Source organism: Mytilus californianus, unplaced genomic scaffold (assembly GCF_021869535.1).
Source record: "Mytilus californianus isolate M0D057914Y unplaced genomic scaffold, xbMytCali1.0.p SCAF_4, whole genome shotgun sequence".
Lineage (NCBI taxonomy): Eukaryota > Metazoa > Mollusca > Bivalvia > Mytilida > Mytilidae > Mytilus > Mytilus californianus.
This window is the reverse complement of record NW_026262690.1, coordinates 16,796,771-16,940,949: the sequence shown is the minus strand read 5'-3', so window position 1 is coordinate 16,940,949 and position 144,179 is coordinate 16,796,771. Positions and strand designations below refer to the sequence as shown.

The 144,179-nt window shown below is 32.9% G+C and overlaps 3 protein-coding genes and 5 long non-coding RNA genes across 14 annotated transcripts; 3 read left to right on the top strand and 5 right to left on the bottom strand.

Moving 5' to 3' along the window:
• Nucleotides 1-8,352: 8,352 nt before the first annotated feature.
• Nucleotides 8,353-18,645, bottom strand: LOC127737588 (uncharacterized). Of its 2 annotated transcripts, none has more exons than XR_007999706.1 (2): nt 18,606-18,645; nt 8,353-9,619 (listed from the first exon to the last, which is right to left on the bottom strand). It is a non-coding gene; the product is annotated as an uncharacterized LOC127737588 (long non-coding RNA). The 2 variants fall into 2 exon arrangements; XR_007999705.1 differs by lacking the exon at nt 8,353-9,619 and adding an exon at nt 17,749-18,348.
• Nucleotides 18,646-28,361: 9,716 nt separating this feature from the next.
• LOC127737586 (uncharacterized) lies at nt 28,362-30,276 on the bottom strand. The gene is made up of 2 exons (XR_007999703.1): nt 29,842-30,276; nt 28,362-28,998 (listed from the first exon to the last, which is right to left on the bottom strand). It is a non-coding gene; the product is annotated as an uncharacterized LOC127737586 (long non-coding RNA).
• A 3,266-nt stretch (nt 30,277-33,542) lies between these two features.
• On the bottom strand, nt 33,543-38,497 carry LOC127737585 (uncharacterized). Its single transcript, XM_052248418.1, has 4 exons — nt 38,093-38,497; nt 37,524-37,554; nt 36,423-36,524; nt 33,543-34,274 (listed from the first exon to the last, which is right to left on the bottom strand). The coding sequence occupies exons 1-4, from the start codon at nt 38,417-38,419 to the stop codon at nt 33,877-33,879; spliced, it is 858 nt and encodes a 285-aa protein (XP_052104378.1). The 5' UTR covers nt 38,420-38,497; the 3' UTR covers nt 33,543-33,876.
• Nucleotides 38,498-41,564: 3,067 nt separating this feature from the next.
• Nucleotides 41,565-47,613, bottom strand: LOC127737583 (uncharacterized). Of its 2 annotated transcripts, XR_007999702.1 has the most exons (5): nt 47,049-47,613; nt 46,408-46,447; nt 45,167-45,247; nt 42,716-44,394; nt 41,565-42,489 (listed from the first exon to the last, which is right to left on the bottom strand). XR_007999702.1 is itself a non-coding variant. In XM_052248417.1 (4 exons), exons 1-4 carry the CDS (start codon nt 47,421-47,423, stop codon nt 43,982-43,984), a joined length of 909 nt encoding a protein of 302 aa, XP_052104377.1. In that variant the 5' UTR covers nt 47,424-47,613; the 3' UTR covers nt 41,565-43,981. The 2 variants fall into 2 exon arrangements, 1 of the variants encoding a protein (XP_052104377.1); XM_052248417.1 differs by having other exon boundaries at nt 41,565-44,394.
• Nucleotides 47,614-58,691: 11,078 nt separating this feature from the next.
• Nucleotides 58,692-98,170, bottom strand: LOC127737579 (uncharacterized). Of its 3 annotated transcripts, none has more exons than XM_052248415.1 (3): nt 97,575-98,130; nt 96,537-96,660; nt 58,692-60,389 (listed from the first exon to the last, which is right to left on the bottom strand). In XM_052248415.1, exons 1-3 carry the CDS (start codon nt 97,977-97,979, stop codon nt 60,010-60,012), a joined length of 909 nt encoding a protein of 302 aa, XP_052104375.1. In that variant the 5' UTR covers nt 97,980-98,130; the 3' UTR covers nt 58,692-60,009. The 3 variants fall into 3 exon arrangements, with proteins under 3 accessions (XP_052104375.1, XP_052104376.1, XP_052104374.1); XM_052248416.1 differs by lacking the exons at nt 96,537-96,660; nt 97,575-98,130 and adding exons at nt 61,108-61,231; nt 63,573-64,106; XM_052248414.1 differs by lacking the exon at nt 58,692-60,389 and adding an exon at nt 94,486-95,896 and having other exon boundaries at nt 97,575-98,170.
• On the top strand, nt 81,936-138,108 carry LOC127737580 (uncharacterized). 3 transcript variants are annotated; one of them, XR_007999698.1, is made up of 3 exons: nt 81,936-82,137; nt 121,858-122,034; nt 137,575-138,108. It is a non-coding gene; the product is annotated as an uncharacterized LOC127737580 (long non-coding RNA). The 3 variants fall into 3 exon arrangements; XR_007999696.1 differs by lacking the exon at nt 137,575-138,108 and adding an exon at nt 131,734-132,267 and having other exon boundaries at nt 81,937-82,137; XR_007999699.1 differs by lacking the exons at nt 81,936-82,137; nt 137,575-138,108 and adding exons at nt 110,242-110,412; nt 131,734-132,267.
• LOC127737581 (uncharacterized) lies at nt 89,882-91,882 on the top strand. Its single transcript, XR_007999700.1, has 3 exons — nt 89,882-90,965; nt 91,347-91,499; nt 91,810-91,882. It is a non-coding gene; the product is annotated as an uncharacterized LOC127737581 (long non-coding RNA).
• On the top strand, nt 118,768-120,847 carry LOC127737582 (uncharacterized). Its single transcript, XR_007999701.1, has 2 exons — nt 118,768-119,185; nt 119,477-120,847. It is a non-coding gene; the product is annotated as an uncharacterized LOC127737582 (long non-coding RNA).
• Nucleotides 138,109-144,179: the final 6,071 nt, after the last annotated feature.

The following is a 144,179-nucleotide window of genomic DNA, read 5'->3' as shown; positions in this document are numbered from 1 at the left end:
TGCCTGTCCCATGCCAGGAGCCGGTGGTTCACTTGTTGTCGTTGGTTCATATCTGTTATATTTGTTTTTTCGTAAATTGTTTTGTTTTAAATCAGGCCGGTAGTTTTCTCAATTGAATTGTTTCATATTTTTCAAGTTGGACCCTTTTATAGTCGACTATATGGTATGGATTTTTCTCATTGATGAAGGCCGTACAGTTGCCTATCATTGCTTACATCCACTTCATTTCTTATTGGCAATCATACCACATCTCCTTGATATTTTTTTAACTAAATACGTTGAATATTCTCAGATAATTTAACATGTAAGAATCAGCTTTCAGTACCTGGGGGTATTTTAAGATCGGTTACTCTGTGTCTTTCATCATAAAAATGTAATTGTTTTGGGCTTAATTCAAACTTGATTAGTTGAGTTATTTCCAACTGAATTTTACAGGTTTTACTTTGGTTACTTTCTGTCATTTTTGGGTTATTTTTGCTCTTGTAAAAATATTTATTTTCGTTTGAACTGTTTATATTTTTCAAAGTCAATGCCTAATATACTAGTACTAGTATCTGATAATACGGTATGAGTATTTGCTTATTGATGACAACAGCACGAGCCATTGTAGTCGTTATTCACGCCATTTAGACTCTTTTTGATAATTTGACGCTCCACACGGATCCAGGTATAAACATGTCGGAGTGTAAGGAATAAATCGAAGAAAAAAAAATGCATGCTAGGAATACTTATGCTTTTGAAGAGAAAATTGAAAATATTTGTTGAACGGACAGACTGGCGGACGGACAAGACAGACAGGGTGATTGTAATATGACTGCGGGTACAATATTTTAACAGTGTATGTATCTTAGATGCTAGTGGTAAGGAAGTCTGGATCAAAAACGGGGTGATCTTTACTTGTTAAAAACATTTTATACTATTTAGAATAATAATTGCATGCCTACTGGATATTAATAAAATAGCAAGTCACAAGGATAATGGAAGCTGTGAAACACCATTTTACAGTAAAAACGGAGCTTTTTGACACAGAGAAACAAGAAGAAAAATCAAATAAATTATGCAACAAAAAGTGTTATCAAATCAAAACAAGTGTTGCTAGAATAATAATATATGCACATAAAGCATGAAATATATGTAATATTTATCGCTGGAAATAAGACATACATCAGTTTCATCATCATCATCACAAGTATTAAAGCCTGAGGCTTAATCTTCGTCGTATGTATTATAGCTTGAGGCTAAATTCTTATCTGATATTTTAGCCAATTTATGGCGAGAATTTATTTTACGCATGCATCTCTTTGCTACCTTTTTGTAAATGTCCAAGTTAAGGCCAATAGAGATCATAGAAGTATGTTTATCAAATGGTCATGTCTACTCATAATTAAAACAGTAAGCAAGGGATTGACTCGTCCGATTTAAACGAAGCACAAAAACAGCAATTACTATTATTAGTATTTCCAAATAAACTCCATGTGCCGATCTTAGATTATTCACAGCTACTGAATACATCTTAAAAACAATTACAACTAATAATCCAGTCTAGAATATTAATCAATTATTTCGTACTGTTACACCACTGTCCCAGGTAAGTGGGCCCGCTGACATGTTTAACCCCGCCACATTGTGTATGGCTGTGCCTGTCCCAAGCCAGGAGCCTGTAATTCAGTGGTTATTGTGCTGTTGCTTGCTTTTGTTCATTTTTCTGTACATAATTAGGCCGTTAGATTAATTGTTTTAGTTGTTTTACATTTGTCATTCTGTGGTCTCTTAGAGCTGACTTTGCTGTATGGGCTTTGCTCATTGTAGAAGACCGTACGGTGGCCTATAGTTGTTAATTTCTGTGTCATTTGGTCTCTTGTGAAGAGTTGTCTTATTGCAAAAAATACTACATCTTCTTGTTTGTACATATCACAAATTTAGTATAAAAAGTACATAAACAGTCTTGAAAAGCAAGACCTTTTGTCATGTCAAAAGCACAGAGTGTCTGTAGGACCATAAGTGTTCATAACTGTATAGCAGATTATATGTAGTTTCTATAAAATGTAACAATAATTTATCGGCAAAAGATCCATAATGATTTGTTAGTGGAATTATATATAACTGAAAAAAATAAATATTCATTATAAAAAGAAACATCAGAAACAAGATTATTTGTCCATTAGATTGCACGCCAGTATCAAATTTACGTGAGCTCTAAATCCAGGAAAAAAATCCAATTCAATATGTAGTCTTAAACTTTTAAATCTCAAGCGAGATGTCAAATGTTCAAACATTAAAACGTATTTATCAAAGTCAAACAAACGACAATCATTATATTTTTTTTGGTGCTATACACTTTTTGATTATGACTGGATCCAAGATATTTGAAAGAAGGCGTAGTTCCCGATAATTGAATTCATACTGCCGAGCGTAGCAATGCCAAAAAAAAAAATTGTACGATTTTATACTAAAAATTTGTATAGATAACATGGAAAACGTGAGATTTTCAAACTTATTTGGCGATCGAAAGGGGGGGAGTCCCCCCTCTACCCCTGTATCCCCGAATGCATGTTAGGTATACATGGACATAAACCCATGCATTATTATAGTTAAAGACGAAAAAGTACTATTTGATAAATGTATAAATGATATGAATTTCTGCCCACGTCAAATTATCTTGAATTAAATTATACAAAAATTTTTTTTTTTTAAAGTTAGTCGCGTACACCTTTTTCATTCGGGTGTGTTGGACTCTACTTTTAAACGTTAAAACTTATAAAAACAAAAAAAAAAGATAACCCTCTCGCTTCGGATTTCATACTTTAAATATTTTCATGCTAAGTTTTTACTTGGTAGTTTTTAAAATTCTTATTTTGAGAAGAACTGAAATATGGGTCAAGTGAAATGACAAGAAATGATGGGTGCATTTGATTACAGGTTGCTAACTTACTTATTCCATTAAAATATTTGTGTCAATAAAATCATTCCAAATTTAATAACAAAATATTTAAAGATTAAAAAAAGTAGTTGGGGTTGATTTTTACATTAAGTCTATATCAGCAAAAAATGCCTGTTCAAAGAGAAAAAATACATACAGTGTCTGCTCCCCTCCGTAATGCTTCAATGCAATAGGACGAAATACGTTGAGTTAGGTCGGTTATGTCGAGTAAAGTCATTTTATTGGAAATCTCTAATAGAGATTTCCAATAAAATGACATACGTACCTAACTCGACGTACGCACGTAACGGGACCGGTAATTGCTAACCTATTAATTTTGTTAAATATGTAAATCAAATTTTAACTAAGAATTCCTAAACTATTAAACCCATTCGTGATAAATTTTATCAATATCTAGTTGAAAAACAAAGAAATCATGATTTTAATATATCACGTGATTATTGAGATTGCCGCCAAAACTTCACTGTCATAAGACCACGTATATACACGTATCTTTACCTATCATACGATTGATTTGAGTTGTCTTTCATGGTTTTGATCATTATTTTGTTTTTCGATATACTTTGCAAATGAACCTTTTATTATTTAATATTTGACATGCTTTTATTTGTCGTTATCAGATTGGTGTCCCTTTTTCCTTTCGTCTCTTAATTATTAGACAGAGATTTTTCTAGCAATTTCAGAAATATGGAATTCAAAGTGTTAGTCAGAATTTGTCTCTGTTAAAATTGATAACTGGGATTGCATCATACTTTATTAAGCATCATTTCAAACGTTCTCTTCTTCTGCAGTTAATCTTGTTTATTTACAATCTCCGATTTTTTCCCCAGAGAAAACGTTCGACAAAGGGATGTGTATATTTTAAAACAAATTGATACAGGTCTTGTACTTCTTTAAATTTTAATTGTTGACACACACTTATCTTTCAAATGAAAGTCAACTAACATTAAAAAAAAAGAATTTTGTAATTAAAATGATACATGTAAATAAATGTGTACACCAATTCGTTATATAGATTGTAATTTGGAAGGTGTACTTGATTAGCAATAGATGACTAATCTGCATATAAACATTGACCGCTGTGGATAGTAAACAATCAACTTATAGTACATAGTAATTGGCTAAAAAATGTCCTGTCCCCAAGTATCTCTGATTTAAAGTGGACGAGAATGCCAATTTATATACTTGTTACATTTTTAAGACAACTACAATGCCACTTCAGTCTTTACAGTAATTTTCTTTTTAAAATGTACTTTTAATTAGTAAGGCTTGATATTGTCATAGTTGTTTTTGGATTAAGACAACTCTTACTAGTCCAATTAGAAGTGAATTCTTAAACTATAACATATTGATTGAGGTAAGCAAAAATTTTTAGTTTCAATTGTTGTCTCGCCTTAGAGATATATATTTATATATAAAGTTAAACTCTACGACATATCCATGCATAGGATCACCAGTGAAGGTGATACACGGCTGAAAAAAAATTTTATATTCATAATTACTTTAAATATGTATACATGTGTAAACCAAGCTCTCTGAAGGAAGGTTTTACCAGGCTGTTCTTATGTCGTGCTGTTGCACCACTGTCCCAGGCTTAGGGGGAGGGGTTGAGCACTCATTCTTTATGTGCCTGTCCCATGTCAGGAGCCTGTGGTTCACTTGTTGTCGTTGGTTCATATCTGTTATATTTGTTTTTCGTAAATTGTTTTGTTTTAAATCATGCCGGTAGTTTTCTCAATTGAATTGTTTCATATTTTTCAAGTTGGCTCCTTTTATAGTCGACTATACGGTATGGATTTTTCTCATTGATGAAGGCCGTACGGTTGCCTATCATTGCTTACATCCACTTCATTTCTTATTGCTAATCATATCATATCTCCTTATTTTTTTTAACTCAGGTAATTCAACATGAACATAAGAATCAGCTTTCAGTACCTGGGGTACTTTAAGATCGGTACTCTGTGTCTTTCATCATAAAAGTATAATTGTTTTGGGATTAATTCAATATTGATTAGTTGAGCTATTTCCAACTGAATTTTACCGGTTTTATTTCTTATATCGTGCTGTTACACCAGAGTGTTGAACGCTGGTAAACGCGTTTAATCAGGCCAAATTCTATATTGGCTTTCCCAAGTCAGGAGCTTTCAATTCAGTGGATGTCGTTTTTTTACTAACTGTCATTTTTGGGTTAATTTTACTCTTGTAAAAATGTTTTATTTTCGTTTGAACTGTTTATATTTTTCAAAGTCAATGCCTCATATACTAGTATCTGATAATTATAATACGGTTTGAGTTTTTGCTTATTGTTGACGACAGCAGGAGCCACTGTAGTCGTTATTCACGCCATTTGGACTCTGTTTGATAGTTGGACGCTCGACACGGATCCAGATATATACATGTCGGATGAAATGGAATAAATCGAAAAAAGAATGCATGCTAAGCATACTAATGCTTTTGAAAAGAAAATTGCAAATATTTGTTGAACGGACAGACTGGCGGACGGACAGACAGGGTGATTAAAATATGAGTGCGGGTACAATATTTTGTCAGTGTATGTATCTTAGATGCTAGTAGTAAGGAAGTCTGGATCAAAACGGGGTAATCTTTACTTGTTAAAAAATATTTTATACTATTTAGAATAATAATTGCATGCCTACTGGATATTAATACAATAGCAACTCACAAGGATAATGGAAGCTGTGAAACACCATTTTACGATAAAAACTAAGCTTTTTGATACAAAGAAACAAGGAGAATAATCAAACAAATTATGCAACAAAAAGTGTTATCAAAATAAAACAAGTGTTGTTGGAATAATAAGATATGCACATAAAGCATAAAATATATTAACCGGTTTTTATTTAATATGGGATTGACTGGTAGCAGGCTAGCCTCAATTACGGGTTCAATTATTTTGTTGGACCCCCAGTGTGTCTTTGTATCGGGTACGCTAATTTGTTACCTAGCATATAAAAATGCGACTCTTAAGTGGTGGTCATGTACAAAAAGGTATATTCATTTATCATTATCATTTTATCATCCTTAATATATATGTAATATTTGTCGCTGGATATAAGACATACATCATCATCATCATCATCATCATCATCATCATCATCATCATCATCACAAGTATTATAGCCTGAGGCTAGATCTTCGTAGTATTTATTATAGCTTGTAAGTATTATAGCTTGAGGCTAAATCCTTATCTGATATTTTAGCCAATTTATGTCGCGAACTTTTTTTACGCATGCATCTCTTTGCTACATAGTTCAAGTTTTATAAATGTCCAAGTTAAAAGCAATAGAGATCATAGAAGTATGTTTATCAAATGATCATGTCTATACTCACGGTTAAAACAGTAAGAAAAGGATTGACTCGTCTGACTAAAACGAAGCACAAAAACAGCAATTACTAGTACTACCAAACAAACTCAATGTACCGATCTTAGAGTATTCACAGCTACTGAACACTATCTTAAAAAACAACTACAACTAATAAATACAGAATAATTATTCAGTCTAGAATATTAATCAATTATTTCGTACTGTTACACCACTGTCCCAGGTAAGAGGGCCCGTTAACATATTTAACCCCGCCACATTATGTATGGATGTGACTGTCCTAAGTAAGGAGCCTGTAATTCAATGGTTATCGTTTGTTGCTGTGCTTTCGTTCATTTTTTTGTACATTAGTTAGGCCGTTAGTTTTATCGTTATAGTTGTTTTACATTCGTCATTTGTGGCCTCTTATAGATGACTATTCGGTATGGGCTTTACTCATTGTTGGAGGTCGTACGGTGGCCTATAGTTGTTAATTGCTGTGTCATTTGGTTTCTTGTGACGAGTTGTCTCATTGGCAATCATACTACATCTTTTTTGTACATATCACAAATTAAGTAAAAAAATACATAAACACTCTAGAAAAGCAAGACCTTGTGTCATGTCAAAAGTACAGAGTGTCGGTAGGACCATTAGTGTTCATAACTGTATAGTAAATTATATGTAGTTTCTATAAAATGTAATGATAATTCATCAGTAAAAGATACACGAGTATTTGTTAGTGGAATTATATATAACTTAATAAATGAATATTTACATTAAAAGAAACATTAGAAACAAGAATATGTATCCACTAGATAACACGCCAGTATCACATTTCCGTGTTAAGTGAGCTCTAAATACAGGAAAAAATCCAATTCAGTATGTAGCCTTAAACTTTCAAATCCCGTGCGAGATGTCTAATATTCAAACATTGTTGTTTTTGAAACGTATTTATCAAAGTCAAACGACAATCGTTAAATTTTTTTTGTGCTATACAATTTGTGATTATGGTCGGATCCAAGATATTTGAAAAACGGGCGTAGTTCCCGATAATTGAATTTATACTGCCGAGCGGAGCAACGCGAAAAAAAATTTGAACGATTTTATACTAAACATTTGTATAGATAACGTGGAAAACGTGAGATTTTCAAAATTATTCTGCGATCGAAAGGGGGTGTACGCCCTCTCCCCCTGTATCTGTGAATGCACGTTTAGGTATACATGGACAAACACCTCGTCCCATGCATTATCATAGTTAAAGACTAAAAAGTACTATTTGATAAATGTATCAATGATATGAATTTCTGCTCACGTCAAATTATCTTGAATTAAATTATAGAAAAAAAATTAAAACAAAAAGTTAGTCGCGTACACCTTTTACATTCGGGTGTGTTGGAATCTACTTTTTAAGCGTTAAAACTTATAAAAACAAAAAAAGAGATAACCTTCTCGCTTCAGATTTCATTATTTTAATATTTTTAAATTCATATTTTGAGAAGAACTGAAATATGGGTCAAGTGAAATGACAAGAAATGATGGGTGTATTTGATTACAAGTTGCTAGCTTGCTTATTCCATTAAAATATTTTTGTCAATAAAATCTTTCAAAATTTAATAACAAAGTATTTAAAGATTAAAAAAAGTAGTTGGGGTTGATTTTTACATTTAGTCTATATCAGCAAAAATGCGTGTCGAAAGAGCAAAAAATGCATTTAGTGTATGCTCCCCTCCGTCATGCTTCAATGCAATAGGACGAAATACGCTGAGTTAGGTCGGTTATGTCGAGTAAAGTCATTTTATTGGAAATCCCTAGTACTCATTTAAGCCTAATAGTAACTCCTCGGCTATTACCGCTACGTGTTATTGTAGGCGGAACAATAATGGCAGACTATTAATCATTGATTCGGGCCAATACAATTTTAGCCACACCAATAAGCAACCAATCAGAACTGACTATTGTTAAGACAAGTAATTATATCAAAATGGCGTGTATATCGACTGAAACTAATAGCTTCGCACCGAAGCAAATATTCTAACAGACCGATCTAATACAAATATTTGTAGATATGTAAATTATATAAGAATTATGAACGCATGCACATCCATATAAATTACATGAAATACATTTGGATAACTAGTGGTTCTAAAAACACTGTTATCGCGAATAAGACATACAGTCAATTGTTTGTCCACATACATAGCCATAGTGATGAAATTTGGTATTAAACAATGATTATAGGAGTATTTTAAAATTGTCTGTTAACTAGTATAATGTGAAATGTACAATAAAACTATTTAAGGTGGTACATAACACTACAGGGAGATAACTCTGTAAAAATCAGCTGAACATTTTATTCATGTCTATTGTTAAGGAATTATGAAGCTTCTCAATGATCAAAATAAGTGTTTGTCAAACTACTATATAAATATCCAATGAAATTTTTCCGATAAAGTGTGTGGTTCAAGTTTTTTGAAATTTTTATCAAAGGCTCAATGTTAATATTTTGTCAAAATTTTATGAAAATTAAAGGAGCCAAATCAATTTTAATCAAGGTGTTTGGTACCACCTTAACAAAAACATTGAAAGCTTGTTATACATGTAATGATATTTTAACGATGTAAATATTTTGCTGAATATTGGTTACAAATTCTGAAAATCTATACATACACAATCTTAAGTTATTTCTGTACATCAATTTGCAAACATTTCCCGATAATCCTATGAATGTTACATTTTATCGAAGTATACCTATTTCTAACAGCTAATTTTACGAGCATACATGTTTTACTAGAGAACTTCTTATTATAACGTCAATCCTTGCTGTTTTCTGAAAAGTTCCTATTTTGAATTAAGTTCAGATTTCCGCCGATTTTTCTTTTCTTTTATAGATGAGACTGTTTTGCAAATACAGAATATTTCTGTCTTCAAAACATACTACACCACATAGAAAAGAATAAAAATCATCATTTCAAATATGGTACCATTATTACGAAAATAAAAAGACTAAGCTTACAAATGCAACCGGAAACATGGTGCATATGAGTATTATTTCGTATTTCTTACTGACTGACAGCAGTTGCGGATGTCACATTTTCTCAGCCAAAAACTTCCATCCTGATCACGTTCATTAATTCCACAGTCTGGTACCTGTGTGCATAATTTAATTCCTTTTTCATTGTGACTTTGGTTCACGACATTGTCTGACTGATGATGGAACTGATAGGGTTGATACACTGACTCAGTATGACTTGAAGGCAATGCAGGAACACAAATTTTATTTAGATGATATAAATGTGCTTGTGTGTAACAACGTATGTTCCTGATAATTGTTGACTGCCACAGCATCCTGGTTATTCTGAAATAGTTATTATTTTTTTTTCAAGATAAATGTGTTAGGACTTAACTGTTATACATTTTTCTTGTTTTACTTTTTTTTTAATTTTACAAACAAAACCTAAAGACACAAACGTCTTTTTTAAAGATTAAATTTTTGATTCATTCGATGTTTTTCGATCTATTTTCTCTGCTTATTTGTTTTTCTCTGATTAACTTACATCATAAATTTATATAAATAGTACTTGCAATATTGTCTTCTTCATACGAACAATATGTCCTATTGATTGTGGCGAAAACCTTTTTTTTAAAACCAACAAACAGTAGTTAGTTCATATGGATTAAAAGTATCTGCAATTTGTTAAGACTTTTTAAAATAACTATTATGTCATTTAACCATTTTATTAGTCAGATCATTGAACGCTAGGGACTTTTCAAACTGAAAATAAATAAATAGCAACTAAAAATAGATTAAAGGATTCAAGACTTTCATCTTTGTACAAAATTGACATAAAAATAACATAAATACATGCAGTTTTGGACAATGGACAGATGCATCAACAGTATATGTCAACCTCTCAATAGTATCGAAACTATACAATAACTAATAAATTAAAACAGAAATTATGCAATAACTAATAAATTAAAACAGAAACTATACAATAGACAATAAATTAAGAGAAACTATCAAAAATCTCACATACACACCAACTTCTAAGAATAAAAACATATTATGAAGATATGACCAAATACAACGTCTGGCAAAGTTCCGGACTTGGAAAACGATTTTAAATGACGGTTGATGCATGCATCAGAGAAGACTCTTACCATGTCGATGCACCCATCTTGCTCTTTTTGGAGTTGATGCGATTCCCTTTGGTTTTTTATACTATGATTTCGAAATGTATTTATGAGATTCGAAAATCGGTATAAACTACTGTTGCCTCAAAGTTAACCTTGTTACTTGCTGACATTGTGAGAGATAAAATATGAGTAAAATTATGTTTTTGGTAAGTTATCCGTAATTAAAAAGTTTTAAGCCAGTAGTTTATCCATATGAATAAAATTGAGAATGGGAATGGGGAATGTGTCAAAGAGACAACAACCCGACCATAGAACAGACAACAGCAGAAGGTCACCAACAGGTCTTCAATGCAGCGAGAAATTCCCGCACCCGGAGGCGTCCTTCAGCTGGCCCCTAAACAAATATATATACTAGTTCAGTGATAATGAACGCCATATTAAACTCCAAATTGTACACAAGAAACTAAAATTAAAAATAATACAAGACTAAGAAAGGCTAGAGGCTCCTGACTTGGGACAGGCGCAAAAATGCGGCGGGGTTAAACATGTTTATGAGATCTCAACCCTCCCCCTATACCTCTAGCCAATGTAGAAAAGTAAACGCATAACAATACGCACATTAAAATTCAGTTCAAGAGAAGTCCGAGTCTGATGTCAGAAAATGTAACCAAAGAAAATAAACAAAATGACAATAATACATAAAAAACAACAGACTACTAGCAGTTAACTGACATGCCAGCTCCAGACTTCAATTAAACTGATTGAAAGATTATGTCTTCATCATATGAATAACAGGCACAATCCTTCCCGTTAGGGGTTTAGTATCATACCATCATAACATATATGAGAAGAACATAACCCGTGTCATGCCAACAACTGGTTTTTAAATAAATGTGTTTAGTGCCGATGCAAAGACCCTATAAGTGAATCAATATTAACGCCAAAATATGCAATCTTTAATGACCTGACAACAGTATCGTAACTATATCCCTTCTTAATAAGTCTATTTAAAGGTTTTGTTAGCTTCAGAGGTGAATACTGACATTTTTGTGCTTTATAAAGAATATTTCCATAAAAAATTGGATGTGAAATACCTGAACGTATAAGAAGTCTGCATGTTGAGCTATATTTACGAATGATGTCCTTATACCGATGATAAAATTTAGTAAATGTTTTGTCTAGTTTGTGATATCATTATTCAAGCAGTATCTCAAACTATCTACAAAGAAGTATTATTCCAGCAATATCCATATGAATTATTAATCCAGTAGTATTTTTGAATCTGTTCTTCGCCAAAAAAAAACCAACAACAACAAAGGGACAATTACAATTTGGCTGTCAATAGTTTTTCTTCAAATTCAGAACTTGAATGTTCTGTGCTTGATTATGGGTGATAGAGGTCTGGAGCTGGCATGTCAGTAACTGCTAGTAGTCCTTTGTTAATTTATGTTAATCATTGTCATTTTGCTTAGTTTCTTGTGTTACTTATTCTAACATCGGACTCGGACTTTTTTACAACTGAGTTTTACCGTGCGTATTGCTGTGTTTTTTTTATTTCACATTGGCCAAAGGTAAGTATATGGGGAGGGTTGAGATCTCACAAAACATGTTTAACTCCGCCGCATTTTTGCGCCTGTTACAAATCAGGAAGCTCTAGCCTTTGTAAGTCTTTGTCTTTGTTAAATTTTGGTTCAATTGTACGTTTCGGAGTTTAGTGAGCGCCCATTTCGCTCAACTATGCATGAAGTAGCCAGCTGATGCCCGCCTAAGGGTGCTGGATTTTTTCGTTGCGTTGAAGACCCTTTGAAGGCCAAATGACGTTTTCTGCTCTTTGGTAGGATTGGAGTCTCTTTGACACATTCCCCGTTTTCCATTCTCCGTTCTATTGAAGTTCCAAAATCTATATGGTTCTTTTTGAAAACCATACAAGTATGTGGATTTCATTCCATATGCCATTTTTAGTTTTATCATATCGACAACGTCTGTTTTAGGTTTTTGATATTCAAATTAATGACCTCCAGCATAACTAAAGAGAAATTAAATGTAGAAATGCGCATCTGTTGCAGTAAAATTGGTACCATTGATAGTATTGCACTTGTTACGTATTGTCTACTTTTATAACTTCATTATTATAAATGCATCACAAATATAAGTTAAACTTTTCACTTTTGAATTTTTTCATTTTTTGTCATACCTGGGCCTTGTTACATGTTGGCTTGCTATAATACATGTACTGTCTGGGTTTTGGTCAATATTGAAGGCGATAAGGATACCAGAGATTATTCATATTTTCGTCCTTTGGTCTATGGATGGTGACATGGCATGGTTTGGGAATATAAAACGTAAATTAAATACGTTTTTTAACCTAATTACTGTCTATAAAGTCCTATTTTTGGTTTAATATTGCATATGAAATTTTTTAAATGTATTGTTTATTCATTTAAATCTGCTAATAATAGGCAAGGAAAAATCCTAATTTTGTCGGTCAAGGTGGAACAATTGGTAAACTGGTGACTCGATCAATCTAATTACGATTAAGCTAAAAAATAAAATCAATATTTTGTCAAGTTAATTATACTTCAATAATGGAATAAGCAACGTGATTTTCAACTGATATATACTGTTCTTATGTTATGCTAAGCTGATACAGTATTGTCCCAGGTTAGTTGAGGGTTGACACATTTAACCCTGTCACATACATCATTCATTGTAATTCAATCATATTGTTTTTCTATTATATGGTTGTTGGCTGCTGTCTGCTGTCTGTCATATTTTATTTTCATTTTGTCATACATCAGGTCGTTGATTTTTCTCGTGTAAAATGTTTCAGAATCTCGACTCGTCGAGGCTTTTATAGTTACCACTACGGTAAAGGCTGTGCTCATTGTTGAAGGCCTTACGATGACCGATACCATGCTTACATCCACGCCATAAGGACTCTGTTGGAAAGTTGTCTCATTGGCATCCACACCACAACTCTTTGTTTTTATATACCTTTTTGTTAAGATATCCTTCCGAAACGTTAAGCCTCAAACTAAATATAGAACCGATTAGAATCGATAGTCGGTTGGTTGGTTTGAATCGATAGTAATATATAACTGGTAAAGTCATTAACCGATTGAATAATACGTCAAGCAAATATGTATATGTTTGTTACATCGATTTCTCAAGTTCTTTGGCAATTTAAACCTTTCTGGACCCATTGTATAAACAAAATTTAATCAACATGTGGTTGCTGATGATCTCAGAAGATCATTAGCTGAGTTTAAGGGTCATAACCTTTGTCAGCTCCCTGGATGAATCGAAATGTCCTAACAGGTGTTAGAGAAATTGACAACTTTTTGGAATGTGAAAGGCACTCAAAAGCGATTTTCGTTTATCAAAAATGACTATTCATTTGATAATCATTAGAGAAACAGATTCTTGCATAGTTACTCGTGGACTATCGGATTTATCCCAATCTCGATAGTTAAATTATCAATTTTAAAGTCCTTGCACAGGCTCGGACTTTAAAATTCAGTAGTTTAACTTTCTCGATTGTATAAGTCCGATAATACACTGGTATCAATGTAAGAATCTATATATACATTGAGGCCATGTTCAACTGTTAGTAAGAAACACATAGTTCTGATAGTAGGTGTTAATGTTCGACTTGTCTTATCTAGCGACGTGATTAGAAAATCGTTGTTTGGCGTAATTAAAATAGTTGATTATAAAATGGTGTTTGTTTCGTTTGTGTGTTTCGTTTTCGGTAAATCCATTCCATCATAGATAAATAGCAGTGTTTTACCATCCAACAAACTTAGCCCAATTTCAGATTACAAAGGTTCCATACTGGGTAGTTGTTGTATATCAATACAGGAGACTGAATACATGAACGTTCACATAATTTATTTTTCCATCCAACATATATACAGTCAGTTCATAAAACATATTTACAAACACGCAATCATGACAACATACATTAACCCACCGCTACTCGCAGATCAAGAGCGGGGCGAACCGATGCGTCACATGGTTCTCTCTCTTTCTCTTACTCCTTTTTTTCAAATTAACCTTTATAAAACATATGATCATAGAAACGTATAAACAAATAGTTTCCAAACAATAAAATATATCAAAAGCAGATTAAATTAAGTGTTAATTTACATTATTCAATCTATATACAATTTGTATGTTGACAAGTAAACTAAATTGATGACCATTGTTGTCAAAAAGTATTCTCACGACACAATCTTATAATCTTAATCCATAAATATTTCCTATAGTAACGCGAACACGACTCATAAATGTCTCTTATAAAATTATTTGAAAAACAGTTCAAAATCTTGTTTCCCAAACAAAATGCACTTTTTGCTTAATAAAAATATTGAAACTTAACTATTCATAAGAAATAATGACTTTTGATACCAAACACGACATAAAAAGAAGAAAATGTTCAAATCCACAATTCCACGCATTTTCATAACATGACAACTAAGGATGATTTTAATGTTAATAAGATATGCTCACTTAGCTGACTTGTGATCCAAAGAGGCTAAAACTGATATAAAGACTAGAGAATGGAAACGGGGAATGTGTCAAAGAGACAACAATCCGACCAAAGAGCCCAAAGCTTCCAATGGCTCCTCGACGCAGAGAGAAAATCCCGCACCCGGAGGCGGGATTCAGCTGGCTCCTAAACAATAAGTAAATTGACTTGATCAGCGAAATGGACGCCACACTAAACTCCGAAACATAAAAATAAACCAAATAAAAAAACACACAAGACTGACAGACTTGAGTTTCTGACAAGGGACAGGAGCAAATATGCGGCAAGGGGAAACAATTATTTGTAAGATCTCAACCCTCCCCTATACCAATGTGGAATAAACAAACACACAGCAATATATATCATGTATAATACAACACTATATTGATTACCAAAAGTAAGTTTTTGCTTCATTGGTAAAGAAAAGCGGAAGTCTTTGTATATTACGTTATGCATGTCGAGAAAGGACAAATAACTGTCCATTCCTGGGAAATAATGGATCGGAGGTCCGAATATTATCTACATTAAATTTTGCAAAGTATCATGTGTGTATGGATGTTCATTTTAACTTTTATATCTTTGGCGGAATCACCGCAATTGTTTTATAAAGCATTTATCGTGTAGAAGGACCAGATGTATATATTTCATATCAAGTATATCAAAAATATCGAACTCCAAGGTAAATTACAAAAGGGGAACTGACAAAATACACGTTATCAACCAACGGAATGATTGGAAAACAACTGTCATATTCCTGACTTGGTACAGACATATTCCGACGAAAATCTTGGTTAAACATGGTTTTACAGCTAGCTTAACATCCCACGTGTATGCCAATTGTTTACAGTTCAGTTATATTGACAAAATTGGAAGAGCAACCTAAACAGACATTATCCCGGCACGTTTTTTTGCAGTATGAAGTTCAGCATACTAGGCGTAATCAGGACTGCAATCGATATCTATGGTAACTACTAAAATATCGAGATGCAATTTGTTAGACGACGAATCAAAGAATCAAACTTTATATATAACTAATATAGGAAAATGATATTGATTAAAAATTACACCATCCCTTTTGTTTTTACACATAATTAATATTATTGGATAATTAACAAGTTACGGGTTGAATCCGATACCGATACCAATAGTATATGTCACATATAGTTTCCGGTTGTAGTAAGAAAACCAGGACGGGTTCAAACTGAAAGGTTTTGAAAGCAGAGAAAACTGTGCACCTTTTAATTAGCATGACTTTATCAAATGACAATACAAATACTAAAAATCCAGGCTAAACATAAGGCGTAGGTACTTTAATTTAGTCACGGACCCGCAGGTGTGTTGTAGTCAATATAAATAAAATGAACCTCGATATTTGTGTAAATGAAAGGAGGCAGGAATCCATTTATACAAACTAAACCCCATCTAGATGTTAATATACGCTTTTTGGCAATACTCTGCTTATTAATTTTAATGTGAATTTGGCAAGTGCATATTGTTTTTAATCTTTAAAGTTAACATAATGTTCTTACCATTTGCATCAACTTAGGCATTTACGAGCGTAACACGATTCATACATAACAGTATTAATGTAAGTATGGTTCTACCAACCCCTAGAAAATCACTTTGCAAGACGTTTATTCCGGGACCGCTGAAATCCCATTGATTTTAACTCTGTAACTGTTGGATCAAATTTATTGAAATTTTGCAAAATAACTACTGAGATGTATATCTTTATTTGAAAAGTGCAGTTTTAAGTCTGGAACAAAAATTAAAGTCTGACAGGAATAGGATCCCAGTTACGGCAACCAGTCTAGTACCCACGAATGTAGTTCTTTAAAAAAAATTATAACTTTTATTTAAAATGGTGTAGTGTTATTATTACACAAGTTCTGTAACTGAATGTTAATTTATTTGAAAGGGTAGGCTTTCTAGTTTGAATTTCTGTAAACATTTTGATTGATTTAAATGTAATCTGCGTCAGTGCATAGAGTAAATTGCCTAAATTTTATCCTTTATTCTTCCCCGGAAGTAGACTGACTGACCTTGTTGTCAATCAAAACAAAATTTTGCAACGGAATGCCGGTCATGATGAGGCACTGTGATTGTACATAGAAACTTCGAAACCAATGTCTAACATGAAACAGCACCCCATTTATTTACTATGATTTTCAATCCGTTTCAATGGGGCAAATAACTGAGTCCCCGTTCCAACTAATAGCTTCGCATCGAAGCAAATATTCTAGCAGACCGATCTGATACAAATATTTGTAGATATGCAAATTATATAAAAATTATTAACGCATGCATATCCATATATATTACATGAAATACATTGGGATAACTAGTGGTTCGAAAAACACTGTTCTCTTGAATAAGACATACAGTCAATTTTTTGTCCACATACATAGCCATGGTGATGAAATTTTGTATTACAAAATGATTATAGGAGTATTTTAGAATTCTCTGTTAATTAATATAATGTGAAATGTACATGCACATGGAAAAACATACAGTCATTGTACAATTAGTATTTAACAAAAAACATTCAAAGCTTGTTATACATGTACTGATATTTTAACGATGTAAATATTTTGCTGAATATTTGTTACAAATTCTAAAAGTCTATAAATACACAATCTTAAGCTATTTCCGTACATCAATTTGCAAACGTTACAAATGTTACATTTTATCGAAATATACCTATTTCTAACAGCTAATTTTACGAGCATACATTTTTTACTATAAAACTTCTTATTATAACGTCCTTGCGGTTTTCTGAAAAGTTCTATTAAAAATTAAGTTCAGATCTCTCTCTCTTCTTTTTTTTCATAGATGAGACTGTTTTGCAAATACAGAATATTTCTGTCTTCAAAACATACTACTCCAAACAGAAAAGAATAAAAATCATCATTTCAAATATGGGACCAAAATTGATTAGCATTACTACGAAAATAAAAAGACTAAGCTTACAAATGCAACCGGAAACATGGTGCTTATTTTTACAATGTATGAAAGTATCACATATTCTTTTTCATAGAACAATTTAGTTCTATCGTCGCCTAGTACGCAAACATACAGGGTTCAATATGTCTCTTTTTCTGGCAGAACATATGAGAAGTATTTCGTATTTCTTACTGACTGACAGCAGTTGCGTATGTCACATTTTCTCAGCCAACAACTTCCATCCTGATCATGTTCAGTAATTCCACAGTCTGGTACCTGTGTGCATAATTTAATTCCTTTTTCATTGTGACTTTAGTTCTGACTGATGACGGATCTGATATGGTTGATACACTGATTCAGTATGACTTATAGACAATGCAGGAACACATATTTTATTTAGATGATATAAATATGCTTGTGTGTAACAACGTATGTTCCTGATAATTGTTGACTGCCTCAGCATCCTGGTAATTCTGAAATAATTATTTCATTTTGTTGTGAGTGAAAGTCTTTTTTTTTTCTTTTTTTTTTCAAGTTAAATGTGATAGGACTTAACTGTTACACATTTTTCTTGTTTTATTTTTTCGTTAATTTTTCAAACAAAACATAAAGAAACAAACATCTATTATAAATATTCAATTTTCTATTCTTTCGATATTTTCTGAGCTATTTTTCTCTGCTAATTTGTTTTCTCTGATTAATTTACATTATAAATTTATATATATAGTACTTGCAATATTGTCTTCTTCATACAAACACTATGTCCTATTGATTGTTGCGAAAATTTATTTTTAAAACAAAAAAACAGTAGTTAGTTCATATGGATTAAAAGTATCTGCAATTTGTTAAGACTTTTTAAAATAACTAGTATGTCATTTAACCATTGTATTAGTCGGCTCATTGAACACTAGGGATTTTTCAAACAGTAATAAATAAATAACAACTAAAAATAGATTAAAAGATTCAAGACTTTCTTCTTTATACAAAATTGACATAAAAATAATATAAATACATGCAGTTTTCGACAATGAACAGATGCATCAACAGTATATGTCAACCTCTCAATAAGTTTACAATTCCTAATAAATTAAAACAGAAACTATCAAAAATATCCCATACACACCAAATTCTAAGAATAAAAACACATTATGAAGATATGACCAAATACAACGTCTGACAAAGTTCCTGACTTGGAAAAATAGATTTGAATGACCGATAGCATGTGTCTGTCTCTCAACTAATTACCGACATGTTTTCGCGGTAATGTTTTGGTTTTATAGATAACATTCTAGTTATTAACCGAATGTATCCTTTCCTGATCATGACTTTTGACTTAGGGATGTACTTAGGTCAGGTTTAGGAATTTTTGTCAGATGTTCGGACTCCTTGGTTTTTTCTTAAGATACAGGGTAAAATATTTTGACCCATAGCACCCATTTTTTTTTTTTTCATATAAGACTTCAATAGCTCATAAAAGGTCATTTAACAAAATTTAAGCAGATTCTAGATTTCTTTTCTTTCGATTTCAAAAGGAGACCCAAATAATACCAATGAAAATATAAGGTAAAAGTCTGAGTCAGCCTTTTCCCGTCGTTTAAAAAAAATTAAATATCTCGAAAAGGAGCTCCATAACCTATCAATATTTTTAGCTTATTTTGTTCCTTATCTAATGCTCTTCTGACTTATAGTACCAATTTTAAATTCTATATTTTTTTAAATAAGTACATCCTTAAGGTGAAATCGCATGTCGGGTGATTCATGCATAAGAGAAGACTCTTATCCTGTCGATGCACCCGGTCTCGCTCCTTTTGGAGTTGATACGATTCCTTCAGCTTTTGGGTTTTGTATACCTTGATTTCGAAATGGATTTATGAGATTCTAACATCGGTATAAACTACTGTTGCCTCTAATTTAACCTTGTTCCTTACTGACATTGTGAGAGCTAAAATATGAGTTAAATTATGTTTTGGGTAAGTTATACGTAATAAAGAAGTTTTATGCCAGTAGTTTATCCATATGAAGTATTATTCAAGCAGTATCTCAAACTGAAGTATTCTTCATGCAGTATCTACAAAGAAGTATTATTCCAGAAGTATATCCATATGAAGAATTATTCCTGGCAAGAAGTATTTTTGCGCATCTGTTGCAGTAAAATTGGTACCATTTATATTATTGCACTTGTTACGTATTGTCTACTTTTATAACTTCATTACTATAAATGCATCACAAATATAAGTTTTCTCTGTTGAATTCTTTCACTTTTTGTCATACCTGGGCCTTGCATAACTTGCTATAATACATGTACAGGGTGGTTTTTGGTCAATATTGAAGGCGGTAAGGTTACCAGAAATTATTCATATATTTGTCCTTTGGTCTATAGATGGTTGACATGGCATGCTTTTGGAATATAAAACGTAAACTTAATGTTTTTTTCAACCTAATTACTATCTATAGAGTCCTATTTTTGGTTTAATATTGCATATGACATTTTTAAATGTATTGTTTATTCATTTCAATCCGGGAAAAATCCAAAATTTGTCGGTCAAGGTGAAACAATTGGAAAACTGGTGACTCGATCAATCTAATAACGATTAAGTTAAAAATAAAATCAATTGTTTTGTCGGGTTAATTATACTTCCATAATTGAATGAGCAAAGTGATTTTCCACTGATATTTACTGTTTGTTCTTATGTTATGCTAAGCTGATACAGTATTGTCCGAGAGAAGTCAAGGGTTGACACATTTAACCCTGTCACATACATCATTCATTGTTATTCAATCATATGTTTTTTTCTTTTATATGGTTGTTGGTTGCTCTCTGTCATATTTTATATTAGTTTTGTCATACATCAGGTCGTTAATTTTTCTCGTGTAAAATGTTTCAATATCTTGACTCGTCGAGGCTTTAATAGTTACCACTACGGTAAAGGATCTGCACATTGTTGAAGGCCGTGCGATGATCGATACCGTGCTTACATCCACGCCATAAGGACTCTGTTGGAAAGTTGTCTCATTGGCAATCACACAACTCTTTGTTCAGATATACTTTCGAAACGATAAGCCTAAAACTATATATAGAGCAGATTAAACTCGATAGTCGGTTGGTTGGTTGGTTTAAATCGATAGTAATATATAATTGGTAAAGTTATTAACCAATTGAATAATACGTCAAGCAAATATGTTTGTAAGTTACATCGATCTGTCTGATTAAAATCAAACCTCTCACTTACTATCGTTTATTTATATGTCACGCACGCGACGAGAGCGCTGAGACGTTGATTTTAATCAGACTGTTACATCGATATACATATAGGCCATGTTCAACTGTTAGTAAGAAAACCACAGTTCTGATAGTAGGTGTTAATGTTCGACTTGTCTTATCTAAGATAATTTAAATGTTAACAAGATATGCTCACTTAGCTGATTTGTGCTCCAAAGAGACTAAAACTGGTTTATAGACTAGAGAATGGAAACGGGGAATGTGTCAAAGAGACAACAACTCGACCAAGGAGTAGAAAACAGCCCAAGGCTTCCAATGGGTCTTCAACGCAATGAGAAAATCCCGCACCCGGGGGCGGGCTTCAGCTGGCCCCTAAACAATAAATAAATGTACACTTGTTCAGCAAAATGAACGCCACACTAAACTCCGAAACATAAAAATGAACCAAATAAAAAAAGCACACAAGACTGACAAAGGCTAGAGGTTCGTGACTTGGGACAGGAAGATATGCGGCAGGTTTAATCATGTTTTGAGAGATCTCAACCCCTCCCCTATACCAATGTGGAATAATCAAACACACAGCAATATATATCATATATAATAAAACATAATATTAATTTACAAAAGTAAGCGTAAGTCTTTGTACAATACGTTTTGCATGTAGAGAAGGGACAAATAACTGTCCATTCCTAGTAAATAATGGAGCGGAGGTCCGTTTATTAACTAAATTAAATTATGCCAATTATCATGTGTGTATGGATGTTTATTTCAACTTTTATATCTTTGGCAGAATCACCGCAATTGTTTTATAAAGCATTTTATCGTGTGCAGAGGCCAGATGCATATATGCCATATCAAAAAAGTATAACAAAAATACCGAACTCTAAGGTAAAATCCGAAGAAAATGGTGGTTTAAACCTGGTTTTATATAGCTAGCTAAACCTTCCACTTGTATGCCAGTTGTTTATAGTTCTGTTAGATTGACAAAATTGGATGAACAACCCAAACAGACATTATCATGGCACTTATTCTGCAGTATGAAGTTCAGCTTACTAGGAGAAATCGGGACTTCTATCGATATCAATATAAATAAAATGAACCTCGATATTTGTGTAAATGAAAGGGGAAAGGAATCCATTTATACAACCTAACCCCCATCTAGATGTTGATATACGCTCTTTGGCAATACTCTGCTTATTAATTTTAATGTGAATTTGCCAAAGCATATTGTTTTTAATCTTTTCTTTATTTAGAGTTACCATAATGTCTAAGTAAATTTTGGAATATTAAATGATTATATCTAAAATATTAGTCTCAAAATAAATATATAAAATTATTTGTTAATAAGAATAGACATTTTACGGTGGAAATGTATAATAAACAGAAAATGACCCAACATTTTAAATAGCCAAAATATGACAAAGATATTTCGATTTGAATATTTCATCTTTCCAACAACACCACGAGTGTTACTGTGGGAATATAACGACTGTTTTTTGGTTTGATTCGTGTTTATCAATATGTAGTTTTCTTGCATTTGTATTGTCGTTTTTCTTTGATTGCCTACCATGGTAATTTCTTCTACATTAAAAATTATATAAACATTATGCTTCGAAAAGCCGGTAAGTAAGGTTACTATACATTAAAGTGCCGGCTAGCATGGTAACTATTTAGTGAAATGACGGCTCCAATATTAAGTAACTATTCATAGAAATACCGGCTAGCATGGTAACTTTGCACTGAAAAGCCAGATAGTAACTTGAAGGTAACTATACACTTAAATACCGACTAGCATGGTAACTTTGCACTGAAAAGTCAGTTAGCAAGGTAACTATACACTTAAATACCGGCTAGCATGGTAACTATAATACATTGAAATGCCTGCTAGAGTGTTACCAAGGATTTATACAAATTATTGATGTTATTTATATATATTGAAATAACGGCTTACAAAGTAACTATACATTGAAATGCTGGTTAGTATGGTAAAACAACCTCCAAGCTAGCATGGTAACTATATACTGAATAACCAGTTAGCAAGGTAATTATACATTGAAATACCGGCTAGCATGGTAACTGGTGTACATTTAAATACAAATTAGTACGGTAACTATAAATTGAAAATGCCGGCTAGCATGTGAATTATACATTGTAATGCCGGCTAGCATGTTTATCATATACATTAAAGTACCGACTAACATAGTAACTATACAAATTAAATACCGGCTAGCATGGTAACTATAATACATTGAAATGCCTGCTAGGGTGTTACCAAGGGTTTGTACAAATTCTTGATGTTATCAATATATATTGAAATAACGGCTTACAAAGTAACTACACATTGAAATGCTGGTAAGTATGGTAACTATACATTGAAAATGCCGGCTAGCATGGGAATTATACATTGAAATGCTGGTTACAATGGTAACTATACATTGATATCCAAGGATAACCCATGAAAGCGTTTCCGCTTATTTCCAATGGGGTCCAATCAATTGAAAAAAAGTGTGGAAAAGAAACGCAATAATATTATGTACGTCCGAAATTTTGTATACAGGATTTATGAAATTTTAATGAATGAAATGCAATCATTTATGAAATCAAATGCAAACATCTTTTTTAAATAATTGCATATAACATGAATAAATAGATTTCGATTACTTCTTTTTATAAAGGAAATAGGTCAAGATTATGTTAGTAAGAGTGTTTTTAGAAAACAAAGTATTTTCCGAAAATATTCTTACCCTAACATCCACGCAGTTTAGTTTATGAAGCGTTAGTGAACAATTAATTGGGATTTTCCTTTTCCTTCTATATTAACTTTCTATTTTGGAGACTAGTTCAAATGTAAATTTTCAAACTTATTTATTATGGGCTTTATTTTTTAATATGTTTTTTTATGAAATGGATATGTTTATTCTACACATATCCCGCCTTTTTATTTCCTATGTTAAGTTTGGGCACCAGAGTACAACTAATGACACAACCTAATGAGAAATTCATTTTAAATAACTAAAGCATATAGTGCACTAAAATCAATGTCGCAGTATAATGTTGTGTTATTAAAAGAACAGACGGGTTGTGATTTTCCCTTATATTTTTACTTTCCCTTAAGATTGACAATAGATGATCAGACTATATTATAGAATTATTTTATTTTCGTCGTTTTTTTTTATTTATTTTTATTACTGAATACCTGTTCAATTATGATGTTAAAGAAAATGTACCAAATGCGCTTAAAAGTATGAATTTAATTATCAAATGCCATATTGCATAATCAAAATATGTTGACCCTTATTTTCTACCATAATTCAAGATAATTGTTTTAAGTGAATGCACATTACCAATCATAAATTACTTTTCATACACACTAGTATGAATGGTTTCTACGATTTCCCGAAGAGGCCTATGTTAAACAAAGTGGTCAAAAATAAAACCTAGTCATAGGTTTAAAATTCGCAAACCTTTGCCACATTTTCATAAAAGTTCCTTATTTGGTTTCAATAACTTAGAAAATTTCAAAAAATTCATTCGCAATGACGATGGCGCAGATATATCTCGGTTTACCATATTTATAGATACTTATATAAAATCGTATGTGAAGTTCTCCATTGTTTGGACGAAACAGATTTCAAATCGACGGGGATTCATTCAAATGTTTCCATAGTTATGTTTTATTTGTTAAAAGGTTCCAAGAAAATACAAAATAGATAAAATCCTGAACAATTTCCTTGCGCTGGTTTCATTATTGTGTTAACTTATACAGGAATATACACTTAAATCTTAATGCCTCTCAAGGTATTTATATATTTCGAAAAGAATTGATATGGTATTATGTAAATAAACTTCAGATATCATGCAATCGTCATTATTAATGTGTCATGCGCTATTATTACTTTTCTTCATTTTTACAGATGATTGACACTAGGCAGTCATCGATGACAAATATAGAAAAGTAAATACGTCAATATATAATTAAGGTCACCAGAGTCACCTTCACGGCGCATGTCACCGAAAGCATACAATATCTCAAAGTAATACCAGACAAAGAAATTGCAATCCCCGATATTGTCTACAGCTACACGAAGACTGGTCTGTCGAAGCCATCAAAATCATACAAGTTATTGTTCTATAATGGCACTGAAAATTGTTAAGTAAGTGGCCAATGACAATTCATATAGCCATAGGACCAAAACTTCCAACCCTTGCACACATTTTCATAAAAAAATCCTTTTTTCGTTATATTTGATTCTAACAACTTAATACAATTTCACAACTCATTGAAAGTATTTATTGAGTGCCAAATCGACGCCAAATATATACTGGCGGACTTTAAAAACACAACACTAGATTTTTTTTTTTCAATTTCCATTTTCAAATATGCAATTTTTGTAAAATAGATATATAAACATAATTTTCAATCATTACTTCGTCGTCTTGAAAAAGTTTGTAGTTCGAAAGGTGAATCGAATACACGTCATTTTTTATGTTCAAATCATATGGTATGCACTGAAACCCTGGTTTTCCCATAGCAATGGATGTGTCACCGTCGAAGGCAATGACTGCCTGTAACTAACGCCAAAATGATTGTCAGAAAGGTCAACCAATTCTGTTGGGCATGTTTTAAGTTCTGTTTTGTACCTTCTGAGTTTGCCTCTGCCCCACCCATTGCAGTGTGTTATGGTTATTATGGGGTTTAAACTTTAGGGCTTTAAATGTTTTTCTGCAGTCGATTCTTTAGCATTTCAGTATATATGGGAAACATTTATGACGTGAATCTGTCTACCATGGCATTCGTCGACTTGATTAGCAGTTGACGTTGTGGCCGTAAACATGTCTCGCAAATGACGTTGCGTAATCAAATTTTATTGATGTGGCGTTGTCACTACATATTGATCTGGTCATGGAGGGTCATCAACAAATTCCGTCTGCCAGTATTGTTGTTGTAAAGACATTAAGACGAGTTTCTGACGTGAAATTTGTACTGGCAACAGCACGTTCACGTATTCCTGCCTGCAACATTGTTGTGACTTGATTCAGATTTTCATTGCTCAGTCTCGGCAATATGGATTTGCAACATTCTTTTACTGACTTAAGTGTGGATATGGATTGAAAGAATTGTTTCACGAAGAAAAAAACATTAAACAAATCATTTATCATGGGTTTCAAATTTCGATTTAAGAAATGTGTGCGACTTCAATAATCCGGTATATTCAGTAACCTAAGGTAAGTCAGGTATTGAATTTTTCTAAACAGAAATAAGTATGGTAAGCATGAATAGTAGTTATGGGTCATTTTATAAAAAATGTCGAATCTTGAAATTGCAAAATTGAATAAAAGTTACTAATTTAAACCACCCTCTTCATAAGCAAATCAAAATAAACAATACTTATAGAGCAACATATTAAAAGATGCAATCTTGATAATGTCGTACAAGAATATATTGAAACATTTTTTGATAGGTGGTGCAATATTTTGTCTCTCTTGTTACCATGTTCAAAAGACATTTTGGGTTATTTAGAATAGGTTTCGATAAAATTTTAAGCTTGTTTTTCAAAACCAATAGGGTGGTTTTCAAGAGTAAAAACTTCTATATATTTTCATTCTGTGTAATGATAGATTATTTGTCAATTTTCCATGTTGTACTGAAAAATACCTCTAAAAATTGGTTTTCAAAGGTTATAAAAATAAACAACCGCATGTTGGTTTAATTTTGTCGTTTTGTTTTTGGTAACAGGAACGTACGTAAACGATATATCACCATACAAAGTTCTATCCTGTTACCCTTTTTGTCTATCCTGTTATCGATAGCAGTATTGCTTTTTGTATATGCTAAATTGCAAAGATTAAGACGTTGTCACCTTTAAATCAGCTCAACCAACCAAATATTTTGTTATGTGTAAAATAATATGTAGTTATATACTTTTTAAAGACGTTTTAGTCAAATATTGCCTATCCTGTTACTGTAATCATAGTAACAGGATAGATATAACAGGATAGACAAATTTCTTCATTTATGAATGCTGTTTTGAAATAACTACTCCCTTTGATGCAGTGATGATGTTTTTCTGCTGTGTGTTTGGTTTCCAACACGTAATTGCACTTTTTTACAAGTTTAATATTGTTGTAATTAATAAATGTATTGGTAACAGCATAGACATGATAAAAGGGTACCCTCAAATTTTGTCACTAAATGTCTTGAATTTTCTTTTCTCTACACTGTTATGCAAGAAACGTGCTGTGTCAAATTTTTAGGATGCTTTTGTGCTTTTGAAATCATAGTTCCATATTCATAGGGAGAAACAATTTAACGGTTGATCTAGTAGCAGGTATCAGTATAGACAAGCATTTCATGTACGCCGATTGGATTTAGTTTGTAGAAAAAATGTTACATAGAATGATAAAGAAGCTGTGAATTTTCGGTAACGTTTTCATTCATTAACATTCTAAAATAGTTCCTTTTGCAGATATCAAGGCAATCAGAAAAAAGGAAAAAAATCACGCACATAAATTACGCAAAAATCGGACTTAAATACATTTTAATCTTATCAAATATATCTTATTCGTGTTTATTATTGATGTTCTGACTCATAAATCCTACAAACTTTCGTTGAAACACTTACAACTGCATTTTGCTTTAAAAATTAAAAAAAATTGCATAGGTGCACTGAAAAATTAACATTTTTTTTTTTAATGACTCATATGGGAAACATTTATGGCGTGAATCTGTCTACCACGGCATTCGTCGACTTGATTAGCAGTTGACGTTGCGGCCGTAAACATGTCTCGCAAATGACGTTGCGTAATCAAATTTTATTGATGTGGCGTTGTCACTACATATTGATCTGGTCATGGAGGGTCATCAACAAATCCCGTCTGCCAGTATTGTTGTTGTAAAGACATGAAGACGAGTTTCTTACGTGAAATTGTCTGGCAACAGCACGTTCACATATTCCTGCCTGCAAAATTCTTATGGCCTGATTCAGATTTTCATTGCTCGGTCTCGGCAATATGGAGTTGCAACATTCTTTTACTGATTTAAGTGTATGTATGGATTGAAAGAATTGTTTCACGAAGAAAAAAACATAAAACAAATCATTTATGGGTTTCAAATTTCGATTTAAGAAATTCGTGCGACTTCAATAATCCGGTGGATTTATTCCATTTCCAGATGAAAGGTGACTATAATATTCAAAGTTTTTTTCCGTTAGAGGAAAAACACTGTTCCAGTAAAGAAATCAAAGGTTATGCCTTTAACACCAAAGCGCATATCAGAAACGGTTTATTAAAAGGGAACAGACAGGAATATAAATGAAAATCTGAAAGCAGAGGATTCCTTTTATGTAATAAACATCGAGGATAAAGAAAGAAAAATACATGCAAGTTGCGTTTAATGAATGGTTCTAAGTGATTGTGACATCAGGAAAACACCTATAACATTAGATTTTCTAGAATTATAAACGTAAGTATCGTCAGAAAGGTGCATACTAACTACATCGTGTTTTTTCAGCAGAATTGGAACGAAAATGTTACTCGTTTTGTATACTCCAGTATCATTAGGAATCTGTATTGTTTTTTCCACAATAGTTTTGTTGGAATTTCCAGAGTTTATTTGAATATAATGAGTTACCTCAGAAACGGTAACGTCAGCTTTTAGTTTTGACTTACAATAGCAGGTAACCTGTATACAGGCGTAAAGGTAGTATAAACCTTCGGTAGGTATCCTTACACCTTTAGAAATATTTCGACCAGAGGCTTTCAAGGGAGGATCATTATCTTTATAAACATTTGTCATTAAATAGCTGCCTTTTACAAGACTCTGTGCTACAGGAAATGTATTGTCCTTTTCGTTAGATTCCATTGAGTCTGTGGTATTTTCTCGTGTCATATAATATCCTGAAATCTGAAAAAAGCAAAAGAGTATATAATGATTAGTTATGTATACAACTATTAACCAAAGGTCAACGACGTGTATTGAGGCCACTTAAGATCACCGTACGGCCTTCAACAATGAGGAAAACCCCTACCGCAATGTCAGATATGATAAAAAGTCCCGATTCATATTTCTAAAAGAATAAACGAACGAATTATTATATTTCATAATTATAAAAAATGAAAACTGAACTCATTTTTTTTTATGTAATATAATTCTCTAATATGAGGTATTTTTTTTCTAAATAAAAACATATCTTGGTAGTAAATTAATGAGACAGCAACTATCTAGATGTTAAAAAAGGTCTTCAACAATAATGGAAAATAAAAGACAAATGTTTATAAAATAGGTAAGCGCTTTGTAGTAAATAAAATGAATAAAATAATAGAAAAACAAAGGATCTGGGGTATCCATCCTTGACACAAAATCAGTACATGCACAGCAAATAACACACAAACAGCAAAGAAACAGCGCTTTTATTGCTGTTTTTCATCTCAAAGTCACAGTGGGGCCTTTATCACGAAGCAAAAAAAAAAAACTCTCACCTCACTGCAAGTTTAAGACGGCCCCTAGCATCGGCTTGAGTGGAATTCTTTGCAAAATTAATTCGGAAAGACTTTGTAAAATGTAACATCACCAAAAGTCTATCAAAGGTCTACCGTCAAAACGAAAATGATATTATCGCTACTATATCTTTGTAAAACAAGACCTTTTCTATTAAACACTGCCCTTCTGTGACTTGTTATCTAATAAACTTAATATATTTACATATTGATAAAAAATAAAAACAAACTTTTACAAAGTCTTACTTACCAAAATCAGGATCATAACTGCCGATTCTGTCGTCGGTACTTTAATATACGGCACCTTTTTCGCGTTTTGCACTGATGTCGTATCAATCGTGGCATGTGTCGGTAGCATTATATGATACTGTGTTTCTTTAGATTTTATGTTAACTTGCTCATTCTGCAGCGGCGTGATATGCAAGAGATTCAATACATTTAATGAAACAATTGTCAACAAGCAGAAAAATATCAATATACTTAAACAACATCCTATTTTAATAATGTTTGAATAGTCGGAATTACGAATACAATTTTTATCCACTAAATCTTTTTCCCTAAGTAATGCATTGCCAGCGTAGGCATCCATGTTGGGTAAAATATAGCCAGCATTGTATAATATCATTTTTGTTTGAAATTCCTGGTTTTTTATTGATTAGGTTTTCGCTGAAAAAGATTTGAGGAATTTTTATTATTCATAGTTAGTAATACATCCGTGTCTATTTTTAGTTGATCGGTTTAACCTTTTTTTTTTAAATAGAAACATATCAGTGTAAATATTTAAAAAGATCGAAGGATTCTTGGGTCGTACAGTATATAATTGTAATGCATAGATGACCATATACACGGGGATCTCAACGTGGGATTTTGGGTACAGAAGTGCAGCGGGGATTTCAAAACCCCCTCCCCCAATTCATATATTGAAATCTTGTGAAATCATGACCTATAAATATATTTTATGCCAAACCATAACTCATTCAAATACATATCAAATATGGTATATACAATTTGATTTAAAAGGATTAAACAGCATATATATATATATAGAATGATATCTAATCGAAAGTTGATAATTATTACGGACTCATTGACATTTTACCTTGCCAAAATTGCAACCCAAAAAAGGGACCCATTCCAGTGGCACGTCTGTATATATAAAAATAAGAATTGTGGTATGATTGCCAATGAGACAACTCTCCACAAGAGACTTTCATAAAGGAAGAGACCACTCGTTTTGAATACCCCTTTGGTATCGTCTCATTCTCTGAACACTAAATATTCATGTCGCATACGTAATTTTAACAAACATAATGTCAAAAGATTTGTTATCGACGTATGCATTGTGTGTTTCTTGTCCTATAAACCTATTAACATTTCCTTTATTTCATTGAATTCCGAAGAAATCGAAAGTTCTGCTATTTTCGACGTCATTCGTAAAGCTATAATGTATTATGATCATGGTCAATAAATCCTTTATTGAAATTTTAGCTAGATTACGGGGACCACATTGGGACCTTATCGAACCTACTCCTTTCGACTGAAAGAGGCTACATCATGCAAAATATATAGGACAATCCCTCTCAGCAGAGATTTAAAAAGTCAAGTTAGCCCCTTATATTAATATACATTTGTATTTCCATATGATGAGTTCATTAGGTGATTGCCACCATGTATGAAAAAGAATTTTTGACCTCACTGCATAGTGTGCAAATTAAACTTAATATAAAGCTACTTCATAGTATTTTATGAATGGCGAACATTAAGACCGACGTGTACAATAGGGCATATACTGTTGTTCAAATACTTATATATAGTTTCATCCTTTTCCTTGACCTCCATAGAAAGTTTTCGCATGTATCGAAGTTTGATTATTTCAATTATCGATTTTCTTATTAATCGGATTAGGAAACGTTCTCTTTTTGGTGCATTTTAAAAAATAGTTTAATGATATCAATTTCGAGTTAGAATTCATTAGTTATACTTTTCGATTCCATTTGAATGATTATATATATATTCAAACCCATATCGAAGTGGTATATAGTTTGCACGATTATTGAAGTAATGCCCTCGATTTATAAAATTGTTTCATAATCTGACCTTTTTTCAAAACCCAATTTTAGCTTGTTTATAATAAGTTTTCAAATACACAATTCAACCACAAGTAAGTTAAGTCAAAATATCTTTTAGCTTCTAGCACCTAAACGACACATTTTAACCCAACATTACTATGAAGTCAGTCATAGCATGTTATAACAAAATCGGTTTGTGTATTGTGATCGATTGGACTTGCATCCTTCATTTGGTGGAGTTAGTTTAGTTTCTATAACTTTTTGGTTAATAAAAACATGTAATTCAATTCCATTTTTGGAAAAAAACGTAAATGTATTCGATTGCTTCCTTGTATGAATTTACAAAGAATTTAATTGTTTCTTTAACCCTCTTCCTGATTCGTCATTGGGTTTTTTTAAGGAATTTTGGTTTTGATTTCATATTAGTCTATACACGTTTAATATAATGTAATGATTCTCTTTCCAAGTACATCATGACGTCTATGACATTGTGTTTTCTTAATTTGTATGGTATATATCAAACTAAACAACAGAATTATTTTGCTAACGAATACAAAACTCATTAGACACACATACACCAATTAAACAAGCCTGTCCTCTATGCAAATGGCATGTTATAGATCTGTTAGCCCTGATACAATGTAACTGGTAAACTGATATAGATGTAAGAAGATGTGGTATGACTGCCAATGATACAACTCTCCAACAGAGACCAAATGACATGGAAGATAACACTTACAGAACGGCCTTAAGCAATGAGCAAAACCAAAGTGTCAAAGGAACATCCATATATTTATCCATCTTCTGATTTACTTGGCCAAAATAAGTCACCAGGCAGATATATTTTTCGGTTAAGAAATAATCAATGAGAAGCCTAGTGCATGCTAATGTTTGAGACCATGTGGACACAAATGTACCACCATCCGCCCAGTATTACCAGTAACCAGTGATGCGCTATAAGCATGGTTTGATTAATGCATTCCGAATAACAACTGTTGTGGTTCCAAATATTAATGTAATTTTAATGCTATGACCATTGGTATCCTACTTGGAAACATTAAACCATGAATGATCTTAATTATCCATTAAATTTCCTACAGTCATCCGGTTAATTTATATTTTATTTCATGTTAAATAATAGAATGCAAATAATGTGATTTCTAATACTGCGATCAATTGTTTATTCCTGGTCAAACTCAGCTGTTAACGTTGAGGCATACAAGATGACAATGATGATACATTTAACCTCTTTTAGTCATATTATGCAAATAAAACATTTCATTTGTTGTTTTTTTGTTTGTTTTTTTGTTTGTTTTTGGGGGGTTTTTTTTTGCCTTAAATAAAAGGTTTGAAAGAGCTGACAACACTCTGTCAATATAGTTATATGGGAAATACAACGTTTCTTTTGTTGACTGGAGAAGTAAATAAAAAAAAAAATGTTCTCATCGACACAAGACTTTCTCAAAGCCTATTTGAATCTATTTATTATTCACTATTTCATGAGGGCTTATATTTTTGAATATTTATTTATCTTTCATCATAAACATGCGCAGACACTGATTACTCTATTGATGATTCTTTCATTAAGTAATTGGTCTTCTGCTTTTAACAATCATAGTCGTCAGTGGTTTCCTAAATGTCATATTTCAATGTTTTTTTATCATTTGGAAATGACATTTGAGTAATCAGTGTTTATGTAGTTTATTGAATATCGACTTTAAATATAACTTTGAATTGACTAGATAGTAGTTTTAATCCTAATTCATTACTTTTTTCGACGCGGGACGTATTATCCTCCTTTCCTTTTATTCACAATCAGATAGTATCCTTCATTAGGTAAAATGTCATATACAAACAAAATCTACACAAAATCAATGACAACTAAACAAAAATACTTCTATCAATTCAGTAAAGACTGGTAAATCTTATTTATTTACATTATAAAAGTCAAGTTGACTAGATAAGTACATGTATACATGACTGTTGCTGTAATACATAAGTATATGAACAATATTTTTGAGATCATCAAAACAGATGGTGAATATTCTTCAGTTTCAATAGCTACGTGTCTTATGTCAAAAAAGTTGGCTGTTAAATCTAATTGTCTGCTTCATTTCTCAGCATTCAAACTAATAAAGCGCATTTTATCATATCAACTTCTCATGACGATTACTCTTTCTCAAAATACCTTTCTTCACTTTCATAACTAACATTCTTCACAGTTTGAACATTCCAAAATAGCTTCCGTACTTTGAAGTCGACACGTAATCATACGACGACACTTCTGTTTTCAGGTTGAAATTCTCTTGCATCTGGAAAGTTCCACATAGGAAGCTGGTGTATACCCGTTTGGATTCCGATGAACCTCCATATTTAGTCATCAGCAGAGTATCTATGGTATTAGGTAATAGTGGATGACTTTTAGTGACATTATGGTAGAATATTGGGACGGATTCAATGTCACCAAAGTCAAAGGTTATTGCCACATAGACAAAATATAAAGCTCGATGTGGACCTGGTACTACAATACTGTTGGTCGCAGAGTTTATTTCTATTCCATGTTTGAATGAAATCCCAAGAGGATCTTTGTCTGTTCTCCATACAAATTTCTTTTCTGAAATCAGATTGACATCAAATAAAAGTAATTGAAATTACAGCTTTTTAACTTCATGATGTTAATGTACAGCGTCAAAATATTTTATTATACTTCACTTTAAACTGACAGATTTTGATTGGTTAAATTGAGAGAGACTATTTACTCTATTCCATGGCGCAGCGGGAGACCCCTTCGGTAATTTATAGGACAAGGAATGCATTTGCATCAATAATTATAAAGACAATGCTCAAGTTCATTGTTTCGGCTTCAGACCTTTTCATAGACTGTCAACATAAGAAATACATCTTGCTTAACTTTTGTTGTTTTTTTTCTAATGACCGTTACGTTGTAATGAACATTGTTGAAGGCCGTACGGTGACCTATAGTTGTTAATTTCTGTGTCATTTGGTCTCTTGTGGAGAGTTGTCTCATTGGCATTCATACCACGTCTTCTTATTCTTATGTGTAGTTAATAGTTAATTACTATCAATTTACAAGTTAAAAGACAATAACGATAGAGTATTCAGTATAGTGAATTAAATAACACATAGCATAGAGGTGATAGAGCAGATTGATACGCCTCGAAAAAAACATTGTCAACCTTGGCTTCGCTTCGGTTGACAATGTTTCTCTACATATCATTGACAATAAGTCAAATTGGCGTAAAACAAACGTTAGTAGTAATTGCAAGTTATTTAACACATGCTAAACATGTTATAATATATTCTGTTAGAATGCAATAAAGACATACAACAACATAATACGTATGGTTCAGATACAGTAGTAGTGGTACATGATGTTTTTTTTTCTTCAATTATAGGAATTTACTGTATTCGTTTGAACCCACATGCAAGAATTTAATGACAGGTGGTACTCTACTGTTGTTACCTAATCATGTTTGTCATTTAGGGAGATTAATACTAAACCGCCAATAAGTTTGTTTTATTTTATTCTGTGTTGACTGTCTATATCAGTTTAATTAGAACATTGCATAACATCATGAATTCCGGCACTTCGCACGATGCTGCTATCTAAAATTAATCTACCTTAAAGTTCAATGGTCATTATTTTGGGTTCAGTGAGCATGATATCAGAACGTGAAGTTCTAAGATCTAAAGATTTAATTGCATTTTCGGACATGGACCTTTTGATTTATTTATGCATTTGAGATCGAAAGAATAATAGATTGAGTGCGAAAAAACTGATATAACTCCGCCACATGACCAAGTGCCCAAAGCTACGTTTGCTCTGCGCGGAAATCGGTAGATTGTAGATCATCATTAATTTCTATCTTTCCTTTTCAATCTGGTTGGTTTTAAAAATTAATATATTGCATTGACATGTTTTGTTAGCTGAAGACTGTGTATTGACTTTTGTAATAGTGTTCCTGTGTTATTGGATTTTAAACAACCCGTCAATTTGGGAATTATTATTCTGACCAGGAAGTTGTTGAATTGTTCATACTTATCAACAGCCAATCGTTTGCTTACAAAATCACTCGACAGTTTTATCTTATTTATTTTTTTCATAAAAGATTTTTCTTTTAAATGGTTTAATTGCTAACATGGCGTATTAACACACATAAAATACAAAAAGCAACTGAGATATTAAAGGGTAATATTAGTTACATAGTGTGCTAGTGACCTTATACGGTATATATGGGGTCAGTAAATTCCATATGGGGTGAGAGCGAAGCTCGAATCCCCATATGGAATTTACTGACCCCCATATATACCGTATTACGTCACTAGCACACTATGTAACGAATTAATCTTGCCGACTATCTTAACGTGTGAAATTTAAACTAGTGACCTATCAAAATGAGCAAGTCTTCAATACTGTTAGCATTAAGAAACTACTTCCATTGATCCTACAAAAACAGATGCCAACAATAACAACTTGTTAGGTTTAAATGTGTTTTATGAATTTATTTCAATCTTCATCATCAATTTCTTCGTCTGTTGAAACCTTTAAGATTTTTTCTCAGTACCGTTTTGTTTTTATAAAGGGACGTAACACCACTACTAACCGTGTATGAAATAAGCCCCGCCTCCCTACTAACCTAATATGAAATATACACGGTCTCCACGCGGACGCTTTTAACCAATCATATTCCTAGAAATGTATAAGAGGTAAGATAAATGGCTTTCTTAGAATCATACAAACCTTTCAATTTGTCCAAGTCTAGATTCATGTGAATTGAGTTTGGTCGATTTCTCCACCATTTAAGCTGGTTATAAATGTCATCAACATCAATGTTTCCAGTATCTAAATGAAAGAATACAATTTGCAAAATATACACTTTTTGCAAATGAAAACAAAAAGACAATTGACAAGATTGGTATTCCATGGTATGATTTTCGTCTGCAATTTATTACCTCAAATTTTAATATTTCGTCCTGACATTGGGAAGAAGTTTAGGACTACTTATATTATAGTTATTTCAAGTTCCCTTTTTCTAAGTTTTTGAAGATACTTCTTCAAAAATGCTATTTGGAGTCTTTCAGACGAAATATTTGAAATGTACATATTGTTTCTGTTTTATTTGACTACTCGGAACTGAGGATTGAATAACTGACTTTTTTATTAGTTTTACAAATATTTTGGTTTTCAAAATGACAAAAATAAGTAACACAAACAATATTTAGTAATGAAATTGGCTGGTAAATTGAAGGAAGAGTTTTGATTGACCCATAGTTTGTAATGTGAAAGACATTTGAGCCGCTCAATAGCTTATTTGATTCTCTAAAACTTATTAATTCATTAATGTATCTGTCTATTAAAATTAAAGCACATAATGTTGACATTAAATACATTATGCATTTATAGGGAAGTGTATCTGGATAAACCACACAATTGTTTTGCATTTAGTCTATTAATATCGCAAGAATTTGTATTCTTCTGCATGTTTCTTAAAATACTAACTGCTCGAGACAGTTTTATATATAAATGTCATTCTAGGTATTGAAGTCCTTTAATTAAAAAGAAAATAAACTAATCTTGAATCTGATCTTATTCGTATAGTTTAAAGATTGTGATATTTAGTTAATAAGATTAAAGTCTTAACCTATCCCTACTACATTTGACAGAAAGAGCAAAATATATGTTTCATAGCAAGTGATTGTTTTCTTGTACTGTGTTTGTAAAAGTATGCATCAGTCAAATAATAAACGATTTTTAGGAATTAAAGATGTACTTATACCACAAAATCGTTCCATGATTAACATTTCCTGAGTGTTAAAATAGTTTATGAATGAAATCACTTACCTGAAATTCTTTCTTGTTCTGTCATTATCATCTGTAAATTTAAATAAGTTACAATCTTAAAATGTTTTGCTTTGATGAGCTCATAAAAATAATTCAAAAGGTTTAATTCAATTATCCGTTCTGATATGAATATAGGAAATGTTGAGTATACGTCAAACTGACAGCATTCAAACAAAACTAATCAAAGTACACCAACAGGTCAACAAACAGTTATTAAAAGACAAGAGTCTACACAAAGTGGTGTAAAAAGAACTGCTGTCGACACCAAATTACTAAAACAAAACAAAAAAACAAGACAAATTGACATAATAAGACAACCAATGATGAAGTCTTTATAAACTATAATAACGATATAAAAGATATAAAAAATAATGTAGAAATAAAACAATAATAAATTATACCGTTTCAAAGAAAGATCGCAGTTACTTAAATCATGCTCAAAGAACTAAACTTGTTACAAACATTCAAATGTAAACTGAAATATCAGTGTTTTACTTTATCCAATAAAACCGCAATTGTTTTCACTAAAACCAATAGTCCATTGTTTACGACTTTTAACATAAAATTACCTTTCCAATAAGTTTCGGTAAAAATGAAGGTTTGTTGGTGCAGCAAAGTTTCTGTTTTCCATCCTTTAATGTCGTTATGCTGTCAAAAAGTGTGTCTTTTGCTGTGATGTTCTTTCCAAGATAATCACACGGAATACACACACCAGAATCAGCCGGCAAGTTAAATGAGTCTAACTTTCCAGAGTGGTCAATTTCTGTTTTATTATTTTTGTCTTTATAAATAAGTAGTGCCACTAAAAATAACCCCATGACAACATTTGCAAATATTGATGAAGTCAAAATACACCGAAGTCTGTTTTCAAGACAAGATTTCTTATTTACAGTCATGTTGCAAAAACTCTGAACAAATTCAAATGGTCTAACTGCTGGCTTTTGTTTAATTCGTGTATAGTTATAAACTAAGTTAAAGGCCTATATATTTATAACTAACTTACTTCCTTGTAGAATATCGCGCAAATATAGTCTATAAATAAATAAATGGATTTTAGTTGGTAAAATTGTCTAATACGTATTTTCGGAAAAGCCAATCTCAACCCACAATAATTTTTGTTTTTAACTATTACATCTATTATTATATTTATTGGAAATCATCCAGCAAGTGTCTATATAGACACTCTAAAATTGTTATCTAAAAGGAACGCATCTGTTTTTTTTACAATTATACATAAACACAAGTCAACTATGTTTTCAAAAAGTGATATGTTCATATGATCAGAATGATGTTATTAATGCCTCTAGTTAAATGTAGTTTCCATTTTGGGGGTCTTTGCGTATTGTATGAACATTTTACCGCACATATTTGGAAAGTTGATCAGTCTGGTATTTTATATTTTTTTTAACTTTTAATAGATTATCTTATCAAATAATATTTCCTTGTTTTTTTAATAATTTGGGTATACCTTCTTTACTTGTGTTGTTGAAGCCTAGTGGAAATTTGCTCAAGGAATTTAACAAGAACTTCCCAATCTATAAATAAGAGCACAACATTAACATTTCAATGACTGTTTAAAATTGGAATTTGGAAAGAAAGAAATTGAAATTGTACATGTTTTATTAAATATAAAGATAATAAGATGTGGTATGATTGTCAATGAGACAACTCTCCACCAGAGACCAAATGACAGAGAGGTTTACAACTATAAGTCACCGTACAAGAAAAATAACGGCCAGATTTATGTACAAAACAATGAATGAAAAACCAAATATGATATCCAGCAACACACAACCACTGAATTACAGGCTCCTAACTTGGGACAGGCACATGCAGAATGTGGCGAGCTTAAACTGAGTTTGTTGGGGCCAAACCCTCCCCTAACCTGGGAAAGTGGTGTAACAGTACAAAATAAATTGCTTCGCCGAGAGCAGATGGATACGACCGCAGAGGTCCAACCCTGAATAGTTGGGGCAAAAATGGACCCAATATTCGCGCTTGATACAGGTCTGAATTCGGATTGTAATTAAATATTTGACACATAAAAGGTTTCTGACACAGAATAACTGTAGTCAAAGAACTTAGAATTAGTTATATGATTTGAATTTATATTCAATTTTTTGCTTTTGTGCAATACACTTTGCTGTTGCGAATTGACCCCCCTCACCCCACAAAACAAAAATCCCCCCCCCCTTTTTTTTTGGCTTTTGTGCAATACACTATGCTGTTGCGTATTAACCCCCCACCCCCACACACACACTTTTTTTTGCAAAAAAAATAGTATTTGAAGAATTTTTCTTTTTAATTTCTGAAATCTTAAATGAGAAATAATTGTTGACCCCCCACAATTTCTTTTTACCCCCCCCCCCCCCCCCCAATTTTTCCCCAAAAAATTCTTTCCCTCAAGATATGGTCATAATCTCAATTCATATTTCCAATGGAATTTGCAACCATAATTACCCATTTAAATTTACCATAGTGCTAACTTAATCTATTTTATAATAGAATTTAAAATATGGTGTCAAATCTTTCATATGGATTTTTTTGTAAAAAAAAAGATGCAACATTTGCAGATATTTTTACTGGTTTCCTTTATAAATATGCATTTCTTTAAACATAATTTAAAAGCAGTGTAAGGGAGGTAATCAAAACGTTGTATTTGGATTACCTCCCTTACACTGCTTTTAAGTTGTCTTAATTGTTCATTAACCATTACTTTATACATAATTTAAAAGCAGTGTAAGGGAGGTAATTCAAATGATGTATTTGAATTACCTCTCTTACACTGCTTTAAATTATGTTTTGTACGAAAGTATTTGTCCATTAACCAGGACACCCTTGTTTCCCCCCTTTTTTTGCCCCTAATTCCTAAACGGTTTGAGCCATAACCCCCCAACTCAAATCCTAACCATCCCTTTGTGGTATGGAAACTTGTGGTATAATTTCAGAGAGATCCATACACTGTTCCACAAGTTATTGTCTGGAAACTAGAAAAATGCTTATTTTTGGCCCCTTTTTGGCTCCTAATTCCGTAATTGTTGGTACCATAACCCCAAAATCAATCCCAACCTTCCTTTTGTGGTATTGAACCTTATGGTAAAATTTCATAAATATCCATTCGCTTAAACTAAAGTTATTGTGCGAAAACCAATGTGTCTTCGGACGACGACGACGACGACGACGACGACACCAACGTCATACCAAATATACGACCGCAAAAATTTTTTGCGGTCGTATAAAAATCGCATTGAAGGATTGATTGATTAAATATTTCATTAAAAATTATCAGTGGTAAAATTTTAATATTTCATGTGATATATTCAAGACAAAAACACTAAAGACATTGACAACCAAACTTAATTCATTTATTTCATATAAAAAGTATACTGAGTTTGAGCCTTATGCATTAAAATATTACAGCCTTTAGAGTCAAATGCATTTGGTTCAATCCACCCATCACAGTAAATCCAGAAGCCCTCCATCTGCTGTCAATTTTTACTACTCATGTATGCGCAGATCTTTCGGTTAAGAAAAATCTAAACTTTTTGCACGGAATGCTGGGAATCATCTTCATGAATATGTACATGACACAAAACATTTACAGTACAACTTAGGAGTTGTAAGCGATTAACATGACTGCCATCGGGACTTTGATTCAGTTTTACCAACTTTCCAAAACAAAATATGTCCTCACATTTGACATGCTTTAGCACGAATTGTTGGTTTTCTGTTTGGAATCATTTCAAATTTTTATCACCGATATTTAAAGGTCGTACGATGACCGTAAGTTTTTTCACATCGTTGTACATTGGTGACTTGTTTCGCTGGCATATATTCGAAATCTCCCTATTTCCATACGGACAACTGCGATGACGCAGAGACAGTTACAGATTCTAGTTCTTTTGCAAAACAATTAAAGATTGGAACAAACTGCTTAAACAAAAACCTTGCAGTATCTCAACTGACTAATTCACGGAGAATATCATGCCTCGCACCTTTGGTCTTCTCCAGATACGAATATAAATTAAAAAAAAGAACAAAAACATTGTCAATTTTATTAACAAATTATAGCAGTAGGTATGTTCATATTTACAGTATATGCAGATGATAAATGACGATCTTGATACAATATCAAACTATATGAAGATTTAACAAATCTTCTGTTAATGATTTCCTTTACATGGACACACAACTGATTGTTTGTTCTAAGAAAGGAATCCTAATATACTTCCATAAACATAATTATTGGTAAATAAATCGAGCTGACCATGGAGAAAAGAAACGGCTATAAACCTACAACAAATCTTGTATATACTACAAAGTATATAATTATATTGCTTGTATTAGAGCTAGAAAGGAAAGAAACGATAAAATCCTAATACAATAAAAGCCTAATCATTCGGAATTTGGTTCTTTTAAGTCGAAGAAAAAAAGTTATTGCCAGTTCATAAAATTATCCCACTTGCAACATAAGATGATGGTCAAATTTGATTGAAAACAAAATCATAGCATTAGAATTAAAAATAAAACTTGATCTCTAAAAAAAGTTTGAATTTATTGCAAAAGCTTCTTTTTAGTCTCTTAAATGTCGACAACAATAAGGGCGGCAACAAATATATCACTTAATCTCTAAAAAAAAGTTTTAATTTATTGCAAAAGCTTCTTTTTAGTCTCTTAAATGTCGCCAGCAATAAGGGCGGCAACAAATGTTTAAAATGTCTTGACCTGGTTTTAAAAATTATTTGAACAATTCATCCACATAAGATCTCAAGGGATATTCCTTCTTTAGACTCTTTGTATAAAGAATATAAATTAAAAACAAGTACCAACACAAAATTAAAACTATTAAGATGCGGTCTATTTCGAGTTTTGTTTTATCTAGCATATATAAAAACCAAAGCAAATATAGGCATAGGAAATATAAAATAAAAACAAGTACCAACACAAAATTTAAACAATTAAGTTGCTGTCTATTTCGAATTTTGTTTTATGTAGCATATATAAAAACCAAAGCAAATATAAGAAAAGGAAATATAAAATGAAAACAAGTACCAACACAAAATTTAAACAATTAAATTGCGGTATACTTGAGTTTTGTTTTATCTAGCATATATAAAAACCAAAGCAAATATAGGAAAAGGAAATATAAAATAAAAACAAATACCAACACAAAATTTAAACAATTAAGTTACGGTCTATTTCGAGTTTTGTTTTATCTAGCATATATTAAAACCAAAGCATAAATAGGAAAAGGAAATGAATCTTGCAAGAATCACCAATATCTTTGAACAAATTATGTTATTTTGTGAAAAGAATCGCTATGTTAGATTATTTAGGTATTTAGTACAAATAAATGATAGAAATAGCCACCATTTTCCAGAATGTTATGACAACAACACCAATAATGACGTCATTGACATACCATTACACGACCACAAAAGGCATATGACCATACCCTACTTTCTATTTCACAGTATTGGTATTTTAAAAAGACCTAAAATATTTACCTAAAATTCTCAATACAACACGTCATACATGCATTTCAAAATTCTGACTATTTCAAGTTATAATTTGATAGTTAAGACTTTCTAATTATGTTTTCTTTTAGATGGCTTACTTTAAGCTTTATACTGCAATTTTACCAAAAAGGAACACGTTGAGTTTTTATCATTTTTATCTGTTCAGATCATCCGGGCAATTTACTTTACATTCAGAAATAAAATCCAGTGCATGGAACCAGCCAATAAAAACGAAAGAACATCCAGACTAAATGAGGACGGAACGACTACTGTTCTCATTCATTCATGGTGGATTTATTTTATTATCTGCTAACCAACGCTTATTGGGACAAAATATTAGGTTGCAATTATTTGGTTTTTTTTTATCTATTTATTTTTTAAGTTGTGGTACTTTTATCTTTTAAACTCATCGGCTAGTTTTGTGTTATTTTATTTCATTCCTATATACTTCGCAAGTCATTTTTAAAATTCAAATCAGGCCTTCAAAATACATCCTCATGATCTCACAGCAATTTTAAATCCATATAAAATCTGACTTAATCCATTTTCAAGCCATTTATATACTTTTCAATTGCCTAACAGAGAATAAAACGTAACAATTAATAGTTCTATTTATGCTAAAAATCATGGTTAACATGTAACTTTACAACAATAAACCCAAAACGATAAAACAGATTCAGTCAATAACAATCATGATCCTTATCATTCTGATTCAACTCATTTTTCAAAAAGTAAAGTGTAAAAGCAACTTCAATATAATAATAACCTATAAACGAGTGCCATTTGATAAAGTCATAATTAAAACTTAAAACAATAAACGATAAACAACGAAGAGATTTAGTACAATATTAACCTCCGATTATAATACAGATGCATTCTCACGCTCACTAATTCTATCTCTCATAATACACGTACAAATTTGTCCACTATCACACACAATCACAACCTAAACATACCAAAATAGCTAGCATATGTGGATTTCTTAACATATTCAAACGAATCAACATATGAACCAATTTCATAACCACTTTGTAATTTAAATGTACCACATAAGAAGCTGGTGTGGATTCGATCTGATTCTGCCGATCCACCATATTTGCTCATCAACATGGAAATTTCTCCTGTTTTCGGCAGATTTGGATGGCGACGAGTAATGTTATGATATACTGTCGGCACTACTTTTAAGTAACTCTCGTCTGCAAAGTCGAATGTGACAGCTGCGTATATAAAGTATAGTGCTGAGTCGCCGAGATCATGTCTGGGAACTACAAATCTGTTGTCAACAACATGGATTCCATTGGTGAAGGCTGTTCCTAGTCCATCTTCTCGCAAAGTCCATGTTAAATTGTTTGCTGAGAAAAGAAAATTTAACTGATATTAGGCGGTCTACATATTTTACATTAACACTTATATCAGACAGCCTACTAACAAATAACTTTGCACTGATTTCAGGTAAGCTTTATACAACTTATCAAATTATTTTGTTAGCTACGTCATGTTTATGTTTGGAATTTTCCACTCAGTCCTTCCAAAAATTTGACATTAGAACGCATTCTGTTAAAAGATTTTACAATATCATGAAATTTATATACAAAAAAAGTGCTTGACATTATATTGTATGAAGACAACAGAGTTACTACTCGGACAAGTTGTGTATGCGTTGTACTCTAAAATAACTATACTATTGAATGCAGTGCTTTTTTATGTTGTTTTTTGTATTTTATTCTGATTTTGACACTAAAGAAAAGTTTAAATACGCACCAAAAGTAATGTTGATCCAGCTAAATATGTACGTGCCTGGGTAAAGTGTCGTATTTTGTTTTGTTTTTTTTTATGTTTAATTTCAGATCTTTTATCAGCCCGTTTATATATTGAGGATTGTTGGAGCTGATCACATGTCATCATGGCTTGCGATAGCCTACCCGTTATTGACAATCGTACGATGCATGTGTCAAAGTTCTGTTTCTGATGCACATGTATTGTTTGGTCCCAGTCTCCTTAATGTTTACCCTACATCTCCTTTCTAAAAATTCATTTTTGTAGAAGTAAAGGTTCAGCCTTTATACTATGTACAGTCTATTTTCTTTCCAAAAATACCTTTAAAACATTATTTTAACTACATACCTGTGGTGTCATGGTACATGTGAATTGAATGTGGTCTCTCCCTCCACCATTTGATTGATTGGCGAACCCTTGAATCTTCAGCTATAAAGATAAATATATTAATGTGATTCAAATGCAGATATATCATATTTTACAGAGTAGAATCATAATGTTATAAGGTGTCTGTTATCGCATAGGTACCAATGATGCACAAATCTTTGAACTTTTCCTTCCTGGATCACTAACTTTAAAGCGAGAAAAGAAAATGTTGATCGATAATTAACGGAATAGTGTCACAAACAAATGTATATTCTTTCACATTCTCACTTCAACATAATTTGCAGATATCTTTTCTTATCCAATGTCTGACATATAATGTAATCTTTCAAGCACAGAAGATTCGATATTTACAAAAATAGCAACGTCATTATTACTGGACTATATACATGTATTACAGACAGTTTCATTTTACCATTTCAAATCGTAGACCATTCTAGTGGGGCTGCGAGGGTTGTCACAAATAAATGGTGATGCACGCAGAAAGAAATGAAGCTGTAATAAACGATAGCTAATGCCCTCGTCCATTTTCATTTAATACTATTTCATAAATTATGTATGAAGGTCTATGTTGATGTAGACCCTAATCGTGATGCGCCAAAGTAGATCTGACAAAATACTTGTAGTTGCTTAGATCTTGACCTTCGTGCAAAACAAAGTCGTTTATGTGTAGTCATAGCAAGAATTTCGGAACTAATAATATAAGCATGATGCAACATCAGAGAACAATGGGAAAATTTGAAACAAATTTACAGGCAGATTTGTTGACAAATGTCTTTTTTTTATGTAACTGTTCAAAGGGAAATTACTCTGATATATCTCAGAATTGAAATATTCAACTTACTTTGTTTTTTCAACACACACATTTGATTTTATATTTTCTTGCGAAGAATGTGATCTATTAATCATCATTGTTAACACTATAAGTGAAATGTATAATGAGAGAAACAACTATAATACATGAACTGTGTCATGACTTATATTATAATACTCTAATTATAATATATATAATTAAGATATATGAAATGATAACTTTATAGAGGAGGCATGTTGTCAAAATAGTATTGTAATAATTTTTTTTTCAATGCTACATGTTTGTATTGTTTTCTGTCTATCGTTTTGTTATCTATATGTTTTTCTTTAGTAACAATCCTATTGTTTGATTATTAAACTAATAACATTCTTATTCTTATTCTTATACTTACTGTAGTCATGTTCACCGGGTGGAAACTGACGTTCGACAACCTGAAATCATCGGTAAATTAAATAAGAAAATAAAATTACATCATGACATGCATCAGGATAATAGTCAGCATTTCACTCTTTCACAATTGAATGTATGTATTTTTAATTGCAATGAGTCAGTACGGAATTAATATCTATGATACGACAAACCAAACTATACTGATGTTGTATGGTAACCTAAATTAATGAACTTTAAAATTTTAATGTTGTTAAATTAAAAAACATTGAATCTGTATTTGTTCATAAGTTACTCATTTGTTACAATTTTAAGTTAGATTTACACTGACATGAAATAACTATGTATCAGGGTCTTTTAAAACAAATAATAGTTGTAGGCCTAGGTTATTCTAAGATATAATTGTTCTGGCATGTCATCGTCATCATCATACACCCTTAATTGTTTGGTAGTGAGGGTTTTTTTTTTTGTGAAGTTAAACGTAAAAACAATAATTGGCAATAAAACCCTCATATTTCTTATGTTTAAGAAATAGAGTAGCAATGTTGCATAGATCTTTATTCTTATACAGCCTATCCATTAAAGAGAAATGTTAAAACATTCTATGTAGTACCCCCTCCCCCTCTTTCTGCATATGTTATTTACCTTTCGCATCAGAGTCGTGATGTCTGGGAGACTTGTTATGCAACAAAGCTTCTGTCCGTTTTCTGTTACTTGTATGTGGTCATATAAAGTGTCCTCCTTTTTAACATCAGGTCCAAGATAATCACATGGAAAACAAACTCCAGAATCCGGCATTTTTATATTAACATAATCAGCTTTAGCATCATCATCGTCATTTTTTCCGAATGTTTTAAAAATAAACAAAAATATGAGCGTGCACAGTAGAAAAATGTTAACAACTAGCGATACTTTGAACACATTATTAAGCCTCTGTGTGTACTTGTCGGTTTTGTTACTGTCAGTCATACTGGTTGAATTGCTAATAAGCATGTTATCCGACGGATTATCAGATTCCATTTTAAAGATTCCTACGTTTGTAATGTTGTTAATTAATAATATAACAAGCGCCTGCAGTTAGTATAAAGCATGCATAAGTTCCATGTTTAAAATTTTGACCTAAGTCTATTTACTAGAAATCCCCAGCGCTACAATTCTACTTCCATTTTCATAATCTATAATTGGATCGATATTTACCGTAGTACGTCAGCATAATATTAGCTATTTAGGTCATGTTTACAAACAAATACGATGTAAAGAATGCATTATAAAATAACGCGATGAATAGTTATATGATTTGATTGTGTGGGATAATATATGTAATGTATGCATTGTAATATTGTGGTAACATTTTGCACGAATGTATGTTAAGCATTTAATTTTTTACGAAAATGAATTCTATATTAATTTCCTGACTCAGAGATATTTAAATAAATTTAGACGAGTTTATAGGTCAACTACATTTTCAGAAAATTCTCACTTCCAATATTGAAGTCAAGGCCGATGAAAACCTATGCACAGGTACAACAAACAGCCTTGGCATATCTGGATTATTTAATTTTTCATTGCTTAATTAATTGTTTTGTTTATTTGTTGATTTTTAGGGGTGATAAGATCTGACAAGGGAGCTCGAGGATCCTCGCAAATGTTGCATAGTCGGATTGGTCTTACTTGTTGTTATAATCTGTAACAATTAAAATTCGAATTCAAATATATTTTATTATACCAGTCATTAGCCCATAGTGGACAATAGCAAATATATATGACATCAAATATATATATATATATATATATATGTATATATATATACAATCCGGTATAATGCAAAATGTGCAAAAAGTTTAAACAATCAACAATATCACCAATTCAGCTTAGGGTGTATATAGACTCTGTCATTGATGAGAGCTGAACTAACAGTAGTGACCCTGCCAATTCAGCTCAGTATGTAGACTTTGTCATTTGTGAGAGCTGGGCTAATAGTTGTGACTTAAAGTCTTTGCCAATTAAGCTTAGGGTGTTTGTAGACTTTGTCATCCAAGTCATCTTAGGGTGTACGTAGACTTTGTCATTGGTGAGAGATGGTCTTACAGTAATGACTTTGCCAATTTAGCTTAGGGTGTATGTAGACTTTGGCATTGGTGATAGCTAGGCTAACAGTAGTGACTCCGCCAATTTAGCGTAGGGTGTATGTATACTTCGTCATTAATGAGAGCTGGGCTAACAGTAGTGACTGCCAATTTAGCTTAAGGTGTATGTACACTTTGCTTTTGGTTAAAGCTGGTCTAATTGTAGTGACTCCGCTAAATGATTGCAAATAATGCAAAATCCTCCATGGGACTAAGCTTCCTGATTTCATTCTCTCTGGGTCTGGTTCCGAAAGCAAACAATTACAATATTCAGTACGCAGACGTCCATTGGATATTATGGGAGGGGGATTTTGAAAATGAATTTTCTGACTCTATAAGAACTAAAATGAATACACCTTGACCAAGATAGAATGGAAATGGATATTCTGATCAACAAATGGTAGGAAATGATTGTGTTCAAAGGAGAAAATAAAAAAACAAGCCGGACTAGTTATGGGTAGTACGTGAAAATGGTTTTTCTACATTAGAAACCGAGGGACGGTGCTTTTTTTCGTTATTTATATAGAATACAGTAGTACATATATATGACTTCTTTGCTGCAGAAAAACCCGATTTTTAACTAGTGAATGGTTATTTACTGTGCTTATGATTTATTTCCCTAAATTCGATGCTTTATAGCGGTATGGGTTTTGCTAATTGTTAAAGACCGTACGGTGACTTATAGTTGCTAACTTCCGGTCTCTGGTGGAAAGATGCAATCATACCACATTTCCTTATTTTTATATTGACTGTCAATAATCAAACTGATTTGATTGAACTATTCATTGAATGTATATAAATGGCTGCACAACAATTGACATGTTGTGCATTTCGTTTGAAAGACCCGGGTCTACTACGTAGGATTGTCACAACAATGGGCAAAATTAAGAATAGAAAAGAATGGGCAAAACAAACACATCGGACTAGACTTTTAAATTAGCTATATGAAAATAAGGAGATGTGGTAGGATTGTCTTATCAAAATGATCGAAATCGGACTAGACTTTTAAATTAGCTATATGAAAATAAGATGTGGTAGGATTGTCTTATCAAAATGATCGAAATCGGACTAGACTTTTAAATTAGCTATATGAAAATAAGATGTGGTAGGATTGTCTTATAAAAATGATCGAAATCGGACTAGACTTTTAAATTACCTATATGAAAATAAGATGTGGTAAGATTGTCTTATCAAAATGATCGAAATCGGACTAGACTTTTAAATTAGCTACATGAAAGTAAGATGTGGTAGGATTGTCTTATCAAAATGATCGAAATCGGACTAGACTTTTAAATTACCTATATCAAAATAAGATGTGGTAAGATTGTCTTATCAAAATGACCGAAATCGGACTAGACTTTTAAATTAGCTACATGGAAATAAGATGTGGTAGGATTGTCTTATCAAAATGATCGAAATCGGACTAGACTTTTAAATTAGCTATATGAAAATAAATGTGGTAGGATTGTCTTATCAAAATGACCGAAATCGGACTAGACTTTTAAATTAGCTATATGAAAATAAGATGTGGTAGGATTGTCTTATCAAAATGATCGAAATCGGACTAGACTTTTAAATTAGTTATATGAAAATAAGATGTGGTAGGATTGTCTTATCAAAATGATCGAAATCGGACTAGACTTTTAAATTAGCTATATGAAAATAAGATGTGGTAGGATTGTCTTATCAAAATGATCGAAATCGGACTAGACTTTTAAATTAGCTTTATGAAAATAAGATGTGGTAGGATTGTCTTATCAAAATGATCGAAATCGGACTAGACTTTTAAATTAGCTATATGAAAATAAGGAGATGTGGTAGGATTGTCTTATCAAAATGATCGAAATCGGACTAGACCTTTAAATTAGCTATATGAAAATAAGATGTGGTAGGATTGTCTTATCAAAATGATCGAAATCGGACTAGACTTTTAAATGAGCTATATGAAAATAAGGAGATGTGGTAGGATTGTCTTATCAAAATGATCGAAATAGGACTAGACCTTTAAATTAGCTATATGAAAATAAGGAGATGTGGTAGGATTGTCTTATCAAAATGATCGAAATCGGACTAGACCTTTAAATTAGCTATATGAAAATCAGGAGATGTGGTAGGATTGTCTTATCAAAATGATCGAAATCGGACTAGACCTTTAAATTAGCTATATGAAAATATGGAGATGTGGTAGGATTGTCTGATCAAAATGATCGAAATCGGACTAGACTTTTTAATTAGCTATATGAAAATAAGATGTGGTAGGATTGTCTTATCAAAATGATCGAAATCGGACTAGACTTTTAAATTAGCTATATGAAAATAAGATGTGGTAGGATTGTCTTATCAAAATGATCGAAATCGGACTAGACTTTTAAATTAGCTATATGAAAATAAGGAGATGTGGTAGGATTGTCTTATCAAAATGATCGAAATCGGACTAGACTTTTAAATTAGCTATATGAAAATAAGGAGATGTGGTAGGATTGTCTTATCAAAATGATCGAAATCGGACTAGACTTTTAAATTAGCTATATGAAAATAAGATGTGGTAGGATTGTCTTATCAAAATGATCGAAATCGGACTAGACTTTTAACTAACTATATGAAAATAAGGAGATGTGGTAGGATTGCCAATAAGACACTTCCATTTAAAAAAAAGATGGACAAGGCTTTGAACAACTGTAGATCACTGTGCGGCCTTGAAAAATATGTAAAACCTACACCGTTTAGTAAGATAAAAGGTTTCGGTATGACAAAATGTGTAATACATTTTTTTTGTAATTCAAACTAGAAAAACCGTGTAGACTTTATTTAGACTAAAACAATTAACATAAAATAAAAATGACAGACAGCAACCAACCAAAAACCGATGGATTACAGGCTCCTGGCTTGTGATAGGAATATGTGGTGGGGTTTAACCTGTTTGTGAACGCTAAACTCGCCCCTAACTTTGGACAATGGTAGCTCAATACACCATAAGAACAAACTGTAAAACTCAGATCGAAATTGTTTGACGTTACGCGCGATGTTCGTGCCTATAAGCGTAACAGACGTTATCGCTAAAATCGGACGTTTTTTATGGTTCAGACGCTACAAAAATACTTCTAGAAAAAGTAACGTTAACAATTGTACTATAATGATATGTATTCCCAATACAATAAATATGATCACTTTTTGCAAACCATTTGACCTCTTTTAAAATGATTCATTTCAATATAATTCTAATACAGATAAAACGAGAACTGTGATCACGATCACCTCCCTTTTTCCCCCTCAAATTAAGATTATCTCAGGTAACAGTTGTCAGACTACATTATTTTTTATGCACATAGTATACTACACTAATGTAAAGTTTCATTGAAATCCAATAAACGTTTTAGAAAAAGTTGCGCTTACATAACAATACTATATATTACCCTATAATATTGTAATATTTAACGAAGTGGTCTGTCTTCCTGCATGGACATCTTTAGCTAGTATACTACAACTACATGACATTGTGTAAAGTTTCATTAATATCCCTCAAGTAATTTATAAGGATTACCGCTTACAAGGAAAATGGACAGACAGAAGGACAGGGTGATTCCTATATAGCCCAAACCTTTTTTGCTGGGGGATATAACAATTTGTTTTTTTATGGAAAAAAGAGGTTTTTAAACAATAACTTTATTGTGCTCCTTCCATTTCATCCAATACTGATAAAATGTCAAGATGTGTAGTTTCCAGAAGACTAAGAGTTCCACGGGTCGAACATTGAAGAGATGGTGAAATGTAAATAACAGATGCAATGGAAATGATGGAATGTTTCTTATCCAATAGTTTATACGACAAAAGTTTTTTTGTTTGGTCAAAGTATAAACCACGAACAACTTTGGATCCCTTTACGTAAGTTACGCCCCAATCATCGGTGGTGTCCTTTTTAAGAGTTTCGGGACAAGCGTCTGCTTTAAAAAGGTAATAATTTGAATCTGCTTCATCAGTGTATACTGCCAGTATTGTGCCAAGCGCAATGAGGTCTTCCATTTCGTAATTTTCCGTGGATTCTGCGGGACCCGAATGGCGGGTTCGGTTGTTCTCGACAACTATCGGTATGGTCGCCTTACTTCCAATGGAATTATTTATGCAGTCTTTGTAAGTACCAACCAAACAGTTTTCACAAGAATAACATGACAGGTACCTAACTGTCAAATTAGCATCGTCCAAAGAAGAAAAAACCTGATGGAGACTTCTAATACCAGGAACGGGTTTAAAAGATATTGTGTCACGATCTATACTCTCGACATATTTAAAGATTCGGCGCTTACAATACAGTGACTTGGTGTCCTTCAAATGTTTCCCGCAATATTTAAAAAAATCTGCTGCAGATTGTATTATTTCGTTCCCGCGAAAAACAGCCATGTCTACTTGATTCTTTAAAAAGCCCCCGGCTGCGTCCTGAGGTCCCTCGAAATAGTTTCGAATGAAAAGTTCATATCCGTGTTTGGAACAAATGTCGGTTAACATTCCAAAACAATTTCGTGACTTATACTGAACCGGACAACCGTCAGTAAACTCGTGAATAACTTTTACATCATATCGAATCGAATCTAAATACTCCTTGACAAGGGTTTGAACTTTTTGGGTAAAAAATTGGTCATGTTTCTCATCCGGGCTTATTACAAAGAAATGCTCAGTGATAATACATGGAATATCCGGCAAACTTTCTACTCCGTCTACCTCCAGAATTGCATGTCGATAAATTATGGACACATGGATAGATACCTCAGTGCGCTGAAAATAAGTTTGTTGAAGTTCAAACTTTTCTTTACAACCGTAGTTTTCGGAATAGTCATGAATTATAATACAGTGATTAGGCAATAAGTTTTCTTTCAAACATTTAAGTTGTGCATTTTGCCACTGTGCACGGAACTGATGTCCAGCGAATTTGTCTAAAAGTTCTCTAAAGTAATTAAACATATCACCCGGTTTAGTGCATTTTCTGACAAGTGTAAGTTTTTTCTTAGAATTCACAGTGATATATTCGTACCGTTCCCAAGATACATTGGGAGCATCATCCGAAACATTCAACTCTTCGTCCGTAAATTTTAATAACGAAAGTCCACATTTACTACATTCACGATCTAAACACGCCTTCGAGTAAGAATTATTAACTTGATCCTTATCACATAGAGTAGCAACGGCGATATCAGTCAGGTGTTCATAAACAGGGTACAAGTTTTGCTCGAAATCTAAAATGTTCGGAATCGTGTATTTTTTTCTAAACTCCATTGTTTTTGAAAACAAAGATCTGGCTTCTACGTGGTAGCGACAACAGCACGTAACACGATCCTTTGGTCTTGCTGACCGGACAAAATACGGCTTTAATCTCTCAAATGTTCTTTGGTTCATTTTTATATTTGGATTATTTATACAAAAGTCATTAAACACTTCAGTTTGAGATTTATCAAGTATATATATAGGATGTTTTAAGAAATGTTTGGGGCCGATACGGATACGCTTCGTGTCATTTTTGTTTCCAGACGGACGGGATGTATTAGGATCTGTCCAAAAATTGTACGCGATTTTCTTTACATCGTCAGTAATAGCATCTTTCCTCGTTTTTCTCTCAATATATGTCCAACATGACTTTTCAGAAGTAAATATTTGCGTACGTACTCTTTTTCCTTTCGATAGCCGTTTAAGGGGAAGTCCCAACTTTCTTGAAAGCAAAGTTTTCTTTCGTTCTTTAGTTATGTTTTTACCACTCGTGCTTGCTACGATTACACTTAATGCAGTTCTTGCCGAATCAGATCTTGAAAATTTTGCCTGGTCGACTATCTCTTTAAGATCATTTAGAACAGCATTGCCAAGTTGAATGTCCGTTTTTTCTTCAGGCGTCACAACAAACTTTAATTTTTCAAGCGATTGAACAGTTGGGGAATGTTTATTGTCTAAATACGTGGCCATTACTGCTACTCTTTTCTTCGGTGTTGTAGGGAGTGCCCTCTTCATTGACTTTACAGCCCTGCTTTTCTCCATCTTATTCGAAAAAGTGTTTTTAATGTCATTTATAGTGTTTATAGTGGAAACTTTATTTTGAGTTTTCCTATATTTTCTTTTCCGTTCAGTTTCATAAATTCGTTTATCAGCTTTACACTGCCTTTCTTTTCTTTTTCTCTTGGCCGCGGAAGTTTCGGAATAACCACAATTGTGACATTTTTGTTTTGATGCATTCATTCTGTCTTTTTTCTTCATTTCGTAGTTTTGTTTACACCTTTCTCTGTTTTTCTGTGCCTTTTTCTCCTTCCAAATTTCCAATCTCAAAGCAGACGTGCTTTTATTAACTGCAAATTAAAATCATTACCAAAAATTTATGATTGAGTTTTAAAAATGGAACGCTTGTTTAAAAGAAGCCTCTTTCGTGCTAAAAGATAGAAACGCATAAAAGAAACGCTCGTACAATTACGCACCCAAGTTTTACTCGTTTTAAAAACTTTGAAAGTTCTGCACCCAAGTTAAAATTTGCGGGCAAAATAAAACATGCAATCTGTTCCGCGTCGAGGGCAACACTTATTAATATCACGGAATAACAAAAAGGATCCGAAAAGTCAGTAACATATAGATAAATCAAATCGTAGCTTAAAAAGTCTCTCTCTATATATATAGTTGAACAATGCATGCACCGACAATCGACTAAGTTGTGCGCTTGTTCTGTGTGTTTTTATGGCGCCTCGTTATTTGTTGTTTTCACTATTCGAAACGACGTCAGGTTGCCGCCGTAATAAATTTGATGCGTGTGACATCTTATTCACCATTTTTCAAACATTTTTTTTTCGGAAAGTACGAATGCTATGGAGATCAATATAGATATTTTAGAAAGACTAGAAAAATAACATGTCTATATTAGAATTTCATTGTCGACAAACAAGTGCAAAACTAAACATAGTTAACTTTAATTACGACTGTACGCAACATTTTTGTAAAAAATGAACGTGTGACATTTTATTCACTAAATTTAAAAATTTAGCATCTTTTTTGTTTTTGTGTTTGAACTAGTTTGCTTTTGAAATTAATTAATTACAGAAAAACAACATTATGCTAGCTATATCATTTTCTCACCTGATGACATCATTTATCCGTATTTTTGAACTGTTTTCGTTAAAGTAGTTTCGGAAATAGAGATGGGACACAATGAAACTTTGCCGATTTGCCTGGCGAAACAGAATATGACGTCATTAGCCGTCATACAAATACGTCATAATGGGTTGCCATTTAATAGCAATTCGCGGCAAAAAAAATTAATGAAAATCGGCAAAAAAAGAAGGCGAAAAGAAGGTTTATACTTCAGTTTTCATCGTCAAATGTTACCCGGGACAACCCATTATTTCCCCAAAATCCAGAATCAGATGCTTATCAACTCGAACAAATGCGTTCTATATTGTTTTAATGGAGATAAATGAACAAGGACATTTATATCCAGCACATTGATATCTTTGTTTTAATTAAAATACGTTTTTTTCTGCACCTGCAGTGCAGTTTTACTCACGAAACATGCAAAAAACGTAAACGGTACGAACATCGCGCGTAACGTCTTTGACTCATCAGATCCGTTTTAAGCACAAAACAAATAACAAAAAGTCACAAAAATTGATGAGAGAGTATTCGTAGTAACTCAAAGCAAGTTCAAAGGATAATTTTAACTAATAGTAATACATCATAGACCATGTTCTGCAAGATGTGAGTGTCAATCAGCACACCTCAAACATATTTAGTTATATAGACAAGCGTATATATTGATTATATATATCAAGACTTATGAGAAAAGTATGACCTTGTGCAATACCAACATATTATTAGCGACATGATGTGGGACCATAACATAAGACACCGACAGTACATCTTTGGGGGACATGTTTTTTAATGTGTTAAGCATTGCGTTATATAAAATTCTTTGTTTCTGTATGTTATTGAAATAAATAGTTTGTCTTTTATTTAGGTAGAAAAAAATGCTTGTCCCGAGAAAAAAACACATGCCCCTCCCCTCCCGAAAGCAATGACTGCTGGTTAACTTTTAGGTTTTGAAGCCGAAATATTTCTATAAAAGTCGTGACCCTGATAAAAAATAAATGGAGAATGTATCCATGGGACACAGATATTGCCCCCGCTTGCACTTTACGTTATAAAGGAACATAACTATAGAGAACTGTAAAAGTGACGCCAACCAGATTCGAAAAGAGGGACGAAAGATATCAGAGGGACAGTCAAACTCATAGATCGAAAACAAACTGACAACGCCATGGCCAAAAATAAAAAGACAAACAGACAAATAAAAGTACAGATGACACAACATAGAAAACCAAAGACTAAGCAACACGAACCCCACCAAAAACTGGGGGTGATCTCAGGTGCTCCGGAAGGGTAAGCAGATCCTGCTCCATATGTGGCACCCGTCGTGTTACTTATGTTATTACAAATCCGGTAAATAGTCTAATTCGGTAAGTCACATTCGTGAAAAGGGAGGGTATTGTAGTTACGACATAAGGAACATATCCGATATCATCTGTGAAACGGTTATTCCATAACGGTCAACCAACTCGTGATGGCGTCCGTAAAATTTACGAAGGGATGACTTCAACTTCACCATTTGGATCTCTTGGTTTAAAAGCTTCCTTGTGAGAAGCAATCCTCTATCAAGGAAATCATGATAGGAAACACAAGCCCGGGAATATCGTATCAATTGGGAGATATATACTCCGTATGCAGGCGCTGCTGGAATGTTGCTACAGAGAAATGGAAAGTTCACAATTGGGAAGCTGAAATCATCTCTTTTGTCGTAAAGTTTTGTTTTCAACAGACCTTATCAAACTTATCTTTGTTTTATAATAACAAGAATTGTGTATAAATTTCATAACATTTGTTTGAGGCAAACTAAAGTTAAAAAACGGAAACCAATTTTTGAATGTACGGACGGACGTACAGACGGTACGGACGAACAAGAGTAACAATTAATGGGCATAATTAACACAGAAAGGTAAGCACGTGAACAATGAGTCAGATCTAGTTCGATGATGGAGCGGAATTTAGTTGTTTTTTTATATTTTCAACGTGTTCCAGTTTATTGGTTAAACTTTGTTAAAACAGTTGTTAAATGCTTTGGTTTTTTCAGAATCGGTTTAATTCTGCCTTCCGTCGACGTTCGGTTACTTCTTCTCCAATCACGGTTTTTTTTAATTCACAGTTTCGTAGGCCAATTACAGAATTTCAACGAGAGGGGTCGTGTTAAGGTAACTGTATACGTAAAGCTTTTGGGTGACTTTGAGAACAACGATTCAATAGCAGGAAATTCCGGTAGATTTGGATAACATAACGGATTTTTTAAAAAAGAATATGCTTACGTGTTGTAATGAAAAGAGTAGCTTTTCAGTAATATAAAACATGATCATCTTTTTTGTCAAATTTGAAGGATCATTTCACCTTAACATACTAAAATTTAGAGGAGAATAAAAACTGATATGTGAAATAGTATGAAGATTGTCTACTATTTCATTTTGACTCGATGGAGCGTCCAATTCTATACATTCGAACAATTCTATACATTTGTACAATTCTATACATTCGTAAGTACCGATATTTTTGGAATAAAAAATCAAAGAATACATAAATGAGTACCTTCCATCTAGACCATTCACTACCGATATAATATTTTGAAGTAATATACCGCAGAATGGTCAGTCATGCCGACCTGCAATATGAATAGGGTCATGATTCAGTGGAATAGAATATACTATAGGTTCTCAAATCGAATAAAATCATCAGTGCCAGTGAAACATGTTAATTCAGTGTTGTTTGATGTAGAACTGTCTTTGGTTTTTCCCTTTGCGTAAAGAAATCGGTTATTTTTAAAACATCGTAAACCAGCAAAATGTGTTCTTTATATTCTTTTTCGAATTCCGCCAAGTTGCAACATCAAACAGAACATTTATGAATAAAAAGAGAGGTAGGTAAGCATAAATGTTACGACCCAATGACACAAATAAATATAAAACTCCGGATTTTTGCAAGTTGTTGTAATCTGGTACTATTACACAACTGTTCTATGTTAGTTATCATTTTATTTTTCATTTCCGTAATGAAACTCATTATACCTGCAAACAAATCAACTTCCATACCAGTGAAAAAAAAAGACTTATTTTGAGGGATTCATTTATTATTTGGTAACGATTTAAGCAGTGAGGATGGATGAACAGGACATCAAAGTGTTACCGATCTGCAAATTTAAAGGATTAAATAAACAAAATATGCGTTCTAAAGAAATGCCTCATGTAATTTAATATAAAAATAAGAAATAAGAATATACGTTATGTTTGCCAATGAGACAACTATCCACCAGAGGCCAAACGAGAAAAGATGTAAGTAAATTTATGTCACCGTACGGCTTTCATAGATGAGCTAAATCCATTGCGCATATAGTCAGCTGTAAAAAGCCTCAACATGACAAAATGTAAAACAATAGATTATATGTGCTTAAAATTAGATGATGTGTTTAACATTAGATTAGAGGTGTTTAACATTAGATAAGATGTGTTTAACCTAGAAAAAAGAAACTGGAAATATGAACTTAAAAACATGATGAAGATTACTTTTTGTAGTTCGATCTGATGGCCTCATTAAATATATATTAATCATATAAGCAACGTTGTGCATGCAGCTAAACAACCGCCGCAATAAAACAGTTACAACCGAAGTTTAAAACTAATATTATAGAGAAGTTTTCATTAAATATTCTTCAAAGTTTGAAGTATAATGTATACATAGTTTAGTTGCACTTGTCCAGAGATAAATGACCATGTATAAAATTTTATAGACCATGTACAAATTTAGCCAGTGGGGTTTATGATGTAAGTAAACACTCGATTCAGATTACTGAATGACCATGTTGCGTAAATCCCATTACACATATTACTTTTAAGTGTATTGGGGAGGTTAAGAGTTTAAATAAGGGTAATTCAACAGTCACTTCAAAGATGCAAAAGTTTAGTACCGACATTTATTACTTTATTTGATTAATGGGATAATTTCTCCGGGTACTATATACACAAGTGTGCATGTTCAGTTAGTGTACTATCTGTGTATTCCAACTGAACAGAACTTTGTGTTTTTATTTAAAGGTAACATAATAACCGGACAATTTCAGAAAACCTAGCGGTAGGATAAAAGTCCTAAAAACACGAATAGAACAGTTACTTGTCATCTACATACACCTACAAGTTTCATCCATCCACTCACTACACCAAGTCGAGTATAGTCTCACCCCAACCAACACACCAAACCAAGTATAAAACTAATAAGGATAGATAATGTAATGTATCAAAGCATAACTAGTAAAGTACAAACACAAAGTGTTGTTTTACAAACATTCTCCATAGATGTAGGAAGGTTCGCTGTAGAATGGTTCATTGCAAATCTGAATCTTCTATGTCCAACTAAGTACAAGTACTGTCGAATTAATATTTTCTGATTTCTTGTAAACCAAAGACGTTGCTTATTCTCGTCTCGTAAAAACTTTGTATATTTGTGACGTGCAAGGATAGTCTGTCGCCCTTTGTCAAATTCACGGGAAGTAAGCAATTTTCCGGAATAAAAGAAAGAGGTCCACTGCCATAATGTACATTATTGTGAAATAATATATCGTCACGTTGTTTGTTTTCTACATGTCGAACAATCTGCATGGACACTGTACCATAATCAGATGTTTGGTTCCGTATTCTGAAACAATACTGCAATGATACATATATAATATATATTCCGTCTGACTGAACTGTCAGCGATGTTTTGTTGTAGAGGCTATCTTCTCCTGTGTGTTTTGGCATCATCAGTGTTACTTCTGAAATAAAATTATATTCAAATCATAATTTGAACAACTTTATTTATTACACATGATGTTTTGAAAGACGTTTGTTTAATGTTTGGATTGGTGTGTGTGTGTGTGTGTGATGATGTTCAGTTTAAAAGGTGTGTAGGGTAGCATAAATATTGAGACAATAATTCAAATTGACAATAGTATAAGGTCTTTCTTGTTGCCACTACTTTTCTCTTTATCGAATATGACTTTTGTTACGGCTTTGGTCGGCATAAACCATGTGGCAGTATCTTTCAGGAAGCATTGAAGTTACCGTGGTAAAACCTGATCATCTATATGTTGAGATGAAGGACAAATATCAGGCGAAAGACCTTACAAAAGGTCAAGAGTAATTATCGTCCAGATGAGATCCAGGATTTTGAAAAGGAGGGGCCACCACCGTTTGTCGTGATATTTTTAAAAATACTATTCATTTATCCACATATATGTAGCTCCATAACGGTAGGAGAAAGATGGGGGGGGGGGGAATTTCCGCCTCTGTCATCCGCTAGTAGCTATTGTAAAACAACATCAAAATAATTGTGAACTAAAATGAAAATAAATTTTCGAAATAAATAAGCAAGCCTAGCGACAGGTGAAAATGAAATTTCAGTCTGAAAAAAAATCCTCCAGATCCCTAAAAAATCTAATGGTCGTCTCTTTATCTGATAATAAACATCGATGTTTATATTTACCAATTTACCTGATGCTTTTTTCTTCGACAAATAATACATTTTACCAAGTCTTTGTCGAAGAACAGGGCGGTTACCATCTTTATAAAGTTGCTCTTCGCTTAAATTTCTTCTTCCAATGTATTCAGTTGTCAACTGAAAACAAAGAAAACTTCGTAATGATAGTTGCGTTGCTTATATTGTCTCTTACCCCGAAGGTGACTTGCGTATAGAAGTCATTTGACTTTTCTACACTTTACACAAGTATTCCCCATTCCAAACTAAAAGACAAATTGAAAGAGTTGGTATTACTTTGTTTCATTAAAAAGAATGGCGAACGTAGATACAAGTATCTTGTCTTGGGGAGGGATAAATCCTACTTTGTAAAGAATCACTCTGATTCAAACAAAAAATTCTCTGAAACTGACATTATCAAGATGCTTGATTTTTTGATTGACAACATATTTGTTACGTTTGGAGGACGTGTTTTTCAACAGACTGTCGGAATTCCAATGGGAACCAATTGTGCCCCTCTTCTTGCCGACTTGTTTCTTTATTATTATGAGGCTGACTTCATACAGGAGCTTCTTAGGAAGAGAGATAAGAAGTTAGCAATATCCTTTAACTCTACGTTCCGCTATATAGATGATGTTCTCTCACTAAATAATACAAAATTTGGTGACTATGTTGAACGAATCTATCCCATCGAATTAGAGATAAAGGATACTACAGATACAGTTAAGTCTGCCTCATATCTTGACTTACATCTAGAAATTGACAATGAGGGTCGGTTGAAAACAAAACTTTACGACAAAAGAGATGATTTCAGCTTCCCAATTGTGAACTTTCCATTTCTATGTAGCAACATTCCAGCAGCGCCTGCATACGGAGTATATATCTCCCAATTGATACGATATTCCCGGGCTTGTGTTTCCTATCATGATTTTCTTGATAGAGGATTGCTGCTCACAAGGAAGCTATTAAACCAAGAGATCCAAATGGTGAAGTTGAAGTCATCCCTTCGTAAATTTTACGGACGCCATCACGAGTTGGTTGACCGTTATGGAATAACCGTTTCACAGATGATATCGGATATGTTCCTTATGTCGTAACTACAATACCCTTCCCTTTTCACGAATGTGACTTACCGAATTAGACTATTTACCGGATTTGTAATAACATAAGCAACTCGACGGGTGCCACATGTGGAGCAGGATCTGCTTACCCTTCCGGAGCACCTGAGATCACCCCCAGTTTTTGGTGGGGTTCGTGTTGCTTAGTCTTTAGTTTTCTATGTTGTGTCATCTGTACTATTATTTGTCTGATTGTCTTTTTATTTTTGGCCATGACGTTGTCAGTTTGTTTTCGATCTATGAGTTTGACTGTCCCTCTGGTATCTTTCGTCCCTCTTTCATAGAATCGCAGTCAAATTATTTAATCCCCCTTCCCGTTAAAGAGACAATAGCTGCAGAACGAATTTATTGAAACTATAAAATCTGATTTAATATATAATACTTTAAACGTAACTCAGAACGACAAAGGTTCCGTTGTCTGAAATCGTTTTAAAGTATCATCATTTTGTGTGTATTCCTGACTGGAATCGTTTTAAAGTATCATCAATTCGTGTGTATTTCTGACTGGAATCGCTTTAATGTATCATCATTTCGTGTGTGTATTTCTGACTGGAATCGTTATAAAGTATCATCATTCGGTGTGTATTCCTGATTGGAATCGTTATAAAGTATCATCATTTCGTGTGTATTCCTGACTGGAATTGTTTTAAAGAATCATCATTTCGTGTGTATTCCTGACTGGAATTGTTTTAAAGTATCATCATTTCGTGTGTATTCCGGACTGGAATCGTTATGAAGTATCATCATTTCGGGTGTATTCCTGACTGGAATCGTTATAAAGTATCAACATTTCGTGTGTATTCCTGACTGGAATCGTTATAAAGTATCAACATTTCGTGTGTATTCCTGACTGGAATCGTTATAAATATCATCATTTCATGTGTATTCCTGACTGGAATCGTTATAAAGTATCATCATTTCGTTTGTATTTCTGACTGGAATCGTTTTAAAGTATCATCATTGCGTGTGTATTTCTGACTGGAATCGTTATAAAGTATCATCATTTCGTGTGTATTCCTGACGCCATCTAATTAACTATCGTAATGGCCCACGAAAATATAAAACAGACCTAGGTAAACATAAAACAGAAGTCCAAAGGTAAACATGGGCAACACTATGCGGTCTATTTTCTTAATTATGTTGGATCTCATATTGAAAATATTTCAACAATTTTAATTATGAAGGATTCGCTAAACTCAATACAAAAATACAAAACTTTTGAATAGTTTGACAGAGTAAAGTCCTAAGTCAAAATATCACAAACATTTGCATGTGAAGATTCCTAAACTTATCCACGTTAATTAAATGGCTTGATTTGGCTTAGTAAAAACTGAAGTTAAGACTGCATATAAAGTTATACGTACCAGTGTTAGTAAGTTAAATACTGCTTGATCCGACGTCTTTTGACAGTATTGAATATCCTTAGAGCTTGGTCGATTTCTATGATTTCGTTCACATGGAAGAAGTATAAAATCTCTCGATGGCTTTTTTATATTCTGACGATCAACGCCTGATTTGAAATGAAACAAAACTACCACGATTGCAGAAACGATTATCAATAATACTATGTTCGAAAGAAACGAAAGTGTAACATATAAACAATATTTTGAGATTTTCCTTTTAGGCTCGATGTTTTCACATTGAACACTATTAAACAACACGCTGTTGTTTTCACTGTTTTCCTCTGTAGTTTTTGTATATGACGGATTCACATTGAAACAATTTTTTGATTTACTTGCCGACATGGAAAGCGGTATGTAAGGCATCTTGCCTTATCTTTACTTTGATTTGAAACTGAAACCGAAAGTACATTTCAAACTATGGTGAATCCATTTATGTCATTTATAAATAACTATATTCATCGATTTTCCGAAAATCAATGTATACAAAATTTGATTGCGCTGTATTTTTTTTAGCAACAATTTTTTTCTTTGAAAGAAATGAGAACAATAAATGAATCATTAATTTCCTGTATTAGACATGATCGACCAGATCGCCCTTGATTTTATTTAAAAAAAAGATGTGTGTGTTTAAATGTTTTCACGTTTATAGCGTAAAATTAATATTTGTTAAAAAAGACATAATTAATTCATGGTTTTCTTACAACCAGTTAAAGCGCCAAGGTGTTCAGTGATGTGCAACAATTGCTAGCCAAGGCTTGGTTTGATGCATACAACTTATCTTAATTAATTGTATTATTGTTATGTTTGTGCAAGTCAGTGATTTCTGCACCATGTGCAACTGTTTTCTATAAATAATGTAAACCCGGGACGAACATAGGGTGGGGTAATACAAATACAAATGCAAATACAAAAATATTTTATTGACACAAACACAATAATTACAATAATTGGCAAAGGCCCATAGTTCATTACATTATTAGAATGAATACAGCATAATGAAATATATATATAATGTTAAAATTAAGAAGATAAAATCTCATTTCTATAATCTGGACATTTATGTATATATAACTAGTCACTTTCAGGACTTTTAAGAATTGCTAGTAATGCAACACCTCATATTTACCTGATTCTCACTATGACTTGCAGGAAGTATATTTAATATAATACTTTTAAAACTTATTCCTAAGAATATTTTTCACACTTAAAAAAAAAACGTGATTTTTATCTTCTACCTCACCCGATTTAAATACATTGCAAACTCGTTCATTGGTGGATAAACCTAAATGTCGCCCTTTTTCTATGGCAAGATTGTGTGCACTCAATCTTATTTTACACAGAGATGACCTTTTTAATATGTTCATTAGAACATAAACGTAAGAACTACGCTGATTTGCATTATAAAATTTTTGACAAAATTTTAGTTTGGATGAACTGTAAATTTTTGATGATTGATCCTGCGTGCACTGACCATCACTCGTTGTTAATACTGGGTAGATATTGTTTAATAGAATATTTATCCCAACTACCCAGCTCACAAAAAATATTTTCATGATATTATTGCTGACTGGTCATATTTATGTTTCCTAAAATATTGCCAAAACATACCTTATAGATATTTCTGAACATCAAAAGATACATATGAATGATATTTTTGTAAAATTATTTCTTCTAAATGTAAAATTGATATAACAACTATGTTTTTTTAAACAACTTTCCTAAATATTTTATTGTATTTGCTCTGATGATTATAAAATGTTCTTTTGTCATAATATTAATGTATACACAAACATTTCTTAATAATATCCAAACAACATTTTAATAACATTTTTATTTAACATATTATATGAGATATTTGTAAGATATATGAAAAAAAACATTAATGAACATTGTTATTTAATATCTATGTAAATCCTGTTTATTATAATAAAAAGAAATATCTAAGACATATTGCATTTATATGATATTCTAATATTTAATGGATGTTGTAACAAAACATTTTGGAATCATATCTAGAAAACATGTTGTTCATATTTTCGATTACATGAAAATTGACCAATAGATGGCGCTGTCTTTACCGGATGTTCTTTCTCTTTGTTTAAACAGAGAATCACGTTTTGTCTACCGAAATTTTGAAGAGGAAGGCAGTTTGTTTAATGGCACTGGCTACGGTTACATTGAAATGTAACAATAATAAAACCGTTATTGTTACATTGGAGACTAATTGACGAAATGCAGGGATGGGTAAGGAACCGATTAATTACGAATGTAACAATAATATTTGTGTCTACGGTTACGTTGTGTTATTGTTACATTAATGCATTCCAATGTATGCTGGTACTAGTAATATGCATTAGAATAACACCTGAAAACTTTTATTTGAATTTTACAAAACTGCATACAGTTTTTTAAATTTTTTATTTACAATGACAGTTTCTACACATCAAGTATGTTGGAGAAACCACGCTAAGCAGCCATCACAAACGAGTGATGTATCAATGTGCATGTCGGTTTTGCAGACTTTACAATTTCACTCTGCAATCTTGAAACACTGCCTCCCTGGTGCTAGAGTCGGCCACCAGAGAACACAGGGTCACAAAGAAAAAGAGAGTAAAATGATCTATAAAGTGTATGGTTCGACGTCCACTGTTTACCGTCGGACCAAAACACGTTACAGAAAGGAAAATCGTTTATATATATATTCTCAGTTGTGAAATAAAATATCTGAATAAAATAAAGTTTCATATTTTATTAATATCAAAAATAATCCACGACGGAGAGAATGGGTCTTGCCGGCTCTCTCACTGGTCTGGCCAGGTCCCCGGTAATGGTTGTCACTTATTTAGAATCTTTCTATAATCTCAATTTAAGGATATTACCACCCTACTACATTATAGAACACAACAACTTAGTATAACAAATTAAATGACATATTAATCATGAACCTTCAATATCACTTCAATATATATATAGCACCGTCACCGTCACCGGTACCGGCACCCGTATTTAGCACCGTCACCGTCACCGGCAACCGTATTTAGCACCGTCACCCGTATTTAGCACCGACAATCTTAAATTAAAACAAAGTTAACTTTGAACGCTTGTCTGTATTTCTCAGACATATTCCAGCTTCTATTAAAGTTTGTCACTTCCAATTCTTTGTCAAATAACACTCTCCCGGTTCTGTTGTTGTTTTTACTTTTATACTTCCGACTGACCAATGGCAGCGTTTGTTACATATTGTTTACTAATCGACAACCATGGATCATACAAGGGAAATTCCCGTAATGTTGATATTGTTTGTAAACATGGATTGATCTTCATCAATAAAGATGGGTTTTGACTTTAAATTTATTAGTAGATCATTTGAAGAGTTTTATTTGAGTTTATAGTCTAATAAGGTAACTACCGCGAAAATATGGAATCAGTACGTGTAATAAAACTTCCTAACATACTAACATACACAAATCTGTCGTATCCTTGAAACTACAGCCAAAATAACAAATTACAAGTCTTATATTATTTTCAACATTAGACATCTCACTAACATCTATCGTTTATCCTCAATAATTTCAAGAAACTATACAGACATAGGTTTACTATAAAAAGCGGGGAAAGCCGGCATTACATTGCCCCACCTTTAAGGATTTGGTCCCCAAATACATTCGTCTGCAAGGTTTAATTCAACTAGAACCAATTCATTATATTTTTTTAAGCTGACGAACATACAAAAAGAAATACACGAATAAATTCATTCATGTTAACCACCTACACTTACAGAACTTTTGTACTTTGATTTTTGTCAACTCTGGTTTCAGGTTTTTCCTTTCATTCTGATATTCAGGCTTGCAAACATTTTGAAATGCTTCTCTAGCAAACTCGTTTTATCATTCTTTGCTCCACAAACACTGACTAGTAGTTAGGTCACTCATGTGTCTATCTCTATTGAGCAAATATGTCGTTCCGTGTATCTATTCTTAATAATTATTTTTTTTTTTTTATCCAGCTCTTAGTTTTTTTACAGCCCTATTGTGTATTACATATACTTATTTCACTCATTATATTCATATCCTGGCTTGCAAATATTGTGAAATATTTCTTAAGCAACCCCGCTTTTACTAAGCTTTACTCCATAAGCATCGACCAATGATCTGGTCACTCTCGTGGTTATCTCTATTGAGCAATTTTCTCTTTCTATCAATTTATTATTCTTTATTATTTGTTCTTCCAGTTTTGACAACATTATTTGACATTGCCTAGATTTTTTCCCCCGTTTATACTTATATCAAGGCTTGCAAACATTGTCCCGTTCTTGTCGAGCTTTGCCCCATAGACACTGACCAGAAATTAGATCAAACATGTGTCTATCTCTTTTGAGCAATCAATCACAACTTTTATTTACTATCTGATCTGGGAAATATTTAATGTACATGCAGCCTTTTTTTTTTGGAAGGTGCCTCGTTGTGTACCTCTCGTTATTTGCTGATCAATATCTACTATATTCTTACTGATCTACTCTCAAGAATCATACCTTCAAGGTATATATTTGACTGGCTAGGCCAAAATATCTACATTTCAGTATTAAACTGAGACAGCCTTGTCCTTTATTGAGCTTTCATCATCTAGCTCAACTCTACATCATATACTCTTCTATTATCATTTTTTATATTTTACTCTATTTACGAGTTTTGAGAACAATTCTCTTGATAGGGCCTCCGACTAAGAGCGTAATCATCTATTACCATCCTGCTAGTATGCTGAACAATTGTATATATATAGCACTACCTATAACCAGAGTTTCTAACCATATTATCGGTTGACCTTCTATAATTTTTTTTAATTTCTAAACCAGAAGTGACCAATATAGATCAGTATATTCACCAAAAGTGTTCATAAGTTTTAAACAAATTGCAACAAAATAGTATTTAGCGCCACTGCAGGCCTTGCCTTTATTAATCATTTATATCTATGTAGAGTGGAGCTTCTACAATCTCTGCCACAGATAATTTACAGCAAGAGGCATTACCTCTGATTTTGAGACAAGGGATAACCTCATCTTTAATTATTAAACAATCCTTAGTGAAAGGAAATCAACATGACATTTATACATATAAGATCTGTTTCGGTATAATAATTGTCCAAAACAAATCTGTCTTCAAAATAAACACTAGCCCCAACTAAAACGAGTGTAGTAACTTTTAATTACATATAATATATAAATCTATAGTAGCCAAAACAAAACAACCGTTTTGCTGGCACGACATAATATCAAAATAATAGTATTTATAGTGTCGATAATTCATTCTTGCTCCCGACATCATGGACATTTGTCCGTTTTCCTAACTACGAAATGCCCCTCTATTGTTAAAATTTCTATTGAAATTATTCTGATTTCTTGTATAATTATTATCTCCTCTGAATTGCTGACCATTTTGATTTTTGATATTAATTACATCACTCGTCAAAGATTCAATGCTTTGTTTGATTTCATTTATTTCCTGTTTCAGCTCATCATGCTCATGCTCTTGAACAGTTTCAGTATCGACAATGCGAACATTTCGACCTTTCTGTATATCAGCAACTCGTAATGCTTCGAGTCTAACGGCAATATTCTCTGCCTCATTAATTGATGTTGGTCCAACCTCCCTTAATCTGAGACGTACTTCTGTCTCGGGTATTGCATCAATAAAATAATCTAGAGCTAATGTGTCCCTAACCAATGGAGAGGTACCAGGATAAGCCCTGCGTGTCAGTTTTTTAATAGCCTGAGCTAATTCAGGCAGACTTTCGTTTTTAAATCGTACTCGTGTTTGCAACTCTGCTCTAAACACTTCAGCTCTATTGACTGAACCAAACCGATTCTTAAGAGACGTGATCAAACTGTCAAAATCGTGACGATCGACTTCCGTGATTTCATTAAGAATTGCCCGTGCTCCGTCAGACAAACTACTAGCCAATGATAAAGCTTTTGTTTTTGAGTTCCAATTGTGCAATTCTGCTAACAAATTAAATTGAGTTAAATACTCTTCTAAATCATCATTACCGTTATAAACTTGGGGTTTTATTTTACAACTCAATTCATATTTGCCATTTGACCTATCGCTATCAACTAAATTACTGTTATTACTTATATCATCCCTTTCTCTCAAAAGTGTTAGGGAACTTATTACGTCCCTACTACTATTTTCGGAAGGTTTACATGAGATTGTAGAGACAAGTATCGTTTCAAAATTTGAGAACATTTCTGGCATTCTTTTAGTGAAATCTGACATACATTGGTCCAAGAACCTTCTCATTTCCAGTCTAGCCTCTGCAATCATTCTATCCGTTGCTCCTTCACTTCTAAACATTCTAACAGGGGAACTTTCAAAATTATTTTCAGGTAGCGTTTCTTCATCGTCTTCCCTATTGTCTAGATGGGGCTTGAACGAAATAACATCCGAATCGTCCATATTTTACAAAATAACAGCCTGATATAAACAAGCTGTATCAATTCCAACTTTCAACACGACTCTAGTATTAAATCCCACCGCTGCCACCAAATTGAAACGCTGCCTCCCTGGTGCTAGAGTCGGCCACCAGAGAACACAGGGTCACAAAGAAAAAGAGAGTAAAATGATCTATAAAGTTTAAGGTTCGACGTCCACTGTTTACCGTCGGACCAAAACACGTTACAGAAAGGGAAATCGTATACTTGTGTTTATATATATATTCTCAGTTGTGAAATAAAATATCTGAATAAAATAAAGTTTCAGATTTTATTAATATCAAAAATAATCCACGACGGAGAGAATGGGTCTTGCCGGCTCTCTCACTGGTCTGGCCAGGTCCCCGGTAATGGTTGGTCTTACATATACAAACAAAACTAGTCTATAATTCAACAGTCAAGTAACAAGGTTGTCACTTATTTAGAATCTTTCTATAATCTCAATTTAAGGATATCACCACCCTACTACATTATAGAACACAACAACTTAGTATAACAAATTAAATGACATATTAATCATGCACCTTCAATATCACTTCAATAGCACCGTCACCGGCACAGTCACCGTCACCGGTACCGGCATCCGTATTTAACACCGTCACCGGCAACCGTATTTAGCACCGTCACCGTCACCGGCAACCGTATTTAGCACCGTCACCGGCACCGACAATCTTAAATTAAAACAAAGTTAACTTTCAACGCTTGTCTGTATTTCTCAGACATATTCCAGCTTCTATTAAAGTTTGTCACTTCCCATTCTTTGTCATCCCAACACTCTCCCGGTTCTGTTGTTGTTTTTACTATTATACTTCCGACTGACCAATGGAAGAGTTTGTTACATATTGTTTACTAATCGGCAACCATGGATCATACAAGGGAAATTCCCGTAATGTTGATATTGTTTGTAAACATGGATTGATCTTCATCAATAAAGATAAGTTTTGACTTTAAATTTATTAGTAGATCATTAGAAGAGTTTTATTTGAGTTTATAGTCTAATAAGGTAACTACCGCGAAAATATGGAATCAGTACGTGAAATAAAACTTCCTAACATACTAACATACACAAATCTGTCGTATCCTTGAAACAACAGCCAAAATAACAAATCACAAGTCTTATATTATTTTCAACATTAGACATCTCACTAACATCTATCGTTTATCCTCAATAATTTCAAGTAACTATACAGACATAGGTTTACTATAAAAAGGGGGAAAAGCTGGCATTACAATATCCCTTTCAATGTCTGCATTGCTTCAAGTGAAAAATATTGTTTTACTCTTGTGATGTTTATATTTTCGTCCTATATTTTTGTTGGAAACATGAGAAGTTGTTTCATGTTGTCTAATAATAATAATAATAATAATAATAATGATAATAGTAATACTACTACTACTAATAATAATAATGATAATAATAATAATAATAAATCATTATTTTTTTTATTATTACTATTATTATCAAGTACATATCGAAGAATTCATTCATGTCCAGTGTACAAAGTAGTACCGATATTGTCGACATCGCAAAGTAGACAATGTCGACACAATATTGTACAACGTTGTCGATATCGTTTCATACTTTTGTCTATATCGTTGACATTGACAAAATCGCAAAGTAGACAATGTCGGCACGATGTTGTACAACGTTGTCGATATCGTTTCATATTCCTGTCTACATCGTTGACATTGACGATATCGCGAGGTAGACAATGTTGACACGATATTGTACAACGTTGTCGATGTCGTTTCATACTCTTGTCTACATCGTTGACATTGACGATATCGCGAGGTAGACAATGTTGACACGATATTGTACAACGTTGTCGATGTCGTTTCATACTCTTGTCTACATCGTTGACATTGACGATATCGCGATGTAGACAATGTCAACACGATAGCGTACAACGTTGTCGATATCGTTTTATAATCTTGTCTACATCGTTGACATTGCCGATATCGCTAACACATTACTCGTGTTTACATTGTTAATTTTGAATACAACGATGTCGACATGGTGTTGTACTACTTTGTCGATATCCTTTCATCATCTTGTCTCTGCATGGTTGGCATTGCCGAAATTGCGAAAAAGATGGGTCTAGAGTTATAGTTTCATAAACTAAATAGACAAAATACGAAGTCGTACAATGCCAATTATGAAACATATACTGAGTGTATCGTATAACTAACACAGTAATATCGGCCTTGTCAAAAATGTAGACAGCAAGTAGGACGATGTAGACGATGTTGTAACAATGTTGTCAACCTCGCGATGTCGGCAATGTCAACGATGGTGACAGAGAAGGGGGACGATGTAGACGATGTCGTCACGATGTTGTCAACATCGCGATGACGGCGATTTCAACGATGTAGACAGCAAGAAAAACGATGTAGACGATGTTGTAACAATGTTGTCAACCTCGCAATGTCGGCAATGTCAACGATGTTGACAGAGAAGGGGGACGATGTAGACGATGTCGTCACGATGTTGTCAACATCACGATGTCGGCGATGTCAACGATGTAGACAGGAAAGGGGGACGATGTAGACGATGTCGTCACAATGTTGTCAACATCACAATGTCGGCGATGTCAACGATGTAGACAGGAAAGGGAGACGATGTAGACGATGTCGTCACGATGTTGTCAACATCACGATGTCGGCGATGTCAACGATGTAGACAGGAAAGGGGGACGATGTAGACGATGTCGTCACGATGTTGTCAACATCACGATGTCGGCGATGTCAACGATGTAGACAGGAAAGGGGGGACGATGTAGACGATGTCGTCACGATGTTGGCGATGACAACGATGTAGACAGGAAAGGGGTCGATGTAGACAATGTTGCGAGCAGGTATAAAATCATGAACGGAGTTGACAATATCGGTGATATCGTCACTTCATCGTGCACTGGACATACCTCGAAGAATTAAGCAACAAAACTATAGAAGGTTAAAGTTTAATAAATCTAACGTAACAATAACACAACCTAACCGTAGACACGAATATTATTGTTACATTCGTAATTAATCAGTTCCTTTCCCAACCTTGCATTCCGGCAATTAGTCTCCAATGTAACAATAACTTTTTTATTATTGTTACATTTCAATGTAACCGTAGCCAGTGCCTTGTTTAATTGTGCATTGTTTGTGTTCATAACTGGTAACAATAACAAAAAGTTTATTATTCCTGTTGCAGTGTCGATTTATTTGTCATTTGCTGATTTTCATTTTTTCATTTCAGGTTACTTCTGCAAAGGCCGAACCTCTCTGATTACTAGTTTTGTGTTGTGTGAAGTATTAAACAATTGTAACACATCTTAGTGACTGGACAGGTCGAATAATGACATCACCAGATGAGACCCACACATTATATAAGTATCAAATATGGCACATTGGATAAATAAAGAGTGTTTCGTAAAAACATATTTGATACATATAACATAACTTAGATATTTAAGTCACATTATCAAGAAATATCATGCCTAAAATGTTTTTAGATTATTTTGATGATATCTATAAAACATTTTGGCGACATTTAAAACTATTTCATGGAAATGTTTATAATAGATTGTCCTGATGTTTTAACTATGTTATTAAATTATCAAACCGAATATATCAGTAGGCCTGAAAATCGAAGATTTTTTAAAAATAGAATGAAGTTTCTTTGTCCAGGTCTAATTTTTTCAGTTGCCAGAAAAATTTGCAAGAGTTTTTTCAGACTTCAAAATATCAAAATATTTAATACAAGAAAATAAGATTTTTGACCACAATGGTAGCCTGCCAAGTTCAGCTCTACAAGCAGCATTAAGTGCTTTGCAATGAACACCTAAAACATTTTTTATAAACTCCATATGGATATTTTTCAACATGGAAATGTCTCCTGAATTATCAAAAACGCCCCAAACACCCACTACAATAAAGCAAGATCGGACTTACTAATGAATAAAATAGCTTTTCAAAAAGATTACAAGGATTATATTATATATCTTTATATCTACTTTTGTACACTGTACAACCACCACATTTCTAAGATCCTGGATCAGACACTCAAACTATTATTGTAAGTTCATCGTTTTTTGTTTGTATCTTAATATAATCCTTGACATATTTCTCTAAAATCTTCCATTTCTCATAACAAGATAACAATAAGTGGATGCGTTATGCAGGAGGACTAGATAAAATACTTTTAAAGTAATAAATGGTAGACTCTAATGTCAAGTTATTATATAATATATTCAACATGTGTATGAAAAAATAATGAATGAAATTATTTGGACCTTTTTTTTTTAAATATGTAAGTATGTGGTCAAATTGATTAAAATATCTCAAATTAAGATATGCAAATGTATAAAAATAAGGAATGAGACAACTATCCACGAAAGTTCAAATAAAGTGGATGTAAGCAATTATAGGCAATCGTACAGCCTTCAATAATGAGAAAAACCCATAACGTATAGTCTGCTATAAAAGGCCCCGAGATGAAAAATATGAAACAATTCAATTGAGAAAACGAACGGCCTTACTTATAGAAAACAAATATGAAAGACATGAACCAACGACAACCACTAAACTACAGGCTCCTGACTTAGGACAGGCACATAAATAATTTGGCGGGGTTTGTGAGCGCTCAACCCTCCCCTAACAGTGGTGCAACAGCACAATATAAGAACAAACTATAAAAATCAGTGGAAAAAGGCTTAACTCATCAGATCGATACTCAAAGCAGAAAAACATCAAACATAAACCCAGACCGGATTTGGCAGGGTATTTATCCATCCCTCACCCCTAACAACAAAAAGGACACTAAGTACAGATCTGAGAGTAATCGCAGTTACTGACAGCTAGTTCAAAGCCAATAACAACTAATAAAAAAAATCATGTATCTAAGACTAAAATATCAATCAGTACACACCAAACATCCAATGGATTTAGTATAAAGACGTCATTAACAGTCAGAAAAAAAACATGACTCTGTGCAATGCCAAAATAAGGGATCGATATATTGTAGTACCGTTAATGTGCATATGTGTATAACAAAACTATTAGTATGATTTTAATTTACTGATAACAAAATCAATATTTATACCAATAAAAACAGTATTCAAAGATCTAATTACAGTGTTGAATTGGTAACCTTTTAGAATTATTTTATTTAAAGGATTGAAACTTTTACCCGGATCGTAAATAAATTTCCGGGTTCGGTAAATAACATCACCGTAAAATTTAGGATGTGCTATTCCGTCTGAAATAAGTTTGGTACAGCCAAACTTGCAAACCAAATCTTTGTATCTATGGAAGAATTTGGTAAAGGTTTTAAGTAACGTGTGGTAACGAAATCCCTGACTTAATAATTTACAAGTAATACATATATTAATTTACGCTCATTGAAATCCAAAACGTTACTACAGACACGGGCATAACGAACGATATGGGATATATAAACACCGTAAGATGGTGCCAGAGGAACATCACCGTACAAAAAACGGAAAATAACAATAGGGAAAGAAAAATCATCCCTTTTGTCGTAAATGTTTGTGTAGAGTTTCTGGTGTAAAACTGAAATGTCTAAATATAGGAAAGGACACTTATTGCTGTTAACATTTGATTTATTTAAAGTAAGTTGCTGTGGATACATTTCGGTAGTATATTTAGAGAATTCTTGATTATTTAACGAAAAAAAAATCATCAAGAAAACGGTAAGTGTTGTTGAATTTATCAATTAAATGGAATTTAGACGGGTTGTTCTTTTGTATTTCAAAGAATTTTACAGTACATACATTTTTTTTTGTAATTTACCGAGAAAACATGTTTTGGTGAAATTCAATGTTATGAAAACAGTACCTTGTAAATTTTGTGAATCCGAAACGCTTTTTCTGGATTTACCTTCGTCAGGAATTCCGAGATAGCAGAATAGAGGTATCCGTTATGTATGAATTGCGCTTATGCCGGTAAAAGTATTACGATATTACCGACAAAAGAAAAATCAAACAGGTGAATTGTATTATGTTTATTATAATATCATATACTATGCACCATGCACCATATATCCAAGCTGTATAGAACTTCACGATTCTGGCAGCATTGGACGTTTACTTTTTTTCTTTCTTGGAGTATGTCACCAACTCAACTGTCGACGCTATACTAAGAATTCTTTACCAGGACAATTATATCAGATTAGAGATGGGCACTGTCTCTTATAATCATCATACAACAGACAACCAAGACCTTCGGGAGTCTGGGTGCATATGTCACCCTGGGGGTGTATCAAGTATGTCACATGGTCTAACTTGACTATTGTATGCTGGTCTTGCTTAGGGATTCTCCACATGTCCCATTGTACTACAGATAGAGGTAGGCATATGCACCGTACCACATATATCTTAAATTTTCACAGTCTGACAGCATAGGAAAGAAGGATTGGATGGTGTAGTAGGGTCATACTAAGAGATTATCTCCTGGGTAAGTACCAGAGGTAGAGGTAGGTATTTCCTTTACTATGCATCGAACTAAGATATCATAGACCTTAACGATTCTGGCAGAAGAGCATGGATAGAGGGTTCCAGGGTAGTCATATTGTACAACTCAACTATATCCGTCTAACCATACTAACTGATTTTCAACATGGGCCACAGTAATAAAGGCAGCGGTAGGCTATGCTTGTACTAGGCACAAACCAAGGATACCCTAGACCTCTAGGAGGCTGACAGCATGGGTTGAGACTGTGCCCAGTGTGTCATGTAGTCCAAGTTTATTATTGCATGCTGGTCATACTTAAAGATTTTCACCCTGGACCAAAGGAAGAGGTAGAAATTGCCTTACCATGCACCGTACCACAGATACCAAAGACCTTGAAGAGTCTTGTTGATCCTGTTTGTCCCATAGTTTAAATCAATTTTTTGCCGGCGGGTCACATTACGTGGTTATGCACCAAGGCTATAATACCAGAGTCTAAATGAAAAGGACCGGTAGTTAATCCAATATGACCCGAGGGTGCCGATATGTATATGCCACTTCAAATATAGCCGAGAGATTTTCCTGGGCCATACAGTACTAGAGGTAGAGGTTGGCATTGCTGCTCCTATGCACTGTACCACTTAAACCCTAGACCTTGGTTGTAAAGGGTGATAGAGGATGTTGCCAGTTTGTAACATAGCCCAACTCAATTAATGCCGGATGTCCACACTACATAATACTAGTATGTGGTTCTGTGCCTGGGCTTTATCATACCATAAATCTTGACCAGTCAGACAGTATAGGATAGAGATGGTTTGACCATACTTTTAAATCCCCCAACAGGTATCAGAGTTAGAGATCGACATCAACTTTGATATGCATCATGCAGCAGATACCTTACACTTTCACGAGTCTGGTTATGTATGTTGTGGTTCGTTGTGCAATTCTTTTAGATTCTTCTCCTAGGCCGTAGTACCAGAAGTAAAGATAGACATTGATTCTTCTATGAACCTTACCACAAATATCTAGACCTTCATTATTCTGGCATTCATAGTTTTGGGGTACCCGGTATGTCACATAGCCCGAGTCATCTATTGTCGTTTAACCATACTAAGAGATTCTCCACATGGTCAAAAGTACTAGAGGTATTAGTAGGTATTGCCCTACTTTGCACCATACCACAGATATAATAGACCTTTTAGAGTATCGGTTGCATAGTGTGGGTCTTGGTTGTACACATAATGTCACATTGTCCAACTTGACTGTTGTAGACTCGCCATACTAAGATATTCTCCACCTGGGTCATAGTAGTAGAGTAAGATGTAGGCATTGTCTCTGCCTGCACCGTAGCAAAATACACTAGACCTTCAGGATTCTGGCCACAGAGGCTGCATGTATCCTTAGATATTGCGACAGTGGGCCATAATACCAGAGAAAGAGGTAGGAATTATACAACAGATATATTTGATCTCCACTTGTCGCGGTATTAAGTGAAATGATGGTGTTCCCAGTGGTGTTCCCAGTTAGTCACAATGTTCCACTTGACCATTGCCGGTTGGTCCGCATACTTAGAGATTTACCACGTTGACCATGGAACCAAACGCAGCGGTTTGCATGACATTTACTACTAGTATGCACAGCAATTCAAGTATTCTTGATCTTCACGAGAATGTCTTCATAGAGTGTTAAGGGGCGTTCTCGGTATGTCTCATAGTTAAACTATTCGTGGCTGGTCAAGCTAAGAGATTATCCGCTTAGCTTTGCAAGTGGACCATAGTACAAGAGGTAGATGGTTCGTGGGTTATCTAGAACAATGATACATTGTAAAACTTAACTATTTCCTGCTGGAACCATGGCCATAATGGAATATCTCTTAGTACTAAGTCAAGCCGGCAATAGTCAATTTAGAGTTTGAGCATTCATAATGAAGGTAAATCTAGAAAACGCTTCGGACCACGAAATTTGTGACGTGTTATTTTCATTAACTATCTGGAATGCTGTGTACACCCTAACAGCCCTACCCAACCAACTGCGTGAAATTCTATGGTATTTGTAGAACGGATGAAGTAGAGGCAATGTCTATCTACATCTTCTTCTATGACCCAGGTGATGTATCTCTTTGTATTGCCAGACGTCAAAAGTTTAATTGGACCATATGACCTATAGGGTACATACTACACTCCTAACTATAGGCACCAGAATCCTAAGTGTCTGGAAAATCTATGTTACAGTACATAGTAAAAACAATGCCTACGCTCTATCCTTAGTTTAACGGCCCAAGCGTCTGTCGTATCTTAAGTCTGGTTTCTATGATGTGTTTATTTAAAAACACCGGGTCAATGCCACTGTTTGTGGGTGTTTCCTCCCCGAGGGTATATCCAGCCAATTAGTCATCACTTCTGTGGTGACATGAATTATCATTGATATGGTCAAGATTATAAATTAACTGCTTACAAATGTTTGAATTTTTCGAAATACTAAGGATTTTATACACCATGAAAAGATGATCTAAGCTGTATTTTGCAAAATCTTTCGGAATTTTGGATCCTCAATGCTCTTTTAACTTCGTACTTTATTTGGCCTTTTTAACTTTTTTGATTCGATCGTCACTGATGAGTCTTTTGTAGAAGCAAAGTAAAGACCCAGCCTACCTCTACCTCTGGTACTAAGGCCCAGATAATGTACGATGCATAGTATAGTAATAATAATAATTTTTCGGAGACAATTCCGAATTTACAGTCAGGATTCTACGTCGTCAAAATTATCTCCCAATTACGCCACCCAATTTTTTAAATCGTATGTGATGACGCGCTGTTAATTAAGCTCTTGAAAACCGATCAATGTATCCAAATAGCATCATTACGATCCTTAAATATATGCCAGTTGTATCTTAAAAGACAAATGTATCTACTTTCTTTTGAGCGTCATTTAATGCACTTTTGTGCATTTGGTCAACTTAATAAAAAAACTATTGTCTGATCGGTTGTCAGGGTGAATTCCGCGAATAGCACAAAACTGGGATAGTGTTGCAAGAGATTCTGTAATAGTTATATAGTACCGAGGGATAGGTGTGTCTGGATAAGAAACCCCGACGGCCGGAGGCCGGAGGGGTTTCTTATCCAGACACGCCGTATCCCGAGGTGTATAACTAACTTACACCCAATACTAAACCATATATTTGTTAACATTGATTATTAAGGTAGCACAATACAAAGATTTTTTTACTTCCAATCTCCAACCTTTAAAATGATGTTACTTTCTTATGCATACAAATTAATAAAAGAGGTATATATAGATAGATAAAAGATTAATCTTTTAAATGAATGCAATATTTTTGTTATGCAATCATTATGTAATCAATTATTATGCAATTAATGGCAAAATCTTGGTCAGTTCACTTAAATGAATTTAGCTCTGACATCTCTATAACTACACAAGAAATTTTAACGTTATCTTAATCAACACAGCAGGAGCTACAAAAGAGTGTCTCAAATTATCGCTATCATATTCCATTCTCTCATAAATCTGTAATTAGTGTAAACATCCTTACCACATAAAAGTAGAGATTATTTGATTAGGTGTAAAATTTTATCTATACATTGTATCCAAAATCTGAGACACCTTTTTGTAGATAATGGCTCTAGGAACAACATATTATAAAATCAACCCTCTCGGGGTATCCATGAAGAAGCTAATTTCAATTGAAAGTGGAAATTTCTTGTAAAATTTTGTAGACACAGTTAAAATTATAATTAATTACATAATTGTTGTATAATACTAACATTGCATTTATTTGAAAGAGTAATCTGTTAGCTATCCATAAATACCACTTTTATAAATTTTCAAGCATTATAAAGAAAGTTACAGCATTTTAAAACTGGGGAGTTGGAGGTATAAAATCTTTGTATTGTGCTACCTTAAACGAAAAAGAACGGATAGCATATATATTGACAAAATCAAACCATGATGTATAAGAAAAACATTTTTTTTTTACATGAAACCCCACTAGTAACCTTACTTTCGTTCAAACTTTGACAAGTGAGTAGATTTTACAAATGTCAAAGTTGCTGTTTTGCATATTCCCGTTAAATCCTGGTGCTAATATGGATCAGCAGTTCAAGGTTGACCGTTTCGTGCATTCTTATTACAAAAAAAATACATCATGCTCCTTGTATGCAGTTGTCAATATGGACGGGTATAAGACGGACGACATTTTGAGTCAAGCGTATGATTTGGTAGAAGAGACTAAAGATAAAGGCAATATTATAACCCAAAGTACTTACCTGTATCAGTTTAATGAAGGTTATTATAAATGATTTTTTTATGTTACGGCTTTATAAAAAAAAAAAGCCCCCCCCCCCCCCCCTCCTTCTCGAGAATAAACAGACATTCATGAGGGATAGGTGTGTCTGGATTAGGATCCCGACGACCGTCACGCTCAACATACAAAAAATACAGATTGAATATTTAGGAACTCCCTTTTTGGGGGCAATCCGGGAGGGGGGGGAGGGGGGTCCGGGAGTTAGAATCCCCGATTTTTTTAATGATCAATGCTTTAGAAAAGAGACATATGACTGGGATCAAAAATTTTACCTTCAAGCAAAGGAGTATTTAGGGAGCAACCATTTTATCTTCAAGGGGGGGTGGGGGGTGGGGTTGAAGAAAAAAATTCTCGCGACGAACAATTTTATTTAGTTTTTCAACGCTATCAATCAAATTATTTTTCCCTTAAAGGATTTTTTTATTCAAAATAGATGCTTAATATTTGTTTCGCTATTGGAATTTCCTAAAATGTGTTTTTTTAATATCTTGAAACAACTTTTAGTGAACACTATTAGTAATTTCTTATGTTCATGCTATTAAAAAAATTGTTTTGAATACCTATTATTGAAGTATAACCAATTAAAACTGTATTTACCTGGGCGTATTACGTTTCCGCATTTTTAGTAAAAATCCAGTTTCACGTTTCCGCATTTTCGTGCATTACTTTTCCGAAATAAATAGATACCAACTTTCCGCATTTTTAACTGTATTTCACCTGTAAAAAAATGGTAATAATGATATATAAGACTTTATTTTATTATAGTATTTTTTCTTAATTTGTATTTTATTATGATAACAAAATATTTCCTTCAACAGATAGATTATATTCAGATTTAACATTGTGAGTTCTTTTCAAACGTCACCATGTGGAAAGTCACCCCATATGCGTTGATTTCCGTATTTGGTTATATCTTTTATTTTCATTTGCATATGTCTGATTTATTTTTTGGACACTCAATTTCATGTCCTTATTTGGTTTCGGTCAGTATTTCCATTTGCATATCGTTGTTCTTCGAAAAGTTCACAGTGTTTGAACTTCTGGTATTTAAGAAAGTGTAAATTTACCTATACCGTAAACCGTAATCCGGCAAATCATTTTGTCATTTCAACTACACTATACATGTAGTTTTGCAAATATGAAAATTGAAGTATCAATAGTCTTAACGCTTGTAAGTGGGATAGTTGGCGTTACATCTTATTGGTTGGCTTTCGTAAATGAATATTGGCATACTGAATCCAGTGATATTAATTTGTCGCAATGTAAGTAATAACTTAATTGTTTCTGTGTTCTTAAAAAGAGGTGATCGGTAAAATAATAATAATAATAATAATAATAATAATAATAATAATAATATTAATAACAATAATATTAAAAATAATAATTTTAAAAATAATAATAATAATATTGGTAATAATATTATTCTCATTAACATCATCATTATCGCATTATCATTTTTAACTTATATTATTACCTTTATTTTTATCAAGTTTAAAAAAATATCTATGTGAGAATATTGACAACTATGAACTGAACTTAAATTAAAAAAAAAATATAAATTGGTCCACTGTCCATAATCATTCCGTTTTATGACAACTCAAGAGTAGCTGCAACATTTGTCAACCCGATTTGAGTGGTGTTAGGTTAAATTTGGTTTGCTATTTTATACAATTTTTACTACTTTTCATCGGACGGAAATCGCTCAGAATTTCTTCTCATTTTTGAACAAATGAAGAATCAATCAAATATCCAGAAAAAAAATACATTGTTTTTATTTTTGCTTTCATTTTTCACATACCAAAACGATTCGAAATTCAAAAGGATGGCTTTCCTTATTTACGGACTGGTAGTACTTCAAAATATTTGTCAACGTCCAATGAAAATTATTGTTTCAAACGAATTGGTAGAGGGGTCTAAATACAGCGCAAACAACATTTTCCAAAAAAACCAAAATAGTAAAAAAGTATATTTTAACAAAACGCATTTGACTAGCAGGTCGAACAACTGATGTTCTTAATCCCTGCTGACTGCCATTGGCGATTGCCAAATAAACGGATCACCAGATGTAACAAAATGGATATATAAATAATAAAAATAAATATATAATAAAAACTATAACACAATTTTCAATACGTTTCGGCCATTATGGCCTTCTTCATTGGAATAAATTACAACATTAAAACAACAATTACATCGCTTCGATACATTACGTTATAATTACTACTATGACGTTCATTTGCCGCGTTTTTTCTCTATAGATATTTTCACTATCGTTCATACATTGTGTTGGGTCCATCAGGCTCTAATGTTTTTAATTATTTTATCCAAAAGGCTTCTTTAGTTTTTCTGTAAATTTCTGTTCCAAATATTCTTTCTATTGCGGTGACTTTTAAATTTTTCATCGAATGATTATGTTGAATGAAGTGGTTTGCTACTGGATCGTCTGTTTTGTGTAAAATTGAGAATGGAAATTGTGTGTTCTAATTTTGAAAAGTTTAATAGCATCCGTTGATATAGTGTATCATCTGTTTGTCCTACATATATAAGTTTTTCGCATTTTGTACAGTTAATTGCATATACTACGCCCACGGCTTTACAGTTTATTTGTCCCTGAATGGTTTATTCTTTTCCGGTGTTATCACAAAATACCTTGGTCTCATTAATGTGTGAGCATAATGCACAAGTGTTCCCGCATGATCCGCAGCCATTAGTTTGTTTATAAAATAATAGTTGTGCTTTTTGTGTACTAAGATGTCTTTTATGTTGTTGTCGCGTTTGAACGCTACGATAGGCGGATCGGGAAATATTTTCTTTAGTCTGTTAGATTGATGGAGAATTTTTTCTTAGAATTGAATGTATATTTGGAAGCGCTTTGGAATACGTAATTACCAAAGGTACTCTGTTGGTTTTTTTTTAGTTTGTACTGTAATAGATCGTCTCGGTTTAAAATATCGACTTTTTTTAATTGATCTTCAGTTGATGAATTGTTATATCACCGTTTTTTCAGGTGCGTTTTTATTTCTTCTCTTCTTATTTGGTAATTTTCTTCTGTTGAACAAATTCTTTTTACACGAATACCGAGTCCATAAGGTATAGCATTTTTGACAGAATTTGGATGGCTTGAGGAAACATGTAGGTACTGGTGTTTATCTGTTGATTTTGTATGAAGATCTGTTTTACAAATACATCAAGAAATTCGATTTTTTCAGTTGAGTAACGCATTTCTGTTTGAATTCGCGGCTGTATACTATTGGACAATTCGTGAAATTATTTTAATTCTTCTAAACCGTGTTCCCATATTCCCCATATGTCATCAACATATCTCCAATATGAATATGGCTGTAAATTACTGTTTTGAAATAAATGTTCTTCCCATTGTCCGAGGTAGGTACAAGCATAATTCATGCCTAGATGGAAACCAATAGCTGTTCCTTCGGTTTGTGGAAAGTGATTTCCGTTAAAGCTAAAATTAGTTAAGGGCCAGGTTTTTCTCAATCTTCATGAAATATTTATAAAACTTCATATTTGAGCTAATTTCATTAAAATCTGTGAGATAAACCAAATTTGGATAAACTCTGTATGTTCTCTTTCTTCACACAATATTGGTTGCATTTCTGTAAATATTGACATTGCAATTTCCCATAGAAACTCCTTTTACATCTAAAACTGTACCACTTTTACTATGAAATTTTGAAAAAAATCACATCCTAGAAGGGAAAGTTCATATGCACTACTAATTTTTTCAAAGGTCTTAATATAGGGCTGTGCGGCATATTTTCAACGTTTATATGCCCCGAACTTCTAAGAGTTTAAACTAACACTAAAGTTCTTAACTACTCCTACCTTAACAGTAGGATTACCACAGATTTCAATATAAACAATATGCATATGTATATTTACTGGTAACATTCCCAAGTTATGTCTCTATGAGATGAAACATAGAGATCATAACTGGGATCCAGTTTGTAAACAAAATTAATTATCTATGAATATTCTATATCTCCCCAAAAGAGGCGTGGTTTGAGAAACAGCTGTATTTACAAAGTGCAACCTTAAAGAAGCCTTTTGGATAAAAAATTAAAAACTTCAGAGCCTGATGGACTCAACACAATGTATGAACGATAGTGAAAATATTTATAGAGAATAAACGCGGCATGAACGTCATAGTAGTAATTATCACGTAATGTATCCAAGCGATGTAATTGTTGTTTCAATGTTGTAATTAGTTCCAATGCAGATGGCCATAATGGCCGAAACGTATGGAAAATTGTGTTATAGTTCTTACTATACAATCAATTAGAAACTTTATATATTTCCGGATTTCGACAATAAATGTCTCTTCAGTGATGTTAGGAATCGAAACGATATTTGGAAGGCCATATAATTTACCTCAATTTAGGATAGACTCTTGAATTTTGAAGAGTCGAAAAAGGATGAAAGAATTATATAAACCCGAAGGCAAATATAATACAAGCCCAAAAGAAAAAAATATAAACAAGTCTAAATTAAAAACAACGTTCAAACCTATGATTGCGTTGTGCATGCAAAACAAATTTCTTGGTAGAAGGGTCTAAATACAGCACAAAAAACATTTCCCAAAAGACCAAAAAAAAAGCGAAAAGTATATTTTAACAAAACGCATTTGATTAGCAGGTCGAACAACGGATGTTCTTAAACCCTGCTGACTGCCATGGCGATAACATGGTATAAAAATTGTTCTTACGTAATCTGTAACAATTAAAATTAGAATTCAAATATATTTATTATACCAGTCGTTAGCCCACAGGGGGAAATATCAAATATTTCAGACATAATTTTAGATATATATACAATCCGATACAGTGCAAAATGTACAAATACAATAAACAGTGTCGCCAATTTAGAACAAGGTGGATGAAGACTTTGTCATTGGTAAGAGCTGGGCTAACAGTTGTGATTCTGCCAATTTATCTTAGAGTGTATGTAGACTTTGTCATTGGTGAGAGATGGGTTAACAGTAGTGACTGCCAATTCAGCGATGGGTTTATGTAGACTTTGTCATTGGTGAGAGCTGAGCTAACAGTAGTGACTCTGCCAATTTAGCTTAGGGTGAATGTAGACATTGTCATTGGTGAGAGCTAGGCCAATTGTAGTGACTCTGCCAATTTAGCTTAGGGTGTATGTAGACTTTGTCATTGGTGAGAGCTGAGCTAACAGTAGTGACTCTGCCAATTCAGCTTAGAGTGTATGTAGACATTGTCTTTGGTGAGAGATGGTCCAACAGTAATGACTCTGCCAATTTAGCTTAGGGTGTATGTAGACACTGTCTTTGGTGAGAGATGGTCTAACAGTAGTGTCTCTGCCAATTCAGCTTAGGGTGTTTGTAGACTTTGTCATTGTTAAGAGCTAGGCTAACAGTAGTGACTCTGCCAATTTAGCTAAGGGTGTATGTAGACTTTGTTATTGGTTAGAGCTGGTCTAATTGTAGTGACTCCGCTTAATGATTGCAAATAATGCTAGATACTCCATGGGACTAAGCTTCCTGATTTTATTCTCTCTGGGTCTGGCTCCGAAAGGAAACAATTACAATATTTAGTACGCAGACGTCCATTCGATATTATTGGAAAGGGATGATTTTGAAAATGAATGAATATTCTGACTCTGTAAGAACTAAAATAAATACCCTTTGACCAAGATACGATGGAAATGGATATTCTGATCAACATATTGTAGGAAATAATTGTGTTCAAAGGAGAAAATAAAAAAAACAAGCCGGACTAGCTATGGGTAGTACGTGAAAATGGATTTTCTACATTAGAAACCGAGGGACTGTACCTTGGTTTCAAATGTAGAAAAAAACAGTTCATATTTTTTTGCGACGAACTGTTTTTTTCTACATTTGAAACCAAGGTACAGTGCTTTTTTCGTTATTTATATAGAATACAGTAGTACATATATATGACTTCTCTGCTGCAGAAAACCCCGATTTTTAACAAATGAAATCGACTTTTCATAACTGGTTATTTACTGTGCTTATGATTTATTTTCGGAAATTCGAGGCCTTTATAGCGATATGGGTTTTGCTTATTGTTAAAGACGGTGACCTATAGTTGTTAACTTCTGGTCTCTAGCGGAAAGATGCAATCATACCTCATCTTCTTATTTTTATATTGACTGTCAATAATCAAACTGATTTGATTGAACTATTCATTGAATGTATATAAATGGTTGCACAATAATTGTCATGTAGTGCATTTCGTTCGAAAGGCCCGGGTCTACTACGATTGTCACAACAATGGGCAAAAATTAAGAATAGAAAAGAATGGGCAAAAAAAAAAAAAAAAAAACAGAGAATAAAAGGAATATAAAGAATAAGTAAAATTAATAACTGATCATGATAGTGATCAACATGATCGAAATCGGACTAGACTTTTAAATTAGCTACATGAAAGTAAGGAGATGTGGTAGGACACTTCCATAAAAAAATGGACAAAGCTTTGAACAACTGCAAATCACTGTACGAAGGCCTCGTTATGACAAAAAGTGTAATACATTTTTTTGTAAGTCAAACGAGAAAAAATCATGTAGACTTTATTTAAACTACAACAATAAACGAAAAATAAATATTACAGACAGCAATCAACCAAAAACCGCTGGATTACAGGCTCATGGCTTGTGATAGGAACATGTGGCGAGGTTTAACATGTTTGTGAGCGCTAAACTCGCCCCTAACGTTGGACAGTGGTAGCTCAATACACCATAAGAACAAACTGTAAAATTCAGATCGAAAGGGTTTGACTCATCACATCCGTTTTAAGCACAAAACAAATAACAAAAAGTCACAAAAATTGATGATAGTATTCGTAGAAACTGAAAGCAAGTTCAAACTTGTTTAAATAGGCCACATTCTGTATGTGCCTGTCCCAAGTCAGGAGCCTGTAGTTCAGTGGTTGTCGTTTGTTGCTGTATATCATATTTGTTTTTCGTTCATTATTTTGTACATAAATCAGGCCGTTAGTTTTCTCGTTTGAATTGTTTGAAGGCCGTACGGTGACCTATAGTTGTTAATTTCTGTGTCATTTGGTCTCTTGTGGACAATTGTCTAATTGGCAATCATACCACATCTTCTTTTTTGTTTTTAATTTTTTTTTATATCAAAGGATAATTTAAACTAATAGTAATAAATAGACCATGTTTTGTTCTGCAAGATTTGAGTGTCAATCATCACACCTCCAACATATTTAGTTATATAGACAAGCGTATATATTGATTATATATATCAAGACTTAGGAGAAAAGTATGACCTTGTGCAATGCCAACATATTATTAGCGACAGGATGTGGGAACAGAAAATAAGACACCGACAGTTCATCTTTGGGGGACATGTTTTTAATGTAAATTGTTGAGTTCAATTTTTCATGAGAAAAAAAAATGTTTCAGAACGGAAACGAAAAACGATTGTTTCTATTGAAAATTGTGATGTGTGGGGTGTGGGTGTGGGGTTAAGCATTGCTTTATACAGAATTACTTGTTTCTGTATGTTATTGAAATAAATAGTTTGTCTTTTATTAAGGTAGAAAAAAATGCTTGTCCCGAGAAAAAAACACATGCCCCTCCCCACCCAAAAGCAATGACTGCTGGTTAACTTTTAGGTTTTGAAGCCGAAATATATCTATAAAAGTCGTGACCCTGATAAACGAATAAATGGAGAATTTATCAATGGGACACAGATGATGCCCCCGCTTGCACTTTACGTTATAAAGGGACATAACTAGAGACCTGTAAAAGTGACGCCAACCAGATTCGAACTTGATCAGTGTTTTATAATAATAAGCATTGTGTATAAGTTTCATAACTTTTGGTTGAGGCAAACTAAAGTTAAAAAACGGAAACCAATTTTTGGACGTACAGACGGCACGGACGGACAAGGGTAACAATTAATGTCCCCTCCGCCGAGGCGGGGGCATAATAAACACAGAAAGGTAAGCACGTAAACAATGAGTCAGATCTAGTTCGATGATGGAGCGGAATGAGAGGGGTCGGGTGTCGTGTTAAGGTAACTGCATACGTAAAGCTTTGGATGACTTTGAGAACAACGATTCAATAGCAGGAAAATCCTGTAGATTTGGATAACATAACGAATTTTTTGAAAAGCATATGTATACGTGTTGTAATGAAAACATAAAAAGCTTTTCAGTAATATAAAACATATTCATCTTTTTTGTCAAATTTGAAGGATCATTTCACCATAACATACTAAAATTCAGTAAATTTAGAATAATTGCTAGTGAAACGTGTTAATTCATTGTTGTTTAGTGTAGAACTGTCTTTATTTTTCTCTACTTTTTCGAATTCCGCCAAGTTGCAATATTAAACAAAACATGTATGAATAAAAAGAGAGGTAGGTAAGCGTAAATGTGACAACCCAATGACAAAAATAAATATAAATGTAACAACCCAATGACACAAATCAATATAAATGTGACATTCCAATGACAAAAATAAATATAAATGATACAATCCAATGACACAAATAAATATAAATTTGACAACCCAATGACAAAAATAAATAATAATGTGACAACCAAATGACACAAATAAATATAAATGTGACAACCCAAAGACACAAATTAATATAAATGTGACATTCCAATGACAAAAATAAATATAAATGTGACAATCCAATGACACAAATAAATATAAATGTGACAATCTAATGACACAAATAAATATAAATGTGACAACCCAATGACACAAATAAATATAAATGTGACAACCCAATGACACAAATTAATATAAAACACTGGATTTTTGCCAGTTGTTGTAATCTGGTACTATATTACACAACTGTTCCAGGTCAATTCAGCGAGAATTAAGCGCCATATTTGTAAACCTGCCTGTCTCAAGCCAGGAGCCTGTAGTCCACTGGTTTCCGTTGGTAACAGTTTACCTATATGTTTTTAGTTTTATTTTACTGGCTTAAATATGTTTTGTATTGCTAACTATAAGGGATCGATTTGAAGCCCAGCTAACACAAAATATTTTCATGATATTATTGACTGGTTGTATATATGTTTATCAGAAATATTTTCACAAAAATATTTTAAAGACATTTTGTTTACATCAGAAATTAGGTGTGAATGATATTTTACTAATAACATTTCATCCCAATGTTTGATTGCAAATATAAAAACATTTTTTGTAAATATTTTTTTATAATAAATAAATAAATATTTTTTGCTGATGTTTTTTAAACGTTTAAAAGACAGTTTTATAAATGAGAACAGTTTTATGTCGAAGAAATATTTCTTTACAATATTAAAACAATATCTGATGGACATTTTTATATTATAATTATAATATATATTTGTAAGATGTGTAAAAGAAATGTTTATAAAACATTTTTGATTAATATCTGCGTTAAGCATAGGTTTGATGTATAATAAAATATCTTTTTGATGTAACATCTAAATAATTTTCTTGTCCTAATTAAAAATATAAGCTGGTAATATCTAATGAATATTTAAATAACGTCTTAACAAAATATTTTTTCGATTTTATTTAGAAAATATTAGTTGAAGACCCTTTTATAAACATTTTAACATTATATGTCTTCTAGATATTTGTAAGATGTATGACAGAAATGTTTGTCAAATGTTTGTTAGTAATATTTGAGTGAAGCAAGTGTTAAATATTTTTTAGATATCACATTAACATGAATGACTCCTCATTTTTATAGAAGAGCTTTAATAATTCCAAAGAGGTTATATGAGATAATCTCCTTGATAATTTTAACCTTTGAGGAACATTTCAATCGTGTATTATTATAACTTTTTTCGTTCAACTTTAATTGATGAAACATAATAAACAAATATATACAGAGTGATATTTGATACAACCATTCTGTTCATCAAACACATTCTGATAAGGTTAACCAGATGTTGGACACATTTCAAAGATAGTTGCTATGGTAATTAAGATTATAGAAAATCTAAATGTAATGGGATGGTCATTTTTGAGGTTATTTCCTGTCGTCTATTTGTAACTTCCGAAAGCAGTGAAAACAAAGAAAACTAAAAGAGAAAATCACAGTTCAAAGAGAAAGAAACACGTAAGTTGTAATTTTAAAAAATCGTAATTGATATACGGACTCGACTGAATCTTGTTTTTTTGTCCTCGGCAAAACTTTGGCAAAACAAAATCTGTATTTGAATAGTTTGTAGGAGTAAATATCACAAAATGTTGAAGACGCTACTTCTTTAAATTATATGTATGCAGTGTTATAATTAAACATTAGGATATCATGGAAAAGTGAAAAAGATATATTTTAAACAAAATGAAATGGCATGTATATGTGAAAAAAGGGGGTAAAATGTGAAAAAATATCATACGGAAAAAGTCTATATAAATTTGCAGACAGATTCGTGTATAAATTACTTGAAGTAGGGTTTCTTTTTAATATACATTTTTACATTCTCATATAAATTTATAGATCTGGTATTTGAGAACTACAGAAGACAAATTAAAGCAGAGTGCAAAAGGAATTTTAATAATCATTGAAAATATTCTGGCTTCAAAATGCATGGAAATGGAGATGGGACAAAATGCATTCTACCATTTGATAGCCCAGAATGAATTACTTTAAGTAAGTAACATAATAGCCATCCTTTCTGCTACATCGGATTTGAAATTCGCAGATATATATGTATAAAATGTTTAATATTACTGTCAATGCTAAGTGTCACTTTGATTTAGATTTGACTTTGTATTCTTTATTTAGTTAGAACGTTTTTTGACATAGTTCTGTTTCCTGAATCTATATCATAATCAAAATAACGGCATACCTGTAATCTAATTAACATAATACAATTTTTTTCATAATGTTTGACTTGATATCGGCTTAAAAGCTTAAATCTCAATTGAGTTTAAACATTTATGTATTATTTCTTCTTCAGAAGGCTAACAAGAAGAGGAGGCTCGCAGTAGAAGATGCAGACTCTGAATAATTAATAAAATGTTAAAATGCTATTCAGGAAAATTCAATATTCATTGACAGTCGTCCTGTCATATGAATAAGCTATTCTATCAATGCTTTTGTGTTGGCAGTATACAATGTCATGCTTTGACTGCTCTTAATTGTTTGAAAGAGTTTGAAAAAATATCAAACAAAAATTCAAATGTCCACAAGTCGGAGAAAAACAATCGCATTGCAAAACAAAATAAAAAAAATAAACAGTCTGCATTACACTACATATAATGATAGAACAAGAAACAGGTGCCCTGGAGGAGAGCTGATAAATGTTAGTCTAAATATGCATGATATATTTGCAAGCTGAGAGTTGGCCTGAACATAAAACGTTTTTTGAATATTGGTATAAAGTTTTTTACAAACATTTAACCAAGATGTTTTAAGAATATTGGGAAGACATCCATAAAACATCGTTGAAATATTTAATTTACATTTTCAAGAGATATTTCTACCTAAACTTGCCTCTGATATTTTAAAAACATTTGGTAGACATCCATAAAACATATTTTAGACATGAAAAGGATATTTTTGGATAACGTTTGATATATATCTTGTCTGGATATTTTCAATTGACACTGAATGATATCAAAGTTATGTTATTTAAATATAAAATCAAAATATTTAAAAAAAAATGTTCTTTAAACATTCAGAACAAATATCAGCTGAAAATATGCTATTCACATTAGTACAGCCATACATTTCACTTCAAAACAATATTTCTGAATGATATTTTTGTGACATTTTGCAATATATTTTAAAAATATCAATAAAATGTTTTTGTGCTACCTGGGAGGACGGTTAGTTATTTACATCTGTGTACTTCAGTTTATTTTTTTGCGAATAGTAGTCTCATTAAGAATCATACCACATGCTCCTTGTTGTTCAAGTATTTATTAATTATTCAATATGTCCAGGTCTTAACAACCTGAAGGTTGACTGGAAACATGGTCATTGATTTCTTCCGCCAGTCATCTTGACTTATTTATGGAAGTCTGGGAATTGTCTTACCGCACTGTTAATAGTCTATCTTGTTTGATACAAGGCATGTCAATCAATATTTTTTATATGGATTAGATACACATATTTATTTTATGTAATAATTTTATTTGTATTTATTAACCCTCCATCTGACCCTAACACCTCCGAGATTGTGGTTTGTGCTTTGGCAACATGTGTAGCATTTAGTTTGGGCAATGTAATAATGGATTTCATCCATTCTTTACTTGTCACAAAATTATCACCTGAGTTCTCAGGCAGCCCTGAATAAAACGGGTAACTAGGCAGCCCTCTCGCCGGGTGAACGAATCATTTGTTTGTCCATTTGACAGTTCTTTTGGATACATGTTTTAGTGTGCAAATGGTTTTTTTCACTCGAGGTTATCCGTTTCAGGTTGCAAAGTGAGCCCATACCCTCTAAGCATGGGCTGGGCCAGCGCTCAACATGCAGGTATTAAAATTAAACTGAAATAAACTAAAAGAGTGGGTCTACTTGAGTTACCTGTGTTTGACATGGGATGGGCCAGCGCTCAACATGTCACTCGTAGAGAGGTATTTTGAAGTAACACAGTTCTCTGAATTATGCTTCGAGCTCTTGTAAATACTCTCTTTTAAAAGGCTCGCTTTGCTATTAGGTTCACATTGTTTAAGGTTTCATTCAATTGGTGTATACTAAAGTGGCTCGTGACTTTCTCCTTAAATAATATGGTCAAAGTTATTTGATGTCACGGTACTACATCTACACTCTGTCGTCAAGTGCAAGTGCCGCGATAGATGCTCGAATAATGTGAATTTGATTGAGATATGTATTTTATTTTTTATTTTTTAAATACATATCAATTGCTAGCATGTTGCCCGTAACTCCAATTTCATATTTTTATATTTTTTATTATATTATGCTTTTTATTTATTTTGTATATATATTATAACTTGAATACAAGGCTGTGTTATTATATATAATAAATATAGGTCATTCTTAATTGATTTGATTACTTTCACTTAGGTGTCAATTTGTTATACTTCATCAGTCGTTCTTAATCTGTATCTATGACAGATTTAGTCTGTACCGTTTTTCACATTTAAATCTTAAACAGCTGGAGAAAGGTCATCGCTCGTTCAAATCTTTATCAATAAGAAACACGGCTCATAAACTGTACGTTAAATTGCCCTTACAACAATTATCTTAGAGGCCCTTTGCTGACCTGTTTTAGGCAAATCATCTGCCTCTTCCTGACTACATATATATATATATATATATATATAAGCATGAAATATTTGCCATTGTAATTGTGCGCATCGTTTACGGTGACACCTCTTAAATAAAGTCGATGGTATATATTCCTTTAATGTTATTGAAATAAAACAATCAAATTATGTACACATTTCGTAAAAGTATGAAATATTGATTTTTCTGAAAGAGTAACAAACAAAGGTGCAATAATATTGTAGATACTCGTGCATATATAGCAGACCAAGATACAATTTCGAGTCAAGAGACCCAGAGTTACTTATGTGGGCATCCGGTGAAGGAATTTATAATAAAAATCATAATGGCAGTTCATAAATTGTATTATTTTCAGCTTCAGTAATATAACAAATACAGTGGTTCATAAAATACATTTTATCATATATAATAAGTAATACAGCAAGGTGCATTATGTTTACATTTCGTAAAAGTATGAACTATTAATTTTGCTGAAACAGTAAAGAACAAAAGTACAATAGTATTGTAGGTACTCGTGCATATATAGCAGACCAAGATACAACTGATTAATAGAGGATCAAATGACGAGTAAAATGCAAACACAATTATCATTTTATTTTACAAGTCCTGAATGAAACTCATTATACCTGCAAAAAAATCAACTTCAATACCATTAAAAAAAACAAGATGCAATTTGAGTATTCTTATACTTATTCTGAGGGATTCATTCATGTGGTAACGGTTTAGGCAGTGAGGATGGATGAACATGACATCAAAGTGTTACCGATCTGCAAATTTAAAGGATTAAATAAACAAAATATGCGTTTAAAACAAATTTCTCATGTAATTTAATATAAAGATAAGAACATGCGGTATGCTTGCTACTGAGACAACTATCCACCAGAGGCCAAATAACATAGATGTAAGTAACTTTATGTCGACGTACGGCCTTCAACGATGAGCTAAACCTATTACGTATATAGTCAGCTGTAAAAGGCCTCAACATGACAAAATGTAAAACAATAGATTATATGTGTTTAAAATTAGATGATGTGTTTAACATTAGATTAGAGGGGTTTAACATTAGATTAGATGTGTTTAACCTAAAAAAAAAAAACTGGAAATATGAGCTTACAAATATGATGAAGATTACTTTTTGTAATTTCAATCTGATGGCCTCATTAGATATGTTAATCATATAAACAACGTTGTGCATGCAGTTCAACAACCCCCGCAATAAAACAGTTACAACCGAAGTTTAAAACTAATAAGGATAGCAAATATAATGTACTAAAGCATAAATAGTAAAGTACAAACACAAAGTGTCAGCGTTGTTTTACAAACATTCTCCACAGATGCAGGAAGGTTCACTATAGAATGGTTCATTGCAAATCTGAAACTTCTATGTCCAACTAAGTACAAGTACTGTCGAATTAATATTTTCTGATTTCTTGTAATCCAAAGACGTTGCTTATTCTCGTCGCGTAAAAATTTTGTATATTTGTGACGTGCAAGGATAGTCTGTCGCCTTTTGTCAAATTCACCGGAAGTAAACAATTTTCCGGAATAAAAGAAAGAGGTCCACTGCTATAATGTACATTATTGTGAAATAATATATCGTCACGTTGTTTGTTTTCTACATGTCGAACTATCTGCATGGACACTGTACCATAATCAGATGTTTGGTTCCGTATTCTGAAACAATACTGCAGTGATACATATATAATATATATTCCGTCTGACTGAACTGTCAGTGATGTTTTGATGTAGAGGCTATCTACTCCTGTGTGTTTTGGCATCATCAGTGTTACTTCTGAAATAAAATTATATTCAAATCATAATTTGAACAACTTTATTTATTACACATGATGTTTTGAAAGACGTTTGTTTGATGTTTGGATTGGTGTGTGTGTGTGTGTGATGATGTTCAGTTTAAAAGGTGTGTAGGGTAGCATAAATATTGAGACAATAATTCAAATTGACAATAGTATAAGGTCTTTCTTGTTGCCACTACTTTTCTCTCATCGAATATGACTTTCGTTACGGCTTTGGTCGGCATAAACCATGTGGCAGTGTCTTTCAGGAAGCTTGAAGTTACCGTGGTAAAACCTGATCATCTATATGTTGAGATGGAGGATTTTGAAAAGAAGGGGCCACAACCGTTTTGCGTAATATTTGTAAAAATACTATTCATTTATCCTCATATATGTAGCTCCATAACGGTGAGGGGGTGGGGGGGATTTACGCCTCTGTCATCTGCTAGTAGCTATTGTAAAACAACATCAAATTAATTGTGGACTAAAATGAAAATAAATTTTCGAAATAAACAAGCCAGCCTAGCGACAGGTGAAAATGAAGTTTCAGTCCGAAAAAATTCCTCCAGATCCCTAAAAAATCTAATGGTCGTCTCTTTATCTGATACTAAACATCGATGTTTATATTTACCAATTTACCTGATGCATTTTTCTTCGACAAATAATACATTTTACCAAGTCTTTGTCGAAGAACAGGGCGGTTACCATCTTTATAAAGTTGCTCTTCGCTTAAATTTCTTCTTCCAATGTATTCCGTTGTCAACTGAAAACAAAGAAAACTTCGTAATGATAGTTGCGTTGCTTATATTGTCTCTTACCCCGAAGGTGACTTGCGTATAGAAGTCATAGAATCGCAGTCAAATTATTTAATCCCCCCTCCCGTTAAAGAGACAATAGCTGCAGAACGAATTTATTGAAACTATCAAATCTGATTCAATATATAATACTTTAAACGTAACTCAGAACGACAAAGGTTCCGTTGTATGAAATCGTTTTAAAATATCATCATTTTGTGTGTATTCCTGACTGGAATCGTTCTAAAGTATCATCATTTCGTGTGTATTCCTGACTGGAATCGCTTTAATGTATCATCATTTCGTGTGTGTATTTCTGACTGAAATCATTATAAAGTATCATCATTCGGTGTGTATTCCTGATTGGAATCGTTATAAAGTATCATCATTTCGTGTGTATTCCTGACTGGAATCGATATAAAGTATCATCATTTCGTGTGTATTTCTGACTGGAATCGTTTTAAAGTATCATCATTGCGTGTGTATTCCTATACTGGAATCGTTATAAAGTATCATCATTTCGTGTGTATTCCTGACTGGACGCCATCCAATTAACTATCGTAATGGCCCACGAAAATATAAAACAGACCTAGGTAAACATAAAACAGAAGTCGAAAGGTAAGCAGGGGCAACACTATGCGGTCGATTTTCTTAATTATGTTGGATCTCATATTGAAAATATTTCAACAATTTTAATTATGAAGGATTCGCTAAACTCACTACAAAAATACAAAACTTTTGAATAGTTTGACAGAGTAAAGTCCTAAGTCAAAATATCACAAACATTTGCATGTGAAGATTCCTAAACTTATCCACGTTAATTAAATGCTTGATTTGACTTAATGAAAACTGAAGTTAAGACTGCATATAAAGTTATACGTACAAGTGTTAGTAAGTTAAATACTGCTTGATCCGACGCCTTCTGACAGTATGAAATATCCTTAGAGCTTGGTCGATTTGTATAATTTCGTTCACACGGAAGAAGTATAAAATCTCCCGATGGCTTTTTTATATTCTGACGATCAACGCCTGATTTGAAATGAAACAAAACTACCCCGGTTGTAGAAACGATTATCAATAATACTATGTTCGAAAGAATCGAAAGTGTGTTAATATATAAACAACATTTTGAGATTTTCCTTTTAGGCTCGATGTTTTTACATTGATCGCTATTACACAACACGCTGTTGTTTTCACTGTTTTTCTCTGTAGTTTTTGTATATGACGGATTCACATTGAAACAATTTTCTGATTTACTTGCCGACATGGAGAGCGGTATGTAAGGCATCCTGCCTTATCTTTACTTTGATTTAAAACTGAAACCGAAAGTATATTTCAAACTGTGGTGAATCCATTTATGTCATTTATAAATAACTATATTCATCGACTTTCCGAAAATCAATGTATACACATGGTTGTGCTGTATTCTTTTTCAGCAATCATTTTTTCTTTGAAAGAAGTGAGAACAATAAATCATGAGTCATTTCCTGTATTAAACATGATCGACCAGGTCGCCCTTGATTTTATTTAAAAAAAAAATTGTGTGTTTAAATGTTTTCACGTTGATAGCGTAAAATTAATAATTGTTAAAACAGACATATTAATTCATGGATTTCTTACAATCAGTTAAAGGGGGTCTCATTGGGGGTTCTGATCCCGGATCCCGCTTACTGTTTACACTATGTACGTAAGCAATTTTCATTTTTTTTTGTAATTTCCCGTGTCCCGCTAGACCTCATTTCCCGTTTTCACGGCACAATAATTTGACTTTCACGTGTCACGCTTACAAAAAATCGGCAATCCCGGGTCACGCTTAGACCCCAATGAGACCCACTTAAAGCGCCAAAATATTCAGTGATATGCAACAATTACTAGCCAAGGCTTGGTTTGATGCATACAATTTATCTTAATTAATAGTATTATTTTTATGTTTGTACAACTCAAGTCAGTGATTTCTGCACCTGCTGTCTATAAATAATACAATTAAACCCGAGACGAACAGGGGGTGGGGTTATAATATATCGGGCAGAATCAATTTGCGCCAATTACAGTTTGAAAAGGTATCAATTGCGCCACTCTCTATTTTCCTGATGGTATTCATTGCGCCAATAAATGGAATCAAATTGCGCCACATTTACCTGTAGTAGAGGTCGGTCATTTAAAGACGTATCAACCGTATCATATACAGTATGTGATCCACAGCTTTAATTTTATTGTACGATATTCGTGTCACTGCCCCACATTCGCTCCTTTTCAAGAGCATACAGAAGTCGTTGCGGGAGCACATACTATTTTTTTGGTATATCTGCAGATGCGTATACGTCAAAGTATATGATACGGTTGATACGTTTTTAAATGACCGACCTCTACTATAATTAACCTTTCCACTTTAGATTAAACTAAACACTCATCAAAATTAAGAAAACTCACCAATAAATAAATTGTTCAGCAATAGAATAGGTTTTCACATGGAAAGATGTCTAATACATTTATACTGTTTTCAGCTACAGATACCAGCCTTTGGTTTAATGTTGAACAGAGATATATTATAGTTTTAACTGTAGATATACGAGTGCACGTTTTAATTCAGCATATTTTTTTTATATATTTAAATGACTAGCTTTAATCCGCCATTCGGTAATCTGCTGGTCCCAAGCCCGGATAAAGGAGGAGGGAAGTCAATCATTTAGTTGATATATATAATAAAACATCATAAAATTGGCGCAAATGATACCTATAGTTTTTAATTAAAATGAAGTGGCGCAGAAGTAGCATTGGCGCAAATAAGTTGTGGCGCAAATGAGTTCATTTTTGGCGCAAAAAGATTTCGCCCAATATATCTACATAATCTACTTGTATACACTGTACAACCACCACATTTCTAAAATCCTGGATTAGACACTCATATTATTATTGTAAGTTCATCGTTATTTGTTTGTATCTTAATATAATCATTGACATATTTCTCTAAAATCTTCCAGTTCTCATTACCAGATAACAATAATAAGAGGATGCGTTATGCAGGAGGATAAAATACTATACTTTTAAAGTAAAAAATGGTCGGCCAAGTCATATAATTATATATTCAACATGTGTATGACAAAATAAAGAATGAAATCTTTTGGATATTTTTTTTTAAATATGTAAGTATGTTGGCAAATTATTTAAAATATCTCAAATTATGTACACGTAGTTATTTTGCATTTCAAAGAATTAAACAGTACATACATTGTTTTTTTGAAATTTACCGAGAAAACATGTTTGATAAAATTCAATATTATGAAATCAACACCTTGTAAATTTCGTGAATCCGAAGCGCTTTTTCTGGATTTACCTTCGTCAGGAATTCCGAGATAGCAGAGGAGATGTACATGTATCTGGTATGTCTGAATTGCGCTTATATATAAATGCCGGTAAAAGTATTATGCTATTATCGACAAAAGAAAAACCAATTGTGAATATGTCTATTGTATTATCATATACTATGCACCATGCACCATAAATCCAAGCTGTATAGAACTTCTCGATTCTGGCAGCATTGGATGTGTTTTGTTTTCTTGGAAAAAGGGGAGGCGGGTACAGACTATTTCACTAACTCAACTGTCGCAATACTAAGAGATTATTTACTAGGACCATAGTACGAGCATAGAGATAGGCACTGTCTCTAATGATCATCATACAGCAAGCAAGCAAGAGCTCCAGGAGTCGGGATAGAGGTAGGCATATGCACCGTACCACAGATATCCTAGGCTATCACGAGTCTGACATCATATGAAAAGATTGGAGTAGTGTAGTGGTGTTATATTAAATGATTATCTCTTGGGTCATAGTACCAGAGGTAGAGGTTGATATTGCATTTACTATGCAACGAACTAAGATATCTTATAGATCTTCACGATTGTGACAGAAGAACATTGGTAGAGGATTCCCGGGTAGTCATATTGTCCAACTCAACCATACCCGCCTAACCATACTAACCGATTTTCAACATGGGCCATAGTAATAAAGGCAGCGGTATACAATGCTTCTACTAGGCACGAGCCACGGATACCCCAGACCTCTAGAGTCTAAAAGGATAGGGTAGGGTTTGAGACTGTGCCCAGTGTGTCACTTAGTCCAAGTTTACTATTTCATGCTGGCTATACTTTAATATCTTCATCCTGAACCAAAGAAAGAGGTAGAAATTGCCTTACAATGCACCGTACCACAGATACCAAAGACTTGAAGAGTCATGTTGACCCTGTATGTCCCATAGTCCAACTTAATTATTGCCGGCTGGTCATATTACGAGGTTCTGAACCTTGGATATAATACCGGAGTATAGATGCAAAGGACGGGTAATTTATCTAACATGACACGAGGGTACCGGTTTGTAGCCTCCTCAAATATAGTCGACTGGCATAGTACCAAGAGATTTTCCTAAGCAATAGTACTAGAGGTAGAGGTTGGCATTGCCGCTCCTATTCGCCGTACCACTGATGCCCTAGACCTTGTTTGTGAAGGGTGATAGAGGATGTTGCCAGTAGGTTACATAGCCCAACTGATGCCGGCTGTTCACTCTACGTAACATGTGGTTATTTACCTGGGGCAAGTATCATGATACCTATCTTAAAAATCGATAGTAAAAGTCATCTGTGCGTTTAATAGAACGGTCGAAAAACATACTTAAATTCAATACTTGTTTTTATTCTTTGTTCTTATGTTGTACTGTTACACCACTGTCCCAGGTTAGGGGAGGGTTGGTGCCTACAAACATGTTTAACCCATGCCACATTCTATATGATCCTATATGTGCCTGTCCAAATCTCGGTCCAAAGTCATATGTTAATTATTGAGCATTGAGTGTTATTGAGTGGTTGTCGTTTTTATACAATCGCAAAACAAAATTGCGTTCGTATAATGCTATCACGTCGTCGTCGTCGTCGTCATCCGAAGACATTTGGTTTCCGGACAATAACTTTAGTTTAAGTGTATGGATCTCTATGAAATTTGACCAAAAGGTTCATAACCATAAGAGGAAGGTTAGGATTGTTTTGGGGGGTGATGGTCCCAACCGTTTAAGAACAAGCATTTTTATAGTTTCAGGACAATTACTTGTGTATAAGTATTTTGATTGCTCTGAAATTGTACCACAAGGTTCAATATCACAAGTAGAAGGTTGGGATTCATTTTGAGGGTAATTGCCCAAACCGTTCAGGGATTAGGGGCCAAAAAAGGGCCAAAACAAGCAATTTTCTAGTTTTCAGACAATAACTTGTGTTTAAGTGTATGGATGTCTCTTAAATTGTACCACATTTTACAAAAAGAAAATTTCTTCAAATATTATTTTTGGAGGGGGGAGGGGAGCAGGGGTAAAAAAAAAATTTGGGGGGCAGGGCAATTTTTTTTTTTCGTCCAGATTTAAGAAATTATCAATTTTCCCCCAAAAAAATTGAGGGTCATAATTTATTTCGCTATATTATAATTATTATAACACCCGTTGCTAATATTATCACATGTTGCTATGGGTGGGCGGGCTTATGAAAGATAAGTGAAAATTAAGAAATGCCGCGTGTCTAATGAAATTAATTGATAATATAAGACATTTGCATAAAGTATAATAAAATTATTCAACTATTTCAACTATTCTGTTAAGGGATCCGAACAGGAGTCCATTTGTCAATGAGGCGTAAGAGTCCTGTTCGGGGTCCCAAAACAAGGAAATCTAAGATTTAAACAGATTTGGCACCGTAAGTATAAATATAAATACAAATTTAGTCTGCAAGTCAAGTGTAAGCAACTAGAAAAAAATAATATGTTTACTTGTCAAGCACGGCTCTCCAGAATCATTGGAGGGCATTGATCTAAAAGAACAAAAAGAACAAATACATCCCTGTGCCCCCTTCCCACTGATCAATAAGTCCCTTAAACTGGATTAAAGTAGTAGCGCCCCTTATCATTTAGTAGATCACTCCACAAGCAGCGTACCTCACAGAATGTAAGCCATACCTAGTTGTATTCACCCTAGAAACATCAGCAGTATTACTGTATCTAAAAGAATATGAATTTTGTTTTATAACAATTGAATCATTTAGATAATCAGGTGTAGATCTAAGACCTTATTGTTATTCTTAAATACTCCAATAGCTAAAAATCTCATCCCTCTTCATTTTAGAGACGGTAATTTAGAATTTTCAATTAGCTTATCATATTTATAAGCTCTTCTCACCTTCATGTATAAATTTCAAAGCTCCCTCTTGTATCTTTTGTATCTGACTAGGATTGTCAATTTTCCTATCGAAGGTCGGTGGTTTTCTCCGGGCACTCTCACTTCTTCCACCAATAAAAACTGGCCGCCACGAAATAGCCCAAAAGCGGTGCTTAAAAGTGGCGTTAAAACACCAAAAAAAAAATCTTGTATCTTTTATAATTTTTTGGTATTAGAATCACCAAAAAATGCCAAAACAAAGGGCAATAACTAAAATTTGACAAAATGAAAGAATAGTATATGGTACGTTTGCCCAGTTTATTTAAATGTTTACCAATTTTCTTCAGGACATTTAGCTGTTGGGATGCCTTTCTACAAATATTAGGTATATGACTATTAAAATTTAATTTAAAGTCAAAAGTGACACCCAAAAGCTTTAGATCATTTCCACATTCTATATTATTACCATGATCAAAATGAATATGATATTTTTGTCGTGTGTGTTTTTACCTAAAGATATAGCCTAAACTTTATTAGGGTTTGCTTGCATATCATTGTCTGTAAAACACTCAATTAATATTTAGCTTTCAAACTCTATTAGTATGGCAGCAATGTATATATTTTCATCTAATGATTTTCGCCAGTCCTCTATAATTCTGAGGAGTGTGTCTTGGCAACTATACCCAGCTCTAAAAGCTGTAAAAGCAAACAGAAAGACATTTAAACGAGCCACGTGACTTGTACAACATGGATTGTTATTTTTGCTCTGCCAAAATTCACAGATTTGGGATAGTTTCAGTTATGCTATGGAATTAACATTTCGCAAACGTGAATATCATTATTATAAATTACTGATGTTATGAAAAAAAAATTGAACATTAGAAGCTCGAAATTCCACTTTATTAACTCTATTACCTAAACAAAGAAACTTAAAATTTCGTTCATTGAGACCTGTCCTGACCATACTCTTAGGCAGATATACCCATAGTAAAGAGCTCACAACACTTCGAACATAGTTGGACTGTGTACCTCTACCTTTGTGTATTTCTAGAGGGCATTTCACCTATAATTGGTCGATTTTATTGGCGTAAACAACAGTATGTCTAATTTAACGGAACTTCAATCAACTAGCCAACATGAGCAGTATTACGATTTACCGCTATCCCAACCATGTTCGTACACTGAGAATGACTTTGAAACATTAGAAAACAATTCCAACGAATTTATAAGTTTAATATACAATGAGTTGGGTTCGCTTCCAAGAGAAACTTTCATCCAAAAATGAATACAAAACTGCAAATCATCAAACAAAGACATCGAAACAGTCAGACATGAACTTTTTGACGTCGCCAAACGTCAACAGAATTTTCCTTATCCAAATGCAACATTAAAGAAAAGATTATGTCCTAGACAATTAACAGGAGATTCGGTTGAAAGTAAACTTGGAAATGATTGTTATGCTTTATATTTAGCGTCTGTCGGGGAATTTGGAGACGATTTGAAAAACGCGCTTTCTTCACACTCAAATAGGAGTTTATCGTGTACTGATGAGATATCTGGATCACAAAATGACGTAATCGTTAACCTGGCAGTAAAGGATACTCTAGTTCGTCTAGAAAATGATATGATTTTATTAAAATCAGAATATGCACGTGAATCTGAGATGTTGAACAGATCACATGAGGAACTAAAGATGGAAAATAAACAACTTAAAGACCGCGATTTGAAATACAGCAAACGTTTTAAGAACCTACAAAATCAAATCAATTTGATAAAAACCAAAACAGAATCAATAACAACATATACAGAAACATTTCAACTGGACGTGAAAACAATTAAAGTTCAATTACAACAAAACTGTGAACAGAATAGTAAAACAAACAGTGAACTAAAATCTTTGGTTGTTCAATTTTCGGAGAGTGTCAAAACAGTAACAGAGATGAAATCAGACATTGATAAAATTCATGAACATATTACGAAACATACTTTGAACATGAAAACAATAGACAAAACTGTGAAAGCAGAGTCCGAGCGACTAAACCGAATGTCCGATACCCGCGCTATAGGATTATGTCCGATACCCGCGCTATAGGATTAAGCAGTCTGAAATCTAAAACAGATCTTATTAATTCAAAGCTTAAAGACTTAGACGCCCAAGTAGAATTAGCATGTCAAACCTATAGCTCATTGAGTGTATCTGTATTTGGTGTCCGTAAACGTCTTGTTAATGCAGAAAAGGAATTAAAAACTGTAAACAAAAACCAGAAAACTTATTCAGAAATTGTTAAAAAGGTTACCCCATTAACATTGGGTGAGAACAAAGCAACAAACAAAGTCAACGCAACAAGGACAATGAATGATGTAAACAATGTCAACGAAGTTAACAAAGTCAACGAAGCGAACAAGTCAATGAACACCTCTGTAAGTCAACGGCCCGTTATGTTTGTAGTCAAGGTATAAACAGTACTGATACATCGTGCAAACTGCTTCCGAAACCAAACTCGGCTTAATTAGATGAACTTTCAAATAGAGACTCTGCCACTACAGCTGAAATACATAACACGTTTGACGATGTTGAATCAGCAATAGACCATATCAAGAATTCCCAAGATAACGGAAACCAAAACATTGCAGTACACTTCCCTAGATCAGTATGCAACCCAGTCCATAACTTTTCTGGTCTCATTCATGTTGAACGTAAAAGAGTCGCTCGTTTTTATGTCGGTGGCATTGACAAAACAGTTTCGTCAGAACAAGGAACGCGATATTTTCTACAACAAAGCGGAATTAGAGTGACATTTCTGAGATATTTTGACAAAAAATCACTTAAAACAGCTTCCGCTCAACTCTATATCGATGCATGAGATGAACATATTATACACGACTCCAGTTTCTGGCCGAAAGAAGGAATCTTTACTAGAGATTGGAAGCCTTGGGCTTCATTTATTCACGATAAAGGAGACGCTTAATTATGGAACTGAACCTCGCTTGTTGGAACTGTCGTGGAATAATGTCTGGTGTTCCATATCTTATCGACTTCTTTCATACAAATAAAATTGATGTAATTGCTATTGCAGAACACTGGATTCGGTCTTGTCAGTTGATGTTGTTATATACGATTGATTCGACTAATTATATTGGTTACGGGAAAGGCGCTGACGACAATTGTCACCAATTATTCAACTTTAATATAAGAGGCGGCGTCGCCTTTCTGGTATCGAAAAAGCTACAGCCTTTTGTTGAAGTACTGGACATTCCGAGTAAAAGAATAACGGGGATTGAATCAAATATTCCAGACACATCAACCATTTATCTCATATCTGTTTATCTACCAGCAGTAACACAAAGTTATGAATTATTCTCGAAAGAAGTTGAAACTCTGATAGATGTCTATAACATTTATTCAACCATGGGAACTGTTGTCCTTATGGGAGATTTCAAATGTAAAATTGAAGGTCTGAGATATACGTTTGATTATGATAAACGAAGTGACAGTTTTCGGTCATTTATGCAGGAATGGAATCTGCGTTCTCTACATCTGGAAACAAATGGAAATGGACCAGTTTGTACCTTTCAATCATATCAAGGAGGACCAAAATCTGCCATTGATCATTTAATAGTTAACATTGAAAATCTCAACAAATGTTCAAAAATCCAAGTCCCTGGTGAACATATGTTTAACGTTTCAGACCATAACCCCATTAGATGTTCGTTTGCCCTTTCGGACAATACCAAGTCTGTATCTAAGGACGACGATCTTACTGATCAAAGGCGTATATCATGGACTTAAGCTGTACAGAATTGTGCTATAGCCGATTATTCTTTTGCCATTTCACAATTTTTATGGGACATCAAAACACCAACTGCTACTCCGGCTAATATTGAACAATACTACAGCGAAATAGTGAATGCTATTTTGAGAGCCGATATCGAGACTCTTCCCGGTAAACAGTATGTAAAACATTTAAAACCGTATTGGACAAAAACTGTGAAAGAATATCATACAATTATGAGATTAAAACGTCGAACATGGATTGAGAATGGCAAATTTCACCAATGAATGACAAACATTACATTGATTACAAAAGCGCTAAATTGAATTTTAGAAAACAGCTTGAGCTAGCATATGAAAGCTATATTAGTGAAATAAATCGTAAAATTGAAGAACCTGTTGACTGTGATCAACGTTTTGTATGGTCTGTGATAAAAAGTGGCCGGAAAAAGGTATCACATTGTAAACAATTAGATATTAGCGGTATTCAACTTATTTCTTCAGACGAAATATGTGACGGTTGGGTGACTCATTTTCAATCTGTATTCAGTTTCGATAGCAACTTGATCAACCCTGTGAATGAAAAAGCTGTTGATCATACTATCAACGACTTGTTACAAACTGTCCGTACAAACACAAACGAAAATATCGAGGAATTTACTTTCGATGAACTATATAAACTTTGCGACGATCTGCCGTGTAATAAATTTCCAGGGTTGGATGGAATCTGTTACGAACATTGGAAATACGGCGGAAAGCTACTTCAGCGTCGTCTTTGTAGTTTGTTTAATCTTGTACTGGAAACATGCTACACCCCGACAAGCTGGAAAGACAGTTGCATCATACCTCTATTCAAAGGTGGAAACAAATCAAAGTCGGATCCGAATTCGTACCGGGGAATATCTCTTCTATGTAGCATATCAAAACTGTTCGAAAAGGCATTATATACTCGTTTACCATCGCTTCATCACAACTTTCCACACCAATCACAAGTTGCCTACCAGAAGACATTATCTAGTACACATGCGAGTTTCAACATGCAAGAAGTCGTACACCATAATTTGGAGCGTCATAGTAATATTATCGTCACACTTCTGGACAGCATGAAAGCATTTGATAATCTCTGGCACAAAGGACTATTAGTCGAGTTGTATATATATGGAGTTCGAGGTTTAACTTGGCTGTTGATCTATGAAATGTACCAGAACATGCGAAGCTGTTTGCAATTTAAAGGAAAGTGTTCAAAATAGTTTAAACTCAAAAGAGGCGTAAGACAAGAGGGGGGGGAGGGGTACTGTCTGCTGTTTTTTACTTAGTGTTCATTAATGATCTACTTAGACAATTGGACGAAAGTCCTTATGGAAGTATGTTATTCAATCTTCCTGTAAGTAGGGCCGTACAAGCGGACGGCATTGCCCTTATATCTTCAACTTCAAAAGGTATGAAAAATTTAATAGACATTTGCCAAACCTATAGTGAAAATTAAGGCTTCAGATTCTCATCTGCAAAAAGCGAAGTACTGAAATTTTGTTCTTCAAAATGTGCTACCATCAGTCAGCCATTGAAACTTTACGGAGCGGACATTCCAGTAGTAACATCAACCAAGCATGTTGGAATTATATTAAATGCTGAATTTGAGAGTATGTCTAGAACTTTAAATGCATGTCGAATTTTGCGTGCAACTGCATTATCCGTAATGAAATCCGGAATACACCCATCTTTCCTTAATCCATTAACGTGCTCCAAAATAGTATTTCAGATGTGTTATCCAAAGGCATTGTTTGCTTGTGAGCTTTGGTATGGTCTATCAAATACTGAATTAACAATGTTAGAACGTTCTCACAAATATATATGTAAAATTATTCAAGGACTTCCTGCACGAACACGATCCGACAAGTGCACAAGCCTACTTGGTTGGATTCCTGTTGAGTGCTATATTGACAAGTGTAAGTTACAATATTTTGGAAGATTATGTAGGATGGACAATAACTTACTACCAAAACGTATACTATTACTACGACTTTTAGAATTTAGAAACAAATGTTCTAAAAAGCAAGATGGTTTTGTACCAGATTTTATCAGAACAGCCGTGAAATATGATTTGATAAACTTTGTTGAAAATTTCATGAAATCAGGCAGCTTCCCAAGTAAGGCTGTATGGAACAGATATATTTCCGCTTCCATAGCGAATTCTGAAAATAACAGATGACAACAAAGAATATCAGTTGACAGTGACTTTGAAATTTTCCGTACAACTCAAAACACATTGTACCACACAGAGCTTGGGTTATTGCTAAAACTAATTATAATTTCAGAGAAGGAGCTAAATATATTGTTGACCTATGTTCCGTCGTCCGAAGAGAGGAGTCTCCTCTCTTATGTGATAGGTGTGGACAGTTTTTCTATAACGTTGTTGAACATATCATGTGTATGTGCGATCGTCTATCAGACTTGAGGCTGAAGCTTTAAGAGGACTTAGTGAGTATTGATCCGATTGCGTTCAGTGTTTATCTGGACAATCTAACGTCATCCTCTTTCACAGCAACACTTTTTTCATGTTATACGGAATATTTATTTCTCAAAAACTTGTATTACACATGTTCATCGAATGTGCAGCGTTTATATAACAGTCATTAAACTTACCTTCAGAAATATTATCATTTACTCAAAAGTGACATTCAATTGATTCAATCACTCTAATTAATATGGGACATTTAAATCATTCAATCACTCTAATGTCTTGATTAATATGTAAATACTTTATTATTGTACAAAATTGTTAATACTTGCAAAATCTTCAATCAGAAGGAAATAAAGTTATTTTATATTATGAAAGGAGCTGCAAATAGGGCCAAATTTGACACACTATTTTCTGTTACGAAGGTAACTTCTCATAAGTCCCAGAGCTTTAGTCGATAAATATCAATGTTTTAGTTTTAGTAAAAGAAGATCATTTGGCAAACAGTCAAATGCTTTAGACAAATCTATTAGTATGGCAGCAATGTATATATTTTCATCTAATGATTTTCGCCAGTCCTCTATAACTCAGAGGAGTGTGTCTTGACAACTATACCCAGCTCTAAAAGCAGACAGAAAGACATTAAAACGAGTTGTGAAAAAACTCCACTAACTGAACATCAATCGCCCTCTCAAAGAACTTGCATATAGGACACAGCTTTGGCTATACTTTTTGGTCCTTTATGGTTTATGGCTCTTCATTTTTTTTATAAGCTTAAGATTTTTAAATATTTTGGCCGCGAGCATCACTGAAGACACATTGATTGTCGAAATGTGCATCTGGTGCTGAAGAATTGGTACCGTTTATGTTATAGCAGGCAAAACTCTTTTGCCGGTAATAGAAATAATAATCATTTTTTCCGAGACAATTCCGACTTAACAAATACTTCTCTTCGTCTATCTCGGATTCCGCGATAAGCGCAATCATACTGGGATGGTAGTACAACAAACGTACGTTATATTAGAAATAAAAAAACAATCTGCAAGATATTCTATTGCTTTTATATCCATATTATTGTAGTATAACCAATTAAAACTCTGTACATGTTATTACCAATACCGTTAACCTGCAAATCATTTTGTCATTTAAACTGCACTATACATGTTGTAGTTTGTCAAATATGAAAATTGAAGTATCAAATGTCTTAGTGCTTGTTAGTGGGCTATTTGGCGTTATATGTTATTGGTTGGCTGTCATAAATAAATATTGGCATACTGAATCCAGTGATATCAATTTGTCGCAATGTAAGTAATAATTTAATCGTTTTGTGTCCTTAGAAAAGAGTTGAGCGGTATAATAATAATAATAATAATAATAATAATAATAATAATAATGATAATAATATTATTCTCATTATTCTCATCATTATCCTTATCATCATATACTTATCATTTTAACTCGTCATATTATTACCTTTATTTTCATCATAGTTTAAAAAATATCTATGAGAGAGTTGACAACTATGAACTGAACTTGAAAAAAATACGAATTGCTCAACTCAAGAGTAGCTGCAGCATTTGTCAACCCGATTTGAGTGATGATACATTAAGTTAATTTTGGGTTGCTATTTTATACAATTTTTACAACTTTTCATCGGGCGGAAATCGCTTAGAGTTTTCGCTAATTTTTAAACAAATGAAGAATTAAACTAATATCCAGAGGAGAATTACATTGTTTTAAGTTTTATAAAACACACACACACACACATCGTTCATTTTTTAACAGACTAGAAAATAAAAGTTCAACGATGCTCTAAAAGATTTCCCCCGTTAAAAAAAAATAATAAATAACAAATCCCGACAGAAATATTTAAGTTTCACGAAAAATTATACTGAAAAATATTAAATCTTATATGCCCTCAATACATTAATTTTCATATGGTGATTAGTGACCGTAATCAATATTTTAAGTATACCTTTAATATTCTTATCTTGAATTTTTTTATTACTTTATGACATGTTGTGTAATATATATGAATATTGGGAAATATATTGTACACAGTACCAGTCTCTCAAAATTTTTAATAGAATGGCACAAGCATTTAATACTTGCATATACTCAGTGTTTATTCATGTCAAATGGTGAAATTGTACAAATACAGGATTGAAGTCCAAGTATGTGTTATTAAAGCAACAAAATCTAGAATATCGATCATTGAAAGCGATTCATTTTAACTATGAATGCGATGCGATTATTTCTGATAAGGGATTTTTGGATGGCGATGAATTTCCATTGTTGATTTGTGTGATAATTGGAGATGCAACAACTGACGATATTCACTTATCGACAATTTGTAAGACAATTTGTCAATAACAATTATCAATTATGTGTCAGAAATCATGAAAAATCAGCTACAATGTTACACAGATCCAGCTATTTATAAAATGTACTTGTTTCTTATTACTGACATGTTAGCATACCATGAAAATTCCTAGTTCATTTTATAAAATTTGATTGACATACTACCAACAAGATAAAATTGAGAATGGAAATGGGGAATGTGTCAAAGAGACAACAACCCGACCACAGAACAGACAACAGCAGAAGGCCACCAACAGGTCTTCAATGCAGCGAGAAATTCCCGCACCCGGAGGCGTCGTATATTATAAAAATTATTGTATATTTGTAGCTAGACTAGTGACAATATTAAGTTTCAAACTACATGTAACTCTATTGTACTCGTATTCTTCTCTAACGTAATAAACAATATATATAAATGAACATGCCCAAACGACGTGTATCAATAAAAATCTCCTTTCAAAATTCCTATTTCATTTTATAAAATATGATTGGCACACTGCCAACAAGGTATATTAAAACGTTCTTGTATATTTGTAGCGAGACTAGTAACAATATTAAGTTAAATACATGTATATATGTTGTTCGTATTCTTCTCTAACGTCATACGCAATTATATAAATGAACATGTCCAAACGACGTGTATCCATTAAAATCTTAAAAGGAGATAAAAGATACGTTTATACAATACGATTTGAATTCTATTATAAATGTAGAACAAAATATAAGCTATTAAATGATTTAAATAAATAAATTCAAAATTCAAAACATCGTCGGTGCAGTGATTCAGCCATTTGTTTAGCTACGATAGATAGACCGACACTTTTTTTTTTATCTCATTTTGAATTCAAACAAAAATTTTACAAGCTCTTTTAAGGCATTAAAATCCCAAGGTTAAAGTTGTGCAATTTTTTTTATTGTTTCAAGCTAGTTTATGATAGTTGCAACTTAAAGTAACATAAATTATTGACTAATGTCAGATGATTATAACACTGATTTTACAAGTAGAATTACCATGCTCTTTTAAGGCATTAAAAGACAAACATCACTTTGGATAAGTGATTTTGACTCAAAGTGTTAATTTGTGTTTAAACAGAGCTAGAAGAAGAAAAGAGACAATCTAATATCATATGTTTAAAAATAAAAACCAGATACTAGGATTGCATGTAGAACATTATCATTTTCATTATAATTTCACTAAAAATAACTAGTGTTCTGACAACCAAAGTGATCGAAATCACTGATGGAAAGACTGGATGCGTTGTGTGCATAATTCCAAACCATATTCTCAGGTATTGTGGAGAACCAAACAAACTTGACATATCACTCTTGCATTATATTCAGAAAGACATTTTTTTTTCATTTGATAAAACAAGGTTGTCTCCCTAATCTACTTGAAAATGGTTGCTTTTGTTAATATTTCTATTTCTAAACATAACTCAGCTTAGGATCATTGATTGATTTTTTATTAAAATCATATGATACTGATCATGAAGATGAATGTTTTTATTTCATTTCCATAATCTTACTCATAAAAATTGTATTCTATTTCCAGAAGATGGAGAATTTCTAAATTTTAATACACATTCTTTTGATATTTCGTTCTGTAGAAGTAGCACTGAATTCCTATATCTTTTTTTTTTCAATTAAATAATTTTGGCTTTATTGGACATAGAAATCTTCAAAAGAAGGTGTAGTGTATTTTTTATTGAAGTTTTACTTACTAGTTTTGAGAAAAGAGGCATTGAAAATCAATTAACTAATTTTTATTTAAATCGGTGTTCATTCTTCATTGAGAAAAAAATCATTTCCTGTATTTAAATATACATGTACAATACCTCACATTGTTGAAAAGCCATATAATGGAGAATAAACAAATACATTTGATTGCAGAAAATCCCAAGATTAAAGTTGTGCATTTTTTTTAATTGTTTCAAGCTAATTTATGATATTTGTAACTTAAAGTAACATAAATTATTCACTAATGTCAGATGATTATAACACTGATTTTACAAGTAGAATAGACCATGCTTGCAAAATTGCATACATATTTTGTTGTTTGTCTTTTCTTTGCAAAAACATACATCTTTTTTATCCTACACATTCATCTCTGAGAAATAATTTACAGAACAATTGTATGTAGTGTAGATCAAAAGGGATCATATTTTTATTATTGAGTTCAATATTATTGTGTATTCAATCATGTAATACAAGAGATATTAACTGTGGTCAATTAAGATTAACATTAAATTGAAGTGATTCCAAATTATACTCCCACCTTCGATGAAGTTATTTTATAAATAATGTCAGTTGTCTACCATACTGTATTATAGATTCAATAGTTTATTAAAGTCTCGCCACATACAACATACATTTAAAACAAGATACATATAAATATACAGTAAACATATATAAAAACAAGTAAAATATATGTATGTGCCATTCTTAAAAGGATTATGAGAGACTATTTAAATACATATCTATACCAATTCATATATAAAATACTACAAAAAGCAATTGTATCAGTACTCTTATTTGCTTAAGAAAAGAATGTGAATAAAATCATTTCAACAAAGTGTGGAAATCAATTTGGGCGTATTGCGTTTCCGTTAATTTTTCAAGTTCCAAAAGAGATTTCCAATAAAATGACATACGTACCTAACTCGACGTACGCACGTAACGGGACCGGTTATTGCTAACCTATTAATTTTGTTAAATGCGTCACTCAAGTTTTAACTAAGTATTCCTAAACTATTAAACCAATTCATCATAAATTTTATCAATATCAAGTATTTCTAAGATGACCAAAAACGAAAGAAATCATGATTTTTATATATCACGTGATTATTGAGATTCCCGCCAAAACTTCACTGTCATAAGACCACGTATATACACGTATCTTTACCTATCATACAATTGATTTGAGTCGTCTATCATGGTTTTGACCATGACTTTGTTTTTCGATATACTTTGCAAATGAACCTTTTATTATTTAATATTTGACATGCTTTTATTTTTCGTTATCAGATTGGTGCCCCTTTTTTCTTTCGTCTCTTAATGTTTAATAATATTTAATTTCCGTGGGTATTTATTATTAGACAGAGATTTTTCTAGCAATTTCAGAAATATCGAATTCAAAGTGTTAGTCAGAACTTGTCTCTGTTAAAGTTGATTATTGGGATTGCATCATACTTTATTAAGCATCATTTCAAACGTTCTCTTCTTCTGCAGTTTATCTTGTTTTTTTACATGCAATCTCCGATTTTTTCCCCAGGGAAAACGGTCGACAAAGGGATGTGTATATTTAAAAAAATATTAATACAGGTCTTAAACTTCTTTAAATTTTAATAGTTGACATACACTTTTCTTTCAAATGAAAGTCAACATTAAAAAAAAGAATTTTGCAAATAATAATGATATATGTAAATAAATGTGTACACCAATTCGTTATATAGATTGTAATTTGGAAGGTGTACTTGATTAGCAATTGATGACTAATCTGCATATAAACATTGACCGCTGTGGATAGTAAATTATCAATTTATAGTACATAGTAATTGGCTAAAAAATGTCCTGTCCTCAAGTATCTCTGATTAAAAGTGGACGAAAATGCCAATTTATATACTTGTTACATTTTTAAGACAACTATAATGCCACTTCAGTCTTTTACAGTAATTTTCTTTTAAACATGTACTTTTAATTAGTAAGGCTTGATATTGTCATAGTTGTTTTTGGATTAAGACAACTCTTATTAATCCAATAAGAAGTGGATTCTAAAACTATCACACATTGATTGAGTTAAGCAAAAAAATTTAGTTTCAATTTTTGTCTCGCCTTAGAGGTATATATTTATATATAAAAGTTAAACTCTACGACATATCCATGCATAGGATCATTAGTGAAGGTGATACACGGCTGAACACACATTTTATATTCATAATTACTTTAAATATGTATATAGTTATCAAAGGTACCAGGCTTATAATTTGATACGCCAGACGCGCGTTTCGTCTACATAAGACTCATCAGTGACCCTCAGATCAAAATAGTTAGAAAGCCAAACAAGTATAAAATTGAAGAGCATTGAGGACTAAAAATTCCATATGTAAACCAAGCTCTCTGAAGGAAGGTTTTTCCAGGTTGTTCTTATGTCGTGCTGTTGCACCACTGTCCAAGGCTTAGTGGGTACTTTAAGATTGGTACTCTTTGTCTTTCATTACAAAAATGTAATTGATTTGGGCTTAATTCAATATTGATTAGTTGAGCTGTTTCCAACTGCATTTTACAGGTTTTTTTCTTCTTATATTGTGCTGTTACACCAGAGTGTTGAGCGCTGGTAAACGCGTTTAATCAGGCCAAATTCTATATTGGCTTTCCCAAGTCAGGAGCTTTTAATTCAGTGGATGTCGTTGCTTACTTTCTGTCATTTTTGGGTTAATTTTACTCTTGTAAAAATGTTTATTTTCGTTTGAACTGTTTACATTTTTCAAAGTCAATGCCTTATATACTATAGTATCTGATAATACGGTATGAGTATTTGCTTATTGTTGAAGACTGCACGAACCACTGTAGTCGTAATTCACGCCATTTGGACTCTGTTTGATAGTTAGACGCGCCAAACGGATCCAGGTACATACATATCGGAGTGTAAGGAATAAATCGAAAAAAGAATGCATGCTTAGCATACTAATGCTTTTGAAGAGAAAATTGAAAATATTTGTTGAACCGGGACAGACTGGCTACTGGATATTAATACAATAGCAAATCACAAGGAAAATGGAAGCTGTGAAACACCATTTTACAATAAAAACTAAGCTTTTTGATACAAAAAAACAAGGAAAAAACCCAAACAAATTATGCAACAAAACAAGTGTTGCTAGAATAGTAATATATGCACATATATAAAGCATAAAATATATAAACAGGTTTTTATTAAATATGGGATTGACTGGTAGCAGGTTAGTCTCGATTACGGGTTCAATTATTTTGTTGGACCCCCTGATCGAATGATTTTAAGACTGGATTTTTCGGCTTCACCACCAAGCATGATGCATTCACTAGTAAGAGCAGGTGTTGGTTTAATCGAAGAAAGACAAGTGTGTCTTTGTATCGGGTACGCTAATTTACCTAGCATATAAAAATGCGACTGTAAGTGTTGGTCATGTACAAAAAGGTATAATCATTTATCATTATCATTTCATCATCCTTAATATATATGTAATATTTGTCGCTGGATATAAGACAAACATCAGTATCATCATCATCATAAGTATTATAGCTTGAGGCTAAATATTCGTCGTATTTATTATAGCTTGTAAGTATCATAGCTTGAGGCTAAATTCTTATCTGATACTTCAGAAAATGTATGTCGAGAACTTATTTTACGCATGCATCTCTTTCTACATAGTTTTTATAAATGTCCAAGTTAAAGCTTATAGAGATCATAAAAGTATGTTTATCAAATGATCATGTCTACTCACAATTAAAACAGTTAGAAAGGGATTGACTCGTCCGATTAAAACGAAGCACAAAAACAGCAACTACTAGTATTTCCAAATAAACTCCATGTACCGATCTTACTATAGAGTATTCACAGCTACTGAACACTATCTTAAAAACAACTACAACTAATAAATACAGAATAATTATCCAGTCTAGAATATTAATCAATTATTTCGTACTGTTACACCACTGTATAAGGTAAGTGGGCCCGTTAACATGTTTAACCCCGCCACATTATGTATGGATGTGACTGTCCCAAATAAGGAGCCTGTAATTCAGTGGTTTTCGTTTGTTGCTTTGCTTTCGTTCATTTTTTTGTACATTAATTAGGCCGTTAGTTTTATAGTTGTAGTTGTTTTACATTTGTCATTTTGTGGCCTCTTATAGCTGACTATTCGGTATGGGCTTTGCTCATTGTTGAAGGTCGGACGGTGGCCTATAGTTGTTAATTTTTCTGTCATTTGGTCTCTTGTGAAGAGTTGTCGAATTAGCAATCATACTACATCTTCTTTTTGTACATCACAAATTAAGTAAAAAAGTACACAAACGCTCTAGAAAAGCAAGACCTTGTGTCATGTCAAAAGCAGAGAGTGTCTGTAGTACCATTAGTGTTCATAACTGTATAGCAGATTATATGTAGTTTCTATAAAATGTAATGATAATTTATCAGTAAAAGATACATGATTATTTGTTAGTGGAATTATATACTATAAATGAATATTTATAGTAAAAGAAACATCAGAAACGAGAATATGTGTCCATTAGATTACACGCCAGTATCACATTTCCGTGTTAAGTGAGCTCTAAATCCAGGAAAAAATCCAATTCAGTTTGTAGTCTTAAACTTTTAAATCTCGTGTGAGATTTCTAAATCAATGTTCAAACATTGTTGTTTTTAAAACGTATTTATCAAAGTCAAACGACAATCATTTAATTTTTTTTTTTTGGTGCCATTCAATTTGTGATAATGGCCGGATCCAAGATATTTGAAAGAGGGCATAGTTCCCGATAATTGAATTTATACTGCCGAGCGGATCAACGCGAAAAACAAATTAGACGATTTTATACTAAACATTTGTATAGATAACGTGGAACACGTCAGATTTTCAAAATTATTTGTCGATCGAAAGGGGGGGGGGAGTACGCCCTCTATCCCTGTATCTGCGAATGCACGTTTAGTTATACGTGGACAAAAACCTCGTCCCATGCATTATTATAGTTGAAGACTAAAAAGTATTATTTGATAAATGTATCAATGATATAAATTTCTGTCAAATTATCTTGAATTTAATTATATAAAAAAATTTTTTTTTAAAGTTAGTCGCGTACACCTTTTACATTCGGGTGTGTTGGAATCTACTTTGTAAACGTTAAAACTTATAAAAACAAAAAAAGAGATAAACTTCTCGCTTCGGATTTCATTATTTTAATATTTTTATGCTAAATTTTTATTTGATAGTTTTTAAAATTCACATTTTGAGAAGAACTGAAATATGGGTCAAGTGAAATGACAAGAAATGTTGGGTGTATTTGATTACAAGTTGATAGCTTAAGTATTCCATTAAAATATTTTTGTCAATAAAATAATTCAAAATTTAATAACAAAATATTTAAAGATTAAAAAAAGGAGTTGGGATTGATTTTTACATTAAGTCTATATCAGCAAAAAATGCGTGTTCAAAAAGCAAAAAGTGCATTCAGTGTATGCTCCCCTCCGTCATGCTTCAATGCAATAGGACGAAATACGTTGAGTTAGGTCGGTAACGTCGAGTAAAGTCATTTTATTAGAAATCTCTAATACTACGTTTCCGGAAACTTAAAGTATACGTTTCAAGAATTTGTATTTATTACTTTTCCGGAAATTTACTTGGTAGTAAATTATAAATATTTGAATATATGTTAGATAAATTATTTATTCTATATTTTTATACAAAAAAGGTTCTGATCTTATATCTACAATATACTAGATATAACCAGTTGACTCTGGTAAGGAATAGTTAAACTTCATCGAGAAACCAAATGAAAATTATTTGTTTTAAATGTGTTCACCTAATCCGCAGACATAAATAAGAAATCAACAAACTCAACATTTGATCACACGTCAAAATGGATCTGGTACATACAGAAACAACCCTGAGAGTAAAAGAAATGCATAATCTACGACGGATTTTCATACAGATCGGCAAATACTTTGAGGAATAGGGATAAAGTTTACAGGTATGTACATATACACAAATGTTAACATTTTTCTGAATAAAATAATGTGAATATTTGACTTAAGTGTTTTAAAATTAATATGAAAAAGAACGGATATGGGACAACAGGATGAGGACAATTCATTATATCGAGAGCTAACCACAACATTGTTTTCTCATTACAGAAGAAGGAAAAGGGGGCATGCAAAAATGTATCCAAAACAGTTAACAGAAACTCTTGCTCCCCTTTTTTGATTGTAAATTGCAGTAAAAATCAGATTTGATATCTTTTTTTTTTCTTCTCTTTTTACAGATGTAGTTCCCAAAAAGCATGCACAGCATCTATAACAACTGACCCGAAGGTCTTTCTGTTGTGAAAACCAAGAACGCCCACAACCACGAGAAAGATGAATACAAGGCAGAAACACGTCAGCTTCGAGTCCGTGTTCGACAAAACACTGGTGACATTTCCCAGCGACCGTCAAAAGTGATTAGAGGTGAGCTTCAGAAAATGGAAGAAAATCTATTGAGTCATCAAGACTTGAAAAATGTTGCTATGTCCTTATACAGAGAAAGGCGAAAGCAGTTTTCAAAATTACCTAAAAGTAGACTCGATGTCCACGAGACTTTAAGACATTTAGATTTGAACACTAACAAAACTGAAAGTTTCACTTTAGTGAATGATGCTTATTCGGGAATCGTTATATTGTCATGGTTCATCAACTTGGAATGTCTATGTAATGAAATGACTGATATTTTCATAGATGGCACATTTAAATCCTGCCCGAAATTCTTCTACCAACTTTATTCGATACATGGGTGTAAAAATTGTAACTACATTCCTCTTGTATTTGCGTTACCTCCACTTAAATCCGAGGAATGTTACATCTGCTTATTGATGTGTGCACTACCCGAAGATTAACTCTCCAGCCCGAGGTAGTTCATATTGACTTTGAATGTGCAATGCATACTACTGTTGCAAAAAACATTTCATGCTGCTGCAATTAGTTGTTGCAGGTTTCATTTAGGACAAAGTTTGTGGCGTAAAATTCAGTCCATAGGTCTTAGTGCCGATTACAAGGACAAATATTCGGATTTTGGAAAATGGCTGACACATTTCTTTGGTTTGGCTTACTTGCCAACTAAAGATTGAAGAATGCTTTGTAGAATTAATAGCAGATGCCCCATCTGACGATAAATGTATGAAGTTTGCAGATTACATATTGGAATTTTATATAGATGGCAATTCGAGATTTCCACCAACCATTTGGGCATCACCTCCTGACCCCGAGGAAAAGAGAACATGCCCACTTGAACGAGCAGTTTTACGCTAGCCTTCCTAACATTTTTGTCTTTGTCGGTGTGCTATTAAAACTGCAAACAACATCATACATAAAGATGATAACTTTATCTATAAAAGCACCCGTTCGAAAATATGAAAAGGAGAAGATGGACTTCCTTGTTGAACAAAACACAAAACTTGTAAACGGTGAATGTACTACTGTGGACTTTGTACGACGTGTTGGCTACAAATATTCTGTCAGAACTGATGTATCAACTCATGTCAAGATATATGTGATTAGCGTTGACTTTTAAACATACGTTTTTATTCATTTTAATGATGAATTTTACTTGCACGTTATGATGACCTATATTAACTTAATAAATATTTAATTCATTTTTATTATGACTTTGCTTTCGTTCAACAGGTATTCCTCAATTATTTTCCCGGAAAAGTAATAATTCATTTTTTCCGGAATCGTTACTATTTTCCCGGAAAAGTAAGGTATTTATTTCCGGAAACGTAGACTTTTTTTCCCGGAAACGTCATCTTTTTTCCCGGAAAAGTAATGCCAATTTCCGGAAACGTAAAACGCCGATAAATTATGATATCAATACACATCTTGTACCAAATTTTGTTCAATAACTTACACAAGCTTAAGATACTGATAAAATACTTTTACAATTCTCAACTGATCAAATTTGATATATCACTTTTTCACATTAACTAATATATAGTAATTTATTATAAATTTTTATTTACAAAGGAACTATATGCAAGTGTATATCTAAAATAAAGAAGCTGTTCGACCATCTTTTCTTAATATAAGGGCTAATGACATGTCAAAAGATGGCAACAGATGATTAAGATGGTATATAAAGTGTCTACAAGTCATAAAAACACATAATTAGTTTCATGTTATGTCTTCAACTTGGAATTCTGCATTTTCTCCAAATCCGGAGTGACCACATAGATCTAGCATAGCTGAATACAAAAAACGCCACGTGTCTGGAACCTCGAAAGTGATTATTTTCAGTCATATTTCAATGTGTTTTATAATTCACATTGCTCAAAGTACCAGTATCAGCTTCCCTTATCAATTGTTGTCCGTCGTCCGTAAACATTGTCAACTTTCTAATTCGAAACTAAAAATGATCTGAATAAAAAAACCCGCTTAGATTGACCCTTATAAAGGTATCACGCAGGCTGCCGTCTTTCTTTTCAATCAACACGATCCCCGCGACTAAAATCTGAAAATAAAGGAGAAATGCAAGTACCTGTTTAATATCTTGAAAACCATGATCATATACTAGTAATAGTATCAGAAAACCGAAACAGAAAAAATATTAAAAAATACAACGACGCGTAAACTGCAGAATCCGAGTGCTTATTGTAATGTGAATATTTTACAGCTTCCAAAGATGTACATGTAGAGTTGTTGATAATGTTGAGGAACTGCGGTCTCATGTTTTTGCCTGCTTCATGGATTATGATGGTGTTATCTTATTGTAAACCACACAATGAATCGCACTGGCAAACCCTTCCATATTGGTTAAAGAGGTTCGCTATGGTAATATTCAGCATATATGGTAAGTTCTCAATGTTTTGATATAAATATTTGAGTTTTGTAAATTTGAAAAATTAAACGGGGAACACGTCAATGACACTATACCGTTTACAAATCGACCAAAAATCATCCTACGTAATTAAACAAACAAGCGTCCACGTTATAAGACCTAAATCGTCTTGAATAAAGACGATGCTAGAAATACATTTGTGACGTATGGTGAATCTTTTATTCTGACTCTCGATTATTTTTTTTCGAGAATAAGAAGTAAGTTTTCAGTTCGGATGTGATGTCATAATTACGATATTTCTCTGGTCACTTTTCAAAATATAATTGTTCACTTAAGAATTGTTTCTCTCTATAAGGTGTACTGAATGAAGAGGCGGCTTTTTCATGTTCAATGACCGTTTGTAGTTTCAGCTGATGAAACTGTGATTCTGTATTTTATTTACTCCTCTCTTTCACCTTAGAATATAAACATTTATAAGACAAAATAGACAAATTTTCTCTGTAATGATAACCATCAACATTTTTGATACATTAAATTAACTTACTTATATATCGATCTAGTAAAAGGGATCATTAGAGTTTTAAAAGTATAAAAACAGAACCGGCAATGGCTTTAACTATTTGATAACGACAGAAACATAACCGATCTCTTAAAAATCAAAGCACCGTGAGCGCTATAGGCAGTTAATTAAAAACCCAAGGCAAAGTTATGATGAATATAATGGAAGAATTGGTTTAATTTTTTATCACAGCTTGTTATATCTCAGGTATCAAAACTTGTTGGTACTGTACTGTTTCCACTATCTACACACTTTTCTCAGCTAATAAACCATTTTTTTTTTTAAAGTTATTTACTTTTTTTTTTTTAAATTACTTTAAAATATGTATCTTTTTTTGAAGATTCAATGTCTGAGAAGATGTACGTACACTGTCCCAGGTTACGGGAGGGTTTAGCACCAGCAAACATGTTTAACCCGCCACATTCTGTATGTGCCTGTCCATTGTCAGGAGCCTGTAATTCAGTGGTTGTTGTTTGTTGCTGTTTATCATATTTCTTTTTCTTTATTGTTTTGTACATAAATCAGGCTGCTAGATTTATTGTTAGACTTGTTTTATATTTGTCATTTGGGGGTCTTTTATAGCTTACTATGCTGTATGAATTTTGCTCATTGTTGCAGGCTGTACGGGGACCTATAGAAGTTAACATCTGTCAACTTGTACATACAAAGGAATGAATTTAACTTATGGAGGAACATTTTTATCAGAATTATGGTGTATGCTTTCATTCAACTATGTACTAGAGTTTTCATATGCTACATTAGCTGTTACTAGAGTTGTCATATGCTACATTAGCTGTTTTAGTTGGATCATCTGGTTCCATTCTGCAGAAAAACTGATTTAATCATACTGGAAACAATCTGAGGTGGTGTAATTTTCTTGTTTATTATATTACACAAAATACTGGTGTTGTAGCAATGGTGCAATATATACACTATTGTACTTCTAAGTGTTTAATCTATAAAATTTACAACAAATTTAATTCTAATATTTTTTTTAATATTTTTATATTCTTCCATTTCTTCCATATTAAAAACAAGTGACAAAAAAATGTATTCAGTAAATTAAAAAAATCCACAATCGAAGTACTGCTCCTTAATTAGTAATTCTCATTGGTATAATTTAACTTTGCTCTTGGATTGTCAAGTATACAAACTAACATATAAGGACGTCAAGAAAAACGGCACGGGGCCATACCACGCCAAAACCTCCTGTAGGAAACACTATTATTTCATGTTTCTTCTTCACAATGCATCAATATTATGAATTCAAATTATCTTTATATAACTTGGTGCAAATAGATTCTGATAACTTGGTATACTTCTTTGTGTGCAATAATATCTCTCTCTTTGTAGTAACAGTTACATAGACATATCATAGTTCCGAAAGTATCGTTAGGCAGTCTCTAAAAATAGCTGAACAGATAGGCAAACTTAATAACAAATAATATTCATGACATGTGTTGTAACTGCTGGTAATTTTGTAATATTTCCTGTCAGACACCAGGACCGAAATTTGTTGACATATGATGAGACCTGATAAAAATCTTTGAAATTGATTCAAGTACTTTGGTCATATATGTATATGTAGATATATATATATCTTCATAATATCATAACGGTCTAGAGTTTCATTTCTGTCATGGAATTATTGTGGTGACTAGTCAATCCAGCTACTAGATAGAATCATGTATTGTACGTGTATGTCTTGCCATTTCGAGGATACGCCAAAAATTGGAATCTAGCTGAAATAAAAACAAATACAAATAGTTACATTGTTTATTTTGACAAATAACATGTATAATATATATATTATGCTCTAGTTTTGTCCATGTAAAGCCATGTATGGGATATTCGTTATTTAAGTCTCGGATTAAAAACTTAGATTTTTGACAAAAAGTTCTCAGTTTGAGAGATAAAATTATGTTAAATAATTTCTTTTATTCATACATGAATAAATGTCATTTAATATATAACGTTTTAGTATAAATGATTATGACCTCTGGAAAGGCCATTTTTATCTATTTGCTTAACGCTAATAATGAATTAATTGTTAGATATCATTGATGCTGGAATAAATGCTTAATACATTAATAACCAGAGCTGTCTGCTAGTGTGACTTAATTACCCATGATATCCCAGTAAATGCATTTTAGTTGCTGCTTTGGAATTAAGTAATAAAGTCTTGGTATTGAGATGATTTTTGAGATATTTGGCTTTGAGATATTTATTTCAAAAAATCTTTTCATTTGCTTCTGTCATGTCTGTGTTAGGTTGACACATGGTTTCTGATAGGTCTATTTGACAGAATTCTATTGCGAGTTCAAAACTTAATGCATCCATTTATGATTAAATATTGCAAATATTTGATGACGGTCTCAAATATGAGTTTTAATAAATGTGATTCGTCACTTATCAAAATTAAATCAAATAAATGGAAAATGTGTCCATGGGACACAGATGATGCCCCTGCTTGCATAAAACATTATAAAGGGACATAACTAGAGAACTGTAAATGTGACGCCACCCAAATTCGAACTTGATCTGTGTTTTATGGTGATAAGCATTGTGTATAAGTTTCATAACATTTAATTGAGGCAAACTAAAGTTACATGCAGGGAACAGAAACACAAAAAGCAGCATTTTTTCCATTTATAAAGGGGCAGAACTCAGGAACGGTAAAAGTGACGCCACCCAAATTCAAACTTGATTTGTGTTTTGTGGTAATAAGCTTTGTATATAAGTTTCTTAACATTTGGTCAAGGAAAACTAAAGTTAGAGAAAGGAAACCAATTTCTGGACGTACGTACAGACAATGGTAAACCCTAATGTCCCCTCCTCTACGGCGGGGACATAAAAATTACAAAAACTTAAAATTAAGAGATTTCATATTTGCTATAAATGTCCTGTTGCATTTTACGCATGAATAAAAAGATCACATAAATTTCTGAATTCCCAGTATTTCCATCAGTTTTTACCTAACGCATTTAAAATAATGACAGTATAAATTACTGTAATAAGGATAGACTATGTTTTTTATATATCATATTTTATTCTAAATAGATCTGTTTTTAAAATTTGTAGTTTTTTTTACCAGCAGATTATTTCAAGTACAACAACTTTCAAATTACATCAATGTTAAAGGTCAATCAACTTTTTTTGGTCAAATAACAATGACCTTATCTTATTGACATCACTTTAAAAAAATGCATTGGTACACATAACTTAACTTAATTAGTTTGACTTAGTTTGGTTAACATCAGTTCTCCAGAGAACAGAGTTATGTCCCAAACACAAATAGCTGTCATATGGTCAAGGTCAGATCATCCTGTCTTTGGTATACGAGACCCATCCCATTGACGTAGTTACAGTTGTATGCAAATTTGTCCGCCATTACTTAAAATCACACAAATTCCCGTAAAATTTGACATCACAATTTAAAAAATTTGACGTCATAATTAAAAAGTGATTGTTGCTTGACGTCAGAAGGTTATTCGGTGACAGATCTAAGGTTATTCAGAGACAAAATTCAGCTAGATATCAAAAGTGTAAATGCGTTTATTATGCAGCGTCATACCTTTTTAACCTCATCGGTAGTTTTTTCAACAATCTTAAACATGATTTATTCAAATAATTTATATTAACGATTATACAAGACAACAACAACAAATCAAAGAGCTGATAGCTCTGAGGTGGAAGAAGATGCATAAAAGGTAACTTGAATTACCGTGAAAGCAGCCCACACCTACCCAGCCTGCCCTGTCCCATTATTGCTTTCGACGTATTTTTTTCTTCCAAAAATAATATTCTTTAATAAAACTCATGTCTCAACCAAAACTGACTATCTAAACTAAAAAATCCACCAATACTGTAGATTCAAATTAAATTTTCTATAATTCCATACATTAATCGGTTCAGCATGGTCAAATTGATGCAAGCAACTATACCAGTAATTGATTTGGTTTCACTTGAAAGTTTCTCTGTCAAAGGTAGATAGTTCACTTTGGGTATTCCAACTTCCTTCGTATAAAAAAAAACTGGCCACCATGATTTTAGTCAAGTGTGCTTAAAGTAGGGTTTAACATCAAACACCAATCATTTAATCATGAATTGTTATAGTTGTTCACGGTTACTTATTTTGTTTTCTTATTATAAACATATTTCGAAAAATTCTTAAGGTATCCATTGCAGATTTGTCTGAGGTCAGGGATTGGGTTTTGAACACTTGTTAACATTTCAAACCCATTAATTTTCTGTATTTGCTTGACCCAAATCGTGAACCAATTATTTGCTGTTGTTAATAATATTTGTTTTCATCTCACATGTCTAATATTTTTACACATAAGTACGAGGGTAGGAATGCCCTTTTCCGTCAGGCGTCAAACGGTCATTTTCTGAAAAATTTCGTGAATGATTGACGGCAACGAATTATTGGTTGAACCAGTGGCGGATCCAAGGGGAGAGTTCCGGGGGTTGGAACCCCCCCCCTTTTTTGGACAATCAATGCATTTGAATGGGACATATAGTTGGACCCCCCTTTTTCCCCTGGGTTGGGAACCCCCCCCCCCCTTTTTAAAATGGCTGGATCCGCCCCTGGGTTCCGTACCCGAGGGTTGTAATGGGGGTACCTTCATGACGAATAAAGGTAAAAAGCTGGACTATTTATATGTTAAATCCTGTTTTTGATCACTTAAAACTTTGAAACGTAAGGCAATAAAGGTAATCATTGGGGACATTCCGACAATGATTGACATAAAATCTACGTACTTTCGATATGGATTCCGTCAACTGACAATAGTACGACATTGAAATTTCTGTCAACTGACAGTGCATTGTTTGAAGCGAAAAGCACCAGGAGATTTAATTGTGCTCTTGACTCTTTATTATCGCAATAACATACTGAAATATTCTAACTTTCATTTTAAAAAACGCATGTTTTCTAAAACCGGAATATGACTTGATTGCGTTAAAGATCTAAACACAGACGGAACAACTAAATCCGTGTATTTTTGTCAAGGATCATTGAGTTGAAGTCGTACTCTCCGCGTAGATACTTGAAATTAACATAAGATGCATTGTTTGAATTAATTAATGTTTGATCATTATTTTGAAACTTTTGGATGCACAATTAAATTTCTCATTTATGCACATGCGCAGATACGAAACGAACGTAGTTTGGATTAACCCGAATAATCCAGTTGTTTAATTCCGATTACTCCAACGAGAAACGGCAGTGGATAGAGGGCGCTGAATCATTCGACTTAGTTTGGGATTATAATTAAATTAACGCATGCGTATTACCAAATATACTTTAAAAACATCCGGTTACAAGTAAATAATAAATAACGTACATATAAGATGAGATGAAATCTTATAATTGACATAATAAAAAGGTAGATATAAGAACATTAAAATATGAGAAATTATAACGCTAACGATAGTGATTGTTTTTCAAGTCTAACTGCACATTTGTTTTATACAATGATGCAGATGCTATTTGACAAACTTGAAACCGATCATGTGTAAACATCGGTGTCAAGATATGGCACGGAAGTTATGAAATAGTAAAGCACAGAAAAGGATACAGCAACACTCCTGGTGACGGTTCAATGATTTTACAGCCGGCAGTATATGATTACAGAAGACTTCAAAGTCTTCTTCCACCAAAAAACCAGGGAGAACGGTCTCAGTTCCAACAGAAATTAGGGCGAACGGACCCAGCGAGAACAGGTACTAGGGAGAACAAGAATCAGGGCGAACAGACCTGGATTCAACCTCATCACACTTATTGTGCTGGTTAAATTGCACCTGCAATTTAATACCACAAGGATAAGATTAAACAAATCGTATAAAATTTTACTCAACTGGTATATAAATTTTTGATTGAAAATTATAGAACAACAGGCAAGAAATACGGGACCACGTCAAGTCTGATAGGACCCCTGCCTGCTGTGCTGCAGAAAGAGCCCGGGGAGAACACGGAGTTTGGTCAATTTTAATACAGTACAAAAGTTACGTGCAAGACACAAATCAAACAAAGATTTACTATTATAGGGATCAAAGTCAAAGTCTGATTGACCTGCCTTTGCTAAATGAAAAGATACCCCAGCCCATGATGTTGAAGTTTGAAAAATGATAACCGGTAGTTCCGAGTAAAAGAAAATCATAAACGGTTCATCGATCATTATATGACTTTGCTTGAAAGATGGACCCCCTGAACTTGGCGAGACAGGTGGGGTAGAACAGCATTCTACACATTGCTGAGCAATATAAGGTTTACAATGGAGAGCATTGAACTTTGTTGAGGAGTTGGTATTTTCATTCATCGGTGCTTGCTTTTCTGAAAAATGAGCAACATAACAAACTAAACATTATTTAACTATGTTTTAAAATAATTTAAATTCTCATATTCTTCTATGTAGTGCTCACTTTATTGATTTATATTAATTGTATGTTCCATGAATAAATATGAAAATGTTGTACAGATACTATTTTGACATCAATCTGACATCATCATTGGCCTTGCTTCTAACAATACTGGTATACACTTATATTCCAGTATTGTAGTATTATTGAGAAAAAAACCACAATACTGGAATCAATACTTGAATAACATTTTATTCCAGTATTGTTGACTGGTTTACCAGTATTGTGATCGCCAAGTTCAGGTGATCCTGAAAGATCTATATTTGTCCTTAAATTGAGACAGAAATGAAGATTTTTGGCTAAGGAATAAAAAAGTTCTGGTCTTGAAAACATATCCTAAACATTGAAAATTATGTCAAAGTCGGACATAATTTTATGTTTCATGATGGATCATCTGACTGGAAGTTTTTTGGACATACAGGTACTGAAATTTACGCCGCCGCTTGCTGTTAACATGTAAGGTATATAAAATTAACCTACCTTCATAGCAATCCTCCCCTTTTCGATTTTTTTCCATTCAATACCAATCTCCAAACCCTCAGAGAACCCATCTTGTAATGAATGAAATGAAACGAGCGATCTGATTGGTTTAATTTTTTCAACGACCTTTACATTAACCAATCACATCCCTCGTTTTATTTCATTGATTTAAAACAACAACTTGATTTGACCTTACTTGAGGCCAGTTGTAAATGTAATAAACGGAATAATATAATAGGAACTTCTAAGGAATTCAAATGTGTATAATCAAGATCAATTTAATAACCACATTCATCTCTAACCAAACAAACAAAAAGATTTTAATGATTAATAATATTAACCTTTATATCATCAGAATCCTCCAAATATTTACAAGGACGTTAGTTATAAATCCTTGACATTTACGTCACACTTTCGTCTTCTAGGTGAAAATTCCCGCAAAAACAATATTCCTGCGCATGTTGCCATTTGGCAAAAGTAAACGACTTGTATTTAGAAATTTTCGGCGATAAAATATTTCATACAATTGCTCTTTAACATCTTTACCAAACGCACAGGGGATAAAAAACAATGTATGAATTTCTATTGAGCCCTATTCCCTATGTGCAACGTCAATTATTTTGGGTTGTTCGACGATCATTTAAAGTTATACTGGACATATTTTATGTTTTTATAACCAAAATTATGAAAAAATTTCTAATTAGTTATACATAACCTACCAGCCTGCTAGATAAGGGCAACGGCACATTTTACAGAATTCTTGGGGAAAAAAGCAAATCTAGGGTGCTCGCATAAGGCAGCTTAACTGCCCAAAAACCCGTAAGATTATAATAGATTGTCAAGTGTTAATCTTCCAGTTGCAAAATTTCATCATATCAGCTGAACTCATTAACGAGTATGATGTTTTCTTGAAAAAATATCTTTTTGAGATTTGTGTCGTCTTGAATATGCATGAAACATTTGTCACTGCACGTTGATTGACAATTGATGTACGAACTGTTATTTGAATGAGTAAAAATAAAGTGCATATAAAGAAACGTTCCGTGAATATTAATATGTATAGACTTCAGCGCTCAATATAACCCTAGAAATTATAAAAAAGAAGATGCGGTACGTTTTCGATTTAGACAATAAAACATTAAAGATCAAAGAACAAGGATATAAAGAACTACACGTCCAACGGTCTTCAACAATGAGCAAAACTATGATCGACCATACCATATATAAGATAAAGTATAAAAAATCTAACGGCCTGATATAAGCTAACAGAATTTAACATGGAAAAATACAGACAGACAGCAGTCATTGATAGCCACTGAACTAATATGGATTACCTCCGTACTATTAATATTCAAGGTCAAGTTTGTCAAAAACCGGACGGAAAAAGGTAAAATAACAAATATACCGAACTCCGAGGAAAATTCAAAACGGAAAGTCCCCTCTTCCTGACCTAGGACACTGGTATAAGAGCACAATATGAAAAATGTTATAACAACACTTCAATTTATTCGTGCTTTATTTATCGCATCGGTACTACACACACTTCCACAATGACTCTAGCTCCACTGTCCTTGAACTTATTTTCATAGTTCAATGACCACGTGATTGCTGTTCGCATGTGATGTTTTTTCATTTAATATGAGTAATAAGTCAAGTATATTTGTATCTGGAATCGTTGCAAGGTCAACATGGCAGGAACACAGGATTCATCCAACCTTGACCTTATTTCATTATTCATTGATCGATCGTCACGTTTGATTTTCGTGATTATGTCAAAACACAACACAGAATACACAACACTGGACAACAAGAACCCTACCAGAAACAGGGGTCGGACTTTGGTATTCCTCAAGTCACAACTTCCTGTTCCACTAGTTATACACTTCATTTCATGTATCTTTGTTTTTTAAAAGTTTGATCAATCATTCCTGATAATGATTAATTAAGAAACACATGTCGTGCGCACTAAAACAGTGATGTGCACTTTGTATTTGGCCTATTAACAGATAAATATGATTGAGCATGCATACAACAGCAATTGGCTAATTCACTGAAAAAGAACTCAGTGGGACACAATTTCACAAGTATAAACACTTTATATGTAGTATGTGGTGTTTGATATTATTCATTTTTTTTTTTGTATTTGGTGACTGTCTCTATAACCCATTCAATACATTTTAAACCTCCGTTGACATTCCTATAATTAGGTCAATTATTATTTAATAATGATGATTAATTTTTATTTTCAGTTGTATTCGGCCTGTTCGAAATGTATAGGTTTAGTGAAAATATTGGGCTGTCTTGGTTGTGCATTTATAACGTGTGCATGTTGTTTACTGTCTCCATGATGTACTGGCATATTCAACATATTCAACATGATCAAGAGATAGATAAGAAGACAAAATGAATCATAGACAATGTCAAATATCAATGACACAACATGACCATGTTGCGCAATGTAAAAGTAACCTTAATTTTCTTTATCTTGTATAAAATGTATTCAATTGCAATATAAGCATGAATGATTCACTCTGAACTAGTGGTTTGTTAATTTCTTGACATCACAAAATAAGTAAGTGTATAATACATGTATCATGTGTATTTATCTTCATCATAAGCTGTATATTCTTTATTATGCTGTACAGAAATGACCAGTTGTATATTGTATGCCATATTATTCCATTCTCAAACTACAATTGTTTGTAAGACTTAAAGCTTTTGTCGTACAAGTTGTAATCAGCTTTAAGAAATCTATTAAAAAATAAAATAATTTGATCTTAAAAGATTTCAGTCAATATTAATACTTCTTCACCATTATTAAATAGGACTAGGAAATAAAAAATGAAAACAACAATTTCATGCGTCAGAAGTGCTTTTCTGGATTTACCTTCATCAGGAACGCTCAAAGCCAAAAAAATTGAAAGCCCAGTATGTATGTATAAGAACCAAAACAGTTGGACGAGCTATATGACACCGAATAGCAAGCTATAAAGGGCCCCAAAATGACTAGTGTAACACAACAGGAAAACCAACAATCTAATCTATAGAAACAAGAAACACCTATGGACCAGAATAACAAATGAAAACCACTGAACAACAGGCTCCTGAATTAGGACAGGTGCATAAAAATGCAGCGGGTTTAAACCTTTTAACAGGCGCCAACCTTCACCCTAACCTGAGACAGTAGTGTAACATTACAACATAAAAAGACACACTATAAAATATCAATTCAAATGAAAGAAAAAGTTTGATCTATGACACTATATAAATAACACATAGCTGAGAGTGTGATAGAGCAGATTGTTACCCCGAGAAAACATTGTCAACTGAGGCGAAGCCAAGGTTGACAATGTCTTTTCGAGGGGTAACAATCTGCTCTATCACCCTCTCAGATATGTGTTATTTAATTTATTATACTGAATGTCCTGTAATTACTGTCGATTAAATTTCAAATTCAAAGTAATAAACTATGACGTCTTGTACTTAACAATCATCCGTATTTAATAAAGCGCACACTTGATCAAGCGTCTCCGTGAAGGGTAATAGAGTATTTGCCATAGGATAGAGTTGTATTTAATAAAGCGCACACTTGATCAAGCGTCTCCGTGAAGGGTAATAGAGTATTTACCATAGAATAGAGTAAATTAACACCCTCGTATAAGCCAATCAAAATATTGCATTTTTACGTGAAGTATAATAAAATATAAATACGATATTGAAATGTAGGTGCCTATATAACATAGACGTTACAGGTAGTAATAAAAGAGATGTAGGAAGAGTGTCAATAAGACAACTCTCACCTGGGACAAAATGGCATTAAATAAATCAACGTACACACTTTCGCAGCAGCTGTACCAGATCATAAAATGTATCATTATCAATGAAAACATAAATTATTCATTAAATAAATTCAGTAATAAGAGCCATGATTTTAAGATATGGTATGACTAATCAGATCAGTAATAAAAGAGAATAGCAAAAAAAGACTAGAATTAAATTTGTTCATATCTTTTTCATTTGGTCTTTTGGAATAGTTGTCTCATTACATATCATACCACATCTCCTTTTTTTTTATTAAAAAGAAACAAAGTACTGACAGTTATTGGCTACTTCAAAGCACAATTTCAACTAATAAATGTTCTTCTAGAGTAATATTCAGTCCAATTGTAGAAACTATGACCATGCCAGCAATATCTAAAAACCAACAGGGATTCTACTTTTATCAAAATTTTAATCATGTGTGCATGTATCTTTGCAATCAAGAAATACTTTCCAGCATGTATTTCAGGCTATTTTTAGTAACTATGACATATTATACGTCAATAACTCTCAAATTATGCTACCATATAGGAAAGTTACAGGAAACATCCTCTCAGTATTTGTCAGCATATATCCATATAAGGTTGCGATCTGATATAAAGTATTTGATTTATTATAGGGAAACCGAGATGACTATTGGACTGGCAGGCCAAAAACTATATATATCCCCGATACTTTGTAGTGTTGAGTAAAAAGATTTACAGAACATATATAATAACTACCAGAAATGAAAAAAGATTCCCAGACATAAATTTACACATAACTATGATTCTATAGAACTATATATTTCATCCAATTACTCAATGTAATTAAAAAATTCCCCTACTACTGTAAACAATTTATAGAGTGATTTTATCAATTAATTACACTTTGAACAAGATATCTGATTGCTGAATAAGAGGAATAGATTATATCATGCAGTTATGATAAACTTTGGTTACATGAAAAATCTCTCCTTTAAAACATTGTCCTCATTGGGGATCCAGAGATTATCCTCTAAGGAATATTAATAGCTGATACCTCATGTCCAATCCTTACATGTACACAACATAGATATTTGTTAAGTTCAACATGATATAACCATAGCATGTTGACAAAGGAAAAATATGCTCTACACTTGCATATACATTGCATCTATAAGGTACTGGTAAGAACTGCAATCAGTCCCTTTTAATCCCTTTTTCTTAGTGGCTTTACATTCAAAGCTACCATTGCCTTAACTATTAAGGCAGAAATGCTATCAGCAAAGTTTTGAAACTCCATACCAAGGTTGACAGACCTCACCAGGGCACATTATCCTATTTCAGAAAACCTTTAGTTGAGTAGTGCAATATACTTTTCACTTCGGCACATCTGACCTGTCACTTAAAATATGATTTCAAAAGTTGTAAAAAACATTGGTATTTATCTTTTTATTATTCTGAAGCTGAATAGTCTTCCAGATTCTTTTTACATGTACTTTCAATTACAACTCTTCCCCCTTGACATCCTTTTAATACACTCATTGTCTCTATCATAACAAAAATTGTATTTTTCTCTTTGTAATTAAACGAATAACTACATCATGGCTCACTAGGATTGCACAATAATGTTCCTCATTCCATTCTGATGTATGTCTCATCTTTTTACTTCTTTTGGTGACACATATACTTGAACAGGTTTACTCAAATCAATAGCCTGTTTCACATTGTCATGTGATGTGTCCTTGAATTTTTGATTGGATGCAGTCTCCATGGAAACTCACAGCTCCACATTGTTTGTTTCTAAAAAAACACATAACAAACATAATTTCCTGAAAGATCTATATTTGTCCTTAAATTGAGACAGAAATGAAGATTTTTGGCTAAGGAATAAAAAAGTTCTGGTCTTGAAAACATATCCTAAACATTGAAAATTATGTCAAAGTCGGACATAATTTTATGTTTCATGATGGATCATCTGACTGGAAGTTTTTTGGACATACAGGTACTGAAATTTACGCCGCCGCTTGCTGTTAACATGTAAGGTATATAAAATTAACCTACCTTCATAGCAATCCTCCCCTTTTCGATTTTTTTCCATTCAATACCAATCTCCAAACCCTCAGAGAACCCATCTTGTAATGAATGAAATGAAACGAGCGATCTGATTGGTTTAATTTTTTCAACGACCTTTACATTAACCAATCACATCCCTCGTTTTATTTCATTGATTTAAAACAACAACTTGATTTGACCTTACTTGAGGCCAGTTGTAAATGTAATAAACGGAATAATATAATAGGAACTTCTAAGGAATTCAAATGTGTATAATCAAGATCAATTTAATAACCACATTCATCTCTAACCAAACAAACAAAAAGATTTTAATGATTAATAATATTAACCTTTATATCATCAGAATCCTCCAAATATTTACAAGGACGTTAGTTATAAATCCTTGACATTTACGTCACACTTTCGTCTTCTAGGTGAAAATTCCCGCAAAAACAATATTCCTGCGCATGTTGCCATTTGGCAAAAGTAAACGACTTGTATTTAGAAATTTTCGGCGATAAAATATTTCATACAATTGCTCTTTAACATCTTTACCAAACGCACAGGGGATAAAAAACAATGTATGAATTTCTATTGAGCCCTATTCCCTATGTGCAACGTCAATTATTTTGGGTTGTTCGACGATCATTTAAAGTTATACTGGACATATTTTATGTTTTTATAACCAAAATTATGAAAAAATTTCTAATTAGTTATACATAACCTACCAGCCTGCTAGATAAGGGCAACGGCACATTTTACAGAATTCTTGGGGAAAAAAGCAAATCTAGGGTGCTCGCATAAGGCAGCTTAACTGCCCAAAAACCCGTAAGATTATAATAGATTGTCAAGTGTTAATCTTCCAGTTGCAAAATTTCATCATATCAGCTGAACTCATTAACGAGTATGATGTTTTCTTGAAAAAATATCTTTTTGAGATTTGTGTCGTCTTGAATATGCATGAAACATTTGTCACTGCACGTTGATTGACAATTGATGTACGAACTGTTATTTGAATGAGTAAAAATAAAGTGCATATAAAGAAACGTTCCGTGAATATTAATATGTATAGACTTCAGCGCTCAATATAACCCTAGAAATTATAAAAAAGAAGATGCGGTACGTTTTCGATTTAGACAATAAAACATTAAAGATCAAAGAACAAGGATATAAAGAACTACACGTCCAACGGTCTTCAACAATGAGCAAAACTATGATCGACCATACCATATATAAGATAAAGTATAAAAAATCTAACGGCCTGATATAAGCTAACAGAATTTAACATGGAAAAATACAGACAGACAGCAGTCATTGATAGCCACTGAACTAATATGGATTACCTCCGTACTATTAATATTCAAGGTCAAGTTTGTCAAAAACCGGACGGAAAAAGGTAAAATAACAAATATACCGAACTCCGAGGAAAATTCAAAACGGAAAGTCCCCTCTTCCTGACCTAGGACACTGGTATAAGAGCACAATATGAAAAATGTTATAACAACACTTCAATTTATTCGTGCTTTATTTATCGCATCGGTACTACACACACTTCCACAATGACTCTAGCTCCACTGTCCTTGAACTTATTTTCATAGTTCAATGACCACGTGATTGCTGTTCGCATGTGATGTTTTTTCATTTAATATGAGTAATAAGTCAAGTATATTTGTATCTGGAATCGTTGCAAGGTCAACATGGCAGGAACACAGGATTCATCCAACCTTGACCTTATTTCATTATTCATTGATCGATCGTCACGTTTGATTTTCGTGATTATGTCAAAACACAACACAGAATACACAACACTGGACAACAAGAACCCTACCAGAAACAGGGGTCGGACTTTGGTATTCCTCAAGTCACAACTTCCTGTTCCACTAGTTATACACGTCATTTCATGTATCTTTGTTTTTTAAAAGTTTGATCAATCATTCCTGATAATGATTAATTAAGAAACACATGTCGTGCGCACTAAAACAGTGATGTGCACTTTGTATTTGGCCTATTAACAGATAAATATGATTGAGCATGCATACAACAGCAATTGGCAAATTCACTGAAAAAGAACTCAGTGGGACACAAATTCACAAGTATAAACACTTTATATGTAGTATGTGGTGTTTGATATTATTCATTTTTTTTTGTATTTGGTGACTGTCTCTATAACCCATTCAATACATTTTAAACCTCCGTTGACATTCCTATAATTAGGTCAATTATTATTTAATAATGATGATTAATTTTTATTTTCAGTTGTATTCGGCCTGTTCGAAATGTATAGGTTTAGTGAAAATATTGGGCTGTCTTGGTTGTGCATTTATAACGTGTGCATGTTGTTTACTGTCTCCATGATGTACTGGCATATTCAACATATTCAACATGATCAAGAGATAGATAAGAAGACAAAATGAATCATAGACAATGTCAAATATCAATGACACAACATGACCATGTTGCGCAATGTAAAAGTAACCTTAATTTTCTTTATCTTGTATAAAATGTATTCAATTGCAATATAAGCATGAATGATTCACTCTGAACTAGTGGTTTGTTAATTTCTTGACATCACAAAATAAGTAAGTGTATAATACATGTATCATGTGTATTTATCTTCATCATAAGCTGTATATTCTTTATTATGCTGTACAGAAATGACCAGTTGTATATTGTATGCCATATTATTCCATTCTCAAACTACAATTGTTTGTAAGACTTAAAGCTTTTGTCGTACAAGTTGTAATCAGCTTTAAGAAATCTATTAAAAAATAAAATAATTTGATCTTAAAAGATTTCAGTCAATATTAATACTTCTTCACCATTATTAAATAGGACTAGGAAATAAAAAATGAAAACAACAATTTCATGCGTCAGAAGTGCTTTTCTGGATTTACCTTCATCAGGAACGCTCAAAGCCAAAAAAATTGAAAGCCCAGTATGTATGTATAAGAACCAAAACAGTTGGACGAGCTATATGACACCGAATAGCAAGCTATAAAGGGCCCCAAAATGACTAGTGTAACACAACAGGAAAACCAACAATCTAATCTATAGAAACAAGAAACACCTATGGACCAGAATAACAAATGAAAACCACTGAACAACAGGCTCCTGAATTAGGACAGGTGCATAAAAATGCAGCGGGTTTAAACCTTTTAACAGGCGCCAACCTTCACCCTAACCTGAGACAGTAGTGTAACATTACAACATAAAAAGACACACTATAAAATATCAATTCAAATGAAAGAAAAAGTTTGATCTATGACACTATATAAATAACACATAGCTGAGAGTGTGATAGAGCAGATTGTTACCCCGAGAAAACATTGTCAACTGAGGCGAAGCCAAGGTTGACAATGTCTTTTCGAGGGGTAACAATCTGCTCTATCACCCTCTCAGATATGTGTTATTTAATTTATTATACTGAATGTCCTGTAATTACTGTCGATTAAATTTCAAATTCAAAGTAATAAACTATGACGTCTTGTACTTAACAATCATCCGTATTTAATAAAGCGCACACTTGATCAAGCGTCTCCGTGAAGGGTAATAGAGTATTTGCCATAGGATAGAGTTGTATTTAATAAAGCGCACACTTGATCAAGCGTCTCCGTGAAGGGTAATAGAGTATTTACCATAGAATAGAGTAAATTAACACCCTCGTATAAGCCAATCAAAATATTGCATTTTTACGTGAAGTATAATAAAATATAAATACGATATTGAAATGTAGGTGCCTATATAACATAGACGTTACAGGTAGTAATAAAAGAGATGTAGGAAGAGTGTCAATAAGACAACTCTCACCTGGGACAAAATGGCATTAAATAAATCAACGTACACACTTTCGCAGCAGCTGTACCAGATCATAAAATGTATCATTATCAATGAAAACATAAATTATTCATTAAATAAATTCAGTAATAAGAGCCATGATTTTAAGATATGGTATGACTAATCAGATCAGTAATAAAAGAGAATAGCAAAAAAAGACTAGAATTAAATTTGTTCATATCTTTTTCATTTGGTCTTTTGGAATAGTTGTCTCATTACATATCATACCACATCTCCTTTTTTTTTTATTAAAAAGAAACAAAGTACTGACAGTTATTGGCTACTTCAAAGCACAATTTCAACTAATAAATGTTCTTCTAGAGTAATATTCAGTCCAATTGTAGAAACTATGACCATGCCAGCAATATCTAAAAACCAACAGGGATTCTACTTTTATCAAAATTTTAATCATGTGTGCATGTTTCTTTGCAATCAAGAAATACTTTCCAGCATGTATTTCAGGCTATTTTTAGTAACTATGACATATTATACGTCAATAACTCTCAAATTATGCTACCATATAGGAAAGTTACAGGAAACATCCTCTCAGTATTTGTCAGCATATATCCATATAAGGTTGCGATCTGATATAAAGTATTTGATTTATTATAGGGAAACCGAGATGACTATTGGACTGGCAGGCCAAAAACTATATATATCCCCGATACTTTGTAGTGTTGAGTAAAAAGATTTACAGAACATATATAATAACTACCAGAAATGAAAAAAGATTCCCAGACATAAATTTACACATAACTATGATTCTATAGAACTATATATTTCATCCAATTACTCAATGTAATTAAAAAATTCCCCTACTACTGTAAACAATTTATAGAGTGATTTTATCAATTAATTACACTTTGAACAAGATATCTGATTGCTGAATAAGAGGAATAGATTATATCATGCAGTTATGATAAACTTTGGTTACATGAAAAATCTCTCCTTTAAAACATTGTCCTCATTGGGGATCCAGAGATTATCCTCTAAGGAATATTAATAGCTGATACCTCATGTCCAATCCTTACATGTACACAACATAGATATTTGTTAAGTTCAACATGATATAACCATAGCATGTTGACAAAGGAAAAATATGCTCTACACTTGCATATACATTGCATCTATAAGGTACTGGTAAGAACTGCAATCAGTCCCTTTTAATCCCTTTTTCTTAGTGGCTTTACATTCAAAGCTACCATTGCCTTAACTATTAAGGCAGAAATGCTATCAGAAAAGTTTTGAAACTCCATACCAAGGTTGACAGACCTCACCAGGGCACATTATCCTATTTCAGAAAACCTTTAGTTGAGTAGTGCAATATACTTTTCACTTCGGCACATCTGACCTGTCACTTAAAATATGATTTCAAAAGTTGTAAAAAACATTGGTATTTATCTTTTTATTATTCTGAAGCTGAATAGTCTTCCAGATTCTTTTTACATGTACTTTCAATTACAACTCTTCCCCCTTGACATCCTTTTAATACACTCATTGTCTCTATCATAACAAAAATTGTATTTTTCTCTTTGTAATTAAACGAATAACTACATCATGGCTCACTAGGATTGCACAATAATGTTCCTCATTCCATTCTGATGTATGTCTCATCTTTTTACTTCTTTTGGTGACACATATACTTGAACAGGTTTACTCAAATCAATAGCCTGTTTCACATTGTCATGTGATGTGTCCTTGAATTTTTGATTGGATGCAGTCTCCATGGAAACTCACAGCTCCACATTGTTTGTTTCTAAAAAAACACATAACAAACATAATTTCCTGAAATACCTATTTTTTAATATATGAATTCATAATTCACTTGATTTATGAATATCATGGTTAAAATATTTAAAGAGACCAGTACAGCACCCTAATTGTTTATGGCTTATCTAAGTAAATGCAGCTCCATAAATTAAATCAAGATAGAATTGAGAAAGGAAACAGGAAATGTGTCAAAAACAAAAACCCAACCAAAGAGCTGAAAATAGCCCAAGAACACCAATGGGTCTTCAACGCAGCGAGAAAATCCCACACCTGGAGGAGGGCTTCAGCTGGCCTCTAAACAATATGTCTGTATGTTTTAACATAAGGTTAAATATATAGAGCCTAAACACTTTCATAAACACATTTATGAAACCGATTTTTGACATGTTTTAAATCTAAACATGTTTAATATTTAATGTGTTAACAGCATAAACGTGTCAAGATATAAAGTGCTTAGACTGTAAACATGTTTAGCTGTAAAGTGTTTAGACTAGAAACATGTTTAGCTGAAAAGTGGTTAGACTGTCAACATGTTTAGCTGTGAAGTGTTTTATCTGGAAACATGTTTAGCTGTGAAATGTTTTATCTGGAAACGTGTTTAGCTGTGAAGTGTTTTGTCTGGAAACACGTTTAGCTGTGAAGTGTTTTGAATGTAAACATGTTTAGATCATAAAGGGTCGTGAAGAAACATGTTTATCATTTCAGTGTGAGAAGCCGTTACTTCATTAGGCCTAAATTTAACTAATTTTCCGGAAGGCTAGACTGTCAAACGTTTATTAATAGATAGCTCTCAATAAAACAGGTTTTCATACCATCACAAAAAGGAGCCAATGCATGCAATTAAGAAAATGGAATTTCCATTTTTCATTTGACTATTGCATTTTTTCTTCATTCGTTTTCAAATATTCGTAAAATAGTAAATGTCATATCTAGAACTTTTTGAAATGAAATTATCATAATACTAAATCTAGCTTTAAAAACAAAATTACAACATATAAAACAAAGGAATTTATGTTATCATTTATTTCCAGTTAATCATTGAACAATCAAACATAAATGCATAACAAGGTACCTTTACATAATATTGTTAATGACCATTCCTACTTCTACTTGTACCCCATACCCCACAACAACAAAATTTGAAACTGTCCTGTTTTCATTTTGCAGGACAATAAGTCATGGAGCTTCTCCTTTCTTATTACCCAACTGCTGGTCACTGGCCTGAAATATAGAAAAAAATTGATAAGCAACTAAGTAGAATTACTATTAAAATATAAGTATACGAACTACAACACAAAAAAGTAAAAGCATGATTTAAGATCCAGATAACAACGTTAAGACCAAGGTGGTATAAAAGAATAAATTTACTGATGAATCAATTGATATATATTTTCTAATTTAAACTTCTTTTCATGCTTTATATTATTCATTTGTTCAAATATATATTGGCATTCTAAAAATCAAATACACTTATGATTCTTACCTGGCAACAGATTTGCCACTGTTCTTTAATCTCCTCTTGTAGCATGTCAAGACAGATGATGATTTCCTCTGCACTTCTCTCATCAATCTAGAATAAAACAATACATGTATATAAAATTATAAGAATAGCAAAACCTCTTCTAACTATTGAATTAAACAAGCATCATTCTATTTATTTTGAAGAAAAGTGTTGATTCTATGAATTCGAAAAGACGCTGGATTTGCAAATGATGAACCCATCCTGGTAAGCCTCGGCAGATTCCGCTGCCCTTCGTGTTACATAAGTATAATCTGCCGAGGAGTACCGAACGATGATCCTCACAAACTCCTTTTCCAAGCACATAAATAAAAAATAAGTGAAAACTTGCATTAAACAACTCTTAACATCAAATCTTTACACAAGATAGTTTGAACACTAAAAGCTCCTACAAGCACTTTTTTCGTGACGGATAGTACCCCCTTCAGTTAGACAACCGGAAGCGTCTGAGTAAGGATTTCGGTGCTCAGTGATACGGTTCACTAGACGACGTTGTCAACACGTAATGGCGGCCATTGTTTGACGTTGGATTTGGCATTCCACGCTGTGAAGTTGTATTTATGACATTCGTGGATGCTTAAACGTTATGCCACACAAAATAAAAGGTAAAAGCTTATTTCAGATATTCAGTTAATTAATTTCAAATTAGTGTGATCTCAAGAAATGATTTAAACGGCAAAAATAAAGTGTAAAATGATATGAAACATGTAAAATATAAATCCCATTTTTCATCATTTGACATTTCCTATTCATATATTGAATCCACAATTTAAACCAACCACTGTAATCTGTAATCTGTATAATAAACTCTGCACACCTCCAAGTCTAGCTGGAGTGATATCCACCACCACCACCACGAAAATATATAATTATCACACAAATAAAAGTTCAATCCACCAGAATATTATACACACAAACTGTCAGTTTATAATATACGCAATAGGTTAATTTAAAAATCTAAAATTATCTAAATAAGAATTGATAATTTGGACTGTCTTATGCTGAGTCACTTACATAACACTTTAATTAACTAATAGTCTTTAACTTTCCTTCTCTTTTTCGGTTGTTTACTATCCAAACCGAGTAGTCTATATCTTGTTGTATGGAGTAGGTGGATCATTTGCCTGCATTGCGGTTCAAGAATTTTCGATATATTATCCAAAATTTGATCGTTGTTATTTTTGCAGTAGTTGTAATGATCACAAATCAATCTTAGTAGTTCTATGTTATTGACACTATTGCTCTCAGAGAAAATTCTACTAGCCGTTATCACTATTCTTTCTAATATGGGTTTTCTTACAGCATCTAAAGTTACACATGTAAGCAGGAAATGAGATAATGTTTCTTCTCCGTTTTTTGCATAGTTGACATGTTGGGTTCACTACATTAGAATTATATTTGGCTCTTTGGGATTGTAGGATGTATCCTCCTGTAGCAATTTTCACTCGCGGTGGCAATTTTGGTACGAATTTAGGGTCAGAAGTGGATATACTGACCAATGGATGACAATGACCAAGTCTGTATATATATTGGAGAAAAGTATTGTAAGCTATTGAAATGTTCTTTCTCATCCAAGATCTTTCTATGTCAGTATGTTTTAATTTTATTGACCATGCTTTTTTCCATGTTTCTTTAGTTGTTACAGTATCCAAAAATTCTACAGGATCTGTTAGTTGATATTTAAAACAAATTTTCTTTGCACTGGTGAATTACATTCGGATTTCGGTCTTGGGTATCC

What these genes read in the sequence shown, in the direction of transcription:
- LOC127737583 (XM_052248417.1), bottom strand. Translation starts at nt 47,423, where the DNA reads ATGGAATCTGATAATCCGTCGGATAACATGCTTATTAGCAATTCAACC. An exon ending in TCACGACTCTGATGCGAAAG is followed by an intron (nt 46,448 to 47,048) that starts GTAAATAACATA and finishes CGATGATTTCAG; the next exon opens with GTTGTCGAACGTCAGTTTCC. An exon ending in ACCCGGTGAACATGACTACA is followed by an intron (nt 45,248 to 46,407) that starts GTAAGTATAAGA and finishes TTATCTTTATAG; the next exon opens with CTGAAGATTCAAGGGTTCGC.
- LOC127737579 (XM_052248414.1), bottom strand. Translation starts at nt 97,979, where the DNA reads ATGCCTTACATACCGCTCTCCATGTCGGCAAGTAAATCAGAAAATTGT. An exon ending in TATTTAACTTACTAACACTT is followed by an intron (nt 96,661 to 97,574) that starts GTACGTATAACT and finishes CTTTGTTTTCAG; the next exon opens with TTGACAACGGAATACATTGG. An exon ending in GTCGAAGAAAAATGCATCAG is followed by an intron (nt 95,897 to 96,536) that starts GTAAATTGGTAA and finishes ATTTTATTTCAG; the next exon opens with AAGTAACACTGATGATGCCA.
- LOC127737585 (XM_052248418.1), bottom strand. Translation starts at nt 38,419, where the DNA reads ATGACTGTAAATAAGAAATCTTGTCTTGAAAACAGACTTCGGTGTATT. An exon ending in AGAACAAGAAAGAATTTCAG is followed by an intron (nt 36,525 to 37,523) that starts GTAAGTGATTTC and finishes TCTTTCATTTAG; the next exon opens with ATACTGGAAACATTGATGTT. An exon ending in AGACTTGGACAAATTGAAAG is followed by an intron (nt 34,275 to 36,422) that starts GTTTGTATGATT and finishes ATCTGATTTCAG; the next exon opens with AAAAGAAATTTGTATGGAGA.